Genomic DNA, 144,179 nt, shown 5'->3' with positions numbered 1-144,179 from the left:
CTTTTGTCCTGAATTCCTGACATCTCTTTTAACATTAAGTTCTTAAACATCTGTTTCTAAAACAGAGCAGGAAATCTCTGGGCGGCCTTAGCGCTTTGGTGTTGTCATGTGGCAGCTACAGGCTGTCTGACTTTTTAAAAATCCTACCAGGAAATCTCCCCCTCCCCCTCCAATCACTCCCACACACCCTGCCCCCTTTCCTCCCATTACTAGTTCAAAGCAGGGCATTTAATAGCCATCTTTCTGTAGGGAGAATTCTCGAAGCCACTTTTATAAATGGCATCAGGAGATGAGTCACGGTCAAGGAAAGAAGGATGCTGCCTGACTCTGGGTATGGTGATGAATGGGGCTACAAGTTTAACAACCCACCAGGAAAAAAAAACAAAAACAAACCAACAACAACATATCCCCATGCCAGGCAGCCAGAAGAGATAAATTTCAAGTGTGCTTGTCAGGTGTTTCTTTGAGGCTACCTTGGTGATGCAAGGACTGTTGTTCCAGCCTGCCTTTCATCTAATGAGGCAGCTTTCAGAGAAGCACTACCAATTTCCATAGCAGACGTTTCAATTGCTTCCAGTGATAGGGGTACTGAGAACGGGGGTTGGCATGGATGTGTGTCTATGTGTGTGTGTGAATGTGTGTGCTTAATGAAAAGTGAGGCACCATATGGTGGATCAGCCTGAGAATACCAGGTGTGCCAGGCCTCAGAATCTAATGTGCTGTTACCATAGAGACCAGAAACTCCTTTAGCACTGTGGGGCCCCCATTCTTCCCCCCTCCCCCAATCAAGCTTACTAGTCTTAATAGGAGCAGGTGGTGTGTTATATAGAAGGATTAAACCTTGAAGATATGCCCTAGTATTCCTAATTTTTCTTCCTTAAAGCTGGCATTTTCAGGCATGATTTCCTCATTTCCCCCCGGAAAATTCTCTATTTGGCCACCCCTGCCTTGTTTCCCTGTGAGCCAGGAACTGTGGTAAAGTAAGGTGAGTTCTTTAGATCTGATAAGCTTCTTAACAAGATAAAGTTTAGGCCATTTTTACACAGCACTTTTTTTTTTTTAAGTGAGGCAATTGGGGTTAAGTGACTTGCCCAGGGTCACACAGCTAGTAAGTGTTAAGCGTCTGAGGCCGGATTTGAACTCAGGTACTCCTGACTCCAGGACCGGTGCTCTATCCACTGCGCCACCTAGCTGCCCCAGTTTAGGCCATTTTTTATTTTGGAGTCTCCTGAATAAAACCAGCAACTGAATCCAGAGGTCACAGTCATCATAACTGGCACTCCTATTCTACTTTCAAGTTTGCAAAGTGCCATTCATACATTATCTCACCTGTCCTAAAATATGGATACTACAGGCACAGGTATAATTCTCCCTACTTTTAAAATGGAGAAACTGAGACCTAGAGAGGTCAAATAATTTGGCCATAGCTAGACAGCTAGTAAGGGTCAGGGGCTGGATTTGAATCCAGGCCTTCCTACTTCTAACCACTGTGGGGAAAGACAAATGGAAATCAGCTTAAACTAGCTAGAAGATGAATTTATTCAGTATGATAACTATATTAACTTGACTCAAACCATGGGGATAACTTCCTAGCTATTCCATACTGGGTATTACTGAGGAAGCTTATGGGATTAGCCAAATAAAAATAGCCAATAGATGGGAATTCATTAAGAAGCAAATTGTTGGGGTAGCTAGGTGGTACAGTGGATAGAGCACCGGTCCTGGAGTCAGGAGGACCTAAGTTCAAAACCAGCCTCAGACACTTAACACTTACTAGCTGTGTCCCTGGGCAAGTCACTTAACCCTAACTGCCTCACCCAAAAAAAGAAGAAGAAGAAGAAAATTGTTGGCTTCTCATATTCATGATTTTGATTGCACTATTCTTTAAACTCCAGACCTGGAGGTGATTGAGTGCATTGATTGATATAATTCAGTCTCCTTAGAGATGGAGAGCTAAGAATCTAAAATTGCATCCTTCCTTGTTTTCTTTTTTTTTTTTCAGTGAGGCAATTGGGGTTAAGTGACTTGCCCAGGGACACACAGCTAGTAAGTATTAAGTGTCTGAGGCTGGATTTGAACTCAGGTCCTCCTGACTCCAGGGCCAGTGCCCTATCCACTGCACCACATAGCTGCCCCCATCCTTCCTTGTTTTCATTGGGTAAAGGAATGATTGGGCTCTTTTTCAGAAAGACATTGATGTTGCCTGAATAAGTAACTTAAAGTTCATATTTTAAGGAGATTTTTGCTTGTATTGAGTCAAAATCTGCCAAGTCTGCCTATGGCTAAACAGAATGTATCCAATTCATGTTCCATATGTACCCTTTATAAGCTCAGGGGATCCTTATCTCAACTCACACACAATTTATAAGCTGGTCCCCACAAAGCAAGGCTGGCTGCAACTCTCAAGGTTCTAGAAGGTTCCTGAGGAGTTGAGAGAGACTGAGAGGGAGAGGGGGATAGAGATAAGGAGATAGGGAGGAAAAGGGGGGAGAAGACAAAGAGTCTTTTTCTTCCCTATATTATTAGTGGACCAGAAACAGTTATTAAATAAACAATGCATGTTCTGAAGCTCATGTGGGAATTATATTTAACTAGCCACACTACACATGCTTATAAGGACTAGACTTGGCCACCCCCTTGTTACACTCATGTCCTCTTTTTCTTCTTTTCCCAAACATCAAAATTGATATTTGTCCCTATTTAATTGTACCTTACTACATTTAGCTCATCATTTTAGCCTGTTGACATCTTTTGGATCCTGACACTGTCATCCAATGTATTAATTGTCCCTCACATTAAAAAAAAATTTTTTTGTGGGGCAATGTGGGGTTAAGTGACTTGCCCAGGGTCACACAGCCAGTAAGTATCAAGTGTCTGAGGTCTGATTTGAACTCAGGTCCTCCTGAATCCAGGATTGGTGCTTTATCCACTGTGCCACCTAGCTGCCCCTGTCCCTCGCATTTTTATATCATCCAAAGATTTGATAAGCACATCATCTATATCTGAGTTGTGAGAATGGTGTTCCCAGTTTGGTTCAGAAACCTTCTGAGACCTAATAGAACCCAGAACAACCTGGCCTGCTGAGATCCCTTCTAATACCGATATCTAGGATTCTGTGATTTTGCATGAAAGCATGGGCAGATACCTGTCAAAGCTATGGATGATGCCACCCTGGAAGAGGGAGCTAATAATATGTGAGACAACAGGGTCAGGACCTAGAAGTATCATAATTAGCCGTAATCATGAGCCAAAATCAACAAGACAAATATGGATAGTGATAAATGGAAAGTCCTGTATTTGAATTCAAGAAAATCAACTACACAAATATGTGTTGTAAGAGACCCAGTCTTAACAAGAGGTCTTATGAAAAACATTTATTTGAAAGCCCCTTTATGAGTCAATGGTGTGACATGGCTGCCAAAAAGGCAAATGCAATCTTGAGCAACATTAGTAGACATAAAAATATAATACTCAGGAAAAGGGGGGTGGGGAAGGGAGGCAAGCTCTACTGTACTTTGTCATGGCCAGACCACTTTGATGCTACATTTAAGAGGGAAGTTAATAATGTCCAGTATTTTCATGGAAGGGTCATCAGAATGACAGGAAGGATTTTTTTTATGTCACATGAGGAACTGGATTTGATTAGACTGCAAAAGAGAGGACTTGGGGAAGAGATATGATTAAGCAGGAAAAGAGAAGACTCAGGAAGGAAGATCATAGCTGTCTTCAAGTATGTGAAGGGTTCATGTCCAGAAGAGGAAGGAGACGTACTTAGTGTGTTTTGTGTGGCTCCCTAAGGATAGTTTAAATAGGAAGTTGAAATCCAAGATAAGAGGATAATGAGAGAGTACCCAACAGAAGAGCTGCCCTCAAGGAGTTTAAGTAACCTAGCCTAGGCAAACAACATCTCCAAGTACCAAAAGAATTGGCATATGTGCCCATCTGATTGCTGAGCCACCGTCCATGATTATTGCAATGCCATGGAAAAACTGAGGGGAGGGAGGGAAGTGTTGAAGGACTGAAGAAGACAAAGAGTAAAGTTTGTTTCAATTTTTTTAATTGCAGGGAAGTAGAATCTACAAACAACAGATCAATGATCTTGACATCAATTCTTGGCAAAATCCTAGAATGCATTATTAAAAGATATAGTTTGTGAGCATTTAGACAGAGAAGTCATGATCACTGACCCATAGATTGTATTATCTAGAATGTAGCTTCTTAAACTGTGGGTTGAGTAACTGAATGTGGGGATCACAAAAAATTTGTCAACAGTAAAAGGTTATGTATACCTATTTTATATACCTATGTACCCAGAGTCATGTAAAAATCTCTCAGGTGAAAAGGGGTTGAGAGTGGAAAAAGTTTAAGAAGTCCTGGTCTAGAACATGAGAAGTTACATCCCCACTTATACTCTGTCTTGATCAGATCATATGTCGACTATTGGTGCTGCATTTTAGAAAAACCATTGGCAAGCTAGAGCATGTCCAGAGGAAAAATAATCATGGCTAAACAAAGGGAAGGAACTCAGAGGCCATTTAGTCTAATCCAACTCCCTCATTTTAAAAATAGGGAAACTGAGGCCCAGGAGGGTTCAATTATTTGTCCAAGGTCCCACAAGTAGTAAGTTTCAGAGTCAGGATTCAGACTCAGGCTCTTTAGATGACTGGGACAGGCACTAAACTCTAGATAATTTCTTAACTCCTAGAAAAATCTATATCTGCTGCCACCATTTCCTTTCCTCTCATACACCCCTTATCTCCTTGATGTGTAACTTCTGACCTCATCACTCAATTAAAACTTCTCTCTTCAACATTACCTAGGACCTTTTTAGAAATTTTTATTTTTCAAGTAAAAAATATTTTTAATCAATCCCCCACTATTGTCAATCCCCCACTACACACGGCCATAGAGAAATATTTTTTAAATCCCTCAGTGCATTTCTATATTATCTAGCAAAACAAATTCCCACATTGATCAGATTCAGAAATTTATATCTCTGACTTTAAATTCATTGCCTCTCTATCAGGAGATAAGTCTTTCAAAGCTGTTTTTCACTACAACATTGTTGTCCTATGACTTGTTCTATTTCTGTTCACTTCACACTGCATCAGTTCAAAGAGGTCTTCTCAGGTTCCTCTGAAATCAGCCATTTCATAATTTCTTAAAACATAATAATATACCATGATATTTATATACAATAACTTGTTTAGTCATGCCCCAACAGGATGCCCCCTTAGTTTCTAATTTTTGGCTACCACAAAAAAATAGCTGCTAAGAATTTTTTTTCTACCTGTGGTAAAAAATACGCCAGTTTTTGAAGGACCACCCTTTCGGGGAGGAGACCGATGGCCGTGCATGGGCTACGCATGCCAGCCCGGCTGCTAAGCACTCCACTTCCGGGGTGCAAGCTTAAAAGGCAAGGAGAAAACAGAAGTGAGAGGTCTTTTCAGCTCTGCTTGTTCACTGGCTGCGCTGTACACACAGACGCTGATGGAGGTTGGATTCGGCCAGGCTTGCCATAGCAGCACGTGCTTGACTCGGCTCTCCCCACAAAGGTGGCCTTGGGTTTTTGGTGAGTTTTATACAGAATATAGACTAAGCATAGACTTAAGACTATTTGTTTTGTATTTCTACTTTCCTATTCCTCTAATCAACATCACCTTGTGATTTCCAAACAATAAAAGCTCTAACTAGAGACCAGAGGCTTCTTCCATTTACTAGTCTGGGAGATAAATAAGGGAAAAGTTACAAAGGGAGGTTAATGCTCTAGTATCCAATTTTAAATCTCACATACCTATAAAGGCTTTTCTTCTTTCATTGATTTCTTTGGGCTATAAGCCTAGTAAGGGTATATATACAGCTGGGTTAAAAGTAACTTTGGTAACTTTCTGGGCATAGTTCCTAATTGCTTTAATGAATGGCTAGACAGATTCACATCTCCCCCAACAGTATATTAGTGTGCCTATTTTCCCACAGCTCCTCCAATATTTGTCATTTTCCTCTTTTGTCAATTTTCCCAGTCAGATATGAGATAGAACCTCAAAGTTGCTTTAATTTTCATTTCTCTAATTATTGGTGATTTAGAGTACTTTTTATATTATTGATAGCTTTATTTCTTTGAAAATTGCATATGGCATATTATTGTAATGGAATACTACCGTACTATAAGAAATAATGAACTCAATTATTTTAGAAAGACATGGACAGACTTACACAAAATAATGAAGAGTGAAATGAGCAGAACCAAGAAAACAGTATACAATAATAGCAATATTGTTTTAAGAATGACTGAGGGTCCTATGTGACCCTGGGCAAGTCACTTAACCCTCATTGCCCCACACACACACAAAAAGGGAAAAAGAATGACTGAGGGGGGCAACTAGGTGGCACAGTAGATAAAGCACCCTGGATTCAGGAGGACCTGAGTTCAAATCCAGCCTCAGACACTTGACACTTACTAGTTGTGTGACCCTGGGCAAGTCATTTACCCCTCATTGCCCCACCAAAACTAAGAAGAAGAAGAAGAAGAAGAAGAAGGATGATTGAGTAAATAAGTTATTTTATGTATTAAAAATACCCAAATTAACTATAAAGGACATATGAAGAAAGATGATATCTACATCTAGAGAAAGAACTGATAAATAGATGTATAGAATAATTTTACATATATACCTTTTTGTGTCTAATGGTAGCCATCTCAGGAGGGAGAAAAAAAGAAATTTACATGGTAATTTTGTTGTATATTTGAGAGGACTAGCAAGTTGTATATAGTAGATTTATAGTTTCATGTATAATCATCTTATTTATTATACTATATTATGGAAATGCTGGGTTTATTCCATAAATTAAAAAGAAAATTTAAAAAAGAAAAATTGTATTTTCATGTCCTTTGACTGTTTATTCTTTAAATATTTAGATACTGATACTTGCCGCATTACTGAATCTTATATAAGTATTGATGTTAAATATAATATTAGAAATACAAAGTTTACATCATTAAAATTCTACTGCCTAGGGGCAGCTAGATGGTTGCAGTGGTTAAAACGCTGGCCCTGGATTCAGGAGGACCTGAATTCAAATCCAGCCTCAGACACTTAACATTTACTAGCTGTGTGACCCTGGGCAAGTCACTTAACCCCCATTGCCCCACCCACCCCCCAAAAAAATTCTACTGCCTAGAGAAATATTCATTTTTTCTTTATATAAACAGACCTAGAATGAATGTCCTATTATGAGAGTCCCTTCTTAGAGAAAGGACACCTGTACCTAGAATTTGCAAGAAGTCAACTTTCTTTACTATTCAATACTATTTTACTATTCTTTACTATTTCCCTAACTGAACCTACAAATCTTCCAGTCTTGTTAAGTTTACAATTCCATATAGATTGCCCTTGCAGTGACAGGGATGCATTGGGCAAAATTTTTGGTGCCCTTTGGAATAAAGGCCCAGGGGAAATTTACCTGGTTCTCTAAGGTAAAGCTTCTTAAACAGTGGGCTGTGACCCCACATGGGGTTGCATAACTGAATGTGGGGGGTCATGAAAAATTTGGCAACAGTAAAAGGTTATATATACCTGTTTTATATACCTATATACCCATGGTCACCTAAAATTTTTCAGGCAAAAACAGATCATGAGTGGGAAAAGTTTAAGAATAGCTGCTCTAAAGGAATTGCCTTTGGTACAGAAACCCCTAGAAAATGTTGGTGTGCCCTGTATAGAAAGGAATATTTGAGAATTTTGACCAGGTCCTAGTTGAATGGCCTTATGCACTGAGGAATCAAGAAAGAATTTCTACCCAGAACAGTTTTCTCATCTTAGAGAGGGCTGATATCTAATTTTCCCCAGGTCCTAAATTTTTATAGAGAGCACTCCATGTGGTTTGGAAAGCTCAACACTGACCTGAAACAGGAAGCCAACTATCTTTGCTTTAGCTTTTTTTCTTTGCTTGTGGGTTGAGAAAGGTCATTTGAGCATCAAGTAAGGTGACTGTTGAGTACTAAACAACTAATATACTTGATAAACCTTCTGAATCTGCAAAACCTTGGGGACATTGTGATTTTTATCTGTAAGTGTAGGACTACATAGGACCATGCAACTGACTGTTTTTATACTCTTTCCTCTATGGTACTGGGGAAACAAATGAAAAGGCAATACTGGAGGCAGCTAGGTGGCGAAGTGGATGAAGCAGCAGCCCTGGATTCAGGAGGACCTGAGTTCAAATCCGGCCTCAGATACTTGACACTTACTATTTGTGTGACCCTGGACAAGTACTTAACCTTCATCACCCCGCCAAAAAAAATTAAAAAAAAAAAAAGGCAATGCTGATACCTCCCCAGAGATCCCCGAGGACTATTCTGAATCAGAAACATGAGCTTAGGTTTAAAATGTACCCCTCCCTCTTTGCAAGGGAAAGTAAATTTTTCAAATGGAAGTATAATGGGGTTTGGAGAAATACCCATATCCTCTAAGATAAAGGCACCCGTGTGGGAGATGTTAGGGGTCTGCTTCTGAGACAGGAGACCTTGCACAAATGTGGGCATTCTTCTACACTGGCCTAGCACAAGATTGGGAACAGGCTCTTTCTATTGCTTGTCTAGCTAGACCTTGCTGTATCTTGAAATCTACCTGTCTGAGCTCTCTCTTTCCAAAGTTCTCCAGAGGTGTCCTGCCATCTAAAGGATGTGCAGATGTAGTAATTAAGGCTTCATTCCTCCATGGTTTTTTTATCATATTTTGGAAAATTGATCTGGGAACATGTTACATGTGGCTTACTCTGGATATATCTAAGTCCTTCGGCACATCTAAATTCAAATGGAGTTGGTCAAATGAAGGAACACCTGGGTTATGCCTTTCTTTTGTTTAAAAAACTAGTCATCTTGGGGGCAGCTAGGTGGTGCAGTGGATAGAGCACCAGCCCTGGATTCAGGAGGACCTGAGTTCAAATCCAGCCTCAGACACTTGTCACTTACTAGCTATGTGACCCTGGGCAAGTCACTTAACCCTCATTGCCCTACAAAACAAAACAAAACAAAAATTAGTCATCTTGGGGCAGCTAGGTAGCGCAGTGGATAGAGCACCAGCCTTGGATTCAGGAGGGCCTGAGTTAAAATCCGACCTGAGACACTTGACACTTACTAGCTGTGTGACTCTGGGCAAGTCACTTAACCTCAACTACCTCACCAAAAAATAAATAAATAAAAATTAAAAACTAGTTGTCTTTAGGAGCTATCAGCATGTTGTTGTTGAAGTGTGGAGTTGAACCTCTGTGTGAAACATAGATGGTCAATAATATGTACTTAAAATTGTACCGCTGCAAGATGTAAGAATCATCCAGGAGCTCATATGCTATTTTGTTGTTGTTGTTCTGCTGGTCCTAGACCAGAAAACATTTTCTTCTGTTGTTACCATTTAAACTTTGTTTAGCTACTTAAAAAAAGAATCTGTTTATGGCACAATTTGCCTCAAATCTATTCCAAGTTGTATATTTTCCAAGAAAAAATTATTTTTTGAAAAAGGGGTGGGGGAGAGTGAGTGGCTCATTCACTCACCCCAGGGACACTATGAAGTAAACTGGGACAGAAAAGCCCCCAAGAGTCCCCTTTCCCTCCTCTGGGGTCAGGTGGCCCTGAGAAACAGGCTTGAAGTTTGAAGTGACCTAGCTCCTCAATGATGTGTAGCCTGGGCCGGCTGTTGTCACTGAATCAGGAGCAGTGCTGAAGAGGGGGGGTGAGGGGGTGGAGATGGGGAGGCAGGAGATTTTAACGTCACCTGTGAGAAGCTCATTGGTAAAGAGGCTGCCACTCTCACCCAAAGATTCTCACGACCAACACCTGTGTGCCTATCACACTGATGATGAATGCAGCCACATTTTCAAAATCATTTTGAAATCAGATGAAAGGGAGACTCAAAGTACAAAGTATGATCATTAGCCCAGATCCACGCAGTTTGTTATTAATAGACAGTCGGTTGCTAGCTTCCCAGCTTAAAGAAAAGGGGATAAATGAAGGTGTCACTTTGTCACTAAAAGCCTAATAATTGGGGCACATCTCCAGACTGCCTGCCTACCTGCCCTGTGAATACCCCTCTGCTTTGACTCCATTTTCATGAGCTCCTTATAAAGGAATATCAGGTTCGGCTGACAGTGAACCACTCTAAACCCACCCCCACATTTTGCAAATAAAGAAACTGAGGCACAGAGACATTTTAGTGACTTTCTCGAGGTTACACAGATATTAGATATTATAGCTAAGGTTTGAATCCAGGTCCTCTTATTCCAAACTCAGTTTATTTTTTGATGCAACCTCTGGCTTCTTCCAAGGCAAACCTTATCTCTATCCTATCCTATTCTTCCTTAACTCTTCTTCCCACTGGGACACTCTCAGAAACTTATAATCATGGATCTAGAGACAGAGAAGACCTCTGGGGCCTTCTAGTTCAGTTTCTTTATTTTGTTGTTGTTGTTGTTGTTCAGTTATTTCAGTTGTGTTTAACTCTCCATGACCTGATTTGCAATTTTCTTGGAAAAGACACTGGAGTGGTTTCCATTTCCTTCTCCAGTTCATTTTACAGATGAGGAAACTGAGGCAAGCTGGGTCAAGTGACTTGCCCAGGGTCACACAGATGGTAAGTGTCTGAGGCTACATTTGAACTCAGGATGAGGAAACTAAGGCCCACCCAGGAGGTTAAAAGAAACAGTGTTATTCAGAAAACAACAGTAGGTTTAAATGGTACCCTGCTTAAGTAGATATTAATAATAATAACTAGCTTTTATAGCATATCTTAAGGTTTGCAAATACCTCATTTTATCCACTTTACAAATATCTCATTTTATCCACACAATAACCCTGGGAGGTAAATGCAATTATTACACACAGCTCAATTTTACCAATATGGAAACTGAGGTAGACAGAAGTTAAGTGACTTGGCGGGGTAACACAGGTGGTATGAGAGATGAGATCTGAACTCATATCTTTTGACTCTAGAACCTGAGCTCTCTCCAATCCATTATGCAATTTCTCACAGTCCTGATCACTTGCTCTTTCCTTCTGGAAGCGGGACTCAGAACTGTAGTAGATTGTAAAAGGGATGGAGGAGAAAAGCTGGGGAAGGTCAGTCTCTTAATAAGGCCAAATGCAGAGCTCTTCTTCTGACTGCCTCCTCATGGGAGGAAACATGTTCATTTGTTATTGAGCATCAACAGCGCACCAGAAATACATTAGGAACAGACGTGAGGACAAAGTCATAGTCCCTCCCTGCCTAAATTACTTCTCCAGGCTGCAAGTTCATATACTTTCCTTCTTCAAAACGGAGAATGAAAATGAAATGTGCTCTCTACCCAATGACTTCATACAGGTTATATTTTAAATCAAATAATCCAGAGTGCAGATGTATAAAATAGATATGTAATTTGCCTGGGCAGCGACTTTGACTTCTCTGTAGGATTTAATAGCTCCTGGAGCCCCATTGATGCTGTATAATAAAGCTAAACAAGTTCCCACTAATGAGAATGTGGCTGAAAATCTGATGTAAATTTGAGGCATCCTTCATCTCAGGACTGTGTACCTCGGGCTGGCTTTATATCTCTCTCCCAGGCATAGGACACTCAGGAACAATCAAAGCATGTTATTTTGTAATTAGCAAGATAGTGACTGTCTTTTCCCATAGTCTCATGAGTCTACTAAGTCAGATAAATGGAAATTAAGAATGGAAAACCAAACCAAATAGCTAAAACTAAACAAAGAGAGAACTAAGTACGTCTGTGTGATGTTTATGTGTGTGGACAGGGTGCTTGAGAAAAGAGAATCATCCCATATATTCATGTTGTTGAGTCATTTTGATTGTACCTGACTCTTTGTGACCCCATTTGGGGCTTTCTTGGCAAAGATATTGAAGTGGTTTGCCATTTCCTTCTCCAAGTCATTGTATGGATGAGGAAACTGAGGCAAATGGGGTTAAGTGACTTGTTCAGGGTCACACAACTAGTAAGTGTCCGAGGCCAGATTTGAACTCAGGAAGATGAGTCTTCTTTACATCAGGCCCAACATTCTATCCACTGTGCCACCTAGCTGCCATAGGTATTCATAGCCCCTCTTAAAATATAAGTTCTCACAGGTCAGGAACCCAGTGATACATATGTTCTGGTAACAGATCATGGAATTTAGATCTTAAATATGTCTGCTCCAACCCCTTTTTGTTACATGTAGCAGATGGCCCCCTTCAGATTTTCTCATGTAGTTGTGGGACCCCTTTCTTCTTCTCAGGCTCATGTACTCTTTTGATTCAGAAGTTATGAGCCTGTACCTAAATGTCTCAGATGATACATAAATTCAAAGTGAAAAGGCATTTAATTAGACAGTAATAACAAGATTATAACAAGGAAGGGGATCAGGTATTAAATGTCCTTGGCACCCATCCTCAAGTAGCAGCCAATTCTCATGCCTTCAAGAGCAACAAGGAGCCAAACCTCATTCAATTCCTTCAATTCCCCTGTGTCCAATACAATGGAGAAGGGACACATCAGCTCAAATTCATAGGGCTATTGCAGCATGGCTCAGAGCTATACTGCTCCATCACTCTCCCTTCCCTTTCTACCTGGGAGAGGAAGAGGGCTGTCCATCTTGGGCTAGACATACTGAAGCCTCTGGCTATGTGACCCATGGCTACCATCAGCTGCTTGTGATTCAGCAAATAGTCATTAGATGCTATATGTAAAGCCAGCTATGTTGTAAAGTGGATATAGGTCTGACTTCAGGGTCAGGAAGATCTGCATTCAAATCCTACCTCTGACATACACTGGCTATTTGACTTTGAACAAGATGCCCTGTCAACTTTCTAAGAACACACATTGCAGAATAAATGCCTATGTACACTGGAAGGAATTTGTGTCCACACCAGGAGCTCCCTACATTGATTTTTAAAGCGTTAGGTTTGGACCAAAAAATAAAAACAAAACAAAACAAAAAGTGTCCAGATACCTAGAGAAGAGGTACTCATGATTCTACGCTCCAATGACCTGAGCTACAATAGAATTGCCTGGTCATCTTAGTGTAGACCAGAGCTTTGGGGGCTAGGACATGAGGTTACCTTCTTTCTTTCTTTTTTTTTTTGGTTGGGCAATGAGGGTTAAATGACTTGCCCAAGGTCACACAGCTAATAAGTGTCAAGTGTCTAAATCCAGATTTGAACTCGGGTCCTCCTGACTTCAGGGCTGGTGTTCTATACACTGCGACACCTAGCTGCCCCCTATGCAATTACCTTCTAACCAAGATTTGAAGGAGGGGAGGGTAAGTGGCCAAGGGCCATGAGATCCTCATGATCACATGCCTAAGATTCTCATTTCGAACCCAGCACCATCCAGGTGTTCTGCTTACACATGGGATGACTTATGTGTCCACAATTGGCATGTCCTCTCACCCCTGAATCAATTTTTACAAACTTGCCTAGTATTTAATCTGATGTTACTATGCCCCATAGGATAGCCACTTCTAAGATAGAATTTTGCTTTTCAATAATTTCAATCGTGACCAACTCTTCTTGGGTTTTTGTTTGTTTGTTTTGTGGGGCAATGAGGGTTAAGTGACTTGCCCAGGGTCAAACAGCTAGTGTCAAGTGTCTGAGGATTTGAACTCAGGTCCTCCTGAAACCAGGATCGGTGCTTTATCTACTGTGCCATCTAGCTTCCCCATGACCAACTCTTCTTGACCATATCTGGGGTTTTCTTGGCATACTGGAGTGGTTCTATTTCCTTCTCCAGCTCATTTTACAGATGAGGAAACTGAGGCAAACAGGATTCAGTGACTTCTCCAGGGTCACATAGCTAGTAAGTGTCTGAGGCCAGATTTGAACTCACAAAGATTGGACTTCCTGACTCTAGGCCCAGGGCTCTATCCACTTCACCACCTAGCTGCCCTTTTCTGATAGAATACAATGTCTGATAGGAGGAGACACCAGCTCTAGGCAGCAAATTAGGTGAGGAAAAAAACGTTCCATACAAGGAACGATAGGAGAACTTAGGTAAAATAAATACGGTAAGTCAAACCTTCCCTACTTAGCAATCCTTGTTCAGAGAGCAGTATGGGGATGTTATTTCAAGAACAAGGCTCACAGAACTAATTAGATTTACAGTCTGTGAATGTAGTCAAAATAAAAAGTCCAGATCTATTTTTTTCATCCCTCTATAGCTAGAGGGCACTAGGCAAAAGAAATTGCTATTAAGTGTGAGTAATGCAAAATAGAAGGTGTGAATTTCAATCTGAAATGTGTGAATTTAATATACAACTGTAAATTAAGAAGTGCCTTTTGATTTACAAAGTAGGTTTGGTTCATGAGTGAGGAAAAAAAAATTTAGCCTATAGCCAGCTTTGAGATGAGCTAACAGGTTGTACTTGGGCATAGAAAAATGGAGTTAGATTCCTGAACATGGAAAAAGATATTGTGAGTATCAACATATTATCATCCATTGTATCCAAGAACAAAGGCATGGGCAGAAATATTTACCCTTTAAGTAAAAATGGCTGCCAGAATGAGCAAACATTTATTAAGCAATTACTATGTACAAAACATTGCACTCAGCACTGGCAATACAACTAGAAAAGGAAGATAGTCCCTGCCCTCAAGAAGCTCACATTCTAATAGAGAAGATGAGACCCATAGAATGTTCCAGCTGTTAGTTTAAAGCAGAAGGGAATGGGGAAGGGAATGAGCATTCATACAACATCTACTATCTTCCAGGCACCATGATAAGTACTTTTTACATATATTACCTCATTTGATAATATCAATGATACCTCATTGATTCACAACAGCCCTAGGAAGTAGATGTTGTTATCACCATTTTACAACTGAAGCAGACAGAGGCTAAGTGACTTGTCCAGGGTCCCAGAGCTAGCAAGTGTCTGAGGCTAGATCCGAACTTAGGTCTTCCTGATTCCACATCCAGCAGTCTATCCACTGAGCCAAAAATATAATTAGAAAATATTTAACAAGATAAATTAAAAGACAATAGAACATGGATAATTTCAATGTGTGGTTTTCTAAGTCAGTATGCTGCCTGCAGGGATCCCTATGTAAGGATTGGCGGCCCCATTTCTATTTGAATTTGACACCACTGGTTCAGCATACGGTAAGCCTAGTCAGCCATGTGGGATGATTTGAAAAGTCGTCTTGCTCAAATTACCTCCCTTACCAGCCTTCCCTGGAACCATTAGGATCACTTTGTTTGACTAACACAGGGTATTACCAGAAAAAATATAGAAAAATGTTAACCAAGGTGGAGTAACTTATGAAGCCATTATTACCCATTATCACTTAGAATTGATGAGTTTAACAAATTAATAGCTATGAGTTGGAACACAGCAATGATCTTCCCTGAGACAAAAGAGACAGAATGGGTTTTGATTGGGACAAAGCAAAAGGAATAGACTGGAGTTTGGAACACTGGCCTTTGGAGGGCAAGCTCAGGTCTTTTTTCTTTGTAGGGAAGCCTAAACTACTAGGGAGAGAAAAAAAAAACCTTTGAGTGCCTAAAAGGAGGTGATAAATGTCAAAGACCAAGACTGAGCAAGGACATCAAATATACCTCTGGATGTAGCCTAATCTACTGAAGGTGTATGAGTTTATTAACTCATCTAAAAGAATACATCTGGTCAATGGATTAGATGTGAAAACAGGTCAAGCACAGAAGAGCATTCACCTGTAGAGTAACCATGAACCAAAGAGAAAGCCATCTTCATTCGCTCTGAGTTTAAAACGAGGGAAAAGTCTTACTGGATTCAGTCATTTAATAAAAATTTATTAAGCAGCCTCCACTGTGCCAGGATCTGTGTTAAACACTGAAGAGATAAATAGAAAAGATAGCCCCTTCCCTCAAGGAGCTTACAATCTAATAGGGAAGACAACCTACAAAGCGAAGCTGAAAAGGGAAGGGAAGGTATAAAGTCCATCTGACCCTAAATGTAATAACTACTGAGTATCAAGAGGGGGCATTCATGGTCATCAAGATTGTTCCTTGTATCGGACTGGGATCTATTTAGTATAAAGTTTATAAGGGAGCACGGGAAATAATAATAAAGCTTCTTTCCTTCCTTGTGATACAGAAAAGCCACTCTGTAACGTCAGATCCTGCCTTCCCACCATTGCTTTGCTATGATGAGGTCTTACCTGGGTCTATTTTCTCTTTCCTGTCAAGACAATCAGCTTTTCAGCCAGGGTGCAATAGCCAATTTAGAAATACCTGACCTAGTTTCCCTAGCTTTTAGTATCTATAATCTAAATGGAGCTTCAGAAGGTCAAAGCAGCTGATGCCTTCAGTAGGGTCACTGATAACAGCTGCTACCTTCCTGCTCCTACTGACCAGCTGCCTTAGCTCCTGACTGTAATAGCAATTGGAACCTTTACTATTTGTGTGTGAAAATTTAAAGCCTATCTCTTCCTCCAAAAAAAAAAAATGTTCTGATTTTGAATAATAAGCTCCTAACCAGAAATCTAGCTACACTCTTCCTTCAGTCTCTGGGCTCTTTCACCTCCTACTAACATTCTTCTCACCCTTGGAGATGCCTCCACCCTCTTCTATTCTCTTTTCTGACTGGTGAATTTCTGACTCAAACATGTTCATTTCACTCCTGGCTCCAGTCTTCACTCTGGACTTTTCCCATGTCCTCAGCAGCAGACTTCCTTCCCTATCTATCTCCTCAACCCTCTCCCCACTCTGGACCCTTTCCAGACCTCTTTTATGTGTCAGCTTCCCCAGTTAGAATGAAAGCTCCCTGAGGGTAGGGATTGTCTTCTTTGCTTGTATTTATATCCCAAACACTTAGCACAGTACCTGTCATATAGGAGATGCTCAATTAATGCTTTATCTTCATTCTTGGAAAGTAGTGGGTCAGTCAGTGTGAAACTCAAAAGTTAATAACTTGTTTCTACTTAAGTAGTTATAGAAGGATGCTAATGATTGAATTTCAATTCTTCAGGGATCTAGGATTACGTTGTTGTGAACCCTACTTCCACCTCAACCTCTCTGTAGCTTAGTAGGTAGTCCTAAGAGTTGCTATAGACCAACATGGTGGTGAGATTCTCCAAAGCTAAGTAGGCAGGGCCTGGGATGAAAGGCATAGGACCCATCACTTGGCCTGTGCCATTGTTCACCTTGGATCAATCTCTGGGCGAGATACCGTGCTGTGGAGCTAAGATGCATTCATTCAACAGAAAGTTCAGAGCTTCTCAGCATCCAGGCAATTCCCTATCATCCCACAATGCTACCTGAGAGATGCTTCTTCGGCTGTTTCTTCAACTATAAAATGGGAGTGGGGTAAGGGATGAGGGGATAGAGAAGAATTGGATTGTCTTCTAATATCTTCCAGCTCTAAGATCCTATGGCCTACCAGTTAGTTGATGAGTCAACAAGAATGAGGGAGCAGCTCAGAAAGTTTTTGTTAGGCATCAAACCTTGTTTACTTGGATTGTGGGTTTCAGAGTATTCTTATTCTGAAAACTATTGTTGTATAGGACACTAGGCTTGGAATTTATGGCAGGCTATGTAAGATTTAAACATAAGTAACTAGCAACATGAATGAAAAAGTCACCACCTCAGTTTGCTAATCTGTAAAAAAAACAGTGATATTTAGAATACCTATATCTCATAGGTTGTTGTGAATCAATTTATTTGAATGCCATAAAATGTGTTACTAATATTATTAGCATTTGTTACTGTCAAATGAAGTACAAATTAACCTTGTTCACAGATCTTTAATTGATCTTTATTCTTTAGCTGTCAGAATGGTCATTTTGAATGGAAGAGCCACACAGACTCATGGAGAATCCTGCCACTATAACCAGATTACTTTACCCCAGGGTTCAGGTGAAACTTAAAAGTCATGTGGCCTTAAATGTTATGTATATCAAAATTGACATGAAAATACTAAATTCCTTCATAATGTATATAAAACAAGCAAAATAAATAGATTTCTTTTGAAGACAAGGAGCAGCAAAATGGGTTTTCTGTGGCAGTTCCACACTTGAAGATACAGAAGAAAATGTATTTTCCTTTAAAGGGAGAGACTAAAAAAGATATATAACATATAGTAAATAAATAATAGATAGATAAATGAATGAATAAATGAATGAATGAATTTGTTATAGGGAAATTAGATGGGGATTTGGGGTAGGGGTTCTTAGGAATTCCTCTTTAAAGAATTACACCCTCTTGCACACAAATCCAACTAGAATAAAATAATAGTTTAGGGTGCTAGGGAAAGGAAACCAAGAGAGAAATCCTTGGACTTCTCATGGAGAGAAGGCATAGCACAGAGGCTAGGTCTGAGATACCTATCTCAGCAAGAGACAGACAGATACTTTTATAGAGAATTGATGGGGGTGATCATCTGACTGTGGAAAGTTCCCTTATTGGGGGAGGACTATCCCCCACTGGTGGTGGCTGGGGGAAGTTGGATGAGGGGTGGCTCTGGATCTCTCAAGCCATCTCTGTCCTCATGCCACAAAGGCAGCAGCCACACCTAATTTTATCTTCCCGAGGGGTGGAGGAGACTGGAATTGATATAGGAGGCAAAAAGGGGTTAACAGAAAAACCTAAAATCCAAGCTCTAATTCAGATATTAGCTCCAAAAGGGAGTCAGACCCCAATAAATGGATAACTTACAACTCAGGATGCTAGGTTCTCTTACTCATAGTAATTCGTACCCATAACAGGAACAGAGGGAGCTAGGCCATGAAGACCTTAAATAAAATGACAGGCTATAGAAATTCTAATGAAAAATGAACATGTTTTGAAACTAAGCATGGGATTCAGAAAGAGACATGCACAGAAAAGGCCAAATTTGTCCCTAGATTCACCTTATAACATGTAAACCCCCAAAACATACCTCCACTGAAAAAGGTACCCACCTTGGGGGGTTGGCTTAGGACCCCAGGAACTCCAAATTAGGATGAGCCCTCCCCTGTACCTCCCAAAGGTGGAGATTATTATAATGAGACTGATAATCAATTTATCCATACTATAACTGTCTTTTCTTTCACTATTCGAGAGATACGTTTCCACTATTCTGGTTCTCTCCCTGTGGTCACTCACAGTATTGCAATAAAACCTGGGAAACTGAGTCACCGAGTCTTATAATTCTTTTGGGACAACTCACTATCAATTTGACCCTAATTCCATCCCACATCAGAATGAAGGGTGGTGGTCCTAGAGCTAGCTCAGTCCCTATCTGGTGCCACTTATCTCCTTAGGTGTGTCTGTCCTTTGGTTTAGTTTCTCAAGGAAAAGGTTCTTTGATTTACCCCAGAGAACTTCTGGGGTATGCTATGCCCATAACAAATTAATGAATAAATAAATGAAGGAATGAATAAATAAATGAATGAATGAGTAAATAAATAGATAAATAAGTGAATGAATAAATAAATAAATTAAATAAAGGGAGAGACTGAGGATTTATTTCATTTGATTAGAAGATATTTATTTTTGAGATCTCTTACTTAAGGCAGGCATAAAACATGGCATTGGTCTTACCTGAAACATTTCTGAACATGGCTCTTCCCAACTTCAGGTAGTCTCTGCTTTTGTTTCTGGATATTTGCAAAGAAAGACTTCCTAAAGTCACTATGGTTTGTTACCTTCTGCCCAAGTGGATTTTAGCATGGTTCCTTTCACCTTCACTGTAATGACCTTAGTTTTACTAAGAAGATAACACACAATCAGCTTGTTCTAAGAAATCCATACAGACCCAGAGCTAGGCAACAGAAATCTGTTGAACCATGTATTCTATAGAAAAATATATATCTGATGTAACATGAAAACAACTACAGCCATTTCAAAGTGGATTATAAACATAATGGGGCAGCTAGGTGGCACAGTAGATAGAGAACTGGCCCTGGAGTCAGGAGGACCTGAGTTCAAATCTGGCCTCAGACACTTAACACTTACTAGCTGTGTGACCCTGGGCAAGTCACTTAACCCCAATTGCCTCACCCCCCAAAAAAACAAAAAACCAAAACCCAAAAAACCATAAACCAGTGATGTTATTACAATTTGCATATAGAAGTACATATAGAAATAAAATATTAACCCCTTTGATGAATGCTTTCTTTTCATTGTTTTATACCAAAATGTTGTAATTTTTTAAAAAAAATAGCAGCTAGCACTGTACAGACACAAAATACTGAATAGTTGTTGGCTTGATTCGTCAATTGATTTCTAAATTTGATATCTTATTAATCAACGGTCTCCCAGCCCCCTCAATTTTTTATCCCTATTTGGGAAAATGGTAATAGTATAATTATGTCAATGTGCTGTAATAGGAGTCTTGGATTTGGAATCATTGGACAGGTTCAAACCCTTGGCTGTGGATCCTTGGGCTAACATTTCCACACTTGAGTTGGAGGTAGGGACATACCAGTTTATCTCTTTCTTACCTTCCCTTCTAGCTTCAAAACCTATGAAATTGTGCCTGTCTGTATCCTGTGCTCTCGTAGGGGCAAACAGTTGCTAGCCCATCCCTCTTTGTCATATTTATCTTTGAAGAGAGATCTTCCTTAAGGCATGAGAATTGATTATGTCAAATTCAGCACTTACTCAGGTTCAGAAACTGTGGACTCTGAATTTCAAGCCAAATTCTAAGGTTTTATCTATATTCCTTTAACTTGAGGAGAAAAGTAATGACTTCAAGGTTTTGTTTTTGGTTTTTGGAAGGGTGGGACTTTTTAAGGGCAGAGACAGAACTCATGAGAAAGGTTCCTAAGGCTTCTAAATTGTTCTTACAAAACAACTTTGATGAATTAAGTGCCAATGAATTAGAAACATATGGATTAAATTTCCCTTGAAATACACAAGGGTTTAAAAATTAAGGGGAAATGTGCTTGGTAAAGTGCGTTTGAAAAAAGTTACAAAATATGTTTCAAAATGTTTGAAAAATAATGAGATAATCCACAAACCCCAAATTGTGGGTTGGGCCTGCCCATTTCTAATGGCATCACAATAACAGGGAATCATTAGCACTGTGCTGCAGGATTTATGCTATGAAACACCAGTCATGCCATGATGAATGATTTGTATTAAAAAATGAATTAAGTTCTACTATATTGAAAGACATTTCAAACACTTCGAACAGAACAAAACCGAGACACATAACTGTGTTCTCTGGGTAGCACTTCAAATATCTCTACCCTGTACAGAGAGAGCCTCAATAACTATTAACAAAGAGGGAGGCTACATCTAAATGGCTAGGATAGTTGTCATCTGGTTATTAACGCCCTGCTGGCCATTAAACATGAACAAATAAGCAACTATTTGAGCCATACTTTTGATTCAAACGGACTGTTCAAACCTATCTAAGGCGCTCACAAAGGTTGGGTCACTTCATTATACCTTCTTTTGTAAAAGAAACTCAGTATTGACAAATTCTGAGGATGGGAGGGCAATAATAGTCCCGCTTTCCCTGTAGCCCTTATTTATAAACAAGTACTATTTGCTAAATAAAAGAGAGGGAGTCATCAAGACTTCATAGTGATCAAAATAAAAAGCACGAATGATTCTCAAGCTCAGAAAATGGCTTGTATAGTCAACATATTCCAAAATATTTTCTCATATATCAATAATCTTGCACATAAAAGTATTATTCTTGGTTCTCAACTATAATTAAATTAGATAGATACTCTGTATTGGTCTGTTGAAGAGCTGAGCTTTAATAATAAATGCTGGCTGACTCTGGCAGTTTCTTTCCAGTAGGTCTTCCATTGCCTTTCCTCCATTCTAACTGACACCACCTGGACACTACTGCAATAGCCTCCTTATGAGCCTCTCTGCCTTTACTCCAGCCTTGTCTCGTAATGCTCTATAGCCTAGGCAAACAAAGCCTGTACACAGTGTATTTTGCCATCTGCTGGGCTTTGCTCAGGCTATCCCCATGCCTGGAAAGCCCCCTCCTCTTCTTTATCTGTTGAATTTCTGCCACCTCCTATAAGAAGCCTTCCCCGAACCTGTTCTGATTGACAATGAGGGTTTTCCTATCTCACATAGCATGTTGTGAAATTCTAATGCACATTATCATGTCATGTGTATTATAGTAATCTGTGTTTACATTGCATCTCTCTGCTAGATCACAAATTCCTTGAAGAGCAAGAGCTGTGTCTCATCTGTATTTTTTCCTCTCCTCTAGTATTTAGCACAGTAGACTTTTATTTTATTTTATTTTTTGGTGAGGCAATTGGGGTTAAGTGACTTGCCCAGGGTCACACAGCTAGTAATTGTCAAGTATCTGAGGCCGAATTTGAACTCAGGTCCTCCTGACTCCAGGGCCACTGACTCCACTGCGCCACCTAGCTGCCCCCACAGTAGACTTTTAATAAATGCTTTTCATGTTGAAAGACTACTCAATGAGAAGGTAACTTGGGTTCCACTCCAGGCCCTGACACGTTATACTGCAGTCTCTCTAGGCCTGTTTCCTTACCTATAAAATTAGACTAGTTCATTATGGTGTTCCCAATTTCAAATCGATCCCTAAATTAAGGCTGGGGTAAAGTTGTAAGGATTAACGGAAGAGATGTAAAGATTCCTCTGAAAAGGCTAAAGGAGAAAGCCTGAGCACATAACCAAAGGGGTCCTTGTCAGGTCAAATCCATGAAATAGGTACGTACCATAGAGGCCTTTGGCCTTAGGCCTTCCCCAATTATATGAACAACAGAGCCCAGGCAAATGAATCACTGTCAGATTAAGCCCTGGACTGTGTTTTCCCAATGGAAGGGCCTATCTGTTCTAGGTAGGCAATGAATGAATTCTGGGTCTTGGCTTAAGCTTTATTTTTGCTGAGTCATTTTCAGTCATGTCCAACTCTGCCCCATTTTGGGATTTTCTTGGCAAAAAACCACTAAAGTGGTTTGCCATCTCCTCCTCCAGCTCATTTTTATAGATGAGCAACTGAGGCAAACAGGGTTAAGTGACTTGTTCCAGGTCACACAGCTAGTGTCTAAGGCCAGATTTGAACACATGAAGATGAGACTTCCTGATTCTAAGCCGTGCTCTCTATCCACTGTGCCACCTAGCTGACACCCATAAACTGAGGGAACTGATAAAACCATGGCCCTATGTAATAGATAGTCTAGAACTCCTGCCCTCAATAGGGACATGCGAGCCCCAAGACCACATTCAAATTATATGAGGGGGGGGGGACTAGTATAGCAATGGAAAGTGAGAGAATGAGAGGACAGACAAAAGAAGAGGGGTGCAAGGAATGGGAAAGGAAGGCAAACTAAATCTTCTCCCTTTTCCAACCAAGACTAAGAGAATATTACTTCATATCCCTTAGGCAACTAGTCAGTTTTCCCCAGATTAGTAATGGGAAAAGAAAGGGAAGGCTCCTGAGTTTGAATTAAAAATCCCTGCACCTCCATCCCAGTCCTAAATGGACCTAGCTGAAGAGTACACAGCTTCTCCATGTAAAAGCTTCCAGCTCCCTCATTTCGTGAACTCCAAACATTGTTATATTATTAAATGAGAGTGACATGAATACAACAAGGGCCATCCCTATTTAAGCAAAAGAGGAGGATCCCCTTCCACAGATGATTTCAAAGGAAGTAGAAAGCCACCCTCCTCGAAGACGCCTTCGAGTGTCTCATTTAGATAACTTTAAGACGTCTTCTAACTCTACAACTGCATGATTTCATGATCATAATTTGACGGAGACTGCATAATTGTAACATTACACTTTTAGATTAATATTTTACTTATCTGGCAACTTTAATTACCTGAAACACAAGTGAGAAGCAGGAGGCAAGCAAATAACATATCTGTGTAGCACCTTTAAGGTTTACAAAGTGCTTTTTGCAAGAACCTATAATGTAGGGAATACAAATGTTATTCCTCCCTATTTTATAGAAACAGAGGCTGAGAGAATAGAGCCCATCACAATGTTAATGGAAGGCTGCCCCTGACTGCTGTACCACAAATAGGTCTGAGTTTAGAAGGCGGCAATAATTAGTACTACCCTTTATGCAGTCAGCACAATGAACATCAGGATTCAAATCTCACTCTGCATTTCCAAGCTCAGCACTCTTTCCACTATATCACATTCCCAAACAGCCAAAAGGGACGTCACAAAGTTCAAGCACAAAAGCTCAGAAAACTTACTCATAGAGGAACCCATGAATATTTCTCTCAAATCTTAATTCCTTTTCTTTTAAACATAACTCTAATGAACCTGGCTATCTGGTTTCCTGGCCCATAGTAGAGGATACTAGTGCTTGAAGAGATCTTATAAATCTTTAGTCCGACTTCCTCAAATTACAGTTGAGGAAATGGAGACACAAACTCACTGAGTAATCATACAGCCAATTAGTATCAGAGCTGAGAGGAGAACTCACATCTCCAGGTTCCTGGTTTGGTGTTCTATTCACTACAACCACACTCCCTCCCTTAAGCAGAAGCAAATTAGAAGGGAAGTAGATAGCTTTCTAGACTGATATCTGCAAGAATCGATAGCTGATAGTATAACAATGGGAAAAGTAATAGGAAAACTATAGGAAGTCCAGATAACTCCAAAGGCATAGCAGTGTAGGGTTATTTAGCATAAAAGCAAATAGTCCTGGGGGAAGCTAGGTGGCAGAGGATAAAGCACCAGCCCTGGATTCAGGAGGACCTGAGTTCAAATCCGGCCTCAGACACTTGACACTAGCTGTGTGACCCTGGGCAAGTCACTTAACCCTCATTGCCCCACCAAAAAAAATACCCCAAAACAAACAAACAAACAAAAAGCAAACAGTCCTTTCTTCAATAGGTCCAGAAGGCATAGGGTATTATAACATAGTGATATACACAGTGATATTCATAATGATAACCTTGAGTCATCAAGAAAGGTTTAAATTATGTTCAGTATTTTCTGTTCAAGAAGGCAAGGAAGTGTGTGATATACTTCAGAAAGCTATCAAAAATGGTTACTTTTTTTAAATGGCACTTAAAAGGATAAGTAAATTTCAGTCACCTGGAAAATTCATTTTCATGGAACAGTTCATTCATTCTTGGATGGTGCTACTTAAATAAGGTGTTACTGAATTTCTTTAATGATTTAGTGTAATTTAATTGAAAAGCTACTCTTGGCTTACCTGAATCAGTAATGCAAATTGCATGGGTTTTCTTTCTCCTCCAGGATACAGTCCCAATAAGGAGATATAAAATGTCAAGTTTAAAATATATGATTACTATAGAAGAGAGTAGAAGACAGAGATGTGTTGGAGTTAATCAGAACAGGTCAACTGGTAAATTTCAGTGTGAATGTCTATACCTTGGAATTCAGCAAACACTACAAATTGGAGCTTGATTTCTTGTTTTGATGATTATCTGGACTTCAGAAAATGTTGGAGAAAATGGTAATAATGCAGATTAAACATAAGTGTGTCTGTCCATTTCTACCCCTCACCCCCCATGTTACTAATGCCTAGTAACTGAGGCCAGTCCCCTCATTTTACAAGGCTCTGGGGGAGTCAAGTGACTTCCCTGATGTCACATAGGCAGTAGGTAGCAAGGTCAGGATTTGATCCCAGAATCTCTGACATGAAATCCAAAACTTACCATTACACCACAAGACCTTGAAGGGAGTCAATTAAAGCTGATCCAAAGCCTTTCCTGTTCTAGGCCCCAAAGTGGCAGAGCCAAACAGCAAAGATCAGTTGTCTACTGCAGGCCTTGCCTCTAACCCTACATTCTCAGGGCTCTGAGACTCAGGCTACAGAGGCAGAGAGAGTACATCTACATCCCCTTTGGTTCCTCCTAGAAAGAGGAAACCTGTTTCTCCTTTTGTTCTGATTCTTCTCTCACAACATGACTAATGTGGAAATATATTTAACATGACTGTAATATATAACCTAAAAAAATAATAAAAATACAATAAATATGTCATTATACCTGGAGTGAAAAATCTCTAATATTCTTTCCTTATTCCCAAGGGGGCTTTGGTACCTGATCATACATCCAGGATTAACCACAAGGAAAAGACAGACAACCAAAGAACACTCTAGAAATTTATTACCAAAATACAACCTGAGCATAAACACAACAAAACTCATGAGACTAGCAAGGTAGCAGCATACAAATGTTAGGAGAGACACATTTAATAAATACAATTTAGAGATGACTTTCCCTTAAATTAGGTACAAAATACTGAGACAAACACCAAAACATAAACGCTTGAAAATACACTAACAGACTTTCTCAAGTAGAATACAGCTTCCCCCACATAGAGCCCATCACAATGTTAATGGAAGGCTGCCCCCGACTGCTGTACCACAAATAGGTCTGAGTTTAGAAGGCGGCAATAATTAGTACTACCCTTTATGCAGTCAGCACAATGAACATCAGGGTGTGTGCACATATATACATATATACATATACCTAGCTATCTCTGAACTGTTCCTAAATATAAAGTCTCAGCCTAACTGAAATGAGTTGCCCCCACACAAAAAGAGGGCCAGGTTATTGCTGACATTCCACATAAGCTTAAGTTGTATTCTCTGAGCCTAACAGCTACGAGAAAAAGTAGAACCCAAGGTAAATGGGAGAATCTGGATTTTCTTTTAAAATAAATCAAGTGGATCACAAAGAAAAGGGAAGGCCCCATGGAAATAAATCTGCATATATGGTGTTGTAATTATCTTGGACATTCAATATTATATACATTCTCTCATCTTTCTCCCCTTGAATCTAGGCCTAGTTTAATTGAGGTAGATTTGGGGCATAAAATGTGCAAAGGTTCATGTTTTTGTAAAGAGCCATTTGTAGTCACTTCTGATTACAACATGAAAGCCACATGCATTTTGGAATTCGGAAGCAATAGGCAAACTGGGTGGCTGTTGGAAGAATGAATTGCTTTGAGGCCGATGATAACAATGGAGAGGACTTGCTTGTACTGCCTCACCATCTGTTCTGCCAAATTATTAAATGTTACTGGCAAAGGAAGCCTTCAGGTATTTGTTTGCTCAAATAACTAACAGTCATGGTGAAGAAATATTAGGATAATTATAGGTCCTGGTTCAGGGAAATAGTAGGTACACATAAGAAAAGCAACAAATCAATCTCCTACCATCAGGATTTCTCCAATTTAGCTGACAAGACACCTAGTCATTTAGTAACATTTTTGAAGCTGTGGGTTTTTCTAGAAGCTAATAAAAGTAAAAAAAAAATATAGATTAAGGAGAGAAAAGTTTAAAAATAATACCCAGTTTGCCATAAGCAGTACACCAAAGATCCATTATTCTTACAAAACTCATACAGAGGATGTATTTTAGGGAACAAGATGAAAAGTCTATGCCTCAAGTAAAGAAAAAAGCATGAAAAGTTTGAGGGTTTAAAAATGCATGTAAATCGACTCAGTAACAAAAATATTTATAATTATTCTTCCCTATTAATATTTACTGATGATTAGGATCAAACTTTTTGAGTATTTTTATCTTCCTGATCTTCAGCCTTTCAATAACTCAAATATCTCTTGTTCTACTGTTCCAGAACCTTAGACTCACATAAATATGAATGTGTCATTACTATTTTTATAATTTGCAGAAAATAAATCCTGAACCACAGAAACCAAATCAAAGTTAAGGAACTTTTTAAAAGTACATACATACACACACACACACACACACACACACACACACACATTCACTCACTCACGCTCCTAAGGCTCATATAAGATTGAAGATAACCCTGTGTTCTTTGCTCTAGTCTTTTCTGAAAACTCTCAGTATCATAACATTGTCTGCAGCATCTTTAATGTAAGGTATATTCTGAGGTGACATTGCTAGCATGAAGAGGCAGGAGAATCTATCACTATACAAAGAAATTATCAGCAATAACAACCTCAAATAAAGGCAGGCAAAACATACTCAGACAACTAGCAATAGACTACACATGTGTTCCAGGTTAATGTCGGGGAAAGCAAAGACATATTTCTATTAGCTAGTTATTTCTTTATAATTCTGTTCATTTTCAGATGATGAAATGGTTTATTTGACTTAGCAGAAGGGCAATGTTATATAGAGACACTTAAGGAAACTATACAAATTGATCCAAGTCATTCAGACTATAAAGTTTAAACACCCTAGCATCAACCAGGTGCCCAGGGAGAGAGTAATATTTGTTAAATTTAAACTAAAGATTCAGTCTTCTCTGAGTTATTTGATCTGACCATCCACCATGGTCAACCTTATCAGTTATCTACTGACTATACCCTTCATTTTGTGTAATGTATAAATGAACAAAGTTAAGCTGGTGATCAAAAGCTTCTTAAAGAATTTGAAGCCAGAAGTTTACAAAGTGCAAGTTGAGAGAGTGCAAGAAAGAACAAAGACTATCTCTCAAATAACTCTGTATTACATACAGTACCTAATAAAGTGCCTCACATATGCCGTGTGTTCAATAAATACTTATTGAAAGAATAAATGGAAAAATAGCTTGGAATTTTAAAAAGAAGCTATTAAAATAGGACTCTAGAATTAATATATTGTAAAACCTGAAATTCTTGTTAACAGTTTCAGATGAATCAACGGATGGATACAAGTCCTCACAACTTTTTAATGCATCTGCTGCTAGAACACAGTAAAAATTATCCTTACTATCTCATCCGAGGTCAATCCACTGTAGTTTGATACCAGGAAAAATGTAAAACATGATTAGATGAATTTATATGCAATTTGCAACCAAGGGTGAGGAAGGATAGTTAGAGTTCTCTTCCACATCCTGAATGGGGTCAAGAGAAATGTATAGGTCACCATGCATTGATGGAACAAAATGACAGGAAATGGTATAAATGAGCACAATTGACTTGGGTAAGATATGAAAGTAAAGCTTCTAAGAAGCAAGGGACCAGGAGCTCCAAATACTACTTAACTAACAAATGAAAAAATGAGAATCAGTACTATCCACATAGAATTCTGAAAAAGAATTCTAACACGTAAGAAATAACACCGAGAATTAACTCACAAAAGGGATATGGGTAGCACAAGCTCTAATTAAAATTAATCCTACCAAGCACAACTGAAATTTTACATAGATGTTTTGAGAATCAAAATACTAACAGGACTTAGTGAGCACCTCAAATAATTTAGAAAGGAAAAAGAAACAACTAATTGGATATCATACAGCAGGATACCCAAGGGGGCCATACAATTCTTTAAGATTGATGCCATTAGGAATAAGAAAGCATCAGGACAAAAAAAAATAGGTTGAATTCTAATGTAATACTCATGAGCCCTTGTGATTTTGACTTTTTATAATATTTGTGCCTCACAGAAGAAAAGTGAAATCATTCATAGGGCCATAGGTAAGTGATAAGGCAAGGGGAAAAAAATACAAAAATTGAGCATCAAATGACCAATACTGGTGATCAAGTAGCCTCAAAAGGAATATCTGAAAACAGCATGTGGACTTTATAGTAGATGGTAAGAAGAAAAAAATGAACTCTCTCTTCACCCAGCAAAGTACTCACAGCTTTCTCTATGTGTGTACGTGTCTCTGTCTTTACATACATACATATATATGTATATATAATTCATGTATATGTGTGTATTATATATACATGTGTATGTATATAAATAAGTGCTTTTGAAGTTGTACTGCTTTTTGGTTTTAGCCTTTAACCAAGATGTGTACTATCCAAAATTAAATATAAATTTATCTTCAGATATAAATGAGAAAAGCACTGATTACATAAGAAAAATTGGGTAAAGTAAAACACACAAAAAACTTTATTCTCTACCTATAACCTAGATGTCTCTAATCTAATCCTTCTACTAGCTACTTTCTCTGTTTTAGGAATCTTGTTAAACTGAGGAAAATTAATAGACCTATTCTATTTCTAATTCAGAAAATATTGTAGATTAACTTTTTGAACATATGCTCCTTATATAGAATGTTGTGATTTCCAAAAGTAAGCTATTTTCCCATATTCTTCATGGGTACAGATAACCACATTCATCTTTTTACTCTAAGAGATGTGTCTGTGGTTTTTCATAAATCCTCCATAAAAGATCTATCCCATGCTAGAGGTCTTCCTATAGCTTTTTAGTACCTTATTTATAACAATGCAATATTCACCCCTTCGCTTCTCTCTCATTTCTGCTACATAACTGGCCCACCTCTTTTCAGTATGGGTACTTAATAGTGTCTTTTCCACCAAGCCTCATATATGTTATTGTTGGTAATGTGCTGTAATATATTTACACACACACAATGCATCTTTTCATTGGCCCTTGCTTCCCAATAATTTTTATTCTTCTGAAATCATGGGATTTTATGACCTATAGCCATATGGCCTTTTTGTATGAATACTAGTATTTTACAATGAGCTTTTGTAGCAGTAAGCATCTTAGGATCACTAAAAGCACTGCAAAATTTCTTATAAATGATCCAGCCCAATTTGTCCTCCTTTTCAATTCTGGGCCTAGTATATACCTAATATGCCTTTGAACTGCCTATCAAAATTCGTGACCAAGAGGAACAATTTGTGTTCCTCACTCACTCTGTTTTTCTAGTGTGAACAGTCAGGCTGATATCTTAGAGTAAAAACACATCTCCCTGAGAAGGTACTATCATAACCCAGGGCTCCATGCAATCAGCACAATGTCAGTACCAAAGAGGAAGATGTAGAGAATCTCTCCAATGAAAAGCATCTCTTTTATGAGAATTTCTAAGGGATTCACTCCATGATGCCTTTTGTGTGCTTCACTTGACACTGATATTTAGCACATCAGTGAACAAAGTTATTTTTGTGGCCAAATCTGACATGGAACTTTATATAATCTTAACATATATAAAAAACTTATTTAAGCAGGCCCTTTAAGATTATATTTGCAAAAAAAGATTGTATTCGCTCAAAATTTTGCTCAAAAATGAAATTTTTATAATTAACAAACCATGAGATTTTACATTTCCTACATCTCTGAGTCAATTTTGTAACTGTAGTCTACTATGGAAAATGTCTACAAAATAGCTTGCTTCTTCCTCTCTCATGTTCTCATAAAGGGATGCTCAATTCATGCACAGACCATTCTGAGAGAATTCACAGAAATGACAGAGTAGGCATACTGGTAGTTATAGATGGCTTCCCTTCAATGGTAATATCATGTTTCTCCATCCCTTTGGCATCTTCCCCTTTTCTGTGATATTTTGATATCTTGCCAATTGATACTTCAGTGTCTTCAATACTGAGCTCTCATAGCACAAATTTATTCTCTATGCATTTGGTCAGGTTAACCTGCTCTTCCCAACTTTATCTTCCTTAGTCTCAATGCTACATACATAACATATGAGTCACAAAGGTGGCAGAATCCAAATGCAGTAATACCACTACTGTCACTAAGGAGAAGAAGAGACTGAACATAGAAACACTGGTAGATCTCTGAATTTATAACTATTTGTTCTTCTCCTTCCATTTACATCAACAAATGCTTTTAAAATTATCTCTTTGGCATACCTGAGTCTGATGTCATGCTCACTGTGGGCTCCTCTCCCCTTGCAAGTGATTTTTTGTATATTTTGAAATGATACTTGTAATCTTCTATCATAGTCCCCACAGTGTTTTACATATAGATTCATACACTAAAATTGTGTTGCCTTTAGCTGCCATATTCCCCCAATTTGGCAAAGAGATCAAGTGTTTCCTGGCTGAAACTATTTCTGGCTTCTTTTGTCCTTCTTATTATAGTGACTGTTTTGTATCAGTTAATCTTCCACAATAAATGCTGACAGAGTAAATTTCTTTTTACCATTGTCTTTTTTTTTATTTTCAGGCAACAGTCTGTTTAAACAACTCGGGTTGAAGCTACTAAAATTGCATATTACTTTTTCATCCTTATCATTTTTCTAATTTGTTATTGATTTTGACCTTTCTTCTAACTAGCTGATATTATTATTGTTTCACAGACAAGTGATTCTGAAGTGACTGACAAGTAACTAGGTATTTTCTGTCTGGTAAGAGATAGTCGATTTTATTTTTTCTAGGTTGTTTCATTCTCATCAAGTCTGTCATGTTACAACTCTCTTCCTGAAAAAAATATTCAAAAAGTAGAAACACAAGGCTTCTGATCAGTTGGTCTGTTGGTCTCTTTCATTTCTTGAGCCTGAATAATATTTTCCAGCATTTTTAATCATCTTCCCCTATATCCACTTTTGCACAGAAGTTACCAAGAATAAAAAGAGACACTGACTCAATGTGGAGAATCTTTTCCAAGTTCTTTGTGAAATGTCTCTATTACTTCATTATCTGCAAAAGATGTTGGCACATAAGTTGCAGTTACCTTCACAGTGGTCTGCTTGCTTATATTTATTGTGAGTATTATAAAGTGAGAAGTCCAAGTATTCCACAAAATTATATTTCTTATTACCTTTGGACACAAGATAAAGCCAAATCTGACAAATCCCTTGCAGAACTATCCAAGGGGAACCTAAATCTCCTCTTTCGTTTAGATGTGACTGACAGAGAGAATGTCAATATGGATGTGGTCCCATTCTTTCAGGATCTAACACTACCTGGTCATTAGACCAGGGGATTAAAACAACTGTTGAGTAAAATGAATGTGTGTAGACAGTCTAAGAACTATGTGATTCTTGGTGCTCTCTGCCCCCTTTCCACTAATCTAACCAGGCAGCCACAAAGAAGCCATTTTGAATGTTGAGCTGCTTCATGGCTCACCATGGCCAAACAAGTCTTATCTCCACCTGGCTGGGGTGGCCTTTGACAGCAGGTCAGGCCTCTCACTGGGACCATACCTGAAGCCTTTCCAGCTTGGAACAAATTGCCAGAGCCTGCACTCCACCAGCATAGACTGGGAGAAGCCAGGGTCACCTCTACACCTTGATGACTTGAGTAGAGCTAGCATCAAAAAAAAAAGTGTGAAAGTCAGCATAATGTAGTGAATTAAGGAACCAACCAGAGTCAAGAAGACCCAGATTCAAGTCCTGCCTCTGACATATAATAGTTCTGTGACCCTAGGAAAATCACTTAACCTCTCATTGACCCCAGGAAAATGGTTGCAGATCTGCATTGGGAGAGGCAATTTCCTCACTGGGCATTCCCTATACTAATAAAAATACGGGTCTCTATTGTTATCTTTCCCTTCCCCCCAACCCCACCAAAAACAAACAAACAAACAAAAAACAATAACAACTCACATTTATATAGAGCATTAAGGCCTAACAAAACACAACAATCCTCTGAGGTAGGTAATACTTTTGCCTTAGCCACAAATGTGTGTGCACAATTCATGAAAATTATGGAATAATTTGGCTTGCCAAACAAAATCTAACATCAGAATTCAAACAATGGTGGGAGTGAAGAAAATGAAGGATGTATTTGTCTGAATACAATAAAAGAAATGGAAGTGAAAATAAATCTAGAGATTAAGAATGTTTTCGTATTATATTTGGAAGATTCAAAATTTCCTTCATACCCTTTCCATATTCAGTTTGATAAGCATTGGGGAGAAAAATAAGAATATGAAAATGAACCCTTTATTTGATGATTCAAAGACCAGGGTATGGAAAGATATTTCTAACTTTAAAGACAAAACAGACCTAAAAAGCACTTAAATTGATCTGGCAGGGACAGCCACCAAAGCTATACTCTGGTACTTAAAAGCTCTGAGAAAAAGGGAAAGCCTATGTTGGCAAGATAATAGAGAGGGAGACTGATGGGTCCAGCTCACTGCCTCCATCAAAAACTGATTCAGAGACTCCTATAAGCAACAAAACATGGATTTCCTACCTTGATACAAATATATTTCTAATTTTAAGAGCTAACTTGTCAGATTAGTTCCCTATATACTTTTAATGTAGTTAAGAGGAGAAATGCCTAAGTTCCATGAGACACAGAGAAATTAATTAGAAAGACAGTTCTCTCTACATTAACTGTAAACAGTTTTCTTCCAAAAGACAGAATACTTTGTTAGCTCCCTTCACCACTTTAGCCTATTTGACAAGCTGACTAGCAATCTGAACACCAAGGAATAAAAGCTGGGAACCCCTGACTAGGGCCCAACCATGCCAGAAAGGATCTCACTTTCTCCCCAGGCTCTTCTTTTCCCTCAACCACATCTTCTATTCTTCACAGTTTGCATTTTTAGCCTTTGACTGAAACGATGTTGAAAGAGGAATCTCCCCTATGAAAAATTCAAATCTTTTAAAAGATTTCTAGTAATTTCTTTTGCATTTTACAAACAAAATATGAGCCTCAACAGAAAATAACATTAAGCAGACCCAAATTCAAGCATCCACTTTTCATACTTCTCTAGGTCTGCAGCAGACACAGACTTAGAGATTTTCTTCAGCGCCAACTCAAAATCCCCTTTCGTAACAGGCATTTGCAGCTCTTCCTTAGAAAGGGCTCGTATCTCTTCTGGGCTTAAGCCATGGATGCGACGTCTCATCGCCATTAGAGAAGCATCCCTGGAGATACATAAAAATACATTAAAACAACTGCTACATATGGTAAAAAAAAACAAAAACCCAACAACAACAGTGAATGACTATGAGATAAAAGAACACTCAAGAAAGCACCTGATTTATAATGCTGAGGAGTATTTTCCACCTAACTAACACAATGATGAGAGTTCATATTAACAGCAACAACAATAATATTTGGAAGGTACAGTGAGAAGAAGGGGGTGTAGTGGAAAGAGCACTGAATTTGGCCTTGAAGGGCCAAGGCTCAGCTCCGACATCTGGCACTATCTGCCTGTTTGAGGCTGAGAGCTAACTTCATCTCTCAGGCCTGGTTCCCTATACAATAAGAATGCTGAACTAGGTAGCTGCTAAGATCCCTACCAACTCAAAATTTATGATTTGCAAAGTCCCTCTAACTCCAAATCCTATGACCTTAAAATAATAATGGCTTTCATTTATATAGGGAGGCAAGTATGGCATAGTGTATAGAGAACTGGTCTCCTCGCCAGAAGATGTGGGTGCAAGTCCTGGCTCCAATTCATCTCGGCTGTGTGACCCTGGGCACATTCCTTGGACTCTAATACTCCATCTGACCCTCTAGGATTGAGCTGCAGAGGAGGTGCCAACCTGCATTGGTAGAAGGAGTTTCCTCATCCGGGGGCTCCTGAGATCAATGAAATCACAGGTCTAGTGTTTATCCCTCTTCCCTACTTTTATGTAACTATGCAGCTTAAAAAATACCCCATCATTTGTTCGTTACAACACCCCAGTGAGGCAGTTCATGTAAACATGATCCTCACTAATGGATGAGGAGACTTAGGGTTCAGAGAGATTAGTCACTTGCCCTGGGTCACACACGGAGCAGGGTCAAAGGGATCAAGGTATCAAGTACGCAAACCCAGGGGCTCCTTGGAGTTTAATGCTCTTCTCACACTGCCTCAACCCGGGAGCATCCTGTAGATCAGTAAAACAGGAAATGTGATGATAGAGACCTAAGGTCCATGCTGGACAAGCCCGAATTTCTAGCTATCTACTCTAAGTGGCAGGAATCTTGAGAAATATTCCTTTCCTCTCACTCTGAACTAAGTTTTGAATAACTCGTAGCTAGAAGACACTGAAATTGTGGGAATTCATAAAGGACCTGTCTGGGGCTTAACCAGAATGGGTAGAGCCAGAGCGTTCTTTATTTGAAACATAAATCCAACCAGGAAAAAAACCAAAGCACTCTCCAACTATGTAGATATGCTCCATGGCAAAATATCTAGAAGTAAGGCAATGGTCAAAGAGCAAGCTTCTGTCTCAACCCCAACTATATCCCTGAACAGAGAGAGGGTTACTCTTGTCACTAAGTACTATGGGCTAAGAAGGAGCACATAAAAGAGCGTGAGTCACAAAGGAGATTCTGAGAAGAAAACCTAGACCTGGAAACAACTGGCTGGAGGGAGAGATAAAAGAACAAATATCCCTGAGGTGGAAAGTAAGATCACTGATTGGGAGGAAAGACCACCAAATTTAAGCAGATGCCAAAAGAAATCCTTGGCAACAGTATTTCAGAAACACTGATCTCTATTAAACCCCTAACAGGAGACTATAGAAGTGGAGCCAGAAGGAACCCTGGAGGCAGATGAAGAAATTGAGGTCAACTGAGGTGAAGTGATTTGCCAACAGTAACACAGGTAAGCAAGAGTGTGAAGTGGGTCTTGGACACATCTTCTTGACTCCAAGTCCAGGGCTCTATCCACCATGCCATAATAGACATACAAAATAATCATTGTATTGATATTAAAATCAATTTAGGCACATGATTTAAGGGCTTTTTAAAAAATAACAGGAAAATACTTATTATCTTTGATCGATTCAAAATAGTTCAAAGACCTTTATGTCACTTAAAACAATGAGAAGCCTATAGAAAAAAAATAAATTCATAAAACAAAACTTCAATTCATTTGCTTCAAAGTTCTATGCCAGGTTTAATTTCCTCACTTAGGGTCCATTTAGCCATTAAGATTATTTTGTGGCATCCTTTAAGTGTAAGTAGACAAAGTGCATGTGAACAAACTGAAGCAAACACTGGATTAGCATGTAGTTCCCCAGAGCCCAGAGTTCACCGGGTCACCGTGAAACCCAGAAGCTTCAGCAAGCAGCTCTAAGGCTACCAAGAAATATTCTAATTATGGCCAATGACACTAAATACTAAACAACCAATACAAACAAGGGATTCATCTGAAAACAGTATCATGATATTATATTGATAATTAATTATGTTTAACTCATAGGCAAACTTTTTTACTTTTGATTTTCTAGATATTTAAAAATAATTACTAAGATTTTTTTAATTAAAGAAATACCTGCAAACATTTGTTATGTCGGCCCCAGAATAACCTTCAATCTTCTCTGCGATCTCCTCTAATTGAATGTCAGGATCTAATTCGACTTCACGAAGATTGATCTTAAGTAGTTCTGCTCTGCCTTTTGCTGAAAGAAAATTTCTGGTTAGAGAATTTACAAACCTTTTTTATTCTGGTCCTATCATAATCACAGACAAAAACCCGGGAAAAGAAAGAAGGGAGTGAAGTGCAGAGAACAATTAATTCTCTTGCTCTGACTCACTACATCATGACTCACTCCCTTTGGCTTCTATATCTGAAACAGGGACGCTGCTTGACACCTAATGGCACATAGCTGCAGAATTCTAATAACAGCGCCTGACACCAGGTGGGCACTTAACTAATGCCTGGTGATTGCCTGATTCACGGACAACAAGCAGGGTAAAGTTATCGATCAATTAATTAAAAAACATTTGTCAAATGTGCCAGGCACTGTGATAAGCACTGACAAAAAGAGTCAAGAGACACACCCTCCCTTCAAGGAGCTTACAATTTAATGGAGCAGACAACACAGAAACAAATATATACAAAGCAGGCTAAATACAGAATAAATAGGAAATAATTAAGAGAGGGAAGGCATCGAAATGAAGAGGGGCTGGTGAAGGCTTCCTGTAGGAGGTGAGATTTTAACGGAGACTTTTAAAGAAAGACAAAGAGGTTAGTAGTGGGAGCAGAGGGGGGGAGCATTATAGGTATAGCAAACAAGCAAAGAAAATGCCTGGAGCTGAGAAATGGAATGTCTTGTCTGAGGAACATCCAGGAGGCCAGTGTCACTGGATTGAAGAGGACATGTTGAGGAATAAGGTGTAAGAAGCCTAGAAAGTGGGAAGGGGGTTGTCACATTATGAACATTCTGCTTTGAATACCAAGCAAAAAAGATTGTGTATTTGCTCCTAGAGGCAATGGGAAGCCAATAGTGTTTATTGAGTAATGGGGTGGCGTGGTAAAACCTGAGTTTTAGGAAAATCACTTAGGAGATGAATGGAGGATGGATGGGAGGGGGGAGACGTCTGAAGCAGCCAGGTTATTGCAATGGTCCAGGTGTGAAGTTATGAGGGCCTGCACTAGAGTCGTGGCAGTGTCAGAGGAGAGAAGGGGACATATTCAAGAGATGTTACATAGGTAAAATCGATAACCCTTGGCAACAGACTGGAAAAAGGTAGACTGGATGAAGGTGGGGATAGTGCCCTCAACAATAATATGGAAGTTAGGAGCTGGGGAAAGTTTAGGGGGAAAGATCATGAGTTCTATTTTGGGGATACAGAGTTAGGATGTCCACTGGACACCCAGTCTGAGATGTATAAAAGATGACTGGAGATGCAAGACTGCAAGCTTGCAGAAAGATTGGGACAGAAAAGGTTTCAATTGGAGAATCATCAGCACAGAGATGGTAATTAAACCCTTGGGAGCTGATGAGTTCACCAAATGAAATAGCATAGAGGAAATAGGGAAGAGGACCCAGGACAACACTCTGAGGATCACCTATGGTTTGAGAGTGTGATGGAAGAGAATCTAGCAAAGGAAATAGAGAAGAATCAGAGAGGTAGCTAAGTAGGAGGAGAACAAGGAAAGAGTGGTATCCCAAAAACCTAGAGAAAAGAGAGTATCAAGGAGGAGAGAGTGATCAAGTGCCCAAGGCTGCAGAGAGGTCAAGGAGAAGGAAACTTGGAAAATGGCCATTAGATTTAGTAACCAAGAGATCATTAGTAACTTTGGAGAAAGCAGTTTTAATGCAATGATAAATAGGAAGTCAGATTGTAAGGAATGAAGAAGAGAGAGGGAGAAGAGAGAGGGAGGAAAGTGGAGGCATCTATTGTAGAAGACCCTTCAGAGGAATTTAGCCAAAAAGGACAGAAGATACATAGCATGACAGTTAGCAGGGATGGAAGGATCAAGTGTGAATGTTTTGAGGATGGGGAAGACATGGGCAGGTTTGTAGGCAGTAGGAAATGAACCAGCAGAGAGGGAGAGATTGAAAATAACTGATAGAGTGGGGACAGCAGAGAGGGCAATCTGCTAAAGGAGATGGGGTGGAATGGAATCACTTGAAGAGGTAGAAGGGTTAGCCTTGGTATGGAGGAAGGACATTTCATCATGTGAAACAGGTGAAGGAGGAGATAGTGGCAAAAGATATCTGAGTGACAGAAGATTTGGAAGAAAAGAAAAAAGGAAGATTGAGGTGAATGGCCTCGATGTGAGCACAGGTTTAAAGTAAACTGGTTTTTTAAAAAACTTTCAAACTACTCTGTAAAAATATAAGCATAAGTAAACATAAGAAATGCTACTTGGACTTTTGGAGAACAATGAAAATAATTAGTCTTTACTAAAAACAACATTACAAAACTAGGCAATAGGAAATCCTTTATTCCATGCTAATTCTTCTTAACATATCTACAGTATGTGATACTATTGACCACTCCTTCCTCTCTTAGCTTTCATGACAGTGTTCTGTCCTGGTTCTCCTCTGACTGTTCCTTCTGTTTCCTTTGCTGGATGTCACACCCCCTAATCTGAGTGTCCCCCAAAGTTCTGCCTTAGGGCCTCTTCTTTCTCTATACTCTTTCTGTTCTATTATTTCATCCATCTAAATTCTGCCTCCATTGATGAAAATCATTGACCTCTATGCTGTGACAGATAACTGCTTGAGTTGTCATGGCCAAAAAAAAAATCATCACTTGGCAGCTAATCTTTTGGTGATAAGCTTCATCTACAGGACTTATAATCAAACACTTTCGATTTAATAGGATCTAAAGAGTTCTATTTCTTGGGAATCTGAGTTCCCTCTTTTGCACTATTTACTCCTATGTAGATATAGCCAAAAGAATCACAATCAATGGGTATTTATTAAGTGCTTACTATGGGCCAGTTACTCTGCTAAGTCTTGGGCATACAAAGGGTTCTCTTCTCAAAGAGCTCACATCCTATTGAGGGAGGCAAGACTTAAATAAATAGGTAAAATAACACATATACAGAGTAGATGGAAAGGGAAGCCTCCAGTGCCTGAGGAAAGGCTTGCTGCAGAAGGTGGCACTGGAGCTAAGCCTCTAAGGAACTAAAATTTACCTTCGTGCCACACTGAGTTACTGGAGCAGGGCTTTAGAAGACGCGTAATAGGACATGTCAGAAAACTGACAGGAGAAACAACTCAGCTTCATGTGCATTTGTGGCCTGGCCACTGCTTCTGCAGGTATTGGTGTCACAACTACTGAAAACCTAGAAAACAAAGTCCTTGCCACCAAAATCACTGACCCTGCCACACTGTTCAACATCAGAAACTTATATGATTTTGTGAGTGGGAATGACATTTTAAAAGATTCATTATCCTCTACTTTGATGCTACACCCAGAGGATCCTAGGGCTTTTCCATCTGAATTGAAACATCTTTTTGCCTCCCCCATGGGAGCTCCATGAGGGTGGCCCTAAGGCTGAGTACAATACTTTGCACATATTAATCAAGTTTAACAAATGCTTGTTCATTCATTCAATTGATATTTCATTTTTCCCCTAGAAAACAGCAATGGGGGTGAGTCAAAATTAAGTTTCTTAGGGAAGGCTTATGTCTCTGTATCAGAAGAGCATAAAGAAGCTCCCTTCCTCGTGGTACTGCCGTGGTCACAGGGCACAGCAGCAGAGCAGTGCACAAATTTCACACTTAAATGCAAAAACAGATTGTAGCATTCTTTCTCATGATAATTAAGCTCCAAATGTGAAGCTATTTTCCCAAATAAAATATAACCATCAAAGTATTTTTTAAACTCCTAGTTTTCCAAGTTTCCCCTTACCATGTCACCGGCTTTAAAATTAATTCCACAAACATATCAAGTGCCCAACATATTCAATATTGTGCTACTTGCAGGGGACACAAAGATGAAACAAAGAACAGACCTTGTCTTCAAGGAACTCACAGTGTAATGGGGGAGGGGGCCGGAGAGGTGATGAGGCACACACTTAGAATTATAGTACAAGGCAGGATATGAGAAGGGTCCAAACAAATGCAATGAAAAATCTGGGGGTTAACTACTTTTGTAAAGTCCCAGAAATGCTACCTCAGTAAACAGGCATATCTAAGCAATTCAAAGCACACTGCATTTTGTTTTATGCCTTGTAGCTGAGAGGTATATAGTTCAGTAATTGTAAAATTACATATCTAGTTGAATGTAACAACAGTATTTACTTACATTCAGTCTACTGGGTTATAGAGAAGTTTCAAGGGAAGCATGCTATGTTTTGTATGTGCTTTGATATTTCCTCTCCACATTAATTCATTCAAAGGCTCAAGTATATGACTAGGATTCTAAGGCATTTAATTTGTACTCATGGTTCTATCAATGAGTGTTAGGTGACTGCAAGTAGGGAACCTATCACCTTTATACAAATGGATTAAGGGTATTTAATAAACTCATAAGGGTATTTAATAAACTCAGAGTATGTGCTACAAAGATCAATGAGTTCGTGTTTAAAAACTACAAATATAATGTGGTAATCTATATTTAGTGATTTAATCATAAATAAACACATTTTAATTAACATATATGCATATTGATCATTGGTATTCATACAGCATCAGTGAATTAATCTCCAGTAGAGAATCAGTCTCTACTAGCATAGCTTGACATTATAAGGAGATATGCAGGCAAGTCCAAGGTTCCTGCCCTCAAGAAGCTTGTTGGAAGACAAAATTAACGTAAGGAGAAGAAAGCAATGCTAAACACATGGCACCATCAATACAACAGGAATTCAAAAGAAATTACAGTATCACTAGAGCAAATTTAGGTTTCAGGAAGAAGATGGGACTTAAGCTAAGCTTTGATTTAGATGGGTAGAAGGGAAAGAGAGGACATTCCAAGCAATGGAAGAGGAAACAAAGAATATGGAAGCAGGAATGCACCTAGTATATAGGAGAGACCAGAAGTTAAGAGAAGGTGCAGGTTGAGGAGTTATGGGAAATACAGGCACGTGCAGGTAAGGTGAGACCAGATCATGCAGAATCCTGAATGCAATTCAAAAGAGTTTGGATCTGACGCAATAAGAAACAAAACCAATGAAAGTTGTCATGAAGGAGAGTGACAGTATTTTAAGAGGGTTAGCTAGGAGCCTCATGCCATTATCCAAATGTGAGGTAATGAAGGCCTAGACTAGGTTTGTACCTGTGGAACAAAGAGAAAAATGCAAGTCATCTGACTTGTAAAGTTAGACTACTGAAAATTAAGAATTCATTTTACTCCTGCATTCAGTATCTTGACCTCTGTTTACTCTTCTTTCTACCATATTCAAATTTACTCTTTTCTCCTGGAAATTTTCATTAAGTTCCCTCTTTTGCACTATTTACTCCAATGTAGATACAGCCAAAAGAATCACAATCAATGGGTGTTTAAGTGCTTACTCTGGACCAGTTCCTTTGCTATGCCCTGGCCACACAAAGAAGGGTCCTCCTTGTTTTTCTGGTTCCTTCCAGATTCTTCCCCTTTTCCTATTTCTAGTCCCTACTTTTATCAAATAACATGTTCCTTTGTTTAGCCTCCCTTTTTTATGGCCTCCTTTCCCATGAGTGATCTTCCTAGTCTTTCTCCATCTTTTCCTTTCTAACAACTTGTCTTCTATGTACGACCTCCTCTTTTAGCTCTCTCCTCTACAGAAACATCATCTCAGGGTTGGAAGGGATCCCAGAGGCCACTGAGTCCAATGAGATCTTGAGCGATGTCCTCTATAAAATGCCTGATAAGTGCACCCCTAGTATTTGGTTGAACACCACCACTGAAAGAGTAAGACAGTTTTTCCTGGCATGAATCCTAAATTTGCCTCTGTACCTTCTACCCACGATAAGCAATTCTTCTCCACCCCCCTGCCCTACCACCGAGGAACAAGCAGAGAAGACTAATTCCTCTTACTTTTAATTTTTAAAAAAATGTTTTTGTTTTTGCGGGGCAATGAAGGTTAAGTGACTTGCCCAGGATCACACAGCTAGTAAGTGTCAAGTGTCTGAGGTCAGATTTGAACTCAGGTCCTCCTGAATCCAGGGCTGGTGATTTATCCACTGTGCCACCTAGCTGCCCCCAAGACTAATTCCTCTTATACGTGAGCGTCCATCAGTCACTTGAAGACGGCTATCATCTGCCTCCTGAGCCTTCTCTTCAACAATATAACCTTAATACGTCTCCATGGTCTGTTCTCAAGGTCCTTCATCATCCTGGTTACTGTCCTCTGGAGTCTATCCAGCTCATTAGTGCTATTCCTAAAGTGTGACGGCCAAACAAGAATGATGCCCCAGATGCAGTCTCACCACAATACAATAAAACTATTGCCTTTCTAGTCCTAAACACTCTTTATGTAGCCTAGGATTGCATTTGCTTTTTTAGCTATTATATCAAAATGATAATTCATAGTGAACTTGGAATCCTCTAAAACATCCAGAACCTTTTAAGATAAATTGCTGCCTAATCATGCCTTTTCCATCTTGTATTTATATTAGGGTTTTTTTTAAATCCAAGTATAAGACTTTACATTTATTCTCATTAAATTTCATTTTTTATTCAATCCAATGTTGCAACAACTCAAGATCCTTCCAGATATGGACTCTATCAACCAAATGTCAGTCAGTTAACAAACATATATTAAGCACTTACCACAACATTCCAGGGATACAGAGTGCTAGGATACAAAGAAGCGATCCCCAGACCACCAAAAAACAAACAAAAACCAGTCCCTGCTCTTAAGGAAGCCACAGTCTAATAGGAAGTTTAATTTCTCTCTCTGTTTCCAAAGGCCCTGGCAGTCTAAGTGTCTTCCTTTTGTATGATGTAGGTAATACCTGTTTCTTTCCCAGCATCTAAGATTATCTCAGCTGTTCATCAAATTGCTGGCACCAACTACATTCCAATGATATTTTCTCTTCCAGTTGTTTTTAGTTTTACCACTACAGTTAAATCAAGTTTCAAACTCTAAAAGTATGAATTTTTCCAGATAGATTTTTAAAAAATGACTTTTAACTTTCCTACTGGACCCACAGTGACACAATTCTGAAATCACAATGGCAACAACAGCAACAATAACAATAGATGCACTTATATTGCAATTTAAGGTTTGAGAAACACTCTAGAAGTATTTCCTTTTGTCTTAAACAACCCTGAGAAGTTGGTACTATTATAACTCACATTTTACAGGTGAGAAAAGGGAAGCAGACAAGTTAAATGTCTTGTCCAAGGTCACAATGACTCAAACGTTTAAGGCTAGATATGACCTCAGACTCTCCTGACTCAGGGTCTAGTGGTAGCCACTATGCCAACTAGCTGGATCTACTAGAAATAAACTTCTCTAAATATTTAAAACAAAAGTAAACCAATCAGATTTTGTTGCAAACGGTCTAAAATATAGCCAGCAAGTGAGAAACTCTTTTTGTGATGTACACAATAAAGCAGTGTGGCATGCAGTTCTAGTTCTGATCACTATATGAATGTAAACAAACAAATCTCGCCTCAGACACTTGCTAGTGTGTGACCCTGTACCCAGCCTAAATTTCCTCATCTGTAAAATGTATACAACAAAAGCACTGTTTCATATGGTTTTCTGAGATCCAATGAGACAAAATGTGAAGTGTTTCAAACTTTAAAGAGCTCTATAAATGCTAGGCTACAATAACCACTCTATTACTTTCAGAGGTCAGAGAATGAGTCAAGGATTATATTACTCCAAGAGAAGGACAAAGCCACACAAACTTCAGATGTCAAGAATACCAAAGTTAAGAAGATGAATGAACTAGAAAACAGGAAAGATGGTATAATAATGTGTATATCTTCAAGTTAGAAAGCAATGAGTTCTGTGCTAAAGTCCTAAAGTTGTAATAAATTTAAGTAAATAGCATTTTACAATAATTAAGTTTCAAAATCCAAAATTCAAGAACTGAGATGACTATTTCATCATGTACATGATGAAACTACGTTTTCCACAACAGCATACTTCAGAAAACATTACAAGAAAATGTACCCTTATCACTCAAATGAAGTTCAAAGAAAATCCTCAAGGACTAAATATTAAATGTAAAATTCCTTGCCAAGTTTATTAACATCATAATTGTCCTAAAATGTAAGAATTCACTGAAAAAATATTCAGCATGATAGGTTCCATCTACAGCACATTAACATGGTAAAATTATATATAGATTTTTTTCAAAAGAACTAACATTGGAAATGAAGAAAGATAATTCAAGAGATGCTATAATAACAAAACTGCAAAAAAAAACACACAGAAAGGAAAAAACATAGCAAAAGACAGAAATCACACCTGTTGGTAAAGGTATATAAATTCTTTTTTCTAATCTCCTTCGTAAAGCTTCATCAATGTCCCATGGGAAATTTGTGGCAGCCAACACCATCACCATTTTAGAAGGGTCATCATTTTCTAGAGCTCCTCCAACCCCTGTTGCATTTTTTTAAAAGAAAAGTTTTTAAAATTTAATAACCTAACAAAAAATAAAAAAGCATTTTTATTCTTTCCTTTATCATTTGTATTATGAAGTACACTAGGATAGGATTCGATTATATGTGGAGCAGAGGCATCACTACTGCTTATATCAGCTCCTGATAACTAATAAAACTCATATTGGAAAAAAAAATGAAGTATCATTTGTATTTTCTCCACAGTAAATGTTAACTGGAAGAAAAGAGATGGGGAGTGGAGAATGATAGACAAGGAAGATATTCTAAATGTTTCTATTTCTTCTTTTTTTGGCCAGGAAGCTCCTTAAATTTCTTAATGACTCCTAAAACCTTAAAATATTAAAAATGAACCTAGTGGTTATTCGTTCATTGAAACAGCATGTCATTTTCTGGCAAGGTTAAACTAATTGCATGCTTATGGTTTTTTATTTTCCTGAATGAGATTTTTTTTTAACAAAAAAGCTTTAGTACAAGCAATACAGCCCAGAAAATATACCATCAAAACTCAAAAAAAAAAATATGTGCTATTAAGCTTCTACTTCCCTGGAAACTACAAATAGCCAAATAGTACAACAGGGATTTTTAATTCGCCACTCTCCAATTCACCTGCTCAATAAAAGACTAAATCAATTTATAGCTGGTGATTTTTTAAAAACAATTTTTAAAACTCCCAATGTGGTTTGGTTCTACCACTGCACCATCTGCTACCAGCATGAAACATACCAGGGCAAAAGCGAAAGCAGCTGTAATGATTTTAAAGAAGAATATATCCTGGGTCTCTACTTCCTTCAACATCGGAATAAGGTGGAAACAGTGAGCTTTTTGTGGACAAGGATCAAGTCTTAAACTTCTGTATACTTTATAGAGCCCAATGGTGCAAAGGACACACAGGACATATAAATAGTACTTGCTTGCATGGTTATTTAACAACGAGTGCTCCTTAGACAGTATTTCAACAAAAGAATAAAAAGAAAGGCTACCTTCCACATGAAATCTAACAAGAAAACAGCTTGGACTTAAGAAAGGACTTATTTCATTACCATCCATCTGAATGAGGAGTTCAGCCTTGACTCTTCGACTTGCCTCATGCTCATCAGAAGTGCCTCTGCGGCTACAGATGGAATCAATCTCATCAATGAAGATTGTTGTGGGAGCATAAAATCTAGCCTTTGAAAAAATATTTTGAAAATTGTTGTAGAAAGAACATGTGAAACATTTTAGAAAAGTTTAAAAATTGGAGGGAGTAAAGGTTCAGAAAAAGCTATTTCATACACAGCCCTTTAGTTCCTCGAGAAGATGGACTAATACACATATTCTCTAATGTGCTGTTTTTACTGTCAAAGTGCATGGTATGCACTAGTTATTTAACACTGGGAAATGACAATTTCTTAAATTAAAGTCATGTTATAAACCTTTAAAATGAAATATAATTTACTTTTTAAAGGTGCCTCAAATCTTTTGTTAGATAAAAGGGTCAATGTTATAAATTGTTATTATTTGATTTTATGAATTTTAAAAAACTATTATTCTGATTGTGAAAAAGAATCACAGACTTAAAGCTGAAAGGGATCTTAGATCCAATCCTTTCATTTTACAAATTAGAAAATTGAAGCTCACGGCATTGTTAAGTGACTTGCCCATAGTCACAAAACTAAGAAGAATCTGAGGCAAGATTTAAAGCCAGGTCTTGTTGACTTCAAGTGCAGCCCCATATGTACTAAGTCAGGCTGCCTCTCCAACAATGGCATCCCTAAAGCAGCAGAAGCAAAGAAGTGCAGTTATCCATCTCCTGGCCAAACAACAAGAGTTATTGTCTAGCCCGCACTGGATAAGAGAGCAGGGAAAAGAACACTTACCTGGAGTCAGAAAAACTGTGTCCAAATCCTACTCCTCCCATTTACTACCTGGACATGAACCTGAACTGAGTCCCAGTTAGCTCCCTCACAGTGTTGTTGGGGGCATCGAAAGGGACAGGGGATGTGAAAGCATTTAAAATGTTATATAAATGTACAGTGGTGGTTGGATTTTTTGCTTAGTGTCATCAAAAGCTTTCTTTTAAGATGAAATATGAAGGCATAACACATTCCTCTCCACCTCAAATACAATCATTCTAGGGTTTTAACAATTATTAAAAATATAACTTCATTTGATATGTTCTAAAGTGATTAATATTAATGATGGAATTCATCTATGAAGAAGTTGGGGGAACACAAATTTTAATAAGAATGAAATTTAAAACTGGATATCATTCTCTGCAACATAAATGACACAAATCTGAAAATAACCCCCTCTACTCACCATTTCAAACAAAAGGCGGACTAACTTCTCAGATTCACCCCTGTATTTAGATGTCAGAGTAGAGGAAGAAACATTGAAGAATGTTGTGCCACATTCAGTGGCAACAGCTTTCGCAAGCATGGTTTTACCAGTGCCAGGGGGTCCAACCATCAACACACCCTAAAATTCCACAAGAAGTATTATTATCATACCATAAAATGCTTGATCACAGTACTGCCAACAATTAATTTATTTTATACAATTTTTCACTACAAGATTAAATTCAATCTTCACAGTATAATAACAGATAGAATGACTGTCATTATTTTGTAGAAAATGTAAATGAAGAGATTATAAAATTTCCTCCCAATCACAAAAAGAATTGAAGATAGAGTAAAAAGGGATGTATATTATGAGGAATCTGGCCATCTCTACTGAATGTGGCAGATAGCACATTTGTACCTTTCATTCTAAGGTAGCTGAGTGGTACAGTGGATAAAGTGCCAGGCCTGGAGTCAGGATGACTGCTCTTCCTGAATTCAAATCTGGCCTCAGACACTTACTAGCTGTGTGACCCAGGGCAAGTCACTTAACCCTGTTTCCCTCAGTTGTTAGTTTTTTTTAATCTATAAAATGAGCTGGAGAAGGAAATGGCAAACCACTCCATTAGTTTTGCCAAGAAAACTTCAAATGGGGCCACGAAGAGTCGTAAATGACTGAACAACAAAAATAACCTTTCATTCTAGAGTACTACTTATGAATGAATATTGTTTAATAATTTAATTAAAATAATCAGATTATTTCAACAGCATATTTCAGAATTATGCACTTTTCACTAATATATTAAGTGTCTATCCCTTTCAGAAGGAAAAAAACATTCTGTCTACAAAAATGTTCATACTACATACAATTTCTATTAAAATACAAACTCTTTATGAACTTAGAAGGCATCAATAAGGGAAAATTATGCTGTATTTCAAACATAATAAAATTAGTTTTAATTTGATTACAATATAATATGCTAGTAAATCAGTGAATTACATGAAATACTACTAGCAATGAAAGAGCTATTCAGTATGATCTCTGTTGCAAACAACATTTTGGTTATTTCTTACCTTTGAAAAATAACAGGCAAAGCTATCTATTTAAACAAAACACCAGGGAATATAATTGCTTAAAATTTTTTTCTTCTCCAGTCTTTTCAAATAACAGCTTACTGATTCTTTAATTTGATGTTAATGTTCTTATTTCTGTCAGACACTTTCTTATGAGGGACTAGACATATGTTTATTGTTAGATTTGACACATAAAATTTCAGTGATTTCCAATAAGGAATTTATGCCTTTTTTGTTTACCACCCAGTTTCTTTCAGTGTAATTTAGATTATGCTTGAAAGTCATATCAAGGTCAAATTCCATTTCAGTCCATTTAAGGAGGTGTTCAAACTTTTCTCCCCTATAGTGGAATTTGGTTGAATTCATTGCTGCTCCAATTCTGGACCATTAGCTGGGGCTTAAAAATGCTAATTTTCATACAAATATTTCTTTTACAATGGAGACAATGTGATTTATTAGATAAGATTTGAAATCAGGAGAGAACTGGGTTCATATTGCATCTCTGATCTGAACAGTGTGATTCTAGACAAATAGTTTAGCTTCTGTGAATGTCAGTTTCCTCAATGGTAGGTAGCGCCAAACTCACAAAACTGTTTGAAGATCAAATAGGATTAGAAATGTACATTACTTTCTCAAACTTAAAGCACCATATGAATGTCAACATATTATAATAAGTACTATTTATACACAAAAGATAAGTGATCAAGGGTTTCCTGATTCTTAATACTAATAATGTACTATACAGACACAAATAACTATGGTCATATGCAGTCAATGCAACAAATACACTATATATGAATATATGTGTGTGTGTGTGTGACATATACACACACACTTCCACAACTCTCCCTTTTCAAAGTCCTTTCAGCTTTTTTATAATTTAAATTTTATTTTAAATTATGAATTTGACAAACAGTCACAAAAATGAACATTTCAATATATAGCCCTTCCAGTTCTTTCTAATACTACACATCAGGAAGAGAACCTGTAAGTTGCTAATTTATCTTTTTAACCTATAAAAGTCTGGCCCCTAATTGAGAATGTTTCTTCACATATCATAGGTACAGATAGTATTTATAGATTTTAATATTCAAAGGAAATCCCTAAAATTTGTCCACCCCCCCCCAAACAGGACAAAATTCCTACTTACTGTGCTGGTATTAAATTTTACAACTTTTTTAACTAGTAAGAAATATAATGCCTCCTCATACTCATAGCATTTTCAGTGCTACTTTCTGATTACTCTTCAAGTGTTGTCCTTCATCAATTATTAATTACTTGGGACTTTTTACCAGTTATGCAAATTAAAATGAACAAATTTATCAGCCTAAAAGAAAATCAGGACAACCCTAAGAAGAAATGGGAAGAGGTTTCTATTGCCTATAAGGATGTAGTCATCTCAAAGATAACTATTCAATCCAGTTAGATATTTCCCCAATTTACCTATTTTGACCTGACCTATCATTTCATTTTCATTCCTACATTTCCAACAGCCTGTCAGGCATATCCACTTAGATGTCAACGATGCATTCTCCTACTCAAATATAACATATAAAAACCAAATTCATCATCTTCCCAGTCTAGACCCCTTCCGGGTCCCAAACCAATTCTCCCTCTTGGAGTCACCAATTTCTATTAATGGTATCATGAGTTTTCCAGTCTTCCAAACTTGAAATGTTTTAGTTGTGTCTGACCCTTCCTGAGCCTAAATCCCCTCCATCTAATTAGTTGCTAAAGAGCTGTTGATTGTTTTAAGTCCGTTCCCTCTGTCATCACCTTATAAAGGTACTTATCACCTCACTATTCCTAACTGCCTCCCCAGCTTCCAATATCTTCTCCATGTGATCTATATTTGACACTATCAACAGATTAATCTTCCTAGAACATCCATCTCTGACCATGCTCAAAGACCTCCAATGGCTTCCCACTTCATGGAGAAAAAAGCCTAAACTCTTTAACCTGAAATTTAAGGACCTCCACAATCGACCTCCCAAATTATCTTTCCAATCTCATCTCTCATAGCTGACCTCTCTTCTCCAACCAAATATCTACATGGGGTCCCACAAATTTACCAAATACTTTACCACCTCCATACCTATGCTGAGGCCATTTCTCCTGTCTAGAATGTTCTTCCCAACACCAATTCTACCCATTGAAATGCAACCCATTCTTCAAAGCTTAACTTAAATCATGCTTTCTTTATGAAGCCTCCCTAATTTGCTAAATTATTTTAGCACTTATTGCCTGCCTATCTCATATGACACCTAATCCAATGCTTTGTACTACAGGCATTTGTGCACATGACTTCATTACTCAACTTGATTAGTACCTCCCAGATGGCATACAATCTTACATAACTTCTGTGCCTGCCAGAGAATCTAACACAAAGCCTTGTATGGACACACACGCATACTTACACACAATACTGTTTCCTGGAAAAGATGAATAACTGAACGGGAGTAGCATGAGAAAATGAGTCCAGCGAGGAAGGAATGACAATGACTGATTTAAATCAGTTTGATATAATTCTTAATTTGGGTGTACCTAAATTTTCCTTATACAATACTTATAGAAAACTACATTTCTTTCTCTTTCCACTAATGCAGTTTGCTAACAAATATTAAGAAACACCATAGAAAATAAATATTTTGATGAAGTCACTACAGGGTTTTATTATGTCATTGTAACCTTGATTTGGGAAGTAATGAAAAACAGGGAGATTTGATTTATTGGAAGAAAAAAAGCCAATTCAGAAAACAAATGCCTTGACCTCTTGGAGGTTCAGAAAATGATAAGTTTATAATTATAATTACCCGTAGTGAGTTACATTCTATGTGTCCACTTTGACAGCATAGACAGTTGATGACAGCTAATGAAAGAACTTTATCTTCTGAGAGTTTCATAAGGACATAATCATAATTCTCAAGTAGCACACCCATAATTGTGATGTGACCCCTAAAAGGAGTGAGTATAAATCCCAAATCAAAAGCTAGATAACTGACTACCAAAGCCCTTCCTGTCCTTTTTTTCTTCTTAAATGTTAAATGATAAAAGAAAATTGTAGATTATTTTTGAGGAGATTACTTCTTCTATCATGCCAGTAAGACTGAAAGAACAATAAATTCATAACCATTACACTGTAGTAGCTGGTAAAAATAGCAATATATTTTATATTCTTTACTTCAAATTAATTAACCTCAACAGCTCTAGGAAAACAGGATAAATCTGAATATCATGGACTAGCTGGTCCCTCTGAGGATTAATAGATGGTACACAATGCTTTTTTTTATCATTTTGAAGTTAAATGGAAAATTAGATGACAGTGTATGAAAGAAAATGGAAATTTACTAAACTATGTGGTTTGAGGGCAAGTCAAATCAACAAGGATTATTAATTGCTTACTATGTGCCAGGCACTGTTCAAAGTACAAGGGATTTTTTTTTAAAACGGAAAAAATAGGCCTTGTCCTCAGAGTAAGAGTCTTATACACTCACATATCAAGGTAAATAACCTACATGTGGCTTCTTCTGTTTTAACCATGTAAGGGCAGAAGGGGAAGTCAAGGAGAACAGCTGTGAGAAAATATTATCATGGAAGTTGTTATTCTTTTTAAATTGTGCTTTAGCTGTTGTATTAGGATATGCTCTGGCCTTTCACCAAAGGAGAAACTTTCAGCAGTACATACTACAGATAAAGAACATGTTGATGATGGTATAAAGTTAGCTTAAAGGGCAGCTAGGTGGCGCAGTGGATAAAGCACCAGCCCTGGAGTCAGGAGGACCTGAGTTCAAATTCGGCCTCAGACACTTGAAATTTACTAGCTGTGTGACCCTGGGCAAGTCACTTAACTCCCACTGCCCCGCAAAATAATGAAGTGATTGATTGATTAATCGATGAATCAATGAATAAGTAAATAAATAGATGAATGAATGAATGAATAAATAAATAAACTTAGCTTAAATAAGGGATTCATGGATAAATTAAACTGATTCCCAAGGTAATGTAAATTTAATGATTAATATGTTGATGGAAATTATGTAGTAATGAATAATGTTGCTTATCATTCACATTTGTTATTTAATTTATATGTGATTATAATTATATATTTATAGTAATATTTGGAATTATTGTGTTGAAACTATATCCTGAAGCAAATTCACATTCTTTGTTATCATTATTATCCTCAATATGTGAATCCATATGAGACTTTGATTATTGGACCTTACTATTTAAAACATTATAGAGGGGCAGCTAGGTGGTACAGTGGATAAAGCACTGGCCCTGGATTCAGGAGGACCTGAGTTCAAATCCGGAATCAGACACTTGACACTTACTAGCTGTATGACCCTGGGCAAGTCACTTAATCCTCATTGCCCTGCAAAAAAAACAAAACAAACCAAAACAAAAAAACAGTAAAGGACTATTAATTGACAATGTTCTGAGTTTGACTCCAGGTATGATCATTGAGGAATACTACTGAGCCAATGAGCCACAGTACCAACAACCTTAAGAGGTTTCACCTGCATGAATTGCAGGTGGTAGAACTGTCATAGGAAAGGCTGGGAAAACAACTTTTGGCAAGGGCTAAAGTAGGATTCTCCTGACTTAATTTCCCCAATATGACACATGAAATGGAAACATTTCCCACCCAGCTGACTGGACCTGGTTCAATGCACTTGGCTGTCTGCTTCACTTTTGACTGGAATTGCCATGAAGTTTAGGAAAGATTTATCTTCTCTTACTATATAGTTTATTTCCCTATTCTTTTGTGGTAACTTCCTATAATCATATCAGATGTCATATGATTAGATTTGGCCTTGACATTTGTTACCAGATGTATTAGATTCTTTAATTTTTCATAATGCATGGGGATAATTAGGCAAATGATGCAAAGAGTGATGAAACCAGGATATGAATCTTTTTCTTAGTTAATATCACAATTGTCTCAGTCCTATATTAAAGAAGGGTATATCAGCATAACTTGTGATCTCTTTTGCAAATGCCCTAAAGAGACATCCACTTTTTTTAGGTGTTATTCATTTAGACATGGCCAGAAGTTGAAAGTATTTCTATAACTTACTTGATATGCACTGTTCTAAAATTAATTACTTAATATATTTTTGTTTCTCATCCCTGACCTTTTATTACAACTGAAATTAATCTGGCAACTTTTATATGATTTTGTTTTTGTTTTGTAAAAAGGAGTCTGAAATTCCTTAGTGGGAATTTCATCCTCCAGATGGGGGAGGGGGGCTGAAATAATGCTAAGTATAAAAAAATTGTTTCTAATTTTTTTTGTTTTTATCTGAGTTTCATATGTAACAACTGGATAACCTATAATTGTAAAATCTCTAATTTAAAAGATTCCAAATTATCGTTATTTGATCCAATTATTGGCAAAGTAATTTAAAGTTGTTTTAAGATCAGTTTTGTAGGAGAGTTTTTCCAGCTAAGGAAGAGGATTCAAGGAACCTGGAAAAAGACTGCTCTGTGATTGTACCTGAGATCACATCTGGAATACAGAGCTGCATCAAGATGTTGTCCCAAGAATCATCTGCAGGAGATGATACTTCCAGAGACTTAAATGGACATTTCCCTTTTTGTTTTCCTTTTCCTTTTCACATACACTATTTGTAAGACCTACCTCCTAAAAAGAATTTCCCCCTTTAGTTCTGTCAATGTGTCGCTCAATTTTTTTTTCCTTTTTAAAAAAATAAACTAAAATTGAGACCATGAGAAGCTAGGGAGAATCATGATCAATCCTTTATTGGTATATATAATATTAATAAATAACAAATGCTCGTGCCAAAACTGGTACAATAACAATTTTTTTTAAAAACAGTTTTAGTCAATTCAAAAAAAAACACAGTTGAAAAAATAATTTAGCAGAAAATAATACTGTCCTTTTATTTAGTTCAAAATAGCCTAAGTAAATAAGTGGATTGACTGTGGCTCAAGAAAAGCTTCAAGCAACTGTGAAAAGCCGAAAAGGTTCTTGAAGCCAAGATTACATGAAGTCCTGAAAAGAGTTATATATTAATCTTCAAAAACATATAACTTCAAGATAAGATTCAAGACTAGTTAGAAAGAAGCATTTCAACTTAAGTGTATAGATAAGATGAAAGTTAGGGAAAAGTGGGTATTTATCTGATTTAAAATTAGCTCTATTATACTACATGAATATAATGAAATATTACTGTACCATAAGAGATTATGAACACAAAGAACACAGAAAAGCATGGGAAGAGATATTAAATGATGCAAAATAAAACAGCAAAATATGATAAATCATACATATGATGATTACAAGAATTTAAATGGAAAGAACAAAAACATTGAAACTGAACTATATATGTTTACAACTATGCCTCATCCCAGAAAAAGGTTTAGAAAATTCATCACCTGGCTATGTGACCCTGGGCAAGTCACTTAACCCCAATTGCCTCACCAAAAAAAAAAAAAAAAGAAAGAAAGAAAATGCATCACCCTCCTTTCTTTGCAGTAGTAAGACTCTAGGGTTGTGGAATCTTGTATATGTTCTTAAATAGTTCATATTTTGGTTCTTCTGAACTTTCTTTTTCAATTTTTCTTATAAGAAATGTTTCACTGGGTAAGAAAAGTAGAGAGAGCTGAGAGAGAAAAACTTTGAAATGATGCTATCCTCAACTATTATCCCTACTCTCCCTAAGCTTCAATGTCTCCTTCCTGAACAAGCATGTCTTTCTCCATCCTTAAAAAACTCTCATTTGATCCTTTGAGGCCAACCAGTTATTGTCCTATTATATTTTCAGCCTCTTTGTGACTAACCTCCTTAAGAAAGCTGCCTACACTAAATGCCTCCACTTCCTTTCCTCTAGCTTTCTTCTAAACCAGGGGTTTTTAACCTAGGGTCCATGACCTTTCTTTGAATATATTTTGATAATTTATTTCAATAGAATTGGTTTCCTTTGTAATCCTATGTATTGTATTTTATGCATTTAAAAACATTCTGGCAAAGGGTACACAGGCTTTACTAGAATTCCTGACACAAAACCTGAATTGCTCTTGCAAAACTGCCAATGATTTCCTAACCACCAAATCAAACGGACTTTTCTCAGTCCTCAGCCTTCTTGACTGCTCCCTCTCCTCTTGGGAGCTCTCTGCTCGCTGTATTTTCATGAAACTGCTCTCTCTGTTTCTCTTTCTATTTGATTACTCCTTCTCAGTCTCATCTGAAGGCCAGGGAAGGAAGGGGGGGCCTCCTAATATCCTTGTCTTTCTGGGCCCACCATCCCATAATGCTGCCTCCCAGTACCCAGTAAGCACAAGTATCTCCCAAAGCTCTGTACTGGGTCCTCTTCTCTTTTCCTTACAAACTATCCTGCTTGGTGATCACATCAGCTCCAAAGGGTTCAATTATCATCCCCTGCAGATGACTCCCAAAACTACACTTCCAGATCTAATCTTTCTCCTGAAACACAATTCTTAATCATGAACTGACTTCTAGACTTTTCAAACTGGGTATATACCAAAGTCATGATCTGTCCAAAAGAGAACTCATGATCTTTCCCCTGAAAAAAAGCCATCTTATCAACTTCTCTGCTACTGTCAAGGTCAGCCATACCCTCACAGTCACTCAGGCTCACAACCCCCATGGCATCCTCAACCTCTCATGCTCAGTAAGACCTCAGGCCTGGATGACTGCAGCAGCCTTCCAACTGGTTTTCCTACCTCAAATCTCTCCCCATTTCATGCCATCCTTCACTTAGCTATCAACATGATTTTCCCAATCATGTCATTCTCCTCCTTAATAAGTTCCAGTTCCTCCCTATGACCTCTGTTATCAAATAGAAACTCCTCTACTCGGGCTTTAAAGCTCTTCATAACCTGACCACCTGCTATGTTTCCAGGATTCCTGTGTGCGCGCACGCATGCATGCGCACACACACACACACACTACCCTCCATCTACGCTGGCCTATTGGCTGCTCCTTGCAGACCCATCTCTGCTTTTGCACAGGCTGTCCTCACTGACTGGAATGTTGTCCCTCCTCTATCTCTCCATTTCCCAGCTTCCTTCAAGCCTCCACTCATCCACTTTCTGTGGAAGGTCTTCTTCAGTCTCCTCAGCTGCTAGTCCCTTTCTTTTTTGTTTAACTTCTATTTTGTAAAGAGCTCAAAGCAGAACAGAATTTCAGTAGCTCGAAAGAAATGTGAGATACACAAATTTAGAGACATCTCCACTCCAAGTGTTCATATAGACTCTTTGCACACAACCTGTGGGAGAGCCTTCCCAGTCCATATTGTTCTCATGAGCCAGAGTTGGACACACTTACCTTGACCCCCACGTAGTGATGTCACTTTGGTCTTCTTTGAGAACAAAGGACAACAACATTATATCTCATACGTACCAAAGTGTGTATTTTCCCCCTTAAAATGCAAGTTTCTTGAAGACAAGAGTTGTTTTTGCCTTTCTTTGTGTCCCCAAGGCTTAGCACAGTGGCTGGCACATAGTAAGCCCTTAATAAAAGCTTACTGACTGACTAATATAAAAGCAAAAGAGAGCAACAAATGTTTTTAAAAGAAAGGAAAGACACCACTACCTACTTCAGAGGTGTGAAATGTTCCATATATACTATCAGATACAGTCAATGTGCTGGGTGGTTTTGTTGGCTGCTCTTTGTATAAGGGAAGGCTCAATGAGGAAGGACAAAGAAATGAAGAGAACATAAAAACAAAGATATCATTCTTAAAAATATTTTAAATCAAGTATAAAAAATAAATGATCAGTAACAAAAATTTTACTGTTTTTCCCAATGAACCATACCTGTAACTGAAACCCAGTAATTTGGAGTTTAACAAGGATATCAAACACAAATAGAAACAGGGGTCACTAAATCATACATAAGAAACCCTGTGGCCCACATTCTAAATTCGGAAACCATATATTAATGTTATCTATGCTTTTGATTATTTATTTTGTAAATATTTTCCAGTGACATTTTAATCTGATTCAGGCCAACCCTGGAAGGTTACAGCTACAGGTAGACCTCTGGACTACAATGCCAAGGAAACCACCACCACTTGGTGGCAGCACACCTTAAATGCAGGTTCAATTCCTTATTGTGGAAACCTCTTAAAAGTGGAATCTAAACAGTTAGTCATATGTATTTTTCATGAAAAGAGCATTACTTGAATTCTCTTACCTTCCAAGGCCGTCTAATCCCTTTGAAAAAGTCAGGCATCCACATTGGAAGAACAACAGCCTCCCTTAGTAATTTTTTAGCTTCTTCTAAATCGGCTATGTCATCCCTTTGCAAAAAACAGAAGAATTTTATAAAACATTTACAAATGTTTTAGTTTTCATAGTCAACACTAATTTTATATGTTCTTTCCCTTTTTTGTTATTCAGTCACACACATATGAGTCCACTTTAAAATTTATTGTCTACACTGATTTTTGTGGAAAAACAATGAAGATATTTTGTAGCTAAAACCCATATTATTTAAATATGGTCACCAATATCAAAGTAATATTTAAAATTGTACTGATCATAATTATAAGTACTACAAAAAGTACTTGTAATGGCATATTTTATTTGTTATGGATGAATTTATAATCTGAAGCCTATTAAGCTTATAAACTTTTTTTTCTTACAAACATAAGTCATAGCAAACCACCCATATACAAAATTGGACCTAAGAGCAGAGCTCAAAATAGACAAAAATCCTCATACCAATGAATGCTGGGGTTTCTGGATACAATGTCCCTTTCAAGAGCTTCAACTAGATCTTTATCATATCCAGCACCATCAAACTTCTGAATTTCCCCATCACCTGCACCATCTGGTAGATTCTTCCTTCCCTACGGATATAAATAAAGAAAAAAATTAAGTGAACATTTAAGAATTTGTAGTTTATCTAATAACCATGTATGTAATACTGAAACATAAACTGTTTTGAACTCAATTTCTATCACATTATAACTCATACTCAACTTCCAAATGAGCTGGATAAATTAATTCAAGAAAAACAGAAAAACCTAATCAATCTTATTAAGGACTTCTTCAACCTCATATTCTTAGAGGTCTGCTTCTAGATTTAAGAGGTTCCCTCCATCACTCCAGATGTCTTTATTTTTGTTGGAGCAGGAGATTTTGATTGTTCTTGTAGTTTTGAGAGAACTATGAATATATTTTATATCAATTTTGTCATGGTGAAGGCTGTACAAACTCAAAATTTAGGATCTAACTGCTTCATGTTGAAGAGAGTGGCCTTCTATCTGCCCCACACACGACCATCCCCAATGTATAGGGGTTCCCTGAACTTGTCTTTTTCAGTTGCCATATTTTCTAGAAACACTGGACCCAGAGAATACAGAAGGCCCTGCATATGTCAAAGATGAAGCCCTGCCCTGAGCTGACATAATGTGTTGTTTGCGGCCCAAGCTGAACTCCCTGTGTGTTTTTGGGAGTCAAGACAGGTGCCAGTCAGTCTGCTCTAGACTGGGAAACCACTTGTGCAGCTGGGACCAGTGCAGATAAACAGCCCATCCTATCTTCATAGTCTAGCAGTTCCTAAAGGAGAAGAATGCCGCTTTTGCAACCTTAATAATTCATGATTTCTCCTCCCCTGCCACTCCCATTTAGGTGGAGATTTCTGTTTCACCTCCTCTCTGCTACAATTTCATAAAGATGATTCTGTTTGGACTGTAAATTCTTTGCCCAGGCTTAGGATTCCACATACATGTTCATTTCTCTTGTAATAAATCTGGTTGCAATGCAATGCTTCATGGACCTGTGATTTTGTTTTTAGTTAACACCAGAAAGAGGCTGCAAGCCCTAGAACCAAAGAAATGACCTCAAGATTAAGGGTAATGAATGTCTTAAAATTCCCCTTGAACCATGTCAAAAAGCCACCACACCACACTGGAATTATGTTGTCAAAATTGCTTTTTCTAAAGTTATCTGTTAAATAAAAACAAAATGACATACCAGATTCTTTATTCAATAAATGGGGGGGTAAATTACATACTATATACCTATATACCCAATTTTACTGAGTTCTATAAGATTTAATGGAGTCTACAAAAAGAGTTTAAAAGTATTGTACTTAGTTCCCAGAGACAGCTCAAAATTCAGAACCATTTCAGTAGGCATAACCAAGGCTTCCCTGGGACTTCAGCTCTCTGCTTATTTTCTAATATTAAAAGGAAAGAAAATATTCTAGGGGACTCAACTGCATAAAGTTTCGAATCTCAGCAGAAAAAGAATGGAACAGTGTGAGCCTACTCCACAGATACATCTTTTGAGATAAACAACAGGCCTGATCCTAATTGGTGAGAAGGGAATAAATTGCTCCTTTTAGAGAAATACTTTAGCCCTTTTGTCAAGCCACTAGAGTTTGATTTAGTAAATGACTTCTGCTACCACTAATAAATGGTACCTTCGAGGCTGGGATCCAAAAGTGAACAATTTATTATTTCTCTGAAATGATGCAAAAGAATCAGGTTCAACTTTAGCCAAATTTCTTGTTTCCAAAGGTAACATGTCAACAATAACAGTTAAAGACATTTCGGGTATGCTTGTACAGCAGATATGTCTAGATGCCATCTGGAATCAGGTTTTGTAATAATGATAATCAATCCAAAGTTATACTACAGAGTCACACTGAAGCAAAGATGCAAAGAATACTCTACAACCATGTAAAATTCTATTGGAAAAGGAACCAATGAAGAATGGCGATAGAAACTGATACAACTTGAGCTTAGGAAGTCCAACTGGGCACAGTAAAATAACCTTAAATTTTCAAGAGCTGAACAAGGGGAAACAGTCATGGAGGGAGGGAGGGAGGAAAAAGGGAAAAATGTGAGGGAAGAGGAAGTCGGACAAAGAAGAAGGGAGAGACATGGGGGAGAGGCGACAAATCTAGAAAGAAAAACATAAAGGAAAGGCGGTAAGAAACATTTGTCTTTTGTTATCAAGACTGATTAGACCTTGTTCTGAGTAGAATGGCCCCAAAACTTGTCAAAATATTCGCTATAACTAACTTCTCAGACAGCATTTCCTCATCTTCAAAAGAAGGAAACACTACTACCTATCCCAAAACTACAAACCTTTCAGTCAGGTGGACATTCCTTAAAAACTGTATTAACAGATTTCTTCTCAGCAAATTATAGCTCTGAGCTGTTCTACTGCATAAGGAGCAAGGAATTTTGAAGAATAACCACTCTACTAATCATAGCTATATTTTTTGGGGGGGTGAGGCAATTGGGGTTAAGTGACTTACCCAGGGTCACACAGCTAGTGTCAAGTGTCTGAGGCCAGATTTGAACTCAGGTCCTCCTGAATCCAGGGCCGGTGCTCTATCCACTGTGCCACCTAGCTGCCCCGCTATAATTTCTTTAAATCTCACTGAGAAAATGCATTAAAAATATAAGATTTTCACACCATTCAGTGTACTCTGCAGCCTTTAAAAACAGAATATGAATCAAATTGAATAATTCAATACAACCTTTCTTCAAAGTCCATCTCAACACAGCTACCAGCACTTTACAGTAGATAGAATGGTGTTTTGTCAGATGAAACTCCATTTATAAAACTGGGCTATGGGACCACCTACCCTCTTTCTTTCTAACTTGCATTTAAATAACCTGAGTCAGCCATTAGATGATTAGATGGAATCCTCTAGCTAGAAACAATGGAAAGATAAGCATCCTTCTCTATGCTGATGAATACACTTTATCTCAAACAAAAGCAGCAACCTGCTGGCTAATTATTGCCAGGAAGAGCAGCTTAGTATAGATTCTACCAAAATGAAAAGTCTTGTACTTGGCAGACATTTGCCAATATTTAAACATATATTATAAACAATCCCATATAATAGGTTAGTTCATTAGGGGTACAGTTTGTAGGTAACTCACCCTGATAGGCAAATCACAGTGTTCCACTGGGGTGAGCTGGAGGGGTTGTGGTTGAAGTTAGATTATCGGTAACATATGCCTCTAAAATTTTTCAAAGCTATATTTTCTCTTACATGCTTTATGGTGCAGGACTCTGGAATCTAATCTGAATCTTATTTGGAGTTTGAATGCTTGAGCAGATTCAAAGATTTTTATGTACCTGGAAAGCACCCCTGCCAGACATCCTACCTGTAGAAGTCAGACAGCGTTCCATTTGAACTTAGAATATAAATCAAACTCCTAATCAGAAGAAAATCAGAATCAGAAGAAAATGTCTCCAAATCCAGGAGAAAAAAAAAAGAACTGTGGAATATGGATGCAGATTGAACCATACTATTTCTTTTGGTTTTGGTGCTGTTGTTTTTCTTTTCTGAGGTTTTTCCTTCTTGCTCTGATTCTTCTCTTATAACATGACTAATGCAGAAATATGTTGAATGTTATTGTACATATATAACCTATATCAGATTACTTGCTGTCTTGGGGAGGGGGAAGGGAGTTGAGGGAGGAAAAAAAAATTTGAAACTAGAAATCTTATAAAAACAAATGTTGAAAACTATCTCTACATGTAACTGGAAAATAATAAAATATTTTCACAATTTTAAAAAATTTTAATGTTTTTTAATTTAAAAAAAAGAAAATGTCAACTTTGTATCCCACATCCAGGTCTAAAGGATATGAATCCTTTTATCAATAACAAAATATATCAATATTTTAGACACTCATCAAAGAATTTAACTATAAACTAGCATTTACTGAAAGCTCTCGAGATATTCTATCCATTTGCCAAAAGCCTAACAGGCATTTTTATGACTTTCTATTGCTATATTAGATGTTAGATCATCAGAAAGCTATAGATCTAGACATATTATTGTACTTCTCTGTAGAAAAAGTTCCACTAAGATTTAATGTTATACCCTAGGCTTTTATAAAGGGTTAATATAAGAAATGTCTTAAGAATGTTTTCTATATGTTTTACAAAACTATAGTTGAAAACACTATATTATGTTAGCCATTACTCCTCATGTGATGATCCGCAAAGCAAATTCCTCCTATAATTCAAATGTTGGAATATAGTTTGTATTGTCAGCTGAACCTGTATGCCTCCTTTTATCTGGTAATGTTTTATCTGCCAAGAAGCTTAAAAGTAAAATCAGTGACCAACTACAGGAACTAATATAACCCATGTTGCCAGTACATTCATTTCTCTACTCCCTTTATTGGGTTTTGGTTCAGTATTATTTTTAAATGTCTTGTTTTATGTATTCTTTAACACAGATAAAATACATGGTCTTTCTGGGGAGTTGGAGGGAGGCAGGGCAGTGAGGGTTAAGTGACTTGCCCAGGGTCACACAGCTAGTAAGTGTCAAGTGTCTGAGGCTGGATTTGAACTCAGGTCCTCCTGAATCCAGGGCCGGTGCTTTATCCACTGTGCCACCTAGCTGCCCCCTTACATGGTCATTTAATGGCAAGAAAGTTAGGCTTGGAATCAGAATTCCTAGGCAGTTTCAAATGCTGCTGCCTCTGACATTTAATAGTTGGATAGCTGAGGTCAAATCTTAGCATTGTAGATTTCATACTGAAATGAACCTGACAGATCATCTAGTCTGAATGTAACATCATTATTTTACAGAAAAAGAAACTAAGGCCTAGGGCATTGCTGAATTCTATGGGCAATACTGTAAGGCAGACAAACTCTAATTTGTTATCCAAGGGATGGCAACCAACATGATAAGGAGTTCTGAAAACCAGGCCATGTGAGGACCAGTTGAAGGAACTGGAGATATTTAACTTTATAACAAAGAACTCTAGTGTCTCATCTGAGCATATGTCCAAATACTTGAAGAGATTAAGTTTTCAAAGTTCTGTCTGGGAAAAAAGATCTGGATTCAACATAAAAACTTCATCTGTTTTCAAGTTTCCACTCTACCTTCTTGGTGAAGGACCTCACTTCATACTTCACCAAAAAAAAAAAAAAATGAGGCCTTATGCCTTGACCTTCAATCTCTCTATCTACTGACTCTTTCCCTGCTGCCAAACTATGTCTCTGCTAGCCTTAAAAAAAACTCTCACCATCCCCACTAGCTATCATCCTATATCTTCATCCTCTGCGCAGCTAAACTCTTTAAGAAAGCTGCCTACAGTCAAGTGCCTCCATTTTCCTTCCATTCTGTTATAAAACCTCTGCAATCCGATGCTTTTTGATCACCTCCTCTTCCTGCATACTCTCTCCTCTCTCTTGGTTTTAATGATATTGCTCTCTTCTGATTCTCTTCATATCTGACCACTCCTCAGTCTCCTTGCTGGCTCTTCTTCATCCATGTCACACCCACTCACCATGCGAATTACCTAAGGTTCTATCCAGGCCTCTTCTCATTTCCCTCTATACTATTTCAAGGGGTGATGCCATCAGCTCCCAAGAGTTCAATTATCATCTCTACGCAGATGATTTCTAGATCTAGAAAGCTAGCCCTAATACCTTTCCTGAACTCCTGTCTCATATTACCAACTGCCTTTTGGACATCTCCAATTGGATGTAGTAGAGGCATCTAAAACCAGAAATATCTGAAATAGAACTCTTTATCTTTCCCTCTAAATCATCCCTTTTCCCAACTTCCCTATCACTGTCAAGAACACCATTATCAGGGCAGCTAGGTGGCACAGTGGATAGAGCACAGGTCCTGGATTCAGGAGGACCTGAGTTCAAATCTGGCTCAGACACTTGACACTTACTAGCTGTGTGACCCTGGGCAAGTCACTTAATCCTCACTGCCCCGCCAAAAACAAAAAAAAGAAAAGAAAAGAAAAAGAACACCATTATCTTCATTGTTATCCAGGCTCACAGACCTAATATTAGCTTTGACTCTTCATTTGCACTCACCCCACATACATAATAATACATTGCTATGTTGCTTCTAACTTCACAGCATTCCTCAGATCTGTCCCCTTCTCTCCACTCACACAGCGTACTACTCTAGTTCAGGCTCTCATCAGCTCTTTTTCCTGGACTATTGCATGAGCCTTCTACATCAGTCTCCCTGCCTCAAGTCTCTCCCCACTCCAACCATCTACTATTATCTCCAGCTTCAGATATAAATTCCTCGTTAGATATTTAAAACTCTACATAACCTGTCCCCTTACTATGTTTTCACTTTCACTTTTTATAAACTTTACTATCTGCCACATACTCTACACTCCAGCTACACAAGCTTACTGCTGATAAATGCATATAATACTCCACCTTCCATCTCTGCCTTTGCACTGGTGTTCTCCTATGCCTGAAATGTTATTCTTCACTTCCCCTGCCTCTCAATTTGCCTGGTTCCCTTCAAGAATTAACTCAAATCTCACCTTCTATAGGAGGTCTTTCCCAGTCCCCCAGCTGTGAGAGTTTTCCTCTCTGAGATTACTTCCCATCTATTTATATACATCTTCAATGTACCTAGTTATTTACATGTTGTTTCCCCCAATATAATGCAATCTCCCTGTGAGCAAGGACTGTGTTTTGCCTTTCTTTGTTTCCCCAAAGCATAGCACAGTGCCTCTCACTTAGAAAAGTGCTTAATAAATAACTGACGGGGCAGCTAGGTGGCACAATGGATAGAGCACCAGCCCTGGATTCAGGAGGACCTGAGTTCAAATCCGGCCTCAGACACTTGACACTTACTAGCTGTGTTACCCAGGGCAAGTCACTTAACCCCAATTGCCTCACCAAAAATAAATAAACTTTAATAAATAGATAGATACATACATACATACATGCATACATAAATAAATGAATGAATGAATGAATGAATGAATGAATAACTGACTATGCTTTTGAAATACAAACTCCAGCAGGTCCTATCAAATTCAAAAGACTAAAGTTTGGGTCCAATAATAAGCCATATATTTGTTGTCTTAGGTCTAACTTAGGTAAATTCAAAGAGGCTTATCACCAGATGGCTAAAGAGTGATGTTTTTTAGCCAAAGCAGCTATTGAAGACAATAACTATATCATGGTGTTTGTGTGGGGGTAGGGGGAAGTTCTTCCATTTGGGTCACTGAAGGAAGTACCCACATCAATAAAATCACATATCTTTGAAGTACTGAAGCAAGTTCAGAATTTTCTAAAGATGACTATAAAACTTCAATATTTATAATTGCTCAGTTGGAAACCTGATAATTCTATCCACAAGCCAAAGCAGATTCAAGATAAAAGGTTGAATTACCAAAAAAAATTTAGAAAAATAAATAATAATTTCTTCAATAAAAACCGAGAAAATCTGGATACATAGTCATATAACCTTGGAACCTTAAGTCTGCTAAATAAAACCAAATGAGAAATTTAATCAGAGGGTTATTTAATCATACAAACTATATAACCTAACACATCAATGCCAAAAGGACTGCAAATCAGAATAGATATTTGAATGACTTCGACTAATAAAATCTTAAGGTCAATTTAAAACTAAATGTATGAGGGAGCAGCTAGGTGGCACAGAGGAAAAAGCACTGGCCCTGGATTCAGGAGGACCTGAGTTCAAATCCAACCTCAGACACTTGACACTTACTAGCTGTGTGACCCTGGGCAAGTCACTTAACCCTCACTGCCCTTCAAAATAGATACATACATACATACATACATATACACAAAAATACATAGATACATGAATGAATGAAGAAAGAAAGAAAGACTAAATGTATGAAATAAGGTCTTTCTAAGAATAGATAAGAAGACATGCTTAGTCTGTGCATGTCCTAGAATGGCACTAACCTTCCACTCTTAGAAAAGAACTCCAATCTAGCCAAAAGAATTCTTCCAATTTAAGCATACTTACCACTAAAAAATATTATTTTAGACAAACTGATGTATTCACAAATAGACATTTAAGGATAATCCAATGAAATATGGTCTTTGAAGTTGAGTAATTTTGTATCCTTCCATAATTACCAGGCATTATCAGTAAACTATACTATGAAATTTATTTTAAACCATATAGGAATTTCAATCATATTATTATAATTGAAATGCCACCCATTTTACAATAACATGTCAAAGATTTAATTAATCACAAAGCAATAAATAGCCTCAAACCAATGTGGTTACCATAAATAATCATTTTAATTTTTTACATTTATAATGCAGTATCACTTATTCCAAGAATCTAGTAATCACTTTCCCTTATGCCATCTACAATCTGATTTTTGCCTATAGTTAACTCTCAGAAAAATAATAAATTAGGTATATTATTTCTAAGTATATTTCTCTACTGGTTTCCAAACAATAATAAAATAATAATGAACACAAATCTCTCAGGAACATAAAAATACAGTAGATTCCTAAGTGTTGTAAATGTAAATTGGCTTTATGGCTGACTCTTTGACACTAGGTGAAGCTATAGCTCAATACATGAGGTAACTACGGCTCTCTAGTTCATACACAAGCTGTTCAGAACAAGGAAATTTTACCCACTGAAAAACTGGACTGAAAGAAAGCTTGGAATTAGTCTCACAGAAGTAAATGATAGTGTTTGGTACCTCTCAAAGTCTGGACTAATGGCTGGACAGGAAAAGTCAATCACAATTGAGAAAAGTTTAAAATATCTGAGCCTTCGGGTGAATCTGGCTTTCTCTATTCACATCAGCTTTCTAAGATCTTGTAGGGCCTGGAATGGAAAGTTTGTTTGTTTTATTTAAATAAAAGGTTTTAATTTTTTTATTTGCCCATGGAATTTTAAGGGGTTTGCATATTCATAGAAAAAACCCTGCATTCTAGAAATTTACTATGGAACTTTAAGGAACAGAGCAACACTTTACTAGCTATCTCTAAAAAAATTCATTTGATATTCATTATATCCTTTTGAGTCCCTTTAAGAAAAGAAAGCTGGCTCAGTTTACAATGTCTGAAAGGTCCAGTTCAGTAACTGCTCTAAAACTTTTTCTCCAATCAAATCTAGACTGCTGTTTTCTTTTGTTATGTTTTGCTTAGCAGAATTCTTATAGTGATAACATATTCTGGGAAACAACACCAAACATAACATCCAAACAACAACAACAAAAACTTCATAAGTTAAGCATCATTAAGAGCTGCTACACCTTGAGAAGCTAGGTGACAAAGTGAATAAAGCCAGGCATTAGGAAGACTCAACTTCCTGAGTTCAAATCTGGACTCGGACATTTACTAGCTGTGTGATCCTAGGCAAGTCATTTAATCCTGTTTGCCTCAGTTTCTTCATCTATAAAATAAGCTGGAGATGAAAATGGCAAACCACTCCTGTATCTCTGCCAAGAAAATCCCAAATGGGGTCACCAAGACTCGGACACAACTGAAAGAACTGAACAAATACTCTTGGAGATACTTTGCTTTTAACAGAGGATAATTATTCTCTCGGTAGATGCAGCACTGTGACTAGAGCAATATCACCTCACAGCCCATACTTGCCTCGAGTTAGATGAAATTAAGGCTAAGACAGAGGGTTCTAAAGCCAGTCTCCCTACAAGGCCTTGCTTTTTGCCCTGAGGGTTACTAGCAGAGGCAAGTCTAACTTTAACCTCCTTTGTATTTTCCCAGCTGTAAAGGCTGGCTCTAAGACCCCTGGAGAAGATGGAGAAAAATTAGGGGGCGCAAGGAAGTAAGTTTTGTATATCATTATTTATGAGACTTTTGCCTCAAAAGGGAGACTTGGGCATAATAATAATAATACCAATCATAATCATGGAGCACAACAGATTGAACATAGTGTTTTACAAGCATATAAACAGTATTATTTCATTTATTTTCAGTGTCCCACTGAGGTACTGAAGCAAATTTTAGAATATTATTCCTATCAATATAGTTCCTAAAAATAACTTCCGACCAAAATGCTGTAGAAAAGGTGCTGACTTGCATTGTCTAGCAGGGCCTTGCCCACCTGGGAGTTCTCTAAACCAGTGGAACTATTGGTCCCTACCACTCTTCATTTGTAAAAATAAAATAAGGGCTTAGAAACTGACCAATTGGAGAAATGAACAATGAATAGATTTATGAATTAAGGTACTATTTACATCTCAATTTTGAAAGCTAGTTATTTGTTAATATGACTAAGCCATGCTCTCTCTAGAAGTATAGGCACATGGAAGGGACACTGATCCTGAATGTTTACTATTATTAGCAAACTAAGAAAATCAGGCATTTCTGTGATAACTCAAAGACAGCATTTCCTTAAAGATAACAATGATTGGGGCAGCTAGGTGACCCAGTGGATAAAGCACTGGCCCTGGATTCAGGAGGGCCTGAGTTCAAGTCTGACCTCAGACACTTGACACTTAACTAGCTGTGTAACCCTGGGCAAGTCACTTAACCCTCACTGCCCCGCAAAAAAAAAAAAAAAAGATAACAATGATTTAAATGGAGATAGAGTATATGATGTCAGATATGCAGAAGGGTTTGGCTGAACTTTTTTTTTATCTTTACTACAAATAAGGGAAGACTTGCTGGCTAAGAGTGAAAAATAGCAATATCTTTTTAACACAGAATATATTAAGAAATGAAAACTATGTAAGACAAAATGCATCAATACAACTAAAATAATTAAGGCAGAAAAATTAACTTAAGTCAATGATTCACCTTGATAAGAAATATAAAAAAAGATCGTAACTGATGAATTTGCTAACACTTCTTGTCAATGCATATATTAACCAACTTTGGTCTTTTTCCTTTTTTGATCTATCGAAAATTCACTTAATTCTTTCCCCATAGTGAAGCATTACCAAAAGACAGCATAGCATGCTGAAGAAAAAAGCCAGGGCTTGAAGTCAGAAGACATGAGTTCGAGTGCTGCTTCTAACCTACATTAGTTATGTGACCACAGGCCGGTCATTTAGTGTCTCAGGTCCAAGGCAACTTTTTAAGATTTTAAATTCCAATTCAATTGCTCAGCTGAATCAGAAAAAGGTTCCACAGGGGGATTTTCCTATCCCACTGAAAAAAATAAGTCCTAACTAAAAAGGATGGTAGAACTATAGCTAATCTGAAGTCCCTTTGAAGTTTACTTAAATTTTTCTTAACACCTCCTTAATTATTAAAAGACTAAATAACAACAAATGACAACGAAGACTGTTGTTGCTTAATACTTTTTTAATATAGGATTATTGATACTTGTGATGAAATAGAAATATTGGGTCATTTTGTTCTGCTTCCTAATAGAATAAGATTTAGAATTTAGAATAAGATTTCACAAGTTCATTTGCAGGACAATAAAAGATGCTGTAAAGCAGTCTGTTTATTTACTAGTGATTATTCATGTAAACAAATGCATAAAACCAGCTTCATACAAGTAAAATTCATTCAACTAGAAAAAAAATTCTGGTTTTGCTGTGAAATCATCTTCTTCATAATACTCTCTGTATAGATCTATTTCTTCCTAAAAATTATTTTCCCACAATTATTTTTCCCTCACAACTCACTGTAATTCAGAATACTATTTTTCTGCAAATATTTATCCAAGATCCATTTTCTTCTTTGTGTTGAGTAGATGCTGAAAACTAATCCATATTCAACAGAAGCTTAGATAACATATTTTCCCCACTTATATCTCTATGCTTTGGAGTCCATTTCAAGATATTTTCACTAAATTTTCAAGTGTTTAAAATATAACCCAGTATTCAAATGACAAAGCCCTCTTGGGGTTTATAATCAAACCACATTGTTTACTTGACCTATACAGAAGCAACAACCATGAGGACCTATGAAAACCATGAGAAGCTAATAAAAATAAATTTTATCTACCAAAAGGCACAGGATTTGGGTGAGATGATTAGAAAAATATATTCTTGCCTTGTCGTCTCTCCCTCTTGCTCTAAAATCCTTGTCCCTACTGGAGGTGGGTTTTTCGCTCTTTGATATAGGGTGTGCTCTGCCTACAGGTCCCCGAGGCCCTACTCCTGGTATTTCTTTCCTCAGGGGTCTCACTTCTCGATTTGGGCGCCTTATCTGAGGTGGAGCCCTGACAAAGAGAAAAACAAACATTAGTAAAAGTAAAAAATATATATTTTAAGGCATCTTTGATGCTATCTTAATACAACTGTTAAATAAAGACACTCAGCATCTCAACTATGTCTTTCTGTTCTATTAACCCATGTACATACCTGTCAGGCATATGAATTTTTTAAAAGTTCTTTAAAAAAAAACTTCTTTCAAATACTTTCAATACAAGCAGCTATATTCATTGGACAGACCAAAAGAAGACAATTATCTAATTTATGATCATATTATTATTGAGTACAAAGTTGACTTTCCCCTACTAAATAATCTTAATGGCTCTATATGGAAGCCTACTTTATTCAGTCTTTCCCTAAACAACAGTATATAACTTAAAAGAACACTTTAAAAACTGTAGAATGACAAGGAGTACTATCAGTGAACAATTTAGGCATTTACTCTTCCCAATTATTAAAAGTAGGTGATTTTCTTCTCCACTGTTAGACCAAGTCTAGCATTTCCTTATTCAAATGCCAAATGGTATTTCAATTTAATTCGCTCAACAAATATGTATTAAGTCTCCACTGTGCTACACAATGAAGGGGACTGTAACGATTGGAATGACGCCACCTGCTGGATACTTACTGTAGCAGAGTTCTGCCCATGAAGCGAAGGTCTTTGAGGGCAAGACCAGGAGTCTTTTCTTTGGCGGGGAGGAAGTGACGCAGACTAGTGGGAGGAGGAAGGAAGAGACTGGCGCTCGGTCTGGCTCTCTTTCCTCTGGACTCTGGCGGAGAAGGGAGCTAGAAATGCGCTCTCCCTTTAATAGATAGGAATCTAGACCTTTCTCTCTCTCTTTACCAAATTCTTATTCTCCTTAATAAATGCTTAAAAGTCTAACTCTTGCTAAAGCTTATAATTTATTGGCGACCACTCATTAAATATTTTAGACAGACTAGCTAGAATTTTAGCCCTTAACAGGACACACAGAAAAAAAGAAAATGGCCCTATTCTCAAGGTGCTTACATTGTCCTGGGAGGCCCCTGCCATGTACACAAGTAAATAAAAACCAAATAATTTGGGATTCTAAGAAGTGGCGAGGAGGAGAAAGTGAACTTTAGACTTGTCCAAAGATACTAAGGAGCAATGGTATATACTGTAGAAGAACTTGTAACAGGCCAGACTGACTACAGTGGAAAATGTGAAAGAAGAAAGGAATTGTCTTGTAGAAGGCTTTAAATGTCAGGCTGAGGATTCTGTTTTGTCCTGAGGGCCACAAGGAGCCATTGAACATTTCCAAGTAAAGGAAGTGGGGGACATCAGGGAGATTGGGGAGATCAGAAAGCTAGAGATAGATTGTAGAGAGGAGAAGTAGGATATAGGAAGATCAATTAAGAGGCCACTGCAAAAATTTAAAGGTGAAATCATTCTGGAGAACAATTTGGAACTACGCCCAAAGGGCTATAAAAAAAACCCGTGCATACCCTTTGACCCAGCAACTACTAGGTCTGTAACCCAAAGAGATCAAAGCAAAAGGAAAAGGACCTATATGTACAAAGATATGTATAGCAGCTCTTTTTTGTGGTGGCAAAGAATTGGAAACTGAGGGGATGCGCATCAGCTGGGAAATGACTGAACAAGTTTTGTTACATGATTGTGATTGAAACTATGGTGCTAAAAGAAAAGACAAGGAGGATGGTTGCAGAAAAACCTAGGAAGACCTAAACAAACTGACAAAGAGTGAAGAGAACAGAACCAAGAGATTATTTGACACAGTAGCAACAATATTGTAATGCTGATCAACTGTGAAAGACTTAGCTGCTCTGAGCAATAACATGATTCAAGTCAATTCTGAAAGACTCCTGGTGAAAAAAGAACTGATGAAACTCTGAGTGCAAATTAAAGTATAATTTTTTTTTCCTTTTCTTTATTTTTCTTGCTTTTTTTTGTACCATGGCTACTATAGAAATATGACTTGCATGGTTCCACATGTATAATTGATATCGTATTGTTTTGCCTTCTTACCTGGTAGAGAACAGGCTAGAGGGAAGGAAAGAATTTGGAACTCATTTTTTAAAAAATGAATGTTAAATAATGTTGTTTATTTTTAAATCCAAAGGTGAGGTGATGAGGGCCTGTATGGGGTGTGTGACTAAAAAGAATGTGATTGATAGGAGATATGCAGTCATTGCAGAATAAACATTTTGCAATTAATCAGATATGGGAATTGAGGTTGAGGGAACATTAAAATTAAAAACCAAATGTAAATTAAATGAAATCCACATTCTGAGGTTTTTGGAAGAAAGTTAAAATCATCAAATAAACATATTTATCACTTGTAAAAATCAAAGCATATCCACCTCTCAAATTAACAGAAATTGTCAAACCAAACGAAGTAAGAATTTTAATAACCAGTGTTACAAAAAGGGAAATTGTATTTTATATAATGTGAAATATATCTCTGATAAATCTCTGTAAGTCTAATAAGTATAATTATGAGACCTCTTGTCTCTCAGTAATGAATCTGCTTCTCTGTTCTACTCTACCCTGGTTCTTCCTTTCTCTGTCTCTCCCTGTGTTTCTCTTTGAGTATATCTATCATCAGTTCCTCTTTGTTACCTCTGCCTCTTTCTATGTTCTTTTTTTTCTATGTTCTTTTGATCCCATGTGTATCCACTTCATCCTCATGCCCTAGCCCTTGGTATCCTTCTTTTAGCCAGAGGCTTTAATTCACTTGTAGAAACATCTGAGCATTTCTCTGCCTTGGGCCTGGAAGGCAAGTACAAACATGCGCTCTTCGATGAATGGAGCAAGAGAAACAGATGAGAAGTTTATAAAAGGTACATCCTTGAAGCAAATTATACATAAAATATATAACAAACTGACCCAAGACAGCAACACAGCACTTTTGTTCAGGCTACAAAGCCTACTGCCACAAACCAGACCATTTTTAATAAAGGTAGTGGAAACTGTACACGCTAGTAAAAACCTAACAGCATGGGGTGAAATCTATTTGCAAAATGATAGTAAAGTGACAAATAGAGGGGTTTTGTGTTTTTTTTTAATAACCATCTAATGAATATAAGGGATTTCAACAATTTAAAGTAAATTAGAACTAGCTAGCTAATCTAGATTAACAAATTCCTACCAGGTCATACTCTGACCATCCCAGGGATCCTGAATTCCCAATTGCCATTATTCAGACCTTCTTTTCTCACTCACTGACTGATCCTTTATTCCCATCCCACTCCCACCAGTGTTGTGCTCTAAAGCTACCCACTCCTCCCACTGTGTTCTCTGGAATACTTGCTCTATAGGAAACAAACTTAGCTTGCATCTGAAATCTTTTCCTTTCCCGCTCCTTTGCTCAAGCTCTCCCTGAGACTTGGCTTCCTCCTGATGACACAGCCTCCCTGGTCATCCTTTCCTGCAATGGTTATACTTTCACACTCTTTTCCCCCAACTTTCTGGTCAAGATGGGGGAGTTGAGATATTCCTTTCTTCTTGTCGCCACTTCCAGACTTTCTAACATCATCACGCAGTGTCCTTTCCTCTTTTAAGGTCCACAATCCATATCTACCACCCAGTCAAAATTCTGGCAGCTACTGTCTACCAACCTCTAGTACATGTCCCTTCTTTCTGGAATGAGCTCAATGGCTGGCTCACAGTCTTTCTGCAGCAACTCCTGTCCTCATTACTAGGGGACGTCAATATTGTACTATTCCCTCAAAAATCGCAATCTCCCATTTCTTCAACTTGGTCATTTCCTTTGACCTCCTCACACACCCCACGTCAGCTACACACAGAGACAATCATACTCTTGCTTTTGCCATCACTTGGAAAGGGGGAAGGGAGAAGATGGGGGAAAGAAGAAGAGGTAAAGAAGAAGGGAGAAGGGAATAAAGTCCTTATCCTTCTTGACCTCTCTGAAGCCTGTAACACTGTCACTCATCATCTACTCAATAGGTTTTCATGTCACTGCTCCCCTCCTATGTGTCTGACTACTCCTCAGTTCTTTGCTAAATTTTCATCCAGGTCAAGCCCACTAATTTTGGACTTTGGCTTTGTCCTGAGCACTGTTCTCTTTTCCATCTATACTATTTTGCTTGGTAATCTCATGAAATCCCATGGATTCAATTATCATCTCTTTGATAATGACTGTCAAATCTACTAACCCAGACTTAACTTCTCTGTTTTCCAATTTTGCATCTATAACTGCCATTTGAGACATCTCAAGCAGGACAACTTTAACTCAACATGTCCCGAACTGAATTTATTATCTTCTCCCTCAAACCCTCCCTTCTTCCTAACGTTCCTACCATCATCCACCCAGTCTCGCAACCTAGGTGTCATCCTTAACTCCTCACTCTCTCCCCATCACCCCCCATATCCAATCTGTTGCCAAGGCCTACTTGTGTAACATCTGTAACATAATTCCTCTTCTCTCATCTGACACTACCACAATCCTGATACAGACCCTTACCACCTCACACCTGGACCACTGCAATAGCCTGATGATTAATGTCCCTGCTTCAAATCTCTCTCCATTACAGTACCCTCAGCTACCAAAATGATATTTTAAAAGCACAAATCTGACCATGTTCCCTAATCAATCAACTCTAGTTACTCCCTATCACCTCACGGATAAAATATAAAATCCTCTGTTTGGTGTTCAAAACCCTTCATAACCTGGACCCTTCCTATCTTTCCAGTCTTCTTATATCTTAATATCTCTCCCTTCTGTAACGATTGGAATGACGCCACCTGCTGGATACTTACTGTAGAAGAGTTCTGCCCATGAAGCGAAGGTCTTTGAGGGCAAGACCAGGAGTCTTTTCTTTGGCGGGAGGAAGTGACGCGGACTAGTGGGAGGAGGAAGGAAGAGACTGGCGCTGACTCTGGGGCTCTTTCCTTTGGACTCTGGTGGAGAGCGGAGCTAGAAATGTGCTCTCCCTTTAATAGATAGGAATCTAGGCCTTTTTCTCTCTCTTTACCAAATTCTTATTCTCCTTAATAAATGCTTAAAAGTCTAACTCTTGCTAAAGCTTATAATTTATTGGCGACCACTCATTAGATATTTTAGACAGTTTAGCTAGAATTTTAGCCCTTAACAGATGGCTGACCACGAAGAGGAAAGCTAAACCTCAGTCTTCTTCTGATCTTCTGGTTGGGTAAGGCATTTTCTCTACCCTCTCCCTTTAACTGCTAAGTACTGGCGTACTGGCTGTGTTTTCCCTTTAAATTTTTTCAAATGGACCTTTTAAACTCCCTAATTACCCTATTTTTGATTTTAGTCTGTTTAACCAGACAAATGGGGGCTAAGATCATGTTAATGCTTTGTTTTTGTGGATTTTCTATTTTTATTTTTATTTTTGTTAGAAGAGCCAGCAATGTACTCCCACAAAGAAATATCTCCCCCTCTCCCAACCATGCTTTTTCAGAGAAACCTGAAGAGATTCCTGCAGCTTTTCCCAGTTCTAACACTAATTGTTGCTCTAATTTTGCATGCCTGGAGGCAACGACCCACCCTCTGGAAGCTTTTAATCCCCTAGTACCTAGAGGCAAAGTGGGAGAAGAGGAATCCAGGCCTGAGTTCAAAATCAAGTCTGATTCTAATTGCGCTGGTCCCTCCCCTCCTCTCCAGACCCCACCCTCTACTCCTCCCATGGCCAAGCCCATAGCTTCCCCTGCCTGGGAAGTCCAGAGATCTGATGCGCATGCTCAACTTTCTCTAACTACATTTGCAGCTTCAGGCTCAGCCCTTCCCCAGCCTGGATGTGCTTCTGAGACAACCTTAGAAAGCCCTTTAAATTCCACATATGCCCGTTTTGTTCATAATTTTGCTAACCTGCTTTTGTCTTTAATTAGTAATCTTATAAAGCATTTGTATGGTGAAAAGACTGACAGACAATATAGAGGGGTTAAAGAAGAAAAACTTAAGCTGAATAAGAATGACAATCACCATAGTTCAAGACTCCGCTTCTTTTGCCATGGAAGGGTATATATTTTACAGAAATGTGGAAGTAAGCAGCAAGGTATTGATATGAGTATTGGGGATTTTAGATATCAGAATCAAAAGTGTTCTAACTTTACTCAGAGTATTAATGTCAGTTCAAAAGTTACATAGGATTTCTATGCCATTACATATACATTTTGAAATTAATGGTATGGGTTTATTTTCATAGAGATTTTCAGGTTTTTGAGATTGTGTCTTATACTTAGTTTCTAAAACAAGTAGAATATTTGTAAAAGCTTTTTATAGTCATGTGATCAAGTTTATATTTTATAATACTCTTATTAATATTAAGTTCATGTTCATTTAGATTTCCTTAGTTTGAATTTCACTGTCTTTTATTGTTCCATGTGTATTTTCTTCTATTCATTTATCTAATTTTGAAAAAATTGCAAGATGGTTTTGATTTCATAATACAATGTTAATTCTAGGAGTATTGTGCTCCCATATTCTGAGTTGTTTGTTTTTGTTATTTTTTTTTTCTCAACTGATTATTTGATCAAACTCTTTAAAGCATTTCCCTGGCAAATTGGTTGCCATGGCAAGTGTAAAGAAGTATTATTTTTGATAAGCATATTCCAAAAAAAAAAAAGAGAGAGAGGAACATTTGTAAAAGTTTTCTATTTTCAAAAAAAAAAAGTTTTCTTTGAGATTGTGTTGTGCTTTAAATATGTTTGTATTTAAATATGTTCTGATTTTTCACAAAAGTAATTGTATACTAAGTAAAAAAAAAGATATTATTTGAAATTGTTGCATAACTATATATTGTGTTCTGAGTCAAGATGTATTCACATTTTTTGCAATCATTTATTATCCTCAATTTTTAAATCCATATGAGACTTGGATTATGGGAACTTATCATTTAAGACACTAATTACCTTTATTCTGAGTTATCAGATGCCAGTTGGCCAAGATGCCATCCAATCACAAGAGGAATACATGCAAGAGCAGACACTGAACTGTCACATGAGGGGAGACATGCATGAAGTCAAGGTATGGCCGAGGGAACGGCTTTTGACAAATGTTGAGGTTGGATTCTCTTGGTTTAATATTTTATTTTATTTTTCCCCACAATGTTGTACAGATGGAAGTATTGATCCCACCCATCTCACTTCTACACCTGGCTTCTATGCTCCCTCCTATATGCCTGATGCCATGGACATCTCAATCCCATGCATCTGATTAAGTCTGACTCAGTTTCTTCCAATATGTTCGGTGGCATGGACATATATTCCATTCACCTATTTTAAGCCTGGCATACTGTATGGGCAGTACATATTGCTCAAGTGTGGGAATGCTCATATCCCATCATTTCTCTGTTCTTTTATGGTAACCCCCATAATTATCTCAGGTGTCATGATAAATACAGTGTTGAATTTGGCCTTGACACCTATTACCAATTATATTAGATTTTTAAATTTCTCATAATGGCATGAGGATAATTAGGCAGATGATGCAAAAAGTGATGAAACAAAGATAAAAAATTATTTTTAATAATTAATATCGCAGCAATTGTCTTCTCAATTACCCTCCATAAGGGGGGGACTATAGTAATATTATAATTTTAAAGAATGGTTCAATTTTTGTTTTATTATATGTTTCATGTGTAACAACTAAGATTCTGAATTCCCTTAGACATGTTTTTGAGAACTTTCATTGTTTGATTTGATTATTGACAAAGCTATTTTAAAGTTGTGTTAAGCTCAATTTTGTAGGAAATTTTCCTGGCTGATTACCAGCATCCACACATCAACCCCTGAAAAGACTTCCATTCCACGACTACACCTAGAGGACATCTGAGAAAAGACTTTCAGAGACTTTAAATGAACAGTTTTGATTTGTTGTTTTTTTTCTCTTTCTGTTATAATATACACCATCTGTAACATGTATTCTCTGCAGAGGCCCTCCCTTTGCAAGACTAATGTCAAAGCGTCGGTTCATGAGGACAAAAAAAAAATCGCCCCTCTGGACAAAACTTTCCTCTCTTCCTTTTCTATATTGTTGTTCACATATTATTAGTTAGCAATAGTTATTATATTGTTTTTACTGTTCCGTCAAGGAAACATTTTGTTTCTTGAGGAACAACAGGGGGGACTGTAACGATTGGAATGACGCCACCTGCTGGATACTTACTGTAGAAGAGTTCTGCCCATGAAGCGAAGGTCTTTGAGGGCAAGACCAGGAGTCTTTTCTTTGGCGGGAGGAAGTGACGCGGACTAGTGGGAGGAGGAAGGAAGAGACTGGCGCTGACTCTGGGGCTCTTTCCTTTGGACTCTGGTGGAGAGCGGAGCTAGAAATGTGCTCTCCCTTTAATAGATAGGAATCTAGGCCTTTTTCTCTCTCTTTACCAAATTCTTATTCTCCTTAATAAATGCTTAAAAGTCTAACTCTTGCTAAAGCTTATAATTTATTGGCGACCACTCATTAGATATTTTAGACAGTTTAGCTAGAATTTTAGCCCTTAACACTTCTCTACCCTCCACATTGCAATTTGGTGATACTCACCTCCTTAATATTTCTCACATATAATACTCCATCTCCTAACTTTAGGCATTTTCTCTAGCTGTCCCTCATGCCTAAATGCTCCTCTTCCTCATCTCTGTTTCTTGCCTTTGCTGGCTTCAAGTCCCTGATAAAATCTCACCTTTTACAGAAATCCTTTTCTGATCCTCCTTTCTTCTAGTGCCCGCCCTTTGTTGATTACATCCAATTATCTTGTATCTAGCTGTTAGTACATAGTTACTGACCTGCTATCTCCCTCATTAGATTTTGAGCTCCTTGAAGGCAGCTTCTGTCTTTTGCCTTTCTTTGTATCCCCCCAGTGTTTAGCACAGTGCCTGGCACAAGAGTAGACAATCTATAAATGTTTATTATTGATTATTATATACTAAAATTTAGGCAGTATTTCATCAAAAGTATTAAAATTTCTAATGAAGTAACTGGGAAATACAAGGGACATCACTAAAATGTTAGGTTGTCCTATTTCTAGTGTTTCAAACTGGACTTAATTACTAGGAAGAATCAAGTGGTGGATTTGGATTCAAATGGTTAATATTCTGAAAGATGGAAAAAGTTATTCTTTTTAAAGTTACTGTTATCATAAAAGTTTGTTTCCAACTGTCCTTTACTTTCCAAGATCACTCACACTGAAGAGATGATTCTGATTCGTAAGTGTCCACCACACAAGGCACCTGACATTCTTCAGGTAACAGGGGTCACTCACTGGGAGCTCCTCCTTTAGTTTCACAGTCAAACTCGAGTCCGCTCCAAAGGAGAAAGATTCTATTCCACAGAGCTATGTGTTAGGCTAGTCTGTTAGCAGCCATGCTGTCCCAGCAGTGCACAAATATGCCCTATTGCTTAAGGATGTGTTTCAGTGAAATACAAAGACATTTTTCCTGCCCTCTCCACTAGTGACTGTGGCATCTCATGGAATCATACAACAACTGGTTAAATATCCTGCTCTCATCTCTTCTTCACACACCTTTACCCAACAGAGCCAGACTGTGATGAACACTGCTTCGATGCTATCATAGACAGACTCTATTTCTGTCAAGTGAGCCTATCTTGCCACTTAATGCTTATCAGGGTGATACTGTGGAAAGAGAATTGAACTTGAAGCCATAGGACCAGAACTCAAATAAATGACTACTACTTACTACTATAAGACCAAGGGTAACCTCTCTGAACCTCAGTTTCCTTTTCAGTAAAATAATGGGGGTGAATACCTAAGGTTCAGCTCTATAGCCTATGAGTTAAACTGTATTAATGGGAAATAGATGCCTCATTCATTGGTGTCTCAAGTAGCTGAACAGGTGAGAATATGTCAAATTTGTAAGCCTCTGGTTCAACCTGGCCAGAGGCAGATACTACTCACCTACCCACCAGCTCCTGTCAGCTTCCCAAAGGATGTGTGGCCTTCATGGTTCAGTTCTTTACCTCTTTTTTCTATCAGTGGATCACTGGACAAAGTGCTGATTAAGAACTGGGTGACAGCTTTCAGATGTGTATGCAAAATAAAGAGTTTTATAAGTGCTCCCCCAGAAAACTATCTTGCTACATTGATAGATGACTATCAATATAACAGTATGGTACAAAAGACCAATGAACTTGGAGTACCAAGGATCTGGATTCAAATCATGAATCTGCTTGGCTGAATCACTTAACATCTCTGGGCCTCAGTATCTTTATCTCTTTAATCTGTAATAAGAGGAGGCTGACCTCTTAAACCTCTAAGTCTCCTTCTTACTCTAGTTCTGTGATCCAGTACGAACTTCTGAGCTGCTGTTACACATTTCTATCAACAGAAATCAGTATGATGAAACTGCAACTGCAAGAGTGAAGTCACTCAGACATGAGGATAGAAACTATATCAACTGACAACAATCTGAGTTAATAAACAGGTGAAGAGAGGAGTCTATTGTAAAGTTATGGTATACTGATGACTAGAAGAGTTTTATATGTTTTTTAAAAAATAACTAATGCATGTAAGGCAATTTAACATTTTAAAGTAAACCATTAGTTCTAATTAATCTAGATATTTTAAAGGTATACAAATTATGTACCACATTTCAAAGTAATTTTCCATTAAAAGGATAAAAGTTTCTAATGAGGTAACCAGGAAATTCAAGGAATAAAGCACTAAAAATTTTAGGCTGCTGGAGAAGTGAGTTTCTAAACACAGGAAAATTTTCCAATAAGGGAAAAAGTGGGACTATCCACTTAAAGCTACAACATTTAAGTAACAGTATTTTTAAGTCTTCTTTTCCCCCAAAATGTGGCAATTATTCTTCCCAAGCTGTACTTGGAACCTAAAGTTAAAAGAATGATAGCTTGGATAATGGAGAGATAGGACTACTAAGAAGCCAAACTTGTTGGCATTTTCTGTAAACAAGTAGTGATGAAATTCATTGTACAAATTCAGACTCTGCTGAAATGTTAAACAGAAAATGAGTGGGTCTGAGGGATGGCACACTGTGCTTCCACAATTCTAGAAGTCAAAAAGAAGCAGACTTCTGTCAAAGAAGCAGCCTTCGCATCAGTGCACTGAAGAGAATAGGGAAGTAGGTTTCCTCTACCAGCAACCTGCTCAATATTTCTTCATAAGATCCTTATCTACTGGGCTTTCTCTGGTCCTCAGCTTTCCTTCCCTCTACAGATCAATGCTTCTCTCCTGTGAATTCTCTGACAATTCATTGCATTCTGTCTCTAATATTAGAGCAATGCCACTTTGAACAGATAATGCCCACGACATATGACAAAGTTTAAAAGTCAGTTTCTAAACAGCAAACGAAAATGATCAATTTCATTACAGGTAATATTTTGTCATTTTTTGCCATCTAGTTAATCTTAAAACTTAAAATGTTCTGATAATCCAACCAGAAATTAAGAAAAAAAATGTAAGGAATTAAAATAGGACCTAAAGCCTGTAACTGAATGTTAAATGTCCACTTCAAGTCATGAATCTTTTTATGTACCATTTTACTGATCTGAATAAACACACTTTTTTTCCAAAAGTCATTAAATGTGCCCTAATTGATAAATGGTCAACAGATATGAAAAGGCAATATTCAGAAGAAGAAATCAAAGTTATCAGCAGTCATATGGGAAAAGTGCCCTAAATCACTAGTGATTAGAGAAATACAAATTAAAACAACTCTGAGGTACTACCTCACACTTATCAGGCTGGTTAACATGATAGAAAGGGAAAATGATAAATGTTAGAGGGGATGTGAAAAAAACCCACAGGAACACTAATGCACTGTTCATGAAGTTGTGAACTAGTCAAACCATTCTGGAGAACAATTTGGAACTTAGTCCAAAGAACTAAAAAAAAACCACGCTACTAGGTCTATATCCCAAAGAGATGAAAGAAAAAGAAAAAACACCTATAGGTATAAAAATATTTATAACAGTTCTTTTTGTGGAAGCAAAATTGGAAATTGAGGAAATGCTCATCAATTAGGGAATGGCTGAACAAATTATAGTATATGATTATGATGGAATATTATTGTGTTATAAGAAATGATGAGCTGATGAAAAGTAAAGTCAGCAGAACCAAGAGACCACTGTATACAGTAACAGTAATATTGTAAAGATGATCAACTGTTGTGAACTGATCTAACCAATATGGAAAGCAATTTGGAAGTATGCCCAAAAGGCTATAAAACTGTGCATACCCTTTGACCCAGCAATATCATTATTAGGTCTATATCCCAAAGAGATCATTAAAAAAGGGAAAAGGACCCATATGTACAAAAAATATTTATATTGCTCTTTTTGTGGTCACAAAGAACTGGAAATTGAGGGAATGGACTTCAACTGGGGAATGGCTGAACAAGTTGTGGTATATGATTGTGATGGAATGCTATTGTGCTATAAGAAATAATGAGCAGGATGGTTTCAAAAAAATCTGGAAAGTGCATTTCCAATGCTCCCGGTCTCTGTACCCCACCCCACCCCAACAACTAGTTCCCTACAGGCTCCTCTAGTGCTGGGGCCTCTGGGCACCAGTAGTGAATGGGCTCTGGAGTGGTTGCAGCCAAGGCAGCAGGAGCAGGAGCAAGCAGTCCCAGTGAAGCACCTCGTTCCCCCACCCAGCCCCACCTGAGACCTGCCCGGGCCAGGCCCTGGGAGCATGAACGGGCAGCAAGTGGATGTGAAGGTCATGATGCTTGGCAAGGAGTATGTGGGTAAGACCAGCCTCATGGAGAGATACATGCATGATCACTTTTTGGTGGGGTCCTATCAGAATACCACTGGGGCAGCATTTGTGGCCAAGGTGATGTCTGTGGGAAACAGGACAGTGACACTAGGCATCTGGGACACAGCTAGCTCTGAGCGCTATGAGGCCATGACTCAAATCTATTATCTTGGTGCCAAGGCAGCCATTGTCTGCTATGATCTTACAGATAGCAGTAGTTTTGAACAAACCAAATTCTGGGTGAAGGAGCTTCAGAGTTTAAATGAGAACTGTCAGATCTACCTGTGTGGCACCAAGAATGACCTTCTGGAGGAAGATCAAAGATTGCGCCGGGTTGACTTCCATGATGTCCAAGATTTTGCGGATGACATAAAAGCTCAACTCTTTGAGACATCTAGAAAGACAGGCCAGAGTGTTGATGAGCTGTTCCAGAAGGTGGCGGAAGATTATGCCATGTGGATGCCTTCCAACTGATGACAGAAGATAAAGGCATTGACTTGGGTCAGAAGGTCAACACCTACTTCTACAGTTTCTGTCATCACTGAGAGCCACTCTGTCACCTGGAAGGGGCCCTGCTCGACCCTTGGCTGCTCTCTGCTGGTTGAGGGGCTATCTGAGCTACCCACAGTCTCAGAGGCAAAAAGGGACGGCCATGCTTCCTGCCGGTGCTGGCCCAGGATCAGAGGCAGCAGCTGACTGAAAGGCGAGAGGAGGCCAATTCTGACTCTGGGCTCTGCTATTTCCTAGGCAATGCTTGTGCCTCTGCACAAAATTTAAGTGCTTTCTGCCTTGTAAATAAAATCCCTCCCCACCTCCCCCCACAAAAAAAAGAAAAAAAAGAAAAACCTGGAAAGACTTAACATGAACTGATGCTGAGTGAAGTGAACAGAACCAAGAGAACACTGTACACAGTAACAGCAACATTGCGTGATGATCAACTGTGACAGACTGAACTCTTCTCAGCAATACAATGATCCAAGACAATGCCAAAAGACTGATGATAGAAAATGCTCTCCACATCCAGAAAAAGAACTATGAAGCCTGAATGCAGATCAAAGCATACTATTTTCACTTTGGGGGGAGTTTTCTCTTTCTTCTTCCTTGTGGTTTTCTGCTTTGGTTCTGATTCTTCTCTTACAACATGACTAATGTGGAAATATGTTTAACATGACTGTAATGTCTAACCTATATCAGATTGATGGCTGGCTTCAGGAGAAAAATGAGAATTCAAAATGTTACAAAAATGAATGTTCAAAATTATCTTTACATGTAATCATGTAATGGAAAATAAAATAAAATTTTTATTTTTAAAAAAGAAATGATTGCCTGGACCAAAACACACACACACACACACACACACACACACACACACACACACACACACAGATGATCAACTGTGACAGACTTAGCTACTCTAATTAATACAATGATCCAAGTCAATTTCAAAGAACCCATGAAGAAAAACGTCATCTTCATCCAGAGAGAGAACTGATTAATTCTGAGTACAAATTGAAGCATACTTTTTTCACTTACTTTATTTTTCTTGTTTTTTTTGCAATGTGGCTAATATGGAAATGTTTTTCATGATTTCACATGTATAACTGATATACTGCTTACCTTCTCAATAGGTGGAAGAGATAAAGGGGAGATAAAGAACTGGGAACTCAAAATTTTTAAAAATATTTTTAAAAGTATAATTATTTTTAAAAAGCTAGTTGTGGCCTATGATTGCTGTTATTTTTATAAAACAAAGTTGCTACATTCATTCAGTCATTCAACAAATATTAAGCACCTACTATAATGCAAGGCAGTCTGCCAAAAACTATAGGGATCTAAAAATGTAAAAGATTCAATAAATGTCCTCAATAAACAGGTGAGATGCTAGATGATAAAACTTTTAAGTATCTCAAAAGGTTATATTAATTCAGCTCTGGAGTGTTAACAGTCAAATGGGGAGTGAGATCTATGATAAGGAACTCCAATATGAGCAAATTCCCTCACTAATGCAGGTGAACACCTTGGTTCAATAGCTGAACTTAAATTAAGCCAAACCAAAACAAGGGTTTACATAAAGATATAAAATATAGTAACAGTTCATGTGACAGAGAACACTTTAGACAAGGGTGATCAGGGAAAGCTTCAAGGAAGAGGTGAAATTTCATCTGTGCCTTGAAGGACAAATAAGATATTAAAAGCCAAATATGGAAGTATAGGAATAGAAAGGGCATTCCAGACAGTAACAAAGAGTAGGAGAGCATAAAATGTGTTTCTAGACCAGATTAATGTACAGAAATCACTGGAGACAAATGTAAAAAGGCACACTATTTTGAGAATGAGGAAGACCTCCCTTTGATTGTCAAAATGAGTAAACTAGTCTTTATTCTACACAAAAGGGAGAGAGGGAAGAGTGGGAATAAGTATTTAGATAACACCAACTATGGGTCAGACACTTAGTACACTAAGAGCTTCACAATTACCGCTTCATTTGATCTTCACAACAACCCAGGGAGGTCGGTGCTCTTATTATCCCTATTTTACAGATGTGGAAATTGAGGCAAATAGAGGTTAAGTCATTTTCCCAGGGTCACACAGCTAGGACCACGCCCAACACTCTGAGCACTATGGCACTAAATCACTGCCTTCCAAATGGTCTTTGAGCAGGTGAACAAAGTGAGACTAGAAACAGAGAAACAGTTAAGAGAATGGTGTGGCAATCTGGATGTCAATGATAAGGATATGACTTATGGTGGCAGTAATGGAAAGGGAAAGGGAGAGTTAGATATTAGTACTGTGACAAAAGAATCAACAAGTTTGGTGACTAATTATATATTGAGGGTGAGGAGTCAAAAAAAAGAAACTATAAAAACTCTCAGAAATTTTCAGACAAGATACCTAGGAAAATGGCTTTCCTGGAATCAGAGGAATTCATATTAGAACTTTTTCTCCTACCTTATTGCTCCAGAAAAATAAACGAGCTAGGGTATAAGAAGATTCTTCATATAAATGAGATGGCTGTTTAGGTTCTATTCGATCCTAGTATTTAAGATTTTCAAAAAGTAAGAGTAAATAAGGGGGTGGGATTGAGAAATAAATTGTAAAGTTTCTTTGATGAGAATTAGCCTCAAAAGCACCTTATTTCATGGAAAGAAAATACAAGTCATCAACTTCAATGTCAGATTGAGATTTACAGCTATCCAAAATTTTAACAAATAGTCCTAATTTTGCAAACTTGGCTTCTTCTCTATGTGTACATAGATAACACAGTTCTATTTTTTCCTATTACATGATAAGTAAAATAGTATCCAAAAAACCAAAATTAATATTCAATGCCACAGATAAAAAATAAACCAATCTATAGCTAGGATAATCTACTCTTAAAAGCCAACCCAGGGGGCAGCTAGATGGCGCAGTGCTTAAAGCGCTGGCCCTGGATTCAGGAATACCTGAGTTCAAATCCAGCCTCAGACACTTGACACTTACTAGCTGTGTGACCCTGGGCAAGTCACTTAACCCCCATTGCCCCACAAAAAAAAAGCCAACCCAATGAGCACATAATAAGCTTTTGCCACGTGCAAGGCACTATTTGGGTCACTAAGGGAAATTGAAGACTAGTCACTATGTTCAGAAAATTACACGATAAGTGCACGAGAAGCTCACACACAATTTTTTTGAGAAGAATGAGGGAATACCAATGATCAGAGGGACAAAAAAAGCCTTCTTGAAAGAAGTAGCCCCCTTTGACCCAGCAATACCACTTTTGGGTCTTTTTCCCAAAGAGATCATGGAAAGGGGAGAAGGACCCACATGTACAAAGATATTTATAACTGCTTTTTATGTTGTGGCAAGGAATTGGAAGTTGAGGGGATTCCCATCAATTGGGGAATGGCTGGACAAGTTGTGGTATATGAATACAATGGAATACTATTGTGCTGTAAGAAACGATGAGCAGGAGGAGTTCAGAGAAACCTGGAGGGTCTTGCGTGGGCTGATGATGACTGAGATGAGCAGAACCAGAAGAACATTGTACACAGTATCATCAACATTGAGTGTTGACCTACTGTGATGGACTATATTCTTCTCACCAATGCAATGGTACAGAAGAGTTCCAGGGAACTCATGATAGAGGAGGATCTCCAAATCCAGGAAAAAAAAAGAACTGTGGAGTATAGATGCTGAATGAAGCATACTATTTCTTTTGCTTTTGGTGCTGTTGTATTTCTATTTTGAGGTTTTTCCTCATTGCTCTTATTTTTCTATTATAACATGACTAATGCAGAAATGTTTAATGTTATTATATGTATATATATATATTATATGTGTATATATATATATATATCACCTATATCAGATTACCTGCTGTCTAGGGGAGGGAGGAGGGAGGGGAGGGAGGGAGAAAAATCTGAAATTGGAAAGCTTGTATGAACAAAAGTTGAGAACTATCTTTACATGTAATGGGAAAAAAATAAATAAAATACTTTTTAAAAAAGAAAAAAGAAAGAAGTAGCCCCTGAACTAAAGCCTCCTCACATTCACTCTACAAGCATTCATTCCAAGCCAACTGTGTGAGGGGCTAAGAATATGAAAATTAAAAGCAAGCAATCCCTGACTTCAAGGACCTCAACTTAGAAACAAGAGGTACAAATAAAAAATAACATACAAAGTAATTTCGAGAGATGAGGAGAAAAAGCATGACCAGCTTGGAGGATAAGAAGAGGCAGCCTTCCAGAAGGAGTTGACACTTGAGTTAAGCTGAGAAGTCTGGGACTGTCTAAAGCCAAAGTGAAGAAGTAGTACATTCCAGGCATGAGGGACAGCCAAGGCAAAGGCACAGAGATGGGAGATGGCAATATCATGTATGAAGAACAGGAAGATGACTGGTTTGGCTGGAGTACAGACTGTATGAAGGGGTGTAATATATAAGCAGGCTAGAAAGTTAGGTTGGAACCAGCTTGTGAGAGGTATAAAATGCCAAACAGAGAAATCTGTAATAGATTCTGGATATAACAGAGAGCCTGTGAAGTTGACTGTGAGCAGGAAAATGACATGATCAGACTGTGCTTTAGGAAAATTGCTTTGGCAGTTTTGTGGAGAAAAGGCTTGGATGGGAAACTGAAAGGAGACCCATTAGGAGGACACTGTAATAGTTAAGTGGGAGTAGGGAAGTGAATGTAGAGAAGATGGACTATGCAAGAGATGCTGAGGAAGTAGAATCACTGAGCGTTGACACCTGGTAAGAGTGTAAAGTGAAGGCAGGAACGGAATCAAAGATGACTTGAAGGCTGACAACTTAGGGGATTGTACCGATGGTGGTACCTTCAATAAAAATGGGGAAGTTTGAGAGATGGGACAATTTGAAGAAAGGGCTAACAATCTCTGTTTTGGACACCACCTCTCACTTCTTAACCCATTATAATCTGACTTCTGACCTTAGTACTCAACTGAAACTACTCTCTGCAAAGTTACCAATGATCTATTAACTTCCACTTCTAAAGGCCTTTTCTCAGTCCTCATCCCTCCTGATCTCGACTGCACCTGACACTAACTACCCAGTCCTCCTGAATATTCCCTCCTCTTGGGGGTTTTATGACACTGCTTGGTTCTCTCTCTCCTTTTCTGCCACTTCTCAGTTTCCTTTGCTGAATCAACATCCATTTCATGTACCCACCTGTGCTCTCTCCTCGGTCCTGATCTCTTTTCTCTCCAAACTCTCTGAACTTGGTGGCAGCATTAGGCCACATAACTTGAACTATCATCTCTATGGAGATGACTCTCAAACCTGTATACAATATTTAGTGTGTTCTTTTTACTTTGAAGGAAATCTTGTTTAAAATTCTGGAGTGGTTTTATATTACCCAATCTCTTTCCTGAGCTCAAGTTCGATATCACAAACTGACTATTTGATATTTTGAACTAGGCATCTCAAATGCAACGTGTCTAAAAAGGAATTCATTAACTTCACTCCAAAATCTATTCCCTTATTGCTTCTATGTACTAAAGTTCCCTATTTTTCCTAAGGATACTACCATCCCTCGATTTATATAGGTTTGGAACCCTAGGGTTATCCCTAACTCCTGACTCTCACTCATCCCACATATCCATTCAGTTTCATTTATTTCTACCACCACACAATTTCTTAAATCCATTTCTTTCCCTCCACTTAAATTAGAGGAGACCAGGCCCTCATCAACTCTCCTCTAGGCTAATGCAATGGTCTCCAGTTGCATCACATGAAAAGGGAAGGTAGAAACACAAACAAAAACAAAGTTAGCATTTGCTATATAAAGAAAGCCAGAGGAATAAAATTCATTCCTGAAAAGTTGTACATAAAGAAAAACTGACACAGACAATCTTATTTTCCCACTGACTTTGATTATGATGTTAGAGACATGTTCCCAAAGAAAAAGTTTAAACTTTGATATGTAATAAAAATTACAAATAAAATCCCCAAGAGAGAAATGGTCAAAGCACATGAACAAAGTTCTTACAAGAAGAATTGCAAATTACAAACAAAATAGGGGGGAAAAAATGTTCCAAATCACTAATGATAAGAAAATTAAAATGAAAACAACTCCAAGGTTTCACCTCACATCCAGCAAACTGGCAAAGATGATAAAAGATGGAAATTGTCAGTGTTGGAAGGGTCATGGAGAGAAGAACACCAACAATGGCTGGGGAAGCTATGGATTGGCACAACTTCTGTGGAAAACAGTGTAGAATCAAACAAATAAAGTTACTAAAATATTCATACTCTTTGACCCAGAGATTCAAATGCTAGGCAAATATCCCCAGGAGAACACTGACCAAAAAAAGAAAGGCTCTGTATATCTCCCAAATATCTATGGCAATACTTTTTAGCAAAGAAGTGGAAACAAAGCACATGCTCATGAATTAGGCAATACCTAAACAAATTGTGGTACATAAACGTAATTCATTATATATTAATTGTCATATATCATGACATGCCTGATGAATATAGAAGCATGGAAAGACTTAAATGAACTGAATAAAAGAGAAGGAAACAATGTAAATGTTTCCAACAATGTAAATGGAAAAATCAATAATCACACAAAAAATCTAAACTGAATGTTGCAAAATTATAAAAAACAAGCAAATATATCAGATTATTTTTATTGTAGTTAGTTTTACTGAATTTTTTCTCTTTGTTTCTTTTTTTAATTCTTTGTTATTAGAGATGGATCTCTGAGAGGGAATGTAAAAAAATAAATCTATAAAAATCTATTTTAAAATACATGGAATGTAAAAAAATAAATCTATAAAAATCTATTTTAAAATACATTTATGACTAAATTTAGTGTCTATTTCAAGGATTATTTGTGCTTTGAAATGAAATATGTAATATCTGTTTTTCCCTCTGAACTTACAAGAAGTTAATCAAGTGAACAAAATTTATATAATGCTGAATACTCATTTAAAAGTGTCCATAGAGGGGGCAACCAGGTGGTACAGTGGATAAAGCACTGGCCCTGGACTCAGGAGGACCTGAGTTCAAATCTGGCCTCGGACACTTAACACTTGCTAGCTGTGTGACCCTGGGCAAGTCACTTAATCCTCACTGACCCACAAAAATAATTAATTAATTGGCTGATTGATCGATTAATAAATTAATAGATGATATATAGATGATGGATAGATAAATGAATAAATAAAATAAAATAAATGTGCCCATAGATATATGAAAACACAGCACACAATTCCCATTTCATTGGGAATTTTTACTGTCTCCTTGAGGCACACATGTTTAAACAACCATATTGTGTGTAACAGAATTTTTCAGAAGTATTCAACACTACATTATTTTACACATCAAGTTGGGCTTTATTTTGTTTTGTAAAATTACAAATTTTTCATATTAAATACATATGAAGGCATTATTTCTAAAGTGTATTACTTCCTCTAATTTTTTTTGGTGGGACAATGAGGGTTAAGTGACTTGCCCAAGGTCACACAGCTAGTAAGTGTCAAGTGTATGAGGCTGGATTTGAACTCAGATCCTCCTAAATCCAGGGCCAGTACACTGAGCCACCTAACTGCCCCTTACTTCCTCTACTTTTACAGCCAATTCACAATCTGTGGCAAGTCAGAGAGGGATAAGTAAAAGTATAGTCTCCCATGGTGACGGCTGAAATGGGAATTAAGTGAACCTCAGGAAATTCTGAATTTGCCATACACAAAGAAAATACCATGTATATTCTATTTTGCATCCTACAACTCTAAAAACTACATTTCAAAAAATTCTGAAACTAGACAGGCCTAAAAAGTACTCTCAGCTTAATAAAGATGAAAGATGCTCACAAATTAAACTCTGGTGATGAAGTTGTAATCAATTCCAAAGAGAAAAAAAATAGGTGTCTAAAAGACCAATCAATATGGCTACACAGAAAGTTCATCAACAAATCAGATTTCAAAAGGACAAAATATGGAAGTGAGAGCATGCATATTGAGTGAAAATGGATACAAATGAGGTATAAAGTCTTTTAAGAAGTCAGAGCCCAAAGGACTATAAAACTGTACATATCCTTTGTTCTAGCAATATCACTGCAAGTCTATATCCCAAAGACATCCAAAAAAAGGGAAAAGGGCCTATTGTGCAAGACTTTGTAGAAGCTCTTTTTCTGGTGACCAAGAACTGGAAATCGAATGGGGTGTCCATCAACTGGGGAACAGCCGAACAAGCCGTGGTATATGCTTGTGATGGAATATTGTTGTGCTATGAGAAATGACAAGCAGGATGATTTCAGAAAGCCCTGGAACAATGTATAGTGAAATGAGCAGAACCAGTAGAACATTGTACACAGGAACAGCAATATTGTATAATAAAGAATGGTGAATGACATAATTAATCCCAAAGGACTAATGATGAAACATACTACCCAGAGAAATTACTGATATTGGTGGAATACAGACTGAAGCAGGCTACTTTTCACTTTTTTCTGTTATTCATTTTTTCTTTCATTTTTTCCTGTTATTCAAGTTTTCTTGTACAAAATGACTAATATGGAAATGTTTTACATAATCACAATTAAAAAAAGAATAGGGTCAGGGAAGCTGAAGCCCTCCAAGAGAGGCATGACTTAGAAGAAATTCTACTTCAAGACTGTACTCAGCATCTAACCCCGTCCATGTGGGTAGTCCCTGTAAGGGCACAGGCTGTAAGCTGACTGTGTCAGCTCATTCACTCTCTCTCCCTCTTGTCTAGCTTACACCTAACATGCTGGAAGCCTTCTTCAAGGTCTTATGTTTTCAGGGCACCTGCTGATGGAGTACCTAGGTTATATATCCGTCACCTCTTTTCATGCCATGTAACCATCTTCTCCTTCCAGTTTTGTACTTCCTAAAACATCTCCATATACTATTTCTTCCATGTGGGTTATTACTGAAAATATGCTGCAGGTCACTTGCACCTGTAAGGTGTCAAAAACTTATGTTCCAAGACCTATAATCACCGAACATTTATATTGAAAAGACAGGTCTTCCTTTGACCTAGCAATATCACTACTAGGTCTGTATCCCAAAGAGATCATAAAAAGGGAAATACCCACATGTACAAAAATATTCCTAGCAGCTCTCTTTGTGGTGGCAAAGGATTGGAAATTGAAAGGATACCCATCAGCTTGGGAATGGCTAAGAAAGTTGTGGTATATGAATGTAATGGACTATTGTGCTGTAAGAAATGATGAGCAGGCAGATTTCAGAAAAACCTGGAAAGACTTAAGTGGACTGATACTGAATGAAGTGAGCAGAACCAGAACATCATACACGGTAACAGCAACATTGTGTGATGATCAACTGTGATAGATTTAGCTCTTCTCAGCAATAGAATGATCCAAGATAATTTAAGGACTCATGCTAGAAAATGCTCTCCACATTCAGAAAAAGAACTGTGGAATCTGAATGTGACTTGAACCATACTATTTTCATTTCTTGTTGTTTTTTCTTTCTTGAGGTTTTCCCCTTTTGTTCTGATTCTTCTTTCACAACATGACTAGTATGGAAATATGTTTGACATGACTGTACATATATAATCTATATCAAATTAGTTGCTGTCCTTTGTAGGGGGGAAGGAAGGGAAGGAGGGAGAAAAATTTGGAACTCAAAATCTTATAAAAACAAATGTTGAAAACTATCTTCACATATGACTGGAAAAAATAAAATACTATTAATATTGAAAAGAAAAGACAGTTCTTATACGTTTAATGTGATTGTATATACATAACCTATATCAGATTGCCTGCTGTCTTGGGAAGGGAGAAGGGAGGGAGAAAAATTTGAAACTAGAAATCTTATAAAAACAAATGTTGAAAACTATCTCTACATGTAACTGGAAAATAATAAAATACTGTTATAAAAAAAAGAAAAGACAGTTCTTTATACAAAAGAGCAGCTTGGCATCATTAAAAACACTACCCAATTTACAAAAACGAATCAAATCTGATCTCTTCTTCCTATACAATTCTTGACCTAACTCCTTGCCCATCTGCAGTGTCTCTTCCAAATATACACACTGCTATACGGATACAGTGAATCAACCAGCTGCATTTCGTAATCAAGACAAAAGGCATTTTCACCCATTTAGGTTTTTTAATATGGATTATTAGGTCAATTATCTTTTTACTAATCACTTATTTCACCAAAAAATTACTGTAATATTAAATAATATGTCATCTAGAGAACCTTGCCACCTATAAGGAGTTATTCTTCCATTTACAACTTCTATAGTACATCCTGCATGACAATGGTAAACATCTTTGGCAAACACATATTTGTTTTAAGCCTTGAATGACATTAATAATCAATGGATCAGGGGCAGCTAGGTGGCTCAGTGGATAGAGCACCGGCCCTGGATTCAGAAGGACCTGAGTTCAAATCCGGCCTCAGACACTTAACAATTACTAGCTGTGTGACCCTGGGCAAGTCACTTAACCCTCATTGCCCTGCAAAAAACAACAAAAAATAATAATAAGTATCTTGGGGGGACCCAGATCAGTTTTAGCCTTTTCTATTCCCCTCCCCACTTCAGAAAGATCAATTCTTAGAAGGAAGTTTTAATCCTGTTCAGGGCAAGTCCAAGGAATGGAGATATACTCTTTTTTTTTCCTAGTTCAGTGAATTGATGGGATGGGATTATAACACACCTATATTATGGACAAAGGCAAACCTTGAGTAATTTAGGGGGTAGTTTTTTGGATACTTCCCCCATGTCATCCAGTAGAGCTCATTTTAATTTGGACCACCCTCAAGTCATGCCAACCAATGGAATTGAATGATGCTAGCCAATTAGCTTTGATCAGTGTATAGTGACCCTCTTCTATCAAAAGAGGATGCAAGGCTAATTGTTGTCACCATCTTGAATCACACTCTTGGCTTGGATTGCTGTCTCCTGGTGATGGCTCTCTTCTAATGACAGGATAAGCTGGTAGGCCATGTGGTCTCTTAGATACAATATGACACTGGGTCTTTTCTACTTGTGTTAAATGTCACATGGTCAATACTTTGCTGATATTCAATATTAATTAATAATAAATACTTACTGCCAAAACAGGTGTAATAGCCATTATTACATGAATAGTCATTAATAAAGTAGTAGCAATAATTTAGAAAATACAACCTAGTCAGAAATAATTTTAAAAACACAATACAATTAGCTGTGTATCTTCAAAGCAATGGACTGATATAGAAAATGGGTGTTGAAATATGCCTGTTCCGTTTGGGCATTTTAATTAAAGATATCCCTTAATGTAGAATCATTTTCATGAAGATGAGAAAGTAGATATAGTTTATCTATGATATATATCAATGATGTATGATATCAAATATGTATGATAAAACGTCAGTTACTGACATTCTGTCATTTGCTTTATTTGGGTATACTATCATCCAAAGTTTTGTCATCTTCTTTTGGTATCTTCTCTCCTCTCTGAGATATCCTGTAACAAGACCCCTCGATTCTTTAAAGGTAGTGCCACCTCCAGCATAAATTTCCTCCACATAAGCTTCACATGGTCCAGCCTCTCTTCTCATCTTCCTGAAGGCCATCCCTACTTCTTCATATATCACTTCTAAGAATGAGATGCTAGAATTCAAATGTGGTGGTTCCTGTCACTGATCATGAAAATAGATCATTAAAGAAACACTGATAACTTTGATCCATTTAGCATCTATTAATTGGCTGGTCAGTTTTATTTATGTGTTCTTGGTATGATATGTCTCATTGGGATTTCACATCCAGCTTTCTTTAGACTTATTTTTGCTCTCACTCTTTTTTCTTGTTATATAAAGAAATACTATGCATAATCTGTTATCACCTTCTTCTGAAGTGCTTTACATATGAATTTGCATTATAAATCAGTATTGCATAACCCTTAGCTTCCAATCACTCTGCACTGGGCAATGTGATCAGCAAAATTCCTGGTTATGGTGTTTTCTCAGTTGATTTGGCCTCTTCCTTATGACAAATGCAAAAATTACTTTTTCAGGCAATGGTGATAATATTTCTGTCTTCCCTGTTTCTTGCTGTTCCCAATTAGGAAGAATTTTAATAAATCAGGTTTAATCTATAGCAATTGTTCACAGTATCTTCATCTGCTAGCCTTTCTTTTAATTCAATGTTAATTTTTTTCTTCTCCTGAATCAGCTGATAATATAACTACCCTCAAGCATCTGCTTCAGATATAATACTCAGATCAGTAACCATTTTTCCTATTACTATAAAGTCCATTTTATTATTTATGAGATTGATTAATGCTTACCATGTCTACAGTCTTCCAACTCTTTTCTGGAAAAAGGTATTTATAATACATAGATGAAAAGCTAGAATATATACAGGCAACTAGAGGGTGCAATGGATAAAGTGCTGGGCCTGGAGTAAGGAAGACTCATCTTCCTGAATTCAAATCTGGCCTAAGACACTTACTAGCTGTGTGATTCTGGGCAAGTTGCTTAACCCTGTTTGCCTCAGGTTCCTCATATGTAAAATGAGCTAGAAAAGGAAATGGCAAACCAGTCCAGTGTCTTTGCCAAGAAAACCCTAAATGGGGTCTCAAAGAGTTGGAAACAACTGAAAAATGACTGAGGTGGAGAAGCTACTGAGTTGGCCTCATTTATATTTCTCAAACCCAAGAAATAAACTTCCAAAATACTTTCCACCATTTCCTTTACGCCAGCTTTCTAACTGAAGTTACCAAGTTTAAATACTGTCAAATGTCATCACTTGGTCAGTAGGCTTTATTTACCTGGTTGTTTTGGTTTTTTATTATAAGGGAGAGTTCCATTGAGGAGGGTGATATATTGGGAAATGATGGTAATGTAAGAATACAAAAGGCATTAACAAAAAAAAAATTTTTTTTTTTAAAGTATGTGTTGACTTGGTTTGAAGGATCTTGTCAAGTTGTGAGAAGACTTTCTCTCCTTCATCCTCTGCAGTAGATACTGGTATATCAGTTGTGATTATCTTCATGGTACCTTCTTGTCTACAATTTCCATGAGTACTACAGGTTAAGATGACCATGTAACCCATGAAATGATGCTTCTTGTTAGACAATAAGAACAACTCCACCAATTTCTTTGTTCCCTCTTCCAAGGACAGCCTGTGAACTAGCCTCACAAATGGTTGCAATCTCCTTCTTTCCGTTTTGATGATCAAGAGTGTTACCACTACTACTGTTTACTTTTTCCTGAAGTTTATCAATTCAATGGTCACTAACAAAGACGTCACATTCAGAGTCTCTACAATTAAAGTAATATGTATAGATCAGCTAAAAATAGGATTTTAGCAGCCTCTTCTCCCTTTTCCATCATTCTACCACCACTACTATGGAAGCATACAGGGGCTGCACAGGCCTGAGAGCCATTTTTTTGTTTTTCTTTGCTTTACCACCTGCCATTAACAAACAATTTATCACCCAGAAGCCAAACTATGAGCCTCTCTGCCCTTAGCTAAGTCAATTCTTGGACGGCACACTCAGACTGTCTCCAGGACTGCGTTCAAAGTCTGACCATGGTGGGGTCTGCTAGAGCTTGTGTTCTACTGGCATAGCCTACAAGAACCAAGGGTCACCCTCATGACACAAGAAGATATCAGAAATAGGACAATAAAAAGGGGCTTGTTTGGTTTGGGTTTGAATTATGTTGAAAGGAAAAAGGACAGAGAGAGAACCTTTGTTTGCTATGGGTGAGATGAGAATGAATTGGGGGGGAGGCAGAAATATTAAACATTAATTTTGCTTCTGTTTTGTCTACCAAGAAGAATAACCTTCATGCTGATAAAAACAAAATGAAAATACCTCACAAAATTTGAAAACCAAGGTAACAGAAAGTAGAGTAGTCATGTGACTTAGAAAGGAATTCTAATCACCTTGGCCTGGACAAACTACATTTCAGAGTAATGAAAGAATATGCAGGTGTAATTGCTGAATGCTGGTGACCTTAGAGGAAGTAAGGTGAATTGAACAGGTTCCAAGCAACTGGAGGTGAGAAAATGCACCCATTTAAAAAAAATTTTTTTAATGCTTTAATCCACAGACTGGTAGGCTTGAAACAAATATCTGATTTTTAAAATTGTAGAACCTATTATTAAATGGATAACCTACATGTTCAAAAATATTTAAAGCAGCATTTGTTGTGGTGGCCAAGAATTGGAAACAGAGAAGTCCTACAATTGGAGAATGGCTGAAAAAACTGTGGTTTATGATTGTGATGGAATACTGTTGGGCTGTAATGAGGGAAATTATTTCAGAAACCTGGGAAGACTTTTATGAACTGATGCAGAGTGAAGTAAGCAAAACAAGGACAATTTACACAGTAACAGCAACATTGTACAGATAACTAACTATGAAAGACTTAGTAGCTCTGATCGATACAATAACCCACCACAGTTCCAAAGGACTCATGATGAAACATGCTATCCAACTCCAAATGAACAGCTGATTGACTAAGAATGCAGACTAAAGCATATTTTGTTTCTCTTTTAATTTTTTCCAGAACATGCTAATGCATAAATATATTTTGTATGACTTCATATTTATAATAAGTTTTATATTTCTTGCCTTCTCAGTAGATGGGGGAGGGGACTGGGAAAGAGAGAATCTGGAACTGAAAATAAAATGAAACTGAATTTTAAAAATAAAGGGATAGCTTCCTTTCCAACCTGGTCCCGGGCAGGATGGCTCCCGCAAAGAAAGGTGGAGAGAAAAAGAAGGGATGCTCTGCCATCAATGAGGTGGTGACCAGAGAATACACCATCAACATTCACAAGCAGATTCATGGAGTAGGCTTCAAAAAGCGAGCTCCTCGTGCTCTCAAAGAAATCCGCAAATTTGCCATGAAAGAAATGGGAACTCCAGATGTACGCATTGACACCAGACTCAACAAAGCTGTACCATATCCGAGTGCGTTTGTCCAGGAAATGCAATGAGGATGAAGATTCACCAAACAAGCTGTATACCTTGGTCATTTATGTGCCTGTCACCACTTTTAAAAGCTTACAGACAGTCAATGTGGATGAAAACTAAATTGAACTTCGTTTAAATAAAATTATAAAATGTCAAAAAAAAAAAGGGGGATAAGGGACAGCTAGGTGGCACAGTAGATAAAGTACCAGCCCTAGATTCAGGAGGACCTGAGTTCAAATCTGGATCAGACACTTGACACTTACTAGCTGTGTGACCCTGGGCAAGTCACTTAACCCTCATTGCCCCGGAAAACAAACAAAAAAATAAACAACAACAAAAAATAAAGGGATAGTTTGTGAACACAGAGAAAAAGGTGGAACTTTGAGCTTATTAATATTAAAATACATCAAGCTGCTAGAATTTCCCTTTTCGATAGGGACACTAGACTAGCAGGCTAGGGAATGTCACAGCCACGTTACGTCTAGGTTGCAGCAAGGCATTTGAAAGATAGTTTATAAAAGCCTATGGAAAAGAAAGAATGGCATCTAGTAAATGATCTCTGCAGAATCTGGCCTGCTTATTCCACTACACATGAGGATCTCTAAGCCAAAAAAAAGAGACAGTATTCGAAGTCAGATCATCAGATGAGCAAATTGTCTCAGTATAGTTCTTTATCACATAAATACAGCTGAAATAAGGCAAAGTGACTATACTCAAAGCAAGATTTGCCTTTTCAAAAGGACTAGCTATAAAAGTATGCAATGTGGATGGTACTTTTCCATGATTAACACACCTTCTCACAGGATCTTTTTTAAAATAAAAAAACCATATGTAATAGTTTTTGATAAATATATAGGGTACATATGTATATACACATACATATACATATATGTATATATGGAATCACTTACAAAAAAGGTATTTTTGCTAATGATAAAAACAAAAAGCATTACTCCATTCTTTTTTTCAGACATATATCCTTTTCATCCTTAAAAGCAATCATTAATCATAATAAGAACCAGAAAAGAGTATAGAATGAAGGACCCATAGACTACCTGTGTTCTGCTGGAACAGGAGGAGGCCAAACTGCAGGATCTCGAAATGGTTCATCTTGATATGATACAGGAAAATCTGGAGGCTTGTCTATCTTAAAGCTTTCTAAGGTACTAACAATACTCTTAACTTGTTCATATTCTTCTAGCAATTCCTGTCGAACCTTAAAAAAAGAAATCAACATTTTATAAAACTTGATACATGTTAAAAGTTTACAAAACTTCTAAAAGCACAATTATATTAGAATTCTTTTTGCAAAAGATAAACAAATGTAATAAGAGTACAATTTCTGTAGGAAATGAAGAAATAGGTGATTTAAAAGAGACAGAGGAGGACCTATATGAGTTGACAGAGTAAAGTAAGGAGAACCAGAAGAAAAATTTATATTATAATATCAATATTAGAAAAACAATTTTGAAAGTTTTTGTTAACTGATGATGAATGAAAAGAGCAGATCCAGGAAAAATAGTCTACAAATAACTTTCAAAGCTGTAAGAACTTAGATCAATGCAAGGACCTTCCACGATTTCAGATAAATGATAAAGCAATCTACCCACTTCCTGACAGAGAGGAAAAGGACTCAGAGGTATAGAATCAGACATATTTGTTTTACTTGTCTCTGCACATTCATTACAAGGAATTTTTTCTTCTTTTTTCCCCACAATGGTGTGGGGGTAGGAGGGAGAGAGAGCAGCTAGGTGGCTGGCACAATGGATAGATAGAGCATGAGCCCTGGAGTCAGGAGAACCTAAGTTCAAATTCAGTCTCAGTCACTTAACAGCTGTATGACCCTGGGCAAGTCACTTAATCCTGTTTGCCTCAGTTTCCTCATCTGCAAAATTAGCTAGAGAAGGAAATAACAAACCATTCTATTATCTTTGCCAAGAAAACCCCAAATGAAGTTACAAAGAATCAGGCATGACTGAAATAACTCAACAGGGAGGGAAAGGAAATATTTCTGTTAATTAACAAATAAAACTTTGCAGTAAATAAATCATTGTGACATTCAAAAAGACACAGAAAATATTTTTGTCTAATTCAGAAAACCAATAAATAAAGATCTGTAAATTCCCAACATTTCCCTAATTTAAAAAGTAACTCTTAAAGAGTTACCTAGAGCTCAGCAAGATTGGTTCATTTCAAATTCTCCACTAGGCAACTAGTAGGCAACAAGAGGAAAGGTTTTAATCTTAGGTCTTCCTGACTCCAAGTCCCACACTCTGATCACTACACTACCCCATCATGCTTCAAAGTTAAGATTATAGTCCAGAGAAACAGTTTGAAAATAAATCAACATGAAAACAAACATCACTTACTCTCACCACTGATGAAAATAAACACCAGTAAAACAGATTGTGCAGCTTTGCAATGGGATTCATATTGTCGTGATATACTTTAAATAAATAATAAATTTAATGCCTCCATTACTACCAAAGGATGTAATAACCACTAACATACAATTGAATATAAATAAATAAATTGAGCAGTGGTAAAGAATTTCCAGCTAAATGTGAAATCTGTTTTTAAAAAGTTCCCAAACCTTTTAAAATAAACTTTGCAAAAGGAAAAAAAGGGTGATCCCAAATTTTAGCACTGTTAAGTTATATTGTTAATTTTTAATTTAATCTATTTTTAATCAGAAGTCCATTTCTTATTATATATTTCATTTTTCCCAATTACATATAATAACAGCTTTTAACATTCATTTTTTTTAATTTTGAGTTCCAAATTATCTCCCTCCTTCTTCTCCCTCCCCTCATTAAGAAGGCTAGCAACCCAGATTCACACCCTAGGCAATGTAACAGAGTCCTGCACCTAGTGCCAGCAAAGGGACCCCTGTAATCTCCTTCTGACCAGTTGTCTGACATCCATCCCCTTAAGTGTCTGTGGGCTGAGAGCTCTGGAAGCCACAGCTACCAATTCAATAGTCCCCAGGATCTGCTGCTGTCTTGCTGGGGGCATGGCCTGAACTGGACTGCTCTCTTCCCTGCTCTGAGTTCATCAGCACTGCTGTGGCCTTACTTTCCTCTCTTTACAAGTCTGAGTCTATAGTTAATCAGCTCAATTCTACATTGTCCTCTGTCCTTGAATTCCTAACCCCCTTGTCCATCACCAACTCTGCCCTGCCTTGTTTATGTGACTCCTGAGTTACCCCTATGTCTACCTTCTCCACTCCTTCAAAGTCACAGTCATCCTGACTGTGTACTACATCTCCACCACAAATCTATGCTCTCTAATCTCAACTAGGCCCTCACTGCATCATGGAAATACTTTTATTCTTCTCTGATTAACAATCCCTCCACCTGCACAGCTATTCCAAGCCTTTTGTCTCCTAACACAGCTTTCTCCTATCACTCACCCTCCTTCTTCAACAACAAAAAGGACCATCTGTCACAAGCTCCTTCTTGCCCCTACTCTACAACTGAAACTCCCTCTACATCAACCCCCATTTTATCCTCCTTTGTTCCAGTTTCCAACAAAGGGGTGGCTTTTCTTTTTGCCAAGACCTATCTTTCTACACCTGCCATTGATCCCCTCCCCTCTTATTTCCACTGAGCAGCTTCTACTACTATTGGCCACTCATTCCTACTGAATAATCTCTCTATCTGTGACCTAGAAAAATTATATAATCTCAGAGGTAGAAGTGACTTTAGGGGACATTTAGTCCAACCCACACAGAAAAAAGGATGGCCTTTATCTGATAAAGTTGGTTACCCCAGCCTATACTTAGAGATTTAAGAGTGGTGAACCCACGAATTCCTAAGGCAACCGAATGCATTTTTGCAGAGCTCTTATTGTTAGGAAGTTTTTTCTTATATCAAGACAAAACTTACACCTTTATAACTTCCACACGCCACTCCTACTTCTTCTATCTGGAGCAGAACAAATCTAATTTTTCTCCTACATGACAGTCCTAATACTTGAAGATAGCTCTTATGCTCCCCCTAAAGACCCTCATGATCCTTCACCATCCTAGCTGTCATCCTCTGGACAATCTCCAGTTTTTCAATGTACTTCTAAATGAAACAAAATACTCCACACGTGTTTTGACCTCAGAGAAAAGTAAAGTGGGAGCATCACCTCATTCAGGCAGTGTTGCAGTGGATCAGGAGCTGGCCTTGGTATCAAGTCTCACCAATGACAAATCCTATGTGAACCTGGCAAAATCATTTAACTTCTCAGGGCCATAGACTTTTATAATGTGCAATGGTAGAAGTTCTTCACTGAGAGGTCCTTACACTGATGAAATCACAAATGTGGACCAAAAAAATCACCTCATTACTCCTCAATGCTTTAAACCTCTCCTGATGCAGCCTAAGATTACCTTAGTTCTCAGGGGCAGCTAGGTGGCACAATGGATAGAGCAGCGGCCCTGATTCAGGAGGACTTGAGTTCAAATCCAGCCTCAGACACTTAACACTTATTACTAGCTGTGTGACCCTGAGCAAGTCACTTAGCCCCAAATGCCTCACCAAAAAAAATAAAAATTAAAAATAAAGATTACATTCTACTGAAGGCAATTATTACTGCTGTTCACCCTTCATTTGTCTTGATTTGCACATGAATTGGACTGAAGTGAAGCAGAGCTGCACAAGGTCACCAGCCTTACTCTCTTTTCCAGTCACCAGAGTCCCATAGCAAGACAAAAGTCAGGACTGACCCTGAATGCGGTGGATGACCTTGGCATCTTCAATTTCAGGGCCATTGGAGGAAATTGTTCTCATCTGCTCATTCCACTGGAGGAAGTCTTCACATCCTTGGGGTGGCCATCCCCTTAACTAACCAACATGTCTGAGGTCTGTCAGTTACCCTCAACCTGGTCTAGCCTGTTTACCAAGATGGTTTTATTGGGGTATGGCCACTGCACATGCTACAACATATTGGAGCCATGGGTGACAGTTGGGTGAAAGTGGACCCCAAAAGTGGATAAGCAGCCCTGAAAGGGCTTGGCAAGTCCTCACACCAAGGGATGCTAGTCCTCCCTGAACACCTCCATATAACTGAAAGCAATACTGTATTGACTCGTATTGAGCATGAAGTATAATAAAAACAGAACAAAACAAAACCCAGACCTATTTCAGATGAATTATTGTACAGTTCTATCTTCCTTGTCTTGCACTTGTATATAGTTGATTTTTGAACCAAAGTAGATTTTACATTTATCCATGTTAAACTTCAATTTATTAGATTCAGACCAATTTTGTAGCCTTTCAAGATGTCTGGATCCAGACTTTGTCTTCCATTGTGCTAATTAATCTTCCCAGTTTTGTATCACATGCAAATTGGAAGACCATGCCATCTGTGCCTTTATCCTAGGCAATGATAATACAGTGATACAGAAGCACTAGAATGGATTTCTTCTTGACTCCTGCCTCTTAAAATTCCTAGTGTCTTTTAAGACATGACTCAAGTACTATCTTTTATATGAAGCCCTTCCTGACCCCTCCCTATCACCTTGTATTTATTTTGTATATGCTCTAGAGTATAGGTTTAGCAAATAGAATCTCCCAAGGAAACTATTTTAAACATAGCACCCTCACTGCATGTACACATTTCCTACCCTATAGACCCTGGGTTGCACTTCATATTCTGAGACACCCTGAGACCATTCAAGATACACCAAACAATAATTTTGAATCTCCAAAGGTCTGGGGGAGAAAAAAAAAGGCTTCATTTGAGATGAAGACTCTAAACAAACCTATCTGGGTTTTGTTGTTGTTGTTTGGGGGAGTTTTTTGTTTTGTTTTGCAGGGCAATGAGGGTTAAGTGACTTGCCCAGGGTCACACAGCTAGTAAGTGTCAAGTGTCTGAGTCTGGATTTGAACTGAGGTCCTCCTGAATCCAAGGCCGGTGCTTTATCCACTGTGTCACCTAGCTGCCCCTTAAACTGACCTATCTAAATCAATCTTCAAGATCCTTTGAACTTGGCTTGTCTAAGCTGGTCCAAGAAATGGCTGGTTCTTTACTGGCATTTTGGCCGCCATCAGACTAGCCTTGGGAACACAGTAATACAAATGATTTCTAAACTAGCTGAAATCAGCTCCCTTTATAACATCCTAAGGGCAAAGAATTTGGGGAACTAGAAAAGACCTTAGAGATCATCTAGTACAATACCTTTGTTTTATATAGCTAAGGAAATAAACTGAGAAGTAAATGACTTGTCTGAGGAGACCCTACCATAATTGTTCTGACAAGCAAAGGTGTGCTAAGTCAACTCCAACTGGTGATGGTTAAATGTTCCATGTGAGCATTCACACACTGAACATCTACAAATGCTATATTGTTCTCATCATGCTGCTTAACTCCTTTCCTGCTTTCCTCTGGCAGGAGAGCAGGAGGGTGGAGCACTGACCTCCACTCAAAGCTTTCCTTTATAGAGGGCAGGACCTGGACTTGGCGGTTGCCTCCCCTTTCCCTCTACAATTCCACAGAACACTGTGCCCTGTGCCAGGTCACTGCCCCCGCCTCCCCCCATCCTGCCTCCCTTTGTGAGTTGTCTTTCATCAATAGACTGTAAGCTCCTTTAAGGCAGGGCCTTCCTTTCTTGTTCCTATTGGTATCCCCAGCACTTAGCACAGTGCCTTGCAAACAGTAGGTATTTTGAAAATGGGTATTACATTGCACCATGCTGTAATCACAGTGTGATTGATTGTTTTGTTGATTGTCTAAACTGAAGAAAGTGATGGAGAAAATGTTCATAATAGAGATTAAACTTAAAAATGGCCATTTTTTTCTGGAGAGCTGGTTATTAAACACTTTTCAGCATACCTCTGGTTACAAAGGTTCTGTGTGAGAAGTCACTGGAAAGTGAGAGTTATATAAAAAATTAACACAGCATTACTAAGTTTTCGTAAAGAACTAGTAAGTGGGGGCAGCTAGGTGATGCAGTGGATAAAGCACCAGCCCTGGGACATTTGACATTTACTAGCTGTGTGACCTTGGGCAAGTCACTTAACCCTCATTGCCCTGCAAAAACAAACAAACAAAAAGAAAAAAACTAGTAAGTGGTAGAACAAGAACTCGAATTCAGATCTTCTAACCTTAAATCCAGCACTGGATCAAGAAGGATGAGAACTGAGGAAGGACCATTGTTATTAAGTAATTTCAGTCACATCTGACTCTTCCTGACCTATTAGGGGTTTTCTTGGCAAAGACACTGGAGTGATTTGCCATTTCATTCTCTAGCTAATTTTTACAGATGAGGAAACTGAGGCAAAAAGAGTTAAGTGATTTGCCCAGGGTCAAACATCTCATACGTGCCAGGCCAGATCTGAACTCAGGAAGATGAGTCTTTCTGACTCCAGGCCAGGCACTCTATCCACTGTACTACCTAGATGCCCTAGGAAAGACTAAAAGATTTGACAATTAAGAGAGTGTTGTTAGTAATGTGGGAGAAAGTAGTTTCAGTTGACTTATGAAGTAAGAAGACAAACAATGGGCAAGGAATGAGTGGGAGAAAGAGAACATAATCAGCATAGGTAGTTAATTATAAGAGTTTTACTGAGAAACTGGATATAGAAGAATTGACCAAGGAAATGGTCAGGTCTAATGAAGGTTGTGGGGTTTTTTAACGTTAAGGGAATGGAGGAATGACTGAGATTTCAGTTGGATGGAAAAGACAAAGGAGATGGGCTCAAGAACGCAAGTAGAGGGGCTGACCTTGGCCAGAGGGGATACTTCATCATCAGAGACAGGGAAAAAAGAAAGTAAAGTAAAAAATAAAGTATTCAGTTTAGAGGAAGTACGAGAGGTTAGGGAGGCTTGAGGACAGAAAACAAGGTCTGAAATAGTTTCTGTGGAGAATGAGATAGGGAATCAATCAGAGAGGGAACAATGGATTGTCTTGCTACAGTTAAGATTCAGTTGAAATTAGAGAATAGAAATTTATAATGTACCTAGTCAGCATGGCTGTTCTCCAGTTCTGTTCAACAATATGTGGGTAGGAGCAAAGGATGTATGAACAGAAAGAATAATCTAGGCCTGAAGTCTGGCAAGGAATGATTGGCAACAGGACAAGGGTGAAATTCAAGAGTAGTTTGTTGTTCAGTCATTTCAGTCATGTCTAACTCTTGGGGTTTTCTTGGCAGAGATACTGGAGTGGTTTGCCATTTCCTTCTCCAGCTCATTTTACAAATAAGGAAACTGAGGTAAACAGGGTTAAGTGACTTGCCCAGAGCCATATAACTAGGAATTGCCTGAGCTTGGATATGAACTCAGATCTTCCTGACACTAGGGGCATCTTGGGAGATCAGTGGATAGAGTGTCAGGTCTGAAGTCAGGAAAACTCATCTTCCTGAGTTCAAATCTGAGCTCAAACACTTAATAGGTATATGACCTGGGAAAGTCACAACCCTGTTTTCTCAGTTTCCTCATTTGTAAAATGAGTTGGAGAAAGACATGGCAAACCACTCCTGTATCTCTGCTGAGAAAAAACAAATAGGGCAGGAAGAGTCAGCCACAACTGGAAGAAAAAAAAAAAAACTTCAAAAAGACAGAAGGGCCATTTTACCAAACAATCAATACTATACAGATAAAGTATTCAAAGTATAAACAACAGAAATCTAATTTGACTAAAGCTATTCCGACCAAAATAATTTTGGCACAATGAAGTACCATCATAACTCAAAACATCCATTTCTGCCAAATGGAAAAAAAATTAGGATAAAAACTTGAAAATCATATTATTTTTAATGGAAAATGTTTTAAAATTCTTGATTTTGTTCTTTTAACTGTAAAAGGTTTTAAATGGTAGGGATTAGTGGAAAAATTAAAGACCAAATTTTGATTAATTTTGTCCTATTGTCATATTCTTTTTAATGGAAAATGTCTTAAAATTCTTGACTTTGTTCTTTTAACTTTAAAAGGTTTTAAATGGTAAGAATTAGTGGAAAAATTAAAAACCAAATTTTGATTAATTTTGTACTATTGTACAATCAATAGACAAAAAACAAATAGACTGCAATTCCTTTATTAGATTACTGTCTCATTCACTGTATTTGTATGAAGTCTTTCACAAGACAAGAAAAATTTCTCAAGGGGCAAGTCTCATAAAAATGCACTATGATTTTCTATAACATGGAATTTTTTTGGTCCAAGTTACCTTCTTTGATTAAGGGGAGGGAAAGGTAAATTACTGTTATACATTAAAAGTCCAAAAATGAAAATAAAACAATTGTCTTTAAAACCAATTAATTGTCTTATCTTTTCTTTTAAAATCACAAAATAAATAACGAACTCATGCTTCCTAATTAAGCCCGTCTATGACAATCATTTGGGCAATACAATATCATCAATTCTGATGCTTTAAGTGAAAATAATTTTTCATAATATAAACTTCCAAAATATAATGTCACACACAATTAATTCAATTAAAAATAAATAACAAGAGAAGAAAGTAAATTTTATTAGAACTAAAAATCTCTCAAATATGTCTGATGAAATATAAATATCAACTAAGTAACAACAACTTGAATTTTATGAAAAAAATTCAAGGGACATTTTAAAAATAAATTTAAGCATTTTATATTTATACCGAGTTTTTGTAAAACATTTAAATTTTCAAATTAAAGTCTATGATGTAGAAAAGACTATTACCATCATAAAAATATTATCATATTATCATACCTGTTGCCATTTGCCTTTGACAGCTGGGTCTCTTACTGACTGACAATGTCTCTGAATCTGTTGTATTACCCCTTGATAATATACCATTGAAGAGTCATAATTTCCAAGAAGTGCATATTCTCTCCCTTTCTTTGCATTGTCACAAATTTCAGCCAAATTCATCTTTTTTCACAGATCTGAAAGAAAAAATAATTAAATGAGAAAGGTTTTAATGATGAAAAATCTATTAGTTTCTATTATTTTATTTTAGACATTAACTTAAAATTTTAAACCCAAAATATGTATTTTCCTCTCCTGGAAGTTAACTGGGTGTCATTAAGAATAAATAATATTGGGCAGCTAGATGGCACAGTGGATAAAGCACTGGCCCGGGATTCAGGAGGACCTGAGTTCAAATCCAGCCTCAGACACTTGACACTTATTAGCTGTGTGACCCTGGGCAAGTCACTTAACCCTCATTGCCCCACCCTCCCCCCCAAAAAAAAAACAATAAATAGTATTACCTTCTTTTTAAAAAGTATAAGGGGGCAGCTAGGTGGCACAGTGGATAGAGCACCAGCCCTGGAGTCAGGAGGACCTGAGTTCAAATCCGGCCTCAGACACTTAACACTTACTAGCTGTGTGACCCTGGGCAAGTCACTTAACCCCAATCGCCTCACTTAAAAAAAAAAAGTATAAGGGTTTTGTTTTGTTCTTATTCTGAACTTAACAAACACCAAATAGGTTCCGGAGGCAAAGCCAAGATTGCAGAGTGAAACCAGAAAGCTGCCTGTGCTCTCCCAAATTTCCCTCAGAAACATTACATTAAGTCTCTCAACATATTCTGGAACTGCAAAACTTGCAAAAAGATGGAGTGAAACAATCTTCCAACTTAAGATAACCTAGAAGATCTTCAGGAAAGGTCTGTCTCATCTGGGTAAAAGGGGAGCACAGCTCAGTGCAGACAACTAGACTACCTGAGGACCATGATCAAAAAAAAAAAAAAAAGCTTACAGGCAGTTTTCAGACAAAGAAATCAAAGCTATCTATAATCATATGAAAAAATGCTCTAGATCACTATTGATCAAAGAAATGCAAATTAAAACAATTCAGCTACCACCTCACACCTATCAGATTGGCTAATATGACAAAAAAGAAAAATATTGAATGTTGGAAAACTGGGACACTAAGACGTTGTTGGCAGAGTTGTGAATTGCTCCAACTGTTCTGGAGAGCAATTTGGAATTATGCTCATAGTAAAACTGTGCATATCCTGTGATCCAGCAATACCACTGCTGGGTCTGAGATTTTTTCAAAGTGGGGAAAGAACCTGTTTGTACAAAAATATCTATAGGAGCTCTTTTTGTGGTGGCTAAGAATTGGAAATCAAAGGAATGCCCATCAACTAGGAAATGGCTGGATAAGTTGTGGTCTATGATTGTAATAGAATATGATTGTGCTATAAGAAATAACGAGTAGGATAATTTCAGAAAAACCTAGAAAGACTTACATGAACTGATACAAAGTGCAGTGACAGAACATTGTATATAGTAACAGCAATATTATATGATGAAGAACTGTGAATGACTTAGCTATTCTCAGCAATACATTTATCCCTTCCACATTGTGACTTTTTGCATTACTGTTTCAATATATCACTGGTTCAGCATAAGAAATTAAATGGGAATTTTGGGGGAGTTTTGGGGAAGCCACAAGTGACATGTGAAGGCCAGCAAATGACACATAAAAAGTTTAAAAACTCAGAAATGTATAAAATATATGTATAGTATTATATAACATCAACCCAAACTTTATATAATCTATAAAAGGAAAAGAAAAACTTCAGATTCCTTCTCTGGTACAAAGGGAGGGCCAAAAAAATTTTATGTGTATTTTCCAGATTGCAAGGGTGCTACACACCTAACTCCCACAATGTGGAAGGGATAACTGTACAATGATCCAAGACACCAAAGACTCATGATGAAAAACACTATCTGCCTTCAGAGAAAGAACTAATATGTCTGAATACAGACTAAAGTATACTATTTTTCACTTTCTTTTTTTCTTTTTTATTCAAATCTTGTATAAAATGACTAATGTGATTACACATGTTTAAAGTATATTAGATTGCTTATCGTCTTAGGGAGAGGTGAGAGAATGGAAGGAGGGATAGAATTTTGAATTCGAAACTTTTAAAAAACCCAACAAATGTTAAAAATTGTTTTTACATGTAATTGCGAGAAAATATAAAATATTATTTTTTAAAAGACTGACAATGTAGGCTCCTTTTTAGCTATGGACCAGCAGCTCCCAATCTTTTTAATATTAAAAAATTGTTTAAAAAAATTGTTCAGAACCATAGTGATTGTTCTATTAGTAGGATCCAATGATTTTTTTTAAATCATGACAAAAAGCTACTATGAATACATTAGCACTTATAAATGAATTTACTTATATAAATATTTAATATATCTTACTAATCTCAGCAGCACAGATGTATTATTTATTCAGTCTACAAAAAATACATTTGCTTATTTGTGGATTCTCAGCCTCCTTAGAAAGAGAAACAGTGTGATACAGTGAATAGAACTGGCTTCAAAGCCAGGAAGTCTTCAGATAAAGTCTTGACTGACACATACTGGCTGTGAGACCTAGAGTAAGTCACTTAACTTCTCAATGTTAAAGGAAGCTCTCCAAGACTCTGACTTGTAGAAATGGTGCTAACCTGCACTGACAAGAGAGATCCTACACCAACGAAATCACAGGTCTATTACCCCTATCCTAGACTCCTTAAAAACAATCTTTGCAGTCCCTCAGAGGACAATGGTATGTACTAGAGACCACTGCCATAGTCTATAGTGAACAGTGAAGATTTTTGAGTAGGGGAGTGATATGAAGAGCCTGTACATTAGGAAAATAATTTTGAGGTACAAATACATAAAGGATGGCAAGTGAAATCATTTAGTTAGTTATCATAATAGCTTAGGCAAAAAGAAATAAGGATTTGTCCTAGAGTGATGGGAGTAAAGAAGAAAGAACAGGACTGATATCAAGGCTTAGTAAATGCTTAGATATGGAGGTTAAGGGGGAGAGAACACCTCGGGTATGAAAGAAAAAAGCATGAGGCTAAAACTCCACGGAGGTGAATGGGACCTCAATGGATAACTAATTCAACATGACGAAACTAACCTGGAGTATAACAAACCTGCCAGCCTCCACTTGAAGACCTACAAAGAGGGAAACCAAGTGCCTCTCCACACAGCCCATTCTACTTTGGGACAGCTCTACTTGGTAAGAAATTTTTCCTGCCATTAAGTCCAAATCTCCTTCTTTGCAACTGTCCCCTGATCATGGTTCTGCCCTCTGAGACCAAACTGAACAAGTACAGGCGCTCTTCCACATGCCAGCCCTTCCCATATTCAAGGACAATTGTTATAAACCCCCTGGTTTTCTCCTCTCCAGAAGCAACATCCCCAGTTCTCTCAACCAATGCTCATATGGCATGGGCTCAAGACATCACCATCCTGGTGCTTTTCCACTGGACACTGTCCAGTTTATCGTGTCTTTCATAAACCATGGGATTCAGAGCTCAACACAGTCCTCCACAGTCTCACAATGGCAGAATACACCAAGACTATCACCTCCAAGAAGTTATGCTTTTTTAACATAGCCCGAGACCTCATCGGTTTTGTTGACCTACATTGAGCTTGCAAATGCACTAAAAATTCCAGTTCTTTTTTAGAACTGCTCTCTAACCATGCCACCTAGATCTTGTACTTGTGAAGCTTTTTATAGCCAACTATCAGACTTTACATTATCTTTGTTGCATTACATTTTATTAGATGAAGACTAATGATCGAGATCTTTTTCGATCCTGACTCTGTCATCCATTGTGTTAACCATCCCTCTCAGCTTTTTGTCATCTGAAAATGGATGAGCATGTCATCAAATCACTGGGGGGGGGGGAAGCCTGTTAAATAGCACAGTGCCAAGCCCAGATCCCTAGAGTACTCTGCTAGTCCTCTAACCAGTTCTGAAATGATCTAATTGTATACCTTGCCATCTTCTTTCTCCATGAGAATACTACAAGTACCTTATCAAAAGCCTGCTGATATCTAGGCAAACTATATCCACAGCATCCCCTCCCATTTACTAGTTTAGTAATCCTGTGAAAGAAAGAAAGAAAGAGGGGGAAGAGGAAGAGAAAGAGAAAGAGAGGAAGAGAAAGGAAGAAAGAGAGGAAGGAGGAAGGGAGGGAGGGAGGGAGGGAGGGAGAGAGAGAGAGAGAGAGAGAGAGAGAGAGAGAAAGAAAGAAAGAAAGAAAGAAAGAAAGAAAGAAAGAAAGAAAGAAAGAAAGAAAGAAAGAAAGAAAGAAAGAAAGAAAGAAAGAAAGAAAGAAAGAAAGAAAGAAAGAAAGAAAGAAAGGAGGCCAATTTGCAATGCCCTATTCTTGAAGAGGCTATGCTGAGGTCTCTGTAATCCCCACTTCTTTTTCTAAGATGTTCACTGATCATCTTTTCCATGATCCAATGCTAGGAATCAAATTCAAGCTCATTTGCCTAGAGTTTGCAGGTTGTACTTGTTCCTCTTTCGAAGAGTTAGGGTAAAGGCCAAAATGTTTTTCGGGGGCAGGGAAGATGATAAGTTCAAGTCAATAGATATTTGTTAAGTGCCTACTACATGAAAGGAACTGACCTAATTACCAAATATACAAAGAAAAAACAAAAACCTCTACCTTCAAGGACTATAAGTTCTACTGAAGGGATACACGTACAAAAATTAAGTAGAAGACAGGGTAAATTAAGGAAATAAGCACTAAATGGAAGAATGGAGTAAGGCTTCCCAGAGAAGGTGGCACCTGATCTGAACTTTGAAGAAAGTCAAGGATTTTTAAAAGTATAGATGAGGGGAGAATTAATTCTGTGCATCAAGGACAGCTGTGTGAATGCACAGAGGTAAGAGATAAACACTCAAGTTCAGAAACAGTAGTTCAATGTGCATGGGACAGAGCCCATGAAAGAGAGTAGTGTGACATAAAGCTGGAAAGGTTGATAGGAACCAGTCAATGGAACACTTTAAATGCCATACTTATGAGTTTGCATTTTATCCTAAAGGCGATAAGTTCAGTTTTGACAGCACATCTCCTCCAGCATATTGCCCCATCATCCCCACTCTCATTTATTTTCAATCTCTCTGTCTAGTGGCTGCTGCCCTACCACCTACAAACATATTCATGTCTCGCCCCATCTACAAAACTGTTCACTTGATCTCTCTATCTCCACTATTATCCCTTATCTTTCTTTCTTCCCTTTTGTGGCTAAACTCCTTAGAAGACCATCCACTGTCGATACCTCCACTTCCATTCTTCTTATTCTCTCCTTAACTCTGCAGACTGGCTTTCAGATCTCATCATTCAACTGAAATCGCTCTCTCTAAAGTTACCGATGATCTCATTTGCCAAATCCAATGGCCTTTTCTCGGTCCTCATACTTCTTGACTTGTCTGCTGCCTTTGACACTGTTAATCCCCCTCCTCTCCTTGAATCTCTCTTCTCTCTAGGTTTGCCTGATACTATGCTATCATGGTTTGCCTCTTATCTGTCCAACCACTCCTCTGTCCCCCTGGATAGCTCTTTGTACAGATCATGCCTGCTAACCATGAGTATCCCCCAGACTTCTGTCCTGGACTCTCTTCTCCTCTCCTTCTAACTCTCACTTTATGATTCTCTGATCTATTTATCTAGTCCTAACCTCCCGTCTCACATCTCTGTCTACTGAACATCTCAAACTCCGTGTCCCATAGACATCTTAAACTCAATATATCCAGAAATGAACATATTACTTTCCTCCCAAACCCTTCCCCCTTCCAAACTTCCCTATTATTGTCCAGGGCACTACCATGCTTTGAGGCCCCGGGCTCACAACCTAGGTGTCATCCTTGACTCCTCACTCTCTTATCCCCCCACATCCAGTCAGTTGCCACATCCTATCAATTTTACCTTTGTAGTATCTCTTCCCCTTCCTCTCCTTTTATACCGCCATCACTCTGCTGATGGCCCTAATAACCAGATACACTCTGGTTAATGTCTCAGCCTCAAGTCCCACCCTACTCCAGTCCCATCCTCCCCTCATCAGTCAAATTGATCTGCCTAAAATATAGGTCTGACCATGTCATGTCAGCTCCCCACTACTCAACAAAATCCAGTAGCTCCCTATCACCACCAAGAACAAACATAAAATCCTTTGTTTGGCATTCAAAGTCCTTCAAAACCTAGCTCCTCCCTCCCTTTTCACTCTTCTTACCCCTTTCACTTCCCCTCCTTACCACCTTACATGCTCTACATTCCAGTGACCCTGGTCTCATTATTTCTCACCCTAGATATTTTATTTCCACACTCACTTCATTTTCACTGACTGCCCCCATTCCTGGAATTCTCTTTTCTGCTCATCCATACCTCCTTACTTCTCTGACTTCCTTCCTGTCCCAACTAAAATCTCATCTTCTATAAGAAGCCCATACCAATCTCCCTTAAATCTAGTGCCTTCCCTCTATTGATTATCTCCAACTTAACATATGTTTATGTGTATGGATGTATGGATGGATGTGGCTATAGAGAGACAGATATACAGACAGACAGAGTCTCTCCTATTAAACTGTGAGGTCCTTGAGAACAGGCACTATCTTTTGCCTTTCTTTGCCCAGAGCTTAGCAAAGTACCTGTCTCACAGTGGGTTCTTAATAAATGTTTACTGACTGACTCCTAAGTTTGCATACAGATATCTCTAGTAGCCAACTGAAGTTGTGGGAACTGAGCTTTGGGTAGAGATTAGAGTTGGATTTACAGATTTTGGAATAATCTTCATTAAAAATAATAATTTAAGAGAGAGGACTGGATGAGATTGCCAAGGGAGAACATGTAGAAAGAGAGATGACAGAAAAGAGAGACTTTGGACATTGCCACCAGCAAAGAAACTAAGAAGTAGTGGTTTTCTCACACTAGTCAAGGCAGCAGAGCATCCAGAATTTAAAATGGTCAAAACTATCAAATATTACAGGAAGTTCCCAAAGGCGAAAAGGCTATTGGAATGTGCACTCGGATGTTCAAGATGGCAGAATGAGCTTAAAGTTGGATTTATATACATCTCTATAAATATGGACATAGATATCTTAAAAGAAATTCTATCTACTTTGGTAGAATACTAGAGTTAATAGGAATCAGTCATCTACTTTAGTCATCATCATAGAAGTAATTGATTTGGAAAAATTACTTCATTTCCTCCTACCAATAATAATAATAGTCTCTAATATTTAAGTTACATTATTAAATATCCTCAATTTTGTACTGAGTGATTTGTTTGGCAAACTAAATGAGGGGGTTACATATCATGATCTCTACAATCTTTTTCCCCTCTAAAGTTCTATATTGTTCCATGTCATATTCACTAAGTACTCTTAGACAGTGTGTGCTGTTGTATTCTGTCTCACAGGTGAAGAGAATGTGAGAATTAGGAAAGCCTGGGTTCAAATTCTATCACTGATACTTACTAGTTACACAACCATTAGCAAGTCCCTAACTTCTCTAACCCTAAGTACACATCTGTAGTATGTACCTCACAGGGTTGCTGTGAGGCTTAAATGAGGTAAAGTATAATTCTTTTATAATAAAACACTTTTCTTATCTTTGTGTTTATATTTACATTATGTTGAAGTCTGTTGAAGTAAATTTAATACAAATTTTAACTGAAACTACTATGGACAAGAAACTGAGCTAGATTATTCTCACACTACAGGCCTTGGATATGTGCCCTTAAGAAACCATAACCTGGAAGCTAACCTTAGCATTTAGTAACTAAGCAGTAAGTAGCAATGGTACAAAGGCATACCTGAGTGTACCTAAATATTGTTTGGCAACAGCAAAGAGGATGTGTTTATGGAAAATACTAAAAGGAACCAAAGAAAAGGTTTAATGTAAACAAATGTTTCAAGTTAGGGTTTATATTTCAATTGGCTTCTTAAGAGGAATTTTTAATAAACAATTAATAATGTGCTGAATTACAAAGTTGGAAATGTACTTTTAAAAAGTTATTTAGTCCATCTCTCTATTTTCAGACAAATCAACAAAAAACAGTTATATAGAACCTGGCTTGGAAAACGATCCCATGAAAACAACCTCTCAGTGAAGGTATATCCTGATTTTATTTAATAAATGTTTGCAGGGCCAAAAACCAGATGTTGTCCAAAAAATCCTTATCTGGATACATTATCTAATATGGTTTAGAAAGTATGAGAAGACTGCTTTTGAAGAAGTCACAGATATATTTGCTGACATTCCACCATGGATGAAAAGAATTGTTATTATGACCAAATGTTTAATTGCCTCCTCTCTGTCCAAATAAGCCAGAATTATTCTGTAAAAGCACAACAATTTTCTTTCACAGAAACTGGAATGTGACCCCTGGTATGTATGACGTTTGTGCATACTAACATTCTGCAAATTTCAACAAAATGTGAATGGATATTAGTATGCTCAGTAACAGATGATATGTTTCAAAGTACTGAACTGGTGCTATCTATGCCCATAAAAGTGTACAATCCTTAGAAATTAAATCTTATTTCCATGCTTTTACTGTAATTCCCATTCTGACCTGATGACAATAAAACCTAAAAGAGTTCCCAATAAAGGAGAAAAAGTAACCCACAAATTGCAAGCATCTTTTATACATACACATGATCCCCAAACGGGTGCCCTAGCAGACAGAGTACTGTAGAAGAGGAATGGTAGCTTTAAATTTTAGGATTCCATTATTCTAAGTGACCTGGAATAACTGAATGTCTATCAGCTTCACACTACCTGTTTTGGATTCCAAAGCACAATATATGTGCATGCCCCCTCTCCACATAAGAACACAGAGAATACTTCAAGAAAGGGCCAGGCATCATGATTCTCTTCACTCCTTATTCTCTGGCCATACCCTCCACAGCCTCACCAAAAGGCTTACAGTCACACAGAGACCCTTTTCCCCACCTTTTCCTCATCCCACTTTTCTGAAATCATAAACCATGATCAAATCAACTCTACCAATGTTCCTAAATGGGGTTTCAATCATTAAAGCAGAGATTCTTAACTTTTTTTGTCATCCATGGACCCACTGGAAGTCTGATAAGGCCTATGAAAAACTTCTCAGAATATATGGTTTTTTTTTATTTAACTGAAGGAAATACTAAATTTCAGTTAAGGTTAGAGAAAATAAAGACATATTTTTTTTTCCAAGTTTAAGGATCCCATATTAAGAATTTCTGCATTGGGGCAGCTAGGTGGCGCAGTGGATAGAGCACCGGCCCTGGAGTCAGGAGTACCTGAGTTCAAATCCGGCTTTAGACACTTGACACGTAATAGCTGTGTGACCCTGGGCAAGTCACTTAACCCCAATTGCCTCACCATTAAAAAAAGAAGAAGAAGAACTGCATTAAAGAGATGGCTGGCAAATGTGTAGAAAGGAAATTAGTGACTAGAAAAAGGCAGCATGGCTTCATCAAGAACATAATAATAATTTAAAATAATAATAATAGCTAATACATTTCACCTACTATGTACCAGACACTGTATTAAGCACTCTATAATTATTATCTCATTTGATCCCCACAACAACCATGGGAGGTAGGTGCTATTATTATCCCCATTTTACAAATGAGGAAACTGAGGCAAACAGAGATTAAGTGACTTGCCTGGGGTCACACTTCTAGTAAATGTCTGAGGCCAAATTGGATCCAGGCTCTTTCTCACTCTAGGCACAGAGCTCTATTCACTGAACTACCTAGCTGCATCTACCACATCAGGCCAGACTAACCTCACTTCCTTTTTTGACAGGATTACTAAACTAATAAAGAGAAATACTATAGACTGTTAGATTTTATCAAAGTTTTGACAAACTATTTCATATACTATTATTGTGGAGAAGATGGACAGATGTAGACTAGACTACAATAAGATACAATAGCAAAACAATAATTCAATTAGCTGGATTCAGAGCTGGTTAGATGGCTAGATACAAAAAGTAGCTATTCGTGTGTTCAAGACCGACGTGGAAGGAGAATCTCCAGCAGAGTACCCCAGAGATCAGTGCTTGGCCTGTGCTGTTTAAATTTCAATGGCTTGGATATTGGTTCATAAAATTTGCAGATGACTCAAAGCTAGGGGGGAACAGCTAACAGTGGACAAAGTCAAGATGCAAAAGGAATTTGATAGATTAGAGTACTGGAGTGACTCTACTAAGAAGAAATTCAATAGAAGTAAATGTAAATCTTGAAGTTGGGTACAAAAAATCAATCTGACAAGTATGAGATGCAGGAGACAGCAGGAGTTCTGCAACAGACATGGAGGTTTTAGTGGACTACAAGCTCAGTGTGAATCAACACTGGGATGGGGGCAGCTAGATGGCACAGTGGTTAAAGCACCGGCCCTGAATTCAGGGGTACCTGAGTTCAAATCCGGCCTCAGACACTTGACACTTACTAGCTGTGTGACCCTGGGCAAGTCACTTAACCCCCAGTGCCTACAAAAACAAAAACAAAACACTGGGATGGGGTAGGCAAGGAAGCTAATGGGATCTTGCCCTACAGTAAGAGAGGCAGAGTGTTATGCTAAACCCCTAATAAATATTACCTCTTTTATAATTTGACAACAACCCTGGGAGGTATGTGCTGTTATTATTCTCATTTCACAAAAGAGGAAGCCAAGGCAGACTAAGTGACTTGCCCCAGGCCACACAGCTAACAAGCATCTGAAACAAGACTGGAACTGAGGTTTTCCTGACCCTAGGCTTAAAGATGGATCCAATACACTACCTAGCTAGACCCCCTTTACTCTGCCCTGTTCCTCATCTCGATTACTGCATTCAGTTCTGGGCACCAACCAGAGTTTAAGAAAAATATTTATTAACTAGAGGATGTACAGAGGAAGGCAACCAAGCTAGTAAAAGGCCTTGAGCCTATTTCACATGAGCATTAGATGAAAGGACTGGGGATGTTATAACAACTGACGTCAAGTATGTGAAGGGCTGTCATGTATTTATTCTTTTTGGCCCCAGAGACAAGAACCAGGAGCAAGTGAAAGTTGCATAGCAGGAAATGGAGGCTTGATGTCAATAAGAACTTCCTAATAAATAAATTTGTCCCCGAGGGAAGTGGGCTGTCGAGGGAGGTCCTCCTCAGAGGCTGGGAAAAAACTGTCCAATATTTCATAGTGGGGATTATCCCTATCACATGGAGGCTGCTTTGGATGCCTCTGAGTTCTCTATCACCTCTCAAATTCTGTCATTTATTCCCCTAGGATCCCAATCACCATCTCAGTAACTTTCTGGGCCAAACTGCCTCTAACTTACCACCACTCCCCTTGGCAGGTTGTCTCTTCCATTAGAATGTAAACTCCCTGAGGAGACACACACACACACACACACACACACACACACACATATATCCAGCACTTAGCACAGTGTACAGAATAAGACCTTAATAAATGCTTTTTCATTTATTCCTTATCTGCAAAATGGAGCTAATAAAATCTGTAGTACCTATTTCACAGGATTCTTGAGGCTCAAATGAAATCCTGTATTTAAAACAGCATAAATTTCAAAGTGCTATCTACTAACAACTGCTGCCGCTACTACTACTAATTTTCAGTGTTGCTGTTATTATTATTATTATTAGTTCCAAGAGTTAGGGCTATAACCTAAACTCCTGACTCCCAGTCCTGAGCCTCCACCCATACAAGCTCCAGAAGTAGATAAAACATGTGACAGGCTCAGATGCTCCCTGACTAGCTCTGTGCTATTTGTCCTGGTTCTCTGACTGGCTCTCTGATCTCATTTAATGTGAGGGGAAAAAACCAATACACTAAGAACCAGAGTATTCTATCTTTTGTGTATTTGAAACACCACCTAGAAAATTCAGTAACTCTTACACCTGACTACCCTAACAATGATTATTATTGGTAGGAATAATGTTAAAAGTGGAAAGAGGATTGGACAAGAAGTTCGAAGAGACAAGTTCTAGTACTTGTCACCTACTAGCTGTGTGACCCTGGGCAAGTCACTTTCCACGGTCAGATGATCACCCCCATCAGTCCTCTATAAAAGTATCTGCCTGTCTCTTGCTCCAAGAGATAGGTATCTCAGAGCCATGCCTCTGTGCTATGCCTTCTCCCCATGAGAAGTCCAAGGATTTCTCTCTTGGTTTCCCTTCCCTAGCCCCTAAATAAACTATTATTTTATTCTATTGGATTTGTGTGAAAGAGGATGTAATTCTTTAAAGAGGAATTCCTAAAAACCCCCTATCCTGAATCCCTACCCCTATCCCAAACCCCCACCTTATTTCCCCATAACATTCCCATCTAAGTTTTCTCATCTTTTAAATGAGGAGGGTTGTACTAGATGCCCTACAAAGTCTTTATAGCTCTGAAATTACCCCATCTTCCTTACTGCTTGTTCCTTCCTTCTGCAGATTATCTCCAATTTATCCCATATATATATATAGTTTGTATATGGTTGTTGGCATGTTGTCTCCCCAATTAGACTGAGAACTTTTTGCAAGAGGAGAAATGTTTTGGGGAGCTGCTAGGTGGCACAGTGGATAGAGCGGATGGGCCTAGAGTCAGTAAGACAAAGGTTCAAAATCCAGCCTCAGATACAAGTTGTGTGACTTTGAGCAAACCACTTAACATGTTTGCCTCAGTTTCCTCAACTGTAAGATAAGGATAATAGCATCTAGCTCCCAGAGTTGTTGTGAGGCTCAAGTGAGGTAACATATAAAAGGTGTTACTATTTTTGTTTGTTGGGGAGGGGTGTCTTTCTTTTTATTCCCACGTGTTGGCATAGAGACTGACGCGAGTTAAGTAGGTGCTTATTAAATCCTGGTTGACATACTATGCAACCAATTAATAAAGCAATATTTATAAAAGCCTTAAGCAATCCGGAACAAATATAAACTACTAAACGACTGCAGTATCAGAAAGAAAAAGCCTCCTTATAAATAACCTGTCTTCTCCTATCCTCCAACACGGAGCATGCCTAAGGCAAACAGAGAAAGGGGTCAATGCCTCTAGGCAGGCCCAAGGGCATGCTCTTGGGGGCTTGGGGATGGGGGGAGGGGCAGCTTCATTCAGGTTAATATGTAGGGCGGTGGCCAGGCGAGAGAGGCTGCAGAACTGGGATGGGGGGATTGGGGGATGGGGAGTAGGGCGTAAGGAGTAGCCCAGGTCGCACTTCCCCCCATTCTCTTTTTACAGCACTAGACGACCATCCAAATAGCTACTAAGAAGTCCGATAAAGGGAAAAGGGGAACGCTTATCCCTACATAGCCATCTCCCCGTGGGCTCCCCCAGGTGCATCACGCCCGCTGGGGTTTGTAGTCCACTCCCTTCATTCCCCCCAGCAAAAGAGCGCGAGACGGAAGAAAGGCGGAACTACATTTCCCATGATGCCGTGCAAGGCCCTCTCGCCTTTCCCTCTCCCCCACAGCCGAGCCCCAAACCCCGCAGCATGCTCGGACTGCAGCCCAGAGCAAGGGCCGAGGCGATGAGGAGGAGAGGGAGGGGTCAAGCTTCTCCCTCCCCCCTCCCCACACGCTTTCCCAGTAGTCCTCAAACTCCCCTAGGCTCTTTACCTAAACGTCGCGCCCCGGAGAACAGTATGTGCCGTGGTCCGGGTGATGCGGGGGGCCGCAGGTCCGCACCAACGATTACGACGATTCCGTTAGTCCGTGAAGTGTGCGTATGGTTACCATGGCAGCAGCGGGACGGGCGTGGCGGCCGCCGGGGCGGGGGGGGTGGAAGAGGACAGAGCCGGAGCTGATCTGATGAAGGGGCGGAGCCACAAGCTGCTCTGGGGAGGGGGAAAAGGAGGGAGAGGAGAACGAGAGGGGGAGGGGGAAAGGGGGAAAGGGGGGCAAGAAAGGGACAAGGGAGAGGGTAGAGAAAAGAAGATGGGGGGAAAGGAAGCGGTAAAGAGGAAAGGAGCGAAGGAAGGAGGGGGAAAAGAGGGAGGAGAGGGCAAAAAGGAGGCAGGGGGAAAGGACACAGCGGGAAACTACATCTTTTTATGCTGCCCAACCAAGCCATGCTCCCTCGAATTCCCCATCCAAGCTGCAGGATTTGTGCCCCGTGCTCCCATAAAGGGATTTCTATTTGTGCCCTATCATAACACCTTGCTGTAGTGACTGACAGGTTCTATTTTTGGCTGTACCCTGCAAGAGCTGGGAGGCTTTGGACCCGCAGCCAATACCTCTTGTCAATGTTTCATCATCTGTAAAATGGGTGCTATGGTATTCAATTTCTCCTCCTTACACATTAATTCATAGGAACTAGGGAGAAATGAATCCTTAATAAGACATGGTATGGAGTACCCTTGGAGTACTATGGAAGGTTTTAAAAGAACAAAGTAACATCATTACAATGATCAATTTTAATCTATCTTGTTTCTCAGTTAGACCTGTCAGATGAGTATCCCCAAAGAGGAATTATAGAAGATTAGAGGTGAAATCAACCAAGCATTTAAGAAGCAACTACTTACTATGTGCTAGGCTGTAAGAGGTACCTGGGATACCATGATATCAGTGAAAAACATTCCCTCCTTTTGAACTTACATCTTCTCAGAGGGAACCACAGGTACATATGCTTTTGTTGTTCAGTTGTTTCAGTCATGTCTGACTCTGTGACCCCATTTGGAATTTTCTTGGCAGAGATACTAGAGTGGTTTGCCATTTTCTTTTCCAGTTCATTTTACAAATGAGGAAATTGAGGTAAACAAGGTAAAGTGATTTATCGGGGGTCACACAGCTAGTTAGTGTCTGAGGCCAAATTTGAAGCCATGAAGATGAGTCCTCCTGATTTCAAGCCCAGTGTTCTATCCACTTCACCACCTAGCTTGCCCTACCTGTACATATACAGACATACAAAATAGATGGAAGGTAATGGGGAAAGGAGAGGTAGGGAAGAGAATGTAGCTGGAGGATAAGGAAAGGATCATTTAGAAGGTGGCACATTCGCTAAGTCTTGAAAGAAACCAGGGATCCCAAGAGTCAAGAGGCAATAAAGGAGTGAGTTCCAGGCATGAGCAACAGCCATTGCAAAGGCACAGAGACAGAAAATATGATACCCTATGTGAGGACCAGGAAAAAAAAGCCAGATTAACTGGACCAGACAGTTCATGAAAAGTTGTAGTCTAATAAGGCTAGAAAGGTAGGGCACTTTACAAATATTATCTCATTTTATCCTCCTAATCTTGGGAGGTAAGTGCTATTATTATTCCCACTTTACAGATGAAGAAATTGAACTTTATATGCCAAACCCATCCCACTTCTGAACTTTCTTGTCTAGTCACTCCGTTATTCTCCTTATTCTCCTCACTTCACTCAGCATCAGCCCGCTTAAGTCTTTCCAGGTTTTTCTGAAGTCTTCCTGCTCCTCATTTCTTAACAGCACAATAGTATTCTATTACGTCCATATACCACAACTTGTTCAGCCATTCCCCAGTTGATGGGCATTCTATCAATTTCCAATTCTTTGCCACCACAAAGAGAGCTGCTAGAAATATTTTTGTACATATGGGTCCTTTTCCCTTTTCTATGATCTCTTTAGGGTTATAGACCTAGTAGTGATATTACTGGGTCAAAGGGTATGCACAGTCCCATAGCCCTTTGGGCATAGTTCCAAATTGCTCTCCAGAATGGTTTGATCAGTTGGTGAAGGTTTTTTTGAAGGATGATGGGCTAGACCTAGATTTGTTTGGAAGCAGCTGGGAAGGATTGGAGAGAAGGAAAATGATGGGGAGGACAACAAGCTGGAGAAGACAGGAGGGATGAGACAAAGAGCCCATGGAGAAAGGCTGGCCTTGTATAATATAGACTGGAGTGAAGAATAGGGGATGATGTTTAGGGGTCATAAGAAAGCCTCAGCAGTTATTTGATTCCATGTAGTTGAACCCACCCTTCCATTTTACAGATGAGATTATCTGAGGCCCGGAGATTTCAGTGAGTAGAAGGAAAGGGATCTCAAATCTGGGCTACTTTCTTGAATTAAAAAAAAAAAAAAAGTGGGAGGAGAGGCAGATTTGTTGTTTCATTGGCTAGGGAGCTCTTTGCATATTAGCTGCTCTGCTGTTTCTTAGTGCTAGAGAGTTGCCTGGGGCCCTAAGAGATGAGTGAATTGCCCAGGGTCCGAGAGTGAGTCTGTTTCACAGATGGGACTTTGAATCTGCCTAGTTCTTTGTCCTTTACAATGCAGTTTCTTATTCTATAAGAAATCATGTGGCCAAAAAGACACGTATGAACATATGTATAAATTGTAAACCATACCTCATTGTTGTAAGATTTATAAAATGCTTGCTTTTGCAATAGCTCTAAGTAAGGGGTGGAAGAGTTATTACCCCCATTTCAAAGATGAGGAAAGTGAAGTTTGGAAAGGCAAGTGACTACCTCCTGGGTCACACAAAGGTTAAGGACCAGAGCCAGGATTCACACTCAGCTGGATCCTCAGACTCCAAGGCCCGAACTCACTGCACTTTGCCATTTGCCTGCTGGCATTTTTCACATTATGGTTGCTCTGTAAATATTAAATTGATGAGTGTGGTCTTACTAGAGTTCCTTTGTGTTGAGTAGGACTGTAAAAAATGTGTCCATGTACCTATAAATAATGAATCACCCTGTTTTCTCTAAATGAGCAGGTGGCTGATAATAGTTTCTGGCTAGAGTATTTGCTGCCTCCGAGGGAGAAAAGATACTGGTCCAGACTGACAGTGGTTTCTATTGAACAAAAAGGAATCCCAACATACAAAGAATAAACTCCAGGGGGAGAAGAAGATATTCTGCTAAGCAGTCATGAAAACCACTCTCTTTAAAGAAACAAGAGGTGGCCAGGGGTTAGTAGGCAGCCTACATACATTAGATGCATACATACTGTCCTCTGGCTCTATTTGTTGTTTGTCCTTCAAAGAGGACTGGTGACATCATAAGAATGATGTCTTGTCTGGCTCCAGGGACCTCCCATCAGAACTTGCGTTTTGCCTTACTCTCTTCAGTAGTGGTGATGGGTGGATCTGATCCATTCGCACTTGCCTCTGTGGAGTGCCTTGTGACCCTTTGTGCATACTTCCAATGCAGCTGGCCAACTTTTAGTGGAATCTGTGGACTTCAAAGCTCAAGTCTGACAGCATCATCACACCTCAGGTGGTTGTGTGAGAAAGAATATACAAAAACAGATAATCCTAACCATAGTGCTGTCATAGACGGGACACTTGATAGACTGCTGCAGTGATAGAGCAAAGTGGGCAAACAGCTGGAAAAGAATCACAGCTGAGAGGCAAACTCTGGCTTGGGGTTTTCAGAGATGCTCACCCCCTAGATAAAATGGTTGTGATAATTATCAGCCAGGGCTAAAGGTGGGGCTGAAAGTCACAGCAGACCACAGACCACCAGCACAGTGATCACAACAGGGACACAGCACAACTAAACCAGTTGGCTGACCTCATCATCAATCCAGTGGCCTTCCTCTCAGACTTACCCTCCTTTGCTCATCTGACATTGTTGAGTCACTCCTGAAATTCTTCTGACTTGACTGCCATAAAATCACACTCTCCTAATTTTCCTCCTACCCCTTTGACCGTCCCCTCTCTGTCTCCTTCACCAACTCTTCATCTTCCTGCTCTCCCAAAACAGTGGTTTTTACAGCCCACTGCTCACCCCTGTACTCCCTTTCTTTCTGTACTCTATTTTCAAACCTTCAACTATCACTTCTATGTGGTGATGCACAAATCTACAGCTCAGAAAAGTCAAATGACTTGCCCATGGTTACACAGCTGGTAAATATCGCAAAGGAGATTTGAACCCAAGTCTCCCTAACTCTAAATCAAACACAATGCCCAGGATGCACTCTGTTCCCTCTGCCTCCAAAAATCCTTTGGTTGCATGAAGTTGCTGCACCAAAACTTCCTTAACTGCCTTTTAAGGAATGACTTGGTGGGCTCCTTCCTGGAGGCTTTCTTTTCTTCTGTGGACTCCTCCCTGAAGAGAATGAACAATAAAGTCTCTTCCCTTGAAACTGGAAGCCAAGAACAAGGATCCCTCTTCTCCCCAGCTTTCACCAGCTTCACCCCTCATGCAGGCATAGAGCAGTAATCAATCGCCACCAAAGAGGAGAGTCCTGAGCAAATGGGCTTAAGCTCCAGATTACAATCACATTTATTTAAATTCTGCATAAACAGACATAGATACATACATACAGATATATAGAGAGAAATAGAATCTCCCCCACTAAGATGTAAACTCCTTGTGAGCTGGGGTTGTGCCTTTATTTTTTTTAATCTTTGCACAGTGGCTGGTACTTAGTAGGTACTTAACACACTCTTATTGACTGATTAATTGATCTAACCCTTCTTTTCTGTTCCCACTGTCATCACCCTACCCTAGGGAGAACAGGTGCTGGCCTGCCCAAACAGAGAAAATTTCCTCACTGAACTTTTCCAGTCAAAAAACCAGTCAAAAACAAAAAAACACCACCACCAAAATACCCTGGCTAAGTCATCCTGGATAGCACACTGGTTTCCCTAACCTTTAGTCTTTTTCCAGCAAATGGATCTTTTTTTTGGGGGGGGGGGGGGGCGGAGCGGCAGGTCAATGAGGGTTAAGTGACTTGCCCAGGGTCACACAGCTAGTAAGTGTCAAGTGTCTGAGGCTGGATTTGAATCCAGGGCCGGTGCTTTATCCACCGCACCACCTAGCTGCCACCCAAATGGATCTTCCAGAACAAATACATGCCACTTTGGTATCACCGTTGCCCACAAAACAAAATCTAAACTATAAAGTCTGGTATGAAAGCCCTTCCCCATCCTGGCTCCCCCATTTCTAACCTTGCTTTACTGTCTCACAAGGACCAATCAAACTTGTCATCAAACATGCCAGCTTTCTTACCTAAATGCATGGCATACTGGAAAGAGCCCTAGAACCTGGTATTCAGAGGACCACTTGGTAGCTGTGTGATCCTGGGTAGATTATTTCAGGTCTCTGAATTCCAGTTTCTTCATTTGTAAAATGCCTATATTATCGATAATATTTGAATTCTCTACCTGACAAGTGAGTTTTAAAGGTCAAATAAGATATTACATATGAAATCAATTTGTACAATAAACTACAGTGGAAATTAACCAGTTTTTATATGCAAGACATCCTCCATGAAGGGTGGTCAGAGAGAATGGGGTAAACAGGTTGGGTCTGCTGGTTGGGACTTGGGTGGAAATAACAACTGTGATGGGGTCCCAGATGAAATGGAGCACACCCACCCAGTAAAGTCTTGTACTTTGTTTTTTTTAATAAGGTTGTTATCTGGGTCAAGTAGGTTCAAACATTTGGGGAATCAAGCAAGGAGCCTAGAACTGAGGTCTGGGCCTGATTCATGCTAGTTGGGGGAGGGAAGACTCTTGGGGAATTGGTTGTTAGTCAAATCCCCTACCTCCCAAAAGGGGTTTTGGCCCATTAGTACTGGTCTTACTCTAACAGGGTCACTCAGGGATTTTGAGGTTGTAGGGTGGGGAAGATACTGGGGTCATTATACTATCTAAATCCTACTCATCTTTCAAGGGCCAATTGAATCCCACCTCTTTCAGGTAGCTTTACATATCCTTCCAGCCCAAAGTCATCTAATCCCCCTCTGAATGGAATTGATTTTCTGTGCATTTCACTTAACAATTAAACATACTGTGTCTCATCATAGCTCTTGTTCTGTTGTCCCATTTTGTTTTGTTGCTATTTGCTTTTACATGTATTTTGGTTTTGTCTATCTAGAAAATCTTTAAGACTCTGGTTCTTAACCTCCTCTGCTCTTCCATAACACCCCTTGTATGCTGTATTATGTGCTGTAGGGAATCATTAAATGTATGTTGATAAGTGTTTTTCACTTTTTTTCTTATTAGCAGATCTACTCCTAACAGGCACCATGCCACTTGCCAGCCATCACAGTAGGAATTTATTATTGTCTCTGAATCCTATGATTAAACAGACAGACCATCAGGGTTAGGCAGGCATAGGTACTCTCAGTTCTAGTTAACCATTGTTCTGTTGCTATGAACAAAGTATGATAAAGCAGCAGCACCGGGGTGCCAGAGTTCACAGCCATCCTTTGAAAATAACTGTGGCAAGGACAGGTGACACCCTCTTTCAGAATCAATACACATTATATGCAGAAATGCTTCCTTAAGATTTAAGACCATTTGAAGCTCTTTGTAAATGACTTCTAAATATAGCACCTCTCCAAATATGTAGGCATGCTCTTAAGAGGTATGAATTTGTATATATCAGTTCACATTTGAAATTCAGGAAGAGAGGTGGCTATTTAAAGGAAATAAATGTGGTGATTCTTTGAAAAGTTTATAATCACCCCCTAATTTATCTGCTTTGTCAGTGGGAATAAAATAAATAAGCACACTAGATCTAATTTGCTATAAAGCAAGCCCTTTGTAAACATTTTTATAAGTCAAATATTAAAATTCAACTCATCAAATGATTGGACACCTACAATATATACTAATATACTAAATGGAAAAGGAATAGAAATGTGGAGAGCATTCACAGATTTTTTTTTAGTGGAAAAATAACAGTTTTCCTTATCTTCCCAAACTACTAGATGCTGCTGGATAAAATCTTTTAAAAATATGATGATTGGGTCCACTATACATTTATGTTAACTAATTTTAACTAGACCTTCACTGCTACAAAATAATCTTTTGATTCTTCCTTCATTAACAAGAACACAATCCCATGTTCCAGACATTCTTCTGTCTCCTCAAGTCCTCAACACCATCTCAGTCCTGATGTCTCTAAATGATGATCTCACTTCCTATTTTACTGAGAAAATCAGTCATCTGTTTTGAGTGCACCTTCTCCCCTACTTCATACCTCAAAACTGTTCTACATCTTGACACATTCTTTCTTCCATTCCTCCAGCCTTCTTGCCAGAAGGAGAGAGAAACAGAGACCTAGGGAGAGATAGAAAGATATAGAAACAGACAAATAGTCTGAAGGGTCAAGGAGATGGAAGAGGATTGGATCAAGGACTTCTATTTGTGTGACACAAATAGACACAAATGAGACACAAAGTCTGTTTCTATCTCTTTCTGTCTCTCCCTAGGTTTCTCTCTCCCTCCTTACCTTCATTTGCTCTTTATCTACTGGATCCTTCCTTGTCATATACAAATATGCTCAAATCTTCTCCCTCCTTTAAAAAGAAGCCCATTGCCTGCCCCTGCTATCCCCTCAAACTGTCATCCCATCTCTCTTCCCTGTTGCTTCCAAACTCTTAAAATCAACACTCAATACTTCTCCTTCCAACAATACTTCCATCTCTTCTCAATTTCTTGTCATCAAACTTATTTTTTACATCAGCTTCTAAAGAATAATAGATTCTGAGGGGGAGCTAGGTGGTGCAGTGGATAAAGCACTGGCCCTGGATTCAGGAGGACCTGAGTTCAAATCCAGCCTCAGACACTTGACACTAGCTGTATGACCCTGGGCAAGTCACTTAACCCTCATTGTCCTGCAAAAACAAAACAAAACAAGAATAATAAATTCTGTTCCAGCTCCTTATTTTAATTCCATGTGTGCCTCTCTGAAGTGTGTTTCTTGTAAACAACATATTGTTGGATTCTGGTTTCTAATCCATTCTGCTATCTGCTTCCATTTTATGGGTTAGTTCATACCATCCACATCCACCGTTATGATTACTAAATGTATTTTCCTCTATCCTATTTTCTTTTGTTTATCCTCTCTCTCTGTCTCTCTGTGTATATCTCTCTCTCTCCCCCTCCCTCTCTTTTTATCATGTCTCTCCTCTAAAGTCTGTTTTGCTTCTTACCACTGCCTTCTTTTATCTTTCCTTCTGTTACCCTTCCCCCTTCTCTTATCCTTCCTTCTTCTTTGTTGGGTAAGATAGATTTCTGTACACAATTGACTCTGTGTGTGTGTGTGTGTGTGTGTGTGTGTGTGTTCTCCCTCTTTGAACCAATTTAGATGTGAGTGAGGTTCAAATACTGCCTGCTTCCCCACCATTTTGCCCTCCACTGTGAAAGCTCTTTCTTACATGCCTCTTTTACATGAGATAATTTTTCCTATTCTTCCTTTCCCTTTCCCCTTCTCTCAAGGCATCCCTCTTTTTCACCTATCCATTTTTTTTACATGTTCTCAACATAATTGGCTCATTTCTGTGTCTTCTGTCTATATAGACTGCCCTAATAATGACAAAGTACATGTATCATCTTCCCATAGAGAAATGGAAACAGTTTAACCTTATTAAATCTCTTATGATTTCTCTTTCATCTTCACCTTTTTTATGCTTCTCTTGAGCCTTTTATTGAAAGTCAAATTTTCTATTCATCTCTGGTCTTTTCATCAGGAATGCTTAAAAGTTCTCTGTTTCATTAAATTATTCATTTTTCCTGTGAAGGATTATACTCATTTTTGCTATGTAGGTTATTCTTGATTGTAATACCACCTCTTTTGCCTTCCAGAATATCATATTCCAAGCCTTCTGCTCCTTTAATATGGTAGCTGCTAAATCTTGTGTGAACCTGACTGTGGCTCCACAGAATGTTAATGGCTTGTTTCTGGCTACTTCAAGTATTCTTTCTTTGACCTGGGAGGTCTGGAATTTTGCTATAATATTCCTGGGAGTTTTCATTTTGGTATCTCTTTCAGACAGTGATCAGTGGATTCCACTGATTTCTATTTTGCCCTCTGATTCTAGCATATCAGGGTAGTTATGCTTCATAATTTCTTGGAATATGATGTCTAGGCCCTTTCTTTTATGATAGCTTTCAGGTAGTCCAATAATTCTCAAATTATCTTTCCTCGATCTATTTTCCAGGTCAGTTGTTTTTTCAATGACATTTTTTTTCTTTTGACCTTGTTTTAATATTTCTTGATGTCTAATGAAGTCATTGGCTTCCACTTGCCAAATTCTAATTTTTAAGAAATTATTTTCTTCAGTAAGTTTTTGTACCTCTCTTTCCATTTGCCCAATTCTGTTTTTAAGAGGTTTTCTTCAGTATTTTCTGAGTTTGTATTAACATGGTAGCTTTTTATGGTCAGGTTGTTTTTTGTTGCTGTTCATTTTTGTACCCTATTTCTTGATTTTAACCTTACTTTAAATTTCCAATTTGGGCTTTAGGCAGTGGACACTGTTCCAGACTTCAGGGGTTTTTGCCCTGCTGTTTCCAGATCTAGTTCTGGGGGTCTGGAGGCTTTGGGTGCTTCAGAGTTGGTGTGATCCAAGAAAAGGTGTGGTTACTACTCTTCTGGTATTGCTCTGGTCCTTACCCAGAAAGGGCCCTTGATCCCTAGCAATTGCAGTCAATTTTTCTCCTTAGAGTCCTTGCTTCCTTGGGACCAGAAGTAATACTGTTCTTCAAGGTCCCTGATCCCTTGGGTCCATAAATGATACTGCTCCTCAGGGCCCCTGCTTCATCTTTACTGTGCTCCAGACATGGGAATAGGCAATGGAATTAGCAAGCAGCCTCCAGTCCTATATCGAGTGCTAGGAGAGGGTCCCTGGAGTCTTTTTCTGACCAATTGCCAAATCTCCTTACCATCTCTTATGTTGAGAGCCCCCAAAGCCACTGCTGCTTCTATCACTACCACCTACTCCCACCACTGGTATTTTATCCAGGTGGGCTCTGGGCCTCCACCCCCATCTCACAAATCTCTCTTTCTGACCTCCTAAATTGTCTTAGGCTGGAAGAATATCTCACCCTGACCTTTTGTTGGGTCTGCTTCTTTAGAATTAGATTGGAGGTATTATTTTAAAGTTGCTTGGAGGGGAATATTGGAAAAATCCAGCTGAGTGCTTCCTCTACTCCGTCATCTTGGCTGTGGCCCAAGTTGGGTTTTTTTTTCTGTGATCTAACTCCTAATCCCACCCCTAAAACTTCTCTTTAAGACATTATTGTGGGGGCAGCTAGGTGGCGCAGTGGATAAAGCACCAGCCCTGGAGTCAGGAGTACCTGAGTTCAAATTCGGCCTCAGACACTTGACACTTACTAGCTGTGTGACCCTGGGCAAGTCACTTAACTCCAATTGCCTCACCCCCCAAAAAAAAGACATTATTGTTAATATCTTAATTAAATCCATCAGACTTTCAAAGATCATAAAAGATGGGAAAATTCAATCTTAGAGAGTGAAGAAAAGCAGAGATATTAATTGACTGCTAGTGGAACAGGTGGTTGAACTACATTGAAAAACAGTTTGGAATTGTGCAAGAAAAGTCACATAATTACAAACCTTTTGACATAGGGATGCTACTGTTGGATGCATACCTCAAACTGGTTATTAACAATTAGAAAAGACATCTATATGAAAATATTCATAACAGTATAATTTATAATAGCAAAAAATGGAAATAACCTTCACATCCAACAGTTCAGAAATGGTCGTCCAAACTGTGGTAAATGAATTTATGGAAGTGTTACTATACCATAAGGAATACAAAAACTATGAAGAAATATTAGAACCTGTGTGAAGTGATACAAAGTAAACAAAGTAAAATAAAATGAATGATATACACAATTACTACAAATAGGCAAGATAAGGTGTTTGGGTTTTTTTGTTTGTTTTGCTGCCCTATGATTTCATTAGTATGATGAGATTCTGGTGTGCAGATTAATAGGTCATCTACAATTTGTATTCTTAGAGAGTTGCTCCAAGTCACTGAGAGATTTGCCCTTGGGCATAAGTCAGTAAGCATTTAATAAGCTCAAGGTATATAAAGAAAGGCAAAAGACAGTATCATGAGAAGGAAATAAAAGAGCCTTTGTCACATCACTGCTGAGTTCCCAAGAATTATTGAGAAGAGGATTGTTTTTCCCTCACAGGGATAATACCTGTAGTACCAGTTATCTCATAGGGTTTTGTTATGAGGTTAAAATGAGATAATGTGTGTAAAACCATGTTTCAAAATATAGCTAGATTATTCTGTCTCACCCACCTCTGTCCCTATTTCCCCTTACCTTCGGACCCCCAGAGGTCTGTCTCTGCAGTTATTTAATAATGCCTGTCAGATCTACTATAAAAGATAAAGTACAATATAATGAGAGATTTTACAAATACACACACACACACACACACACACACACATATATATATATATATATGTATATATATATATATATATATCACACCTTAAAAAAAGTATTACTGGGGCAGCTATGGTGGATAGAGCACCAGCCCTGGATTCAGGAGGACCTGAGTTCAAATCCGGCCTCAGACACTTAACACTTACTAGCTGTGTGACCCTGGGCAAGTCACTTAACCCCAATTGCCTCACTAAAACAAAACAAAACAAAACAAAACAAAAAGTATTACCATTTCTGCATATAGCTGAAGTGGGGTGAAGGAATAGGTTATGAGAAATGAGGTTGAGGAACTTGGAGGTTAGGATATTTGAGAGTATCAATATGTATGTTTAGGTCCCCTAGTATGAGGGCCGGGAAGAGAGAAAGAATGTGAGCCAGGTACTGAATTCTTTGAAGAAGGTATGGGGAGTGTTCTGGAGGTGGGTAAAAAATAGCTATTGGGATTTTAATTGACTGGTAGTTGTGAATTGCATGAATCTCAAAGAAGGAGTGATTACTGAGTGATGTTGTAGTGGGAGAACTTGAAAGTGGCAAATGAAGAACAAGGAGCATTCTAACTCCCCACCTCTGCCCATGAGTAGAGGGGAATGAGTGAAAATACCGCCAACACTGAAAAGAGTGGCCAGGGAAGTTGTGTCATGAGGAGGGAATCAGGTCTCAGTGAGAGCCAGAAGATGGAAGGCATTGGAAAGGAAAAGATTATTAAATCTTTTGAATGCCCCAAATCCAGAGTTCCCAGGCCAAGTATGAGTGCCCATATAGCCTTCCCACAGCCTCTTCCATGGGGAAGGAACAAAACTCTCCAAAGGATGAGAAGAATATATTCAGAAATAAAGGTGATGACTTTGAAAGCCTTAGGAAGTTTCCTCAACACAATGATCAATCAGGATTCCAGAGGACTCATGTTAAAACATGCTCCCCACCTCCTGACAGAGAGGTGAGGGACTCAGGGTACAGAATGAAATATATATTTTAGGGATATGGCCAACAAGGGAATTTTAGGGTTTTTTTTTTTTAACTATGCATACATATGTGCTGTTTTTGGTTTTCTTTCTTTTTCGGAGGGAGAGGAGGAGGAGTGAGAAAAAAGTGGATTTTCAATCATTAAAAACTAAAATAAGGGGGCAGCTAGGTAGTGCAGTGGATAAAGCACCAGCCCTGGATTAAGGAGGACCTGAGTTCAAATCTGGCTTCAGCTGCTTGACACTGACTAGCTGTGTGACCCTGGGCAAGTCACTTAACCCTCATTGCCCCACCCCACCCCCCCAAAAAAATAAAGTAAAATTTTAAATGAAGTAGTGTAAAAACAGAAATATTCATAAAAATAAGATTTTAAAATCTATACCCCCATTTCATTAAAACTTTATGTAACTATTGTTCCATTATATTTTAATATCATGTGTTTGTAACTAGAATTAGATCTGGCCCCAGAAAAGGCAGGAATCTATAGGCTTCAAGATCTGATTAATAAGTAATGATAAAATGTGAAATTATTTCACAATATCTGACTTATCAGGAAAGGGGAAGAAGGAATCCCAGAACATGTCCACAAAGTCAGTAAGGAATCTTCAACTGATTGGGAGAAACATTTCCTTAGGATTTCATCAGAATTACTAGACTTATTTTCATAGTAACTTTCCTCAAGACTTCTACCCAGGGAATGAGGAAACAGAATAGTGAGAAGCAAGAAACAAACAAAAAAAGAATTTCTCTTTCTCTGATGGAATTAACAATCTCACACACACACACACACACACACACACACACACACACACACACACACACACCTAGGCAACACTTTTCTAGAAGACCTTGGGGAAAAAAAAGAGAAGGGCAGACTTTGAAGAAAAAGCAATAACCAAGAGAGACTTGGGATAACCTAAAGTTGTGTACTAGGCTTTTTCTCCCTTGGTGATTTCATCTCCTCTCTAGGGTTTAATTATCATCACTATACAGAAGATTCCCAGATCTACATATCCCACCCTGAAGTCTCACCAGAACTCTAATTCCTTGTTACCAAATATCTGATGTTTTTGGATATCCCCCTAGGGATATTAAACTTAATATATCCAAAACAGAACCACCCCCTTCCTTCAAACTTTCCTATTTCTGTTGAAATTATATATTGAATTGAAATTATATGTTGAGTTTTTAAGATATATAGTTAGGTATGTGTGTGTATATATACATATATATGTATACATATATAAAACCTCAGAGCTAACTAGGATCTTTATTTTCTTTTACCAGTCAGTTGCCAAGTTACATCCTTGCAATACACACACACACACACACATATATATCTTATTATCTACTTACTCTTGCCAATCTAGTTCAAGTTCTAATCACCTCATCATTTCTTGTATAGATTATTATGATAGCCTTGAAATTGGTCTCTAACTTCACCATGCCATCATCCATACAACTAGTAAATAACCTAAGGTACAGGTTTCATCATATGACATCCCTCATCAAAAACTTACAAAGGCTCTTTATCACCTCTAGGATAACACGGCATAGGGTAAAGTTTGCCTGATTACCTAGAAACCCCAAGCAATCAATTCTAAATGCTGAATCCATTTGAGGGAGCCCAACACTTGGACTGCTCTTTCCACATTTCTATATTTCAGGGACAAGTGGACCTGCTGCATTCAATAAGGATGTCAAACAAACTGTCCAGACTCATACCACAATAAGGCAAGCAATCTAAATCTGCTCAAGAGTAAAACTAAAAGTTAACCCGTATGAGCCCCTACAGTATGCTCTAAGTACACTGGTAGACATTGTGGAGGGGGAGGGGGATTTTCATACTGCTCGTATAAATGTCCATATTCATAATAAGCACAGTAATACAAAAGATATCATATATTAGCATTCAAACATGAAAAAGTTATTTGAAAGCAATTAGTTTGACATGTCCAAGAAATATAGAGGAAAACTGACTAATTATAGTCTGGGGAAAAAAAAGGAAACACTAGTTTTCTCCATTGGATGCCAGCAGAATACCAAATACCAAATAGATACCAAATAGAGAATCTCTCCAGTTGGTCCCTACAAATGTGTAAGGTACCCTAAATATATGTTGGACAATGTAGCAGACCCTCTGGGATACTTCCCAAGTCATATTCATAATCTCAGTCCCCAGGTGGCCAAGTTCAAGGTATTCTATGGATCTACACTCCTAAAAATATAGCTCAGGAGTCCCCACTGGAGTGCTTATCTTTAATATTTAGACAGAAGACACAATTAGCTCAAAGTAAAGGCATTTTTTGAGATGGCAGATCATGAGTATTAGTGACAAAATACTCCCCCCCCCCATAAATCTGGAGCATACTATCCTCCAACTACATGTAGCATTAGTAGGGATGTATATAAGATACACTAGTAGAGAGAAAGACATTGGAAACATGAATGGCGAGCAAAACTCACAGAAGAATGTGCTGAAATCATCTTCTAACCAAGAACAGCTTGGAAGGTCAGAAGGAGGGAGCTGCTGTGCTGATACAGGAGTCGAGCCCAATCCCACAGTCACCCTGACACAGATCCAGTCCCAGGAAGGCCTCACCAGAGAAGGAGACCCCCAGAGCCTCTGAATCAGCTGAAGCACCAATGTCCTCTGGAACTAAGCTCACAGGCTGGTGAAAGGGCTGAGCCCTGGGCAGGGGGGAGACTACAGGGGTCTCTGCTGGTGCTGAGGCAGAACTTGGATTTTTTCACCCCTGCTGGGAACCAGGAGGTAGGCTTGAGTAGCAGTGGCCCAGGTGGGGGAGGGGCACAGGCTCGTAGGAGCTAACAACCATAACACACAAAGCTGGCTGATAAGCAAGTTGGCCTGGGTCATCTACCGACCAGGCCAGGTGAGTGAAGAACCTGCTCCTCCTTAAATCATACCACCTGGGACTTCTTAAGCTCGGGATACTGCAGCCTGGAAACAGTGCCCCACTTTAAGGAGCTAAAAGTCAAGTAAAAGAAAGAAAAGATGAGCAGACAGAGAAAGGTGAGGACCATAGAAAGTTTCTTCAGTAACAAGGAAGACCCAGGGGCACCCTCAGAGGAAGATGTCAACATCAGGGCCCCTATATCTAAAGCTTCCAAGAAAAATATGAATTGGTCTCTGGCCATAGAAGTGCTCAAAAAGGACTTTGAAGATAAAGTTAGAGAGGTAGAGGAAAAAATGGAAAGAGAAATGAAGGTGATGCAGGAAAGACATGAGAAAAAAGTCAACAGCTTGAAAAGTCAAATTGGCCAAATGGAAAAGGAGGTACAAAAGCTCTCTGATGAAAATAATTGCCTAAGAATGAGGATCGAACAAATGGAAGCCAGTGACTTTATGAGAAACCAAGACACAATAAAGCAAATCCAAACAAATAAAAAAATAGAGGGCAATGTGAAATATCTTCTGAGAAAAACTGCTGACCTGGAAAATAGGTCCAGGAAACATGAATGGCCAAGGCAACTCACATAGCTGATACTAAAGAGTTCATATGTCCAATCTCTCCTTATGCTTCTCCCCCAGGCACAGTGTCTCTGCTGGGTAGGTCTCTCAGTTGTGTTTCCTGGGCATTTCCCTTTCTTTAGCTCAGCTCCTGATTTCCAGGTTTCCCTCCCACTTGACTACAAAAGCTTCTCTGGTCTCATGCCTTAATTGACTGGACCTGCTTCCTGATAGATGAGTAGTTCTGTGGCAAGATGATGGTGATAAGAGAAAGCAATCTACACTTGAAGAGGTAAAGAGTCTTTCTCAAAATTTTCTATAGCTAGGTTCTTTTCTTGACTTCCAGAAATCATAGTCATCAGAGATTCCTCCTGAGTCAATTCTTTCCCTAGATATATGTCTTGCTTAAGTGGCCAACAAGGTTATTACCAATTCCTTTGGCCAATAGCTAGCTTCTCTCTACTTCTATCAAAGTTTAATAAAGAATTCTTTCATACCTCTTAAGGTTTATACATTTATACAAATGTACAAAAGTCTCTATTTTGATTTTTTTATATTGAAATGTTAAGTCTTCTTATTATTTATTAAGTTCATAATGAAGACAGCAAGATGGTACAGTGCATAATGTTACCTTGGAGTCAGGAAGACTGAGTTAATACATAGGTAACTGAATCAAATTTATAAGAATACAACCTGGGGCAGCTAGGTGGCACAGTGGATAGAGCACCAGCCCTGGAGTCAGGAGTACCTGAGTTCAAATCTGGCCTCAGACACTTAACACTTACTAGCTGTGTGACCCTGAGCAAGTCACTTAACCCCAATTGCCTCACACACACACATACAAAAAAAAAAAAAAGAATACAAGCCATTCTCCAATAGAGAAATGGTCAAAGGATATGAATAGGCAGTTTTCAGATGAAGAAATTAAAGCTCTCCAGCCATGTGGAAAAATGTTCTTGATCACTACTGATTAAAGGAATGCAAATTAAAACTTCTCCGAGGTATCACCTCACACCTATCCAGTTGGCTAATATGACAAAAAAGGAAAATGATAAATGTGGAGATGTGAGAAAATTGGAACACTAATTCATTGTTGGTGGAGTTGTGAACTGATCCAACTTTTCTGGAGAGCAATTTGGAATCATATCCAAAAGGCTATAAAACTGTGCATATACCCTTTGACTCAGCAATGCCACTACTAGGTCTATATCCCCAAAAGATCATTAAAAAAAGGAAAAAGGACACACATGTACAAAAATATTTAAAACTGCTCTTTTTGTGGTGGCAAAGAATTGGAGGGAATTGAGGGAATGCCCATCAATTGGAGAATGACTAAACAAGTTGAATATAATGTAATACTATTGTGCTGTAAGAAATAATGAGCAGGCAGATTTCAGAAAAACCTGGGAAGACTTACGTGAATTGATGCTAAGTGAAATGAGCAGAACCAAAAGAACATTGTACACAGTATCAACAACACTGTGTGACGATCCACTGTGATAGCCTTAGCTCTTCTCAGCAATACAATGATCCAAGACAATGCCAAAAGATTCATGATGGAAAATGCTCTCCACATCCAGAAAAAGAACTATGGAGTTTGAATGCAGATTGAGGCATACTATTTTCCCTTTTGTTGTTGTTTTTTCTTTCTTGTGTTTTTTCCCCTTTTGTTCTGATTCTTCTCTCACAACATGACTAATGTGAAAATATATTTAACATTATTGTAATGTATAACCTATATTAAAATGCTTGCTGGCTTCAGGAGAGGTAGTGGAAACAGAGGGGGAGGGAAATTTGGAACTCAAAATCTTACAAAAATGAATGTTGAAAACTTTCTTTACATGTAATTGGAAAAAAATAAAATAAAATACTATTTGTAAAAAAAAGAAATACTGAGTTAATAACCAGGCTTAGACATTTACTACTTTTAACCTTATACAAATCACTGTCTACCTTGGTTACGTCATCTATCCCTAAAATGTGAATAATAATAGCACCCACATCTCAGATTTATTGTAAGGATCACAAGAGACATTTGTGATATGTTTTGCAAGCTTTAAAGAGCTATGTAAATTCTAGTTATCATTATTGTTACTGTTGTTGTCAGCAAAATAAGGATAATAATAGCATCTATTCCCCAAGGTTATTGTGAGGACAAAATGAAATTATATTTGTAAAGAGCTTTGCAGACCTTAAAGTACCATGTAAATGTTAGCTATTTTAATTTTTTAAAAACTAAAAACAAAAACCCAGTCAATCATTTTAGCACTGTAAGGGAAATAAATTGTCTGCCACTTACTACTAGACACGACTAAAAATAGCATCCAGCTAGGTAGGTGAGCACTTGACTAGGCAGGTAGGAGGTTTTACTCCCAACATACAGAAACAACCTGAGTTCAGGCCTGTGAGTACAGGTAAAATTCTATGACAATGAATAGTATTACAAGTGAAATTCCATTATAGCAATCATTGTCAAAGCCAAGAGTCATCTGGGATAAAGCTCTCTTTTTTTCCCCAGTCTACTCAGGTATTGGCTGCTTTGGCCAGAAACTAAGGGATTGTCAAAACAGAACCTTCTATCCTTTAGACATGTAGAGATTTTGACTTCTGATTACGTTGTTAAAGGTGTGGATCCAAAGACATGATGATATGTAGAACTAGAGAAAAAAAGCCAAGAGGCAGAAAAGCTGAGAGAGTGGAAGTAAAGTGAGGAAAAGTTGGTGATGGAACAGATTTAGAGAGGAGGAATTCTTTCCTGCTACAAAAAGGAAATTTCTTTTTCTTTTATAAGCAATAATAGTTAATTACTAATATTTATAAAGGCAGGGATAGGACCTGTGATTTAATTGCTATAAAGAACACTTAAATAAAGGGAACTTTCCTGCCCCAACCAATAAAAGTTTTCACCTTCTCTGCAACTTAAAAATCTTAAGAGGGTTAATATAAAATACTGAGAGTTTAGGTGGATTTTCCCAGTCACATAGCCAATATGTGTCAGAGTCAGGATTTGAACTAAGCTCTTCCTGGCTTCGAGAGCAGCTCTCTATCCAGTATGCTACTCTGCCTCTTAGCATTTTAAAGCTTGCAGTGTACTTGACATACATTGTCTGATTTGAGTATCATAATACCTTTAAGGTAGGAAGTGCATGAATTATTTTCCTATCGTTTCCCCCATTTTTAGATATGTAACTCAGGCTTCCAAGCCTAGGGGAAGGTTGCATGTTGCTGCATATATGCAGGAGACTCCTAATTGGTGGAGAGATTGCTGATGTAATGCTACATATCTGCATGAGGAGTAGAAATGGTTCCAGAGCTTCTTGGGGAGAAGAGATAAATGTGATTTGAGCTGGATCTTTTTTGGGCCTAACTACAGAAAGGAGAGAAAGACTTTGGAAGCTTCAGACATATAGGAGAAACCAGGTCCTTACCATATTCCTCATTTCTAGCTTGCCACCCTGGAGACATCAGAGAGAGAATCTCCTGTTGGGTGAGATTGGGGTCTTTCTCTCTAAATTTGAGCTAACATTCTTATCTCACTCCCATCAGAAGAGTTCATTCATTCTTGTGTATTTTTTCTGGTATATTCTAAACTATATAACTTCTCCAATTTCTATGCACTGTGCGATTTTGTTTGGACAAGTCGTTTTATTCTCTATTCAATATTTGTGATGGTCTTTTGTGTAAACATCATTTGGTGGAAGGTTTCTAAACTGGCAGATATAAACCAAGAGCTAACCCTTCCTCCTTAAGAGCTCTCTACCAGAAAAACATCTTTTGCTTTATATCAGGGATTCTTAACCTTTTTTGTGTCATGAATCCCTCTGAAAGTCTCTGGACTCCTCCTCAGAATAATATTTCTACATGCATAAAATAAAATGCATAGACTTACAAAGGAAATCAGTCGGGGTGGCTAGGTGGCGCAGTGGATAGAGCGCCGACCCTGGAGTCAGGAATACCTGAGTTCAAATCTGGCCTCAGACACTTAACACTTACTAGCTGTGTGACCCTGGGCAAGTCACTTAACCCCAATTGCCTCACTAAAAAACAAACAAACAAACAAAGGAAATCAGTTATCTTGAAGTAGTTATCAAAATATTTAAAAAGCAAGTTCACAGGCTTCAGGTGAAGAATCCATTTAGGACAGCTAGGTGGCACAGTGGATAAAGCACTGGCCCTGGATTCAGAAGAACCTGAGTTCAAATATGACCTCAGATACTTGACACTCACTAGCTGTGTGACCCTGGGCAAGTCCCTTAACCCTCATTGCCCCACCCCCCAAAAAAAATCCATTTAAATCCATTATACCTCTAGGTCATCAGCATTTAGAGAGACAGATAGACTGTAAACAGGGGTGTGCTGGAGCCAGCTCCAACTGGCTTGTTCAATTTTCAGTGCTCATACTTTACACTTTAGAAATCAGCAAATATTATAAATCAAGGCTCGATATATTGTTTGTTTGTTTTAGTGAGGCAGTTGGGGTTAAGTGACTTGCCCAGGGTCACACAGCTAGTAAGTGTTAAGTGTCTGAGGTCGGATTTGAACTCAGGTCCTCCTGAATCCAGGGCTGGTGCTCTATCCACTGTGCCACCTAGCTGCCCCTGATATATTGTTTTTATTGACTGTTTATACTGTTTTATTGACTGTCAAGATGATGAAGAAAATGTTTTTAAAAAGCAGATTAAGCTTAAAAGTGTGTTGTACTTAACTTTTTTTTTTTTGAGAGAAGGTTGTTAAACATTTACTAGAATACCTCTGGATATAATTGTAGTCCACTACTCCTTTCAAAGACTGGAGGAAAGAATGCCTAGTATTATGGCTCCTCTGGTACCCTCAATGCAGGAATCTCTGCCTCCCTTGATAAGGGGTGGGCAAAATTGCAGAGATATGCAGACATACTATCTTATATAGGCACATGGTCGTATAGAGATTTTAAAAAACTAAGGCCGAGAAAGGTCCTGACTTGGCTATGGTTGCACAGCCAGTAAATGTGAGAGAGAGAATTTAAACTCAGGCCTTCCTGACTTCAGGTATGGGATTTCTGTGCACTAAGCCTCTCTAATAAAGAGCTGTTCCCATGTGTATGCCATAGCTAAAGGGAGACTTTTTTTCATATAATGCTCCTTTTATGCGTGAAATGTCTGTACTTGAACTCTAATACCCTGTGAGACCATGTGCTTTCTTTAAAGACTAAAGCCATCAGACCAATCTCGCTTTTTCACATATTCCTAATGAAATGGAACTATAGTATGCCTTAAGAATCCAAAACATTTCATGTGTAGACTGAAATAAATAGAGAGCCTCTTGGTACTGGTCTGCAGGGATTCTCCTTTGCTTGTGATTTTGCATTTGTTTATGCTAATTTAGAACTCTAAACATAAAACCCAGGATGCCAGGCTGTGCTGTGGTTTTGTAACACCCTGGAGTGCGGCAGGTACATAACTCAGTGAATGGGTCTGCAGTCTTCTGGACTATTTGCAATGATCCTATTTTTCATTGAGTAACCTCAGTAAGTCATCATGTGCATACTCCACTAGCATCCAGCAAATTAGCAATTCCCCTTCTCTGTTTTAGGACCCTACATTCAGCAAAGGGAAACATAACACGTGAACTACTCAAGCAAAATGTTGGCAGAAGCTGCTTTGTTTATGACATGTGGTCTACCGACTAGAGAAGTGAAAGGCACGTCACCGTCTGCTTTGTCCACTGAAGCATATTATCATCAAGGTGGCGTGTCACACAAGAAAAGCAACCTGTAGAGAGGCTTGATTTTCACAGAACAGGCCCGCCACATGCTGAGCAATACAGTGACCTTAAATGCAAAGTACTACTATACTTACCAAAAACGAGCAGTGTCGCTATGGCTACCTATGGAGTTTTCTAAAGATTTTAGGACTTAAAGGAGTCTGAGGAACCATTTACCCCTACTTGCTTATTTCACAGATGAGAAAGCTGAGGACTTGAGAAGGGGAGGTAACCTGTCTAAGGATACTTAGGGAGTTAATAAGTAGCAAAGAGAGGATTTGATCTCTGAACTTCAGATTCCAAATCCAGTGGTCTTTCTTTGACTCCACATGGCCTTCCTCCAAAGAGATTACCAAGGGCATCAAAAGTATCCGTGTGTGGCAGCTAGGTGGTGCAGTGGATAAAGCACTGGCCCTGGATTCAGGAGGACCTGAGTTCAAATCCAGCCTCAGACCCTTGACACTTACTAGCTGTGTGACCCTGGGCAAGTCACTTAACCCCAATTGCCTCACCAAAAAAAAAAAAAGTGGTACAATGTTTTCAA

At 38.3% G+C, this 144,179-nt stretch overlaps 2 protein-coding genes and 1 pseudogene across 2 annotated transcripts; 2 read left to right on the top strand and 1 right to left on the bottom strand.

The window, feature by feature from the left end:
- Positions 1-26,005: 26,005 nt before the first annotated feature.
- Positions 26,006-122,100, bottom strand: KATNAL1 (katanin catalytic subunit A1 like 1). The gene is made up of 11 exons (XM_043995357.1): positions 121,955-122,100; positions 108,317-108,492; positions 99,694-99,854; positions 70,372-70,540; positions 58,354-58,481; positions 57,824-57,929; positions 47,546-47,704; positions 46,288-46,414; positions 45,093-45,227; positions 36,777-36,903; positions 26,006-34,431 (listed from the first exon to the last, which is right to left on the bottom strand). The coding sequence occupies exons 2-11, from the start codon at positions 108,476-108,478 to the stop codon at positions 34,233-34,235; spliced, it is 1,473 nt and encodes a 490-aa protein (XP_043851292.1). The 5' UTR covers positions 108,479-108,492; positions 121,955-122,100; the 3' UTR covers positions 26,006-34,232.
- On the top strand, positions 83,166-83,705 carry LOC122749150 (ras-related protein Rab-24-like). Its single transcript, XM_043995358.1, has one exon. It carries the CDS (start codon positions 83,166-83,168, stop codon positions 83,703-83,705), a length of 540 nt encoding a protein of 179 aa, XP_043851293.1.
- On the top strand, positions 98,391-98,803 carry LOC122749151 (annotated as a pseudogene).
- Positions 122,101-144,179: the final 22,079 nt, after the last annotated feature.

The sequence above is a fragment of the Dromiciops gliroides genome, chromosome 3 (assembly GCF_019393635.1).
Source record: "Dromiciops gliroides isolate mDroGli1 chromosome 3, mDroGli1.pri, whole genome shotgun sequence".
Taxonomy (NCBI): Eukaryota; Metazoa; Chordata; class Mammalia; order Microbiotheria; family Microbiotheriidae; genus Dromiciops; species Dromiciops gliroides.
This window is presented reverse-complemented; position numbering and strand designations above follow the sequence as displayed.

What these genes read in the sequence shown, in the direction of transcription:
- LOC122749150 (XM_043995358.1), top strand. Translation starts at nt 83,166, where the DNA reads ATGAACGGGCAGCAAGTGGATGTGAAGGTCATGATGCTTGGCAAGGAG.
- KATNAL1 (XM_043995357.1), bottom strand. Translation starts at nt 108,478, where the DNA reads ATGAATTTGGCTGAAATTTGTGACAATGCAAAGAAAGGGAGAGAATAT. An exon ending in CCTGTTCCAGCAGAACACAG is followed by an intron (nt 70,541 to 99,693) that starts GTAGTCTATGGG and finishes TCTCTTTGTCAG; the next exon opens with GGCTCCACCTCAGATAAGGC. An exon ending in CAAGAGGGAGAGACGACAAG is followed by an intron (nt 58,482 to 70,371) that starts GCAAGAATATAT and finishes TTATATCCGTAG; the next exon opens with GGAAGGAAGAATCTACCAGA.